This window comes from Rana temporaria, chromosome 9, assembly GCF_905171775.1.
Source record: "Rana temporaria chromosome 9, aRanTem1.1, whole genome shotgun sequence".
Classification (NCBI taxonomy): Eukaryota; Metazoa; Chordata; class Amphibia; order Anura; family Ranidae; genus Rana; species Rana temporaria.
The window spans coordinates 71,053,486-71,197,664 of record NC_053497.1 but is presented as its reverse complement, the minus strand read 5'-3'; the positions used below and the strand labels follow the sequence as shown (position 1 = coordinate 71,197,664).

The window sequence follows — 144,179 nt, the reverse complement described above, 5'->3', positions numbered from 1 at the left end:
TTATAGAATATAAGCTTTCACAAACTCACAGACATTGCTGTGATGAGTCCATGTTTGTGCAGCTTTCATTACTCTGCACTATAAGCATGTGTTTTGCCAACCTGACCCTGCTTTGCATTATTGCTTCTAACTTTGCACCTGTTTAGTAAACTGCAAGTTATAGTTATCCAGATGATCACACAGAGAGTGATTGCCCATTCTGTTAAATGTATTTACATGATAGTTGGCCCAGATGACACAAACCTGTCCAGCTGGCAGTGGAAGAGGGCAGGCAGGCAAAGGGGAGGGTAAGAGAGAATGCCAGAATTAAAAGAGTCAAGGCAGTTGAGACTGAATTCCATTTATGGGTGTATGTGATAGGTACACACTGTGCACATGTGCACCCTATTGTCTCTTTGTGGACACCTGAACAGCCACCAGCCCTGTAATTGTATTCAGAAAAGGACAATTCTGAATTCTGTGCATAGGCAAAATGTGCCATGTAATTATTACCATGCTGTGTTTCCAAGAAAAGAGTGAAATCCCCAAGGTCAGCCAAGAGTAATTATTTTCTGGAAATCTAGAACTTACATTTGGGAATTGAAGTAAAGAAAGTGAGCAGTGTATATTACTGCTACAAACTGCAGCTTGCATCTCACGCAGCGCCTGACCTGAAATAATACATGATAATATTCCCTAGCTGATCCCTAATTAAATTGTTATTTACTAAACTGTTTAAACTACTGGTAATCATTAACGGCTACTAACTAGAACAGATGCTAATGAATGCCATTTAGTGAAATAATATCCCAGGGAGATTTGTATCCTCAAATGAAATCAGATAAAGTCATTATGAAATATTAGTTGACTTCACATTAAAATGGCAACAATGAACAAAGTAAAAGGTCAAAGGTTAAAGCCAAAAAGCTATAATACTAAATTTCTGGTATTATAAAGCTTCAAGTATCAAAGCGGAGCCTCACCCAAAAAGGGAAGCTCCACTTGTCTGCCTCCCCCCTTCTTCTGCCACATTGGCATCTTTTGGGAGAGAGGGGAAGCAGGTACCTGGTTTTGACAGGTACCTGCTCCTACTTACAGCTCAGATTTCCATGGCGAACTGACCTGGAAGTTCGGCCCCTCTCCTCCTTCCCCCCTGCCCATTCACACCTTTCTGTGTGTAAATAATGTGGCTGGGGAATCCTGTGCATAGGCATCTGCTTTTGTAACTCTCATCTAAAGCCCACTGCACCCTTAAAAACCACCATAATGTCACATGCCCCACTGACTGAAAAGTACATATCAAAATGCAAAAAATACACTCAAATTGCAAGTGTAGCGCTTAATCGCAAAGGGGCTGCTGGAAATTTCCCCAGGTTTTTCCCCTGTGGATTGCCTCGCAGCCAGGCGCACAATCTCGGCCACACTTTTCCTCAATAACCAATCTAGGGGTTTTGTTTTTGCTGATTTTTTTTCTGGAGAACTTGGATAGGGCTGAGAGAATTGAATGGGATACTCCAAAAACATAAATATGTACTGGTGTGTACAGGTTGAGGACAGTGAACTCCTTTCTGTAAAGGTGAAGCAGAAGTCCTTGCATATAGTAAACTGTGGACTTGGCTTCCAGGAGAAGCAGAATTCTTTCTTTAGAGCACTAAGAGCAGAGTCTCTTCACAAGGCTAAGACTAAGCTCCTTAGGACACTAGCAAACCCACAGCTGACTCTCAAGCGCACAAGAGGGGTGGCAACAACCCAAAAGTCTCTAAGATCTTTCACAGCAGTCTGTACTCACAAAATGTCCAGGGATAGCTGGCTGCCTCTTTTTTCAGTTTCAAGCACCTTTCTCCAGTGATACCAGACTAGATCTTCAACAGACAGCCCCTCAGTCATCTCTACTTAGCATCAGCATTAATGATCCTAAAAAACTATAAAGGTGATCGGGGTTCTGTGCCCCTTGGACAGCTGTCTGGGTGGACATGTGCTGTATTACCCTGGGCTTCTAGGCCAGAAACCTAAGGCCTATCTTGGGGACATCTGGCTGCTAGGCTGACTGAGGGCATATTCAGAAGTGGGAGAGCAGCGTAGGGTTGGGACTGCGGGCTTGTAGTCCAACCAGAAGTAACGATTCCGCCGGCCAGGGAACCAGTCGAGGTTGGAGGTAGAAGGAAAGCTGTCTGTCACGCACTGCTCTTTTAACCACTTACCCCCCGGACCATATTGCTGCCCAAAGACCAGAGTACTTTTTGCGATTCGGGACTGCGTCGCTTTAACAGACAATTGCGCGGTCGTGCGACGTGGCTCCCAAACAAAATTGGCGTCCTTTTTTTCCCACAAATAGAGCTTTCTTTTGGTGGTATTTGATCACCTCTGCGTTTTTTATTTTTTGCGCTATAAACAAAAATAAATGCGACAATTTTGAAAAAAATGAATATTTTTAACTTTTTGCTGTAATAAATATCCCCCAAAATTTTTTTCCTCAGTTTAGGCCGATACATATTCTTCTACATATTTTTTGTTAAAAAAAATCGCAATAAGCGTTTATTGATTGGTTTGCGCAAAATTTATAGTGTTTACAAAATAGGGGGTATTTTTATGTCATTTTTATTAATATATTTTTTTTACTAGTAATGGCGGCGATCAGCGATTTTTTTCCGGTATTGCGACATTATGGCGGACACTTCGGACACTTTTGACACATTTTTGGGACCATTGGCATTTTTATAGCGATCAGTGCTATAAAAATGCATTGGATTACTATAAAAATGCCACTGGCAGTGAAGGGGTTAACACTAGGGGGCGGGAAAGGGGTTAAGTATGTCCCTTGTGTGTTCTTACTGTGGGGGGGGGGGGTGGCCTCACTAGGGGAAACACTGATCTTCTGTTCATACATTGTATGAACAGAAGATCAGCGTTTCCCCCGCTGACAGGACCGGGAGCTGTGTGTTTACACACACAGCTCCCGGTCCCCGCTCTGTACCGAGCGATCGCGTGTGCCCGGCGGCGATCGCGCCCGCCGGGCACACGCACGGGAGTCGGGGGCGAGCGGGGGGCGCGCGCGCGCCCCTAGTGGCGGCTGAGAGAGAGGACGTTATACTACGTGTTCTCGCCCAGCCGAGCCGACCTGCCGACGTAGAACGGCAGTGCGCGGTCGGCTAGTGGTTAAAGGAACACTAAAGGTTCATTTTTTATTAGATCAATTGATTGCTGTAAGCTAGAGCATTTAAATATCACTTACCTCGTTTTTCCTTTTGACCTCAAAAATACAGTAATCCAGGTTTGAAAATGCCATTTCCTGTCTCTCCTCTTCTTGCTTTCCACCAGCATCTGAGCTGTTTTGCATGGTGGAAAGCAGAATGTGCTCACCCCCTCCCTATGACTACAGCCCTGCGTGAAGATGCTCTCTTATCCCTCACAGGCATGGAGGCTAAGCCTGTAGAACTGTAGTTCCCATTAGGCCGTGATGTAGCAAGAATGAATGCGCACCGCAAACCAGGAAGTCAGCGAGAATAACGATTCAGGAGTGCTGGAGGTGAATAAAACAGCTCAATTTCAACAGGTATCAAACTACCGGTAGTTATAATGCAAAACATTACTTTTTACTTTATCAGCTACTGTCAGACTTTAATTTAAGAGGAAAATATTTTTCTTTACAACCCCTTTAAGGTCTATCCATAGATTTTCAATTATGTTGAGGTCAGGAGATTGTGAAGGCCATGGCAAAACCTTCATTTTACGCCTCTTGATGTAATCCCCCATGGATTTTGAGGTGTGTTTAGGATCATTATCCATTTGTAGAAGCCATCCTCTCTTTAACTTCAGCTTTTTCACAGATGGCATCAAGTTACCATACAAAATTTGCTGAAATTTTATTGAATCCATTTTTCCTTCTACTCATGAAATGTTCTCTGTGCCACTGGCTGCAATACAACCCCAACGCATGATTGATCCACCCCCATGCTTAACAGTTGGACAGAGGTTATTTTCATTAAATTCTGTGCCCTTTCTTCTCCAAACGTACCTTTGCTCATTCCGGCCAAAAAGTTATATTTTAACCTCATCGGTCCACAGAACTTGTTTCCAAAATGCATCAGGCTTGTCTATATGTTCATTTGCAAAGTTCAAACGCTGATTTTTGTGGTGAGGACGTAGAAGAGGTTTTCTTCTGATGACTCTTCCATGAAGACCATATTTGTACAAGTATCTCTTTATAGTGGAATAGTGTACCACAACTCCAGTGTCTGCCAGATCTTTCTGGAGGGATCGTGCAGTCAAACGTGGGTTTTGAATTGCTTTTCTCACAATCCTGTGAGCTGTTCTGTCTGATATTTTTCTTGGTCTTCCAGATCTTGCTTTAACTTCCACTGTTCCTGATGACTGCAATTTTCTAATTACATTCCGAACAGAGGATATTGACATCTGAAAACGCTTTGCTATCTTCTTATAGCCTTCTCCAGCTTTGTGAGCGTCAATTATTTTCAGTTTCAGTTTTCTAGACAACTGCTTAGAAGAACCCATGGTGCTGATTGTTGGGGCAAGGTCAGATGAGTCTGGGCATTTAAAACCTTTGAGATTGACATCACCTGGTCTTCCCAGACGATGATTGAGAACAATCCATGACACTGGCAGGTCTCAGCTTTGCAAAGGGGCAGTGCATGCTATAAATTCTGCAGGGTGCCCAAACTTTTGCAGACGCCATTTTTTTGTTTTCTGTAATTTTGAAAGTGTAAATGATGGAAATAAAATCTAACTTTTTTTGACATATTATAAGAGTGTCTAATCTGTAATTTGTTTTTTGTTTTCCTAGGCAGGGGGAGGATGTAGCACCGTGATGTTTAGGCAGAGTTTCTCTTAAATGTATTTTCCAAGTAATGCTATAGTCCTGCAGACTGTGTATCTGTCTGCCCGTACCTCCAATACAGACAGGCAGTTACACGCTGAGAGGAAGCTCCGCAAACCACCAAGAGTGATCAACAGCACTCTGGTAGTTCATTGAGAACTTTGTGGCTCTCAGGACTTTTTTTTTTGTGCCAGATAGCAGAGGGAGAAGATCCCTGTAAGCTGTCAAAATTGGGACTTTGGGAGGTGCGTGGTCTGTTACATGTTACACCCTGAATATAGATATAACATGTTACAAAAGGTGAACTTAGGGGAGGGTGTAGAAGAGAGGGGGGGCACCCAGGTTGTGGGATATTCACTAGATATCAAATATTTAGGGTTTCAGAATCAGTGTGCCATTAATGACTTGGAGGAATTAGGGAGAGTGTCTGATTTAGGCATGGAGGATTGTGAGGGCCCCCTTCAAGCTGCGATGAGACTTCTATCCAGTTAATTCTAGAGGAAAGATCAATGTAAAAAAAATGGTTAAAAGGGAGTTGATCAGATTAGCACAATGTTCAGTTAATAAAGGGTCTGTTACAGTGGCGGCTGGTGCTCAAAATTTTTGGGGGGGGCGCAAACAAAAAAAAATAAAAAATTTGCAGCCTCACTGTGCCCATCAAATGCAGCCACTGTGCCATCAATTGTCACCACTGTGCCATGCCATCAAACGCAGACACTGTGCCATCAATTGTCACCACTGTGCCATGCCATCAAATGCAGCCACTGTGCCATGCCATCAAACGCAGCCACTGTGGCATCAATTGTCACCACTGTGCCATGCCATCAAACGGAGCCACTGTGCCATCAATTGTCACCACTGTGCCATGCCATCAAACGCAGCCACTGTGCCATCAATTGTCACCACTGTGCCATGCCATCAAACGCAGCCACTGTGCCATCAATTATCACCACTGTGCCATGCCATCAAATGCAGTCACTATGCCATCAATTAGCACCACTATGCCATGCCAAACGCAGTCACTGTGCCATGCCATGAAACGCAGCCACTGTGCCATGCCATCAAACGCAGTCACTGTGCCATGCCATCAAACACAGCCACTGTGCCATCAATTGTCACCACTGTGCCATGCCATCAAATGCAGTCACTATGCCATCAATTCGCACCACTGTGCCATGCCATCAAACGCAGTCACTGTGCCATGCCATCAAATGCAGCCACTGTGCCATGCCATCAAACGCAGTCACTGTGCAATGCCATCAAACACAGACACTGTGCCATCAATTGTCACCACTCTGCCATGCCATCAAACGCAGCCACTGTGCCCCTCAATTGTCGCCACTGTGCCAATTGTCACCACTGTGCCCCTTAATTGTCACCACTGTGCCCATTGTAACCACTGTGTCCTTTGTCACCACTGTGCCCATTGTTGCCACTGTGCATGTCACTGTGCCATTTAATTGATGCCACTGTGCCCTTTGTCACCACTGTGCCCTTTGTCACCACTGTACCCATTGATGCCACTGTGCCCTGTGTCACCGCTGTGCCCATTGTCACCACTGTGCCCTGTAAAATGCACTTACCTTTCTGCTTCCATGTCCCTCGATGTCCTCTCCCGCCCTCGATGACGCTTCAGCCAATCAGGTTACCGATAACCAGAATCGGTGAACCTGATTGGCTGAGACCGCCATCAGTCTTATCCAAGGGACGCAGCCCCAGTACGTTCCGAGGATAAGACATCCGGGAGCCGAGGGGCTGTACTCGGCACAGCCAACCAGCTGCCGTTATTCAGGTATCTGGCGCCCTATGTCCGGCTATCTGAATAGACCAGTGGCAGCTGGCCACAATAACATACATTCGCAATGCATGAACGTATGTTATTTGCGAGAGCCAGAGGGGACGGCACTGCAGAAAGACATTCTTAATGTCTTAAAGGGCCGTTTTTTTTTATGACTACAGGAGGGGGGAGGGGGCGGCGCCCGGGCGCCCTCTATGGACGGGCCGCCACTGGTCTGTTATGAAGGATAATCTTATGAGAGATGAGCGTGAATATTTAAGGGTACTTAATATGAATTACTCCATAGTCATCAAGAATTCTGACAAAGGTGGCCTTCAAGATTCTAATACATACAAAGAGAAAGCTATTAGACAACTGTCTAGGGCCGTCTTTAAGGCAGGGCAAGAGGGGAAGCTGCCCTGGGCCCTGTCATTGTTGTGGGGCCCAAAGCAGCTGCCTCATACTTGCCAACTATTCCCTGTTCAAATTCCCTTATCCCTTGAAGTTTGAGTTCTGTGCTATGTCCTGATATCTCAGTGTGAAGTACTGCTACTAATGCTGCCCAGCTCTGCCCTATTGTTGTGTACAGTTAACTCACCTGAAGACCCTGTGTTTACATGTAAATACCTGTCATTCATATGTAAATAAAGGGAGCATTCATATGTAAATAGCGGCAGGATTTATATATAAATAGCTGAGGCTGGCAACAATAATATGTAAATAAAGGCAGCATTCATATGTATATCATGCCCCTCTGCAGTAAAGAGATGATGTGCTGTAACCTCTAGCAACCAGTCAGTAAGTGGTAATGATATACTGTAACCTCTGGCAACCAATCGCAATCACTGCCTGATCTGATACCGTAAACTGATTTTAAGTCTAGCTGATATTTATTGTATGTCTCAGAGCAGGTGGAGAGCAAAATTGCATGGGGGGGCCCCCAAAATTTTTTTTGCACAGGATCCAATCAACATTAAAGATGGCACTGCAACTGTCCTATCAACAGTCATACTGTAAACTAAATGGGAACCCCATAGCTAGATATAAAGATGTGTTGACAAGTTTAGTCCATAAATGAGTTAATCTGGGGATTTTATCCAAACAAGGAGAAAGTTTGATCCCACAGGCACCTGTTATCCGGGTGTTTCACCATCTCCCAAAAACCCATAAGGGAAGGAATATCCCCCCCCCCCCCCATAGTAGCTTGAATAGGTGCTTTAACCACTTAAGGACCCCTTCACGTTGATATACATTGGCAGAATGGCACGGCTGGGCACAATCACGTACCTGTACATGATTCCTTAAGCCCAGCCTTGGGGTTGCGAGCCTGCTGCCGGCGGCGCACTTGCGACCCGGTCGGAAGCTCCGTGACCGCGCCCGCAGGACCCGCGGACCCAATCGCCGCCGGTGTCCCACGATCGGTCACCGGAGCTGAAGAACAGGGAGAGGTGTGTGTAAACACACCTTCCCTTTTCTTCGTTGTGGCAGTGTCATTGATTGTCTGTTCCCCGATATAGGGAAAGACGATCAATGACTTTCCCCTTTTAGCCCCACCCCCCTACAGTTAGAAACACATGTGAGGTCACACTTAACCACTAGGGGGCGCTGTAGGGGTTAACTCCTAAACTGCAATTGTAATTTTCACAGTAAACAATGCATTTTTATAGCACTTTTTGCTGTGAAAATTACAATGGTCCCAAAAATGTGTCAAAATTGTCCGATATGTCGCAGTCACGAAAAAAATCGCTGATCGCTGCCATTAGTAGTAAAAAAAAATATATTAATACAAATGCAATAAAACTATCCCCTATTTTGTAAACGCTATAAATTTTGCGCAAACCAATCGATAAACGCTTATTGCGATTTTTTTTACCAAAAATAGGTAGAAGAATACGTATTGGCCTAAACTGAGGAAAAAATTTTTTTTTATATATTTTTGGGGGATATTTATTATAGCAAAAAGTAAAAAAATATTGTTTTTTTTTTCAAAATTGTCGCTCTATTTTTGTTTATAGCGCAAAAAATAAAAATCGCAGAGGTGATCTAATACCACCAAAAGAAACCTCTATTTGTGGGAAAAAAAGGACGCCAATTTTTTTGGGGAGCCATGTTGCACGACCGCGCAATTGTCAGTTAAAGCGATGCAGTGCCGAATCGCAAAAAGGGGCAAGGTCCTTAACCTGCATAATGGTCCGGGTCTTAAGTGGTTGAGTTGTGGGTTGTCTGTCAACTTCAACCATTGGTGAAGGAACTGCCTAGCTATTTGACCAAGAAGCTTCTTAATATTTGTCGAGAATCATTTCAGTATAGATATCCAGGATGATATTTTTCCCCATTGAGATCTGATGTGTTTTCAACGTGTTCCTTTCATTTTTTTTTTTTGATCAGTGTATATATACAATGGGCCAGATTCACAAAGAGATACGACGGTGTATCTACAGATACACCATCGTATCTCTGATTTTTACTGGTCCTATCTATGCACCTGATTCAGAGAACCAGTTACGCATAGATAGGGCTGAGATCCGACAGTGTCACACTGTGTTACACTGTCGGATCTTTTTTTGGATTTAAAAATGGCGCCGGGGGCGTTCCCGCTGATTTACACTGAATAATATGTAAATCAGCGAGATACGCGAAATTCACGAACGTACGCAGACCCGACGCTGTGTTCTTACGTCGTTTCCGTCGTTTCCGACGTAAAAGCAGGGGTAAGTATTGTTAAGTATGGCCGTCGCTCCCGCGTCGAATTTGAAATTTCCTACGTCGTTTGCGTACGCCGATTCACGAACACGCGCGTCGCAAGTCCCGCTCACGTCGCAACCACTGACGTCCTATTGATGTCAGTGGGAGCAATGCACGCCGGGAAATTCCCCGGACGGCGCATGCGTATTTAAATTGGCGCGGGAGCGCGCCTGATTTAAATAGTACACTCCCCCAGCCGCGGAATTAGAATTCCGCCGGGGGAGTTAGGATCCGCCGTCGCAAGTTTGGAGGTAAGTGTGTTGTGAATTTGACACTTTCCTCACAAACTTGCGAGGGCGGATCTTAAAACACATAGGTTACACGGATCTAAAGATCCGCTAACCTTTGTGAATCTGGCCCAGTATATGTAAATATATTTTAATTATGAGGAGTCAAGGAAAAGTAGGCCTGTGACAACCTAGCAACAACAAACCAGGCTAAGAGTTTCTAATAAAGATTATCAGGGAAAATAGACAATTGTGTAGCACCTGATTTTTTATTGTACTATTATTCTTTATAAGTGATGTACACTTCTATCCTTAGCAGGTCTGACCTGACACAGAAAAACATGTATTATGCACACTACAACAGCACAGCGTATACATTTTTAAACATGTCTATATGTTTCTGAAGGCCTGCAAGCTAACCATTTTGCTGTTATTTCTGTTCTCCTAAATTGTACATTAGCGCACTATACACGTGAGGTGTTTCCTGTGACATATGCCTCAAGGTTCTGCCTGTTATTCTTTGCACTTTATCGTTTGTTGGTGTTTGTGCCTGCAGCAAAGTGTCTGCATCTTTCCACATGGTCTGCTTCTGACTCCAGGGAGAAAATATTCCCTGGGTCTGCATTGGAAGACAAATGTTTAATTTAAAGGATCGGTATTAATAAAGGAGTTAATATGATGTTTGCTAGTACATACTGTACAGTCCAAATGTATTATTATGATTAATTGTTATTATCATTTAACCACTTAAAGGGGTTGTAAAGGTTTGTTTTTATTTTCTAAATTGGTTCCTTTAACCACTTAAGACCTGGACCAAAATGCAGCTAAAGGACCCGGCCAGGTTTTGCGATTCGGCACTGCGTCGCTTTAACAGACAATTGCGCGGTCGTGAGACGTGGCTCTCAAAGAAAATTGGCGTCCTTTTTTTCCCACAAATAGAGCTTTCTTTTGGTGGTATTTGATCACCTCTGCGGTTTTTATTTGTTGCGCTATAAACAAAAATATAGCGACAATTTTGAAAAAAATGCAATATTTTTTACTTTTTGCTATAATAAATATCCCCAAAAAAGTGATTAGTGATAGGAGCATGACAATGATTTGTTTTGTTCTGTCTGCACATTGAAAGCTATTATATATCGCAGTGTGAAAACTATTTTCAGCTTGCTCTCTGTATCAGTAATACTCGCTGAATGGGCACTCTGACCTCCACTACTTTGTTTGCCCCAGCTGTCCAGTATTTAAAGTAAAAGTGTGGTTTTTAAGCCCTAGTGTCCTTAGAAGCCATTAACACATGGGCCAGCAAATCTGGGAGAGGGCAACTTGTGCACCCCAGCAAAGAAAGTGGCACAATTCACAGGGAACGTGATGATGAATGTAATCTGGTGTTTGACAAGTTGGAGAGGGAAGAAAATACAGTGGCAGAATGTAAAGAGTGCGGACTCTATGATGTACAACGCACAGTTCTGTACAGAATGGCTTGCTATAGATATATATCATACAGCACTGTGTACAGAATGGAGTAATGTGCAATATACAATCTACAGAAAAAATGTTTTAATGTCAATTATAATAACAATAATAATATTGACTCATATTAACTGCACATCATTGTTTTTTACCTTCATGCATTCTGTGCCCTGAAGCCTCGTACACACAACCGGTTTTCCCGGCAGGAAAAAAACTGCCAAGAGAGCATTTGGCCGGGAATCCTGGCCGTGTGTATGCTCCCTAGCAGTACTCCCATCAGGAAAACAGGCGAGAATCCCGACGGGAAAATAAAAAACCCTGCTCTCTTTTTTCCCGTCGGGATTCCCGGCAGTGTTTCCTGCCGAGAAAACCGGTCGTCTATATGCTTACCTGTCCCAGGTAAACCTGCGCATGCTCGATAAGAGTTTGACGCAAACGCGATAGCATACAAGTTTAGTGTGGGATGTAGCAAGATGGCGGCGACGGCATCGAATGTGACAAGCGCTGGATCATCGTAGTCGATGACATCGCCGCGTTCTTGCCATTCAAAAGAACGGCGGTTCTTTTGAATGGCCGTCTGTATGCCCGGCTTTGCAAGACAAGCTTGCCAGGAATCCCGTCAGGAAAACCAAAGTTTTTTTTGTGTTTGGAACAAGCAATGAATGTTTATCAGGGGTGGTTACAGTAATTCTAGTACATAAAACCTTGGTTTGAGAAATAAAGAAAGAAGGATGAAAGGAGAAAGAGAAAGAAAGGAAGGAAAGAAGGAAGGAAGAAGGGAAGGAAGGGCACCCCTACATTAGTGCACTCACTTGGAGGCAGGAGGGACTGGATGCATGGTTGGATGGATCAGGCTCCTGCTGCTAGAAGAGGCGACTCTGTAATAAGGTAAACTAGGCGGGCGCAAGGCCCCTGTGTGTACGAGGCCTAAGGCAATTGCCTAATTTGCCTAATTAGAGAGCTGCCTCGGCAATATGGTTACATTTAATGAAGGTACAACATTTAGCAACTTATTGCTACACTTAAAGGTGCCTCTCTTCTCTTTTATACCCCGTAAAAAAAATGCTTTGGATACAAGTGCTTTGGATTACAAGCATGTTTCTGGAACAAATTATGCTTGCTATCCAAGGTGTTATGCCACGTACACACGACCATTTTTCATGACATGAAAAATCTTTTTTTTTTTTATGTCATTAAAAACGATTGTGTGTGCATTTTTCATGACGTGAAAAATGGGCATTAAAAATTTAGAACATGCTCTATTTTTTCGCGTCGTTTTTCACGTTGTCGTTTTTAACGTCGTAAAAAATGGTCGTGTGTAGGCTTTAACGCCGTGAAAAAAACATGCATGCTCAGAAGCAAGTTATGAGATGGGAGCGCTCGTTCTGGTAAAACTAGCATTCGTAATAGCACATTCGTCAGGCTGTAACAGACTGAAAAGCACGAAGACTGAAAAGCGCGAATCGTCTCTCACCAAACTTTTACTAACACGAAAAGCAAGGGTGGTGCCATCCGAATCGAACTTCCCCTTTATAGTGCCGTCGTACGTGTTGTACATCACCGCGCTTTGCTTGAGCATTTTTTTTCACGATCGTGTGTAGGCAAGGCAGGCTTGACAAGAATCGAGTTGAAAAAAAAATAGTTTTTTCTAGACCATTAAAAATGGTCATGTGTACGCGGCATTATTGTGTGTGGAAGGATTTGTTTATGTAGCTATTTTAGATTGAAGTAAAGATTTGCAGTTCAGCACCATGGACAGTGATCAGATGACACTCACACAGAAATAGGGATAAGAGAAAGTATCAGCCTTATATTAGCTTTTCAAACAAGGTATCCACTATCACAGTTGATATACTTTTCCTGGGTTGTACATGCAGGTTGGAAAGTCATATATAGACTACTTTTCATACTCTGTGCCAATTTCAGCTGCTTCTGAAGAACATTCTTCAAGTATACTGTAGCAAGAGAAGTCACACCAATACAAGTGCTTATTAATAAGTCTCTGTACTGTGAAGTGTATAACGTTTGTATCACCTCCTTGCAGAGCTGCACATTCACAAGTAGATTGCAAGTGTAAAATTCCCTAATACCATGCCAGAACTCAATATTTCAAGGTGAAATTGTTCTTTATATCGTTTACAAATTATGCCTTGTACACACGATCGGAAATTCCAATAGAAAAAGTCAGACTGACATTTTCCATCAGATATTCCGATCGTGTGTAGCCCCATCTGAGTTTTTTCATCGGATATTCAGAGGAATTCCGTTGGGGTTTACATATAGAACATGTTCTATTTTACTTCCGATGGAATTCCGTCGGAATTCTGATGTGATTTGGCCAGGCAAAAGCCAGATCGTGTGTGCAGGGCATAAATGTTCCTTGGTTTCGTAATGGGGGTAAACCTTTAAGCTTAAATATATCCAATATATCTCTTTAACAGCTGTGAAATAAGTGTGCAAATAAAAAAGAAGTTAGAAACAATTTTAATATATTCCAACTCTATACATATATGTAACAAAAGATAATTAGGACAGCCGCACACAATTTTTTTTTTTCACAAGAAAAGAAAATGCCGCACACAATTTAACGTAGCTTTATTGTAAAAAATGTAAACAGGCTCTACAAGTCACAGCAACGAAACCCAGGACAGCTGACGTGTTTCACACTAACTTAGTGTTTACTCATTGCAACCAAGTAGGACCTACCTGGAGCGGCAATTTCTGTTTCTTCTATACATATATGGCCTGTTCGGTGAAGCTGATGTACTTTTATATACAGTATATTTTCTATATAGGGTTATTCAAAAAGATGGAGCAGACTGGGGGGATTAAAGCACATTCCGCACTGCATAGAGGATGGTTCAAAGTTTTATGGTCCTTGTAGTTGTATGCACTCAGCATGAGCACCATGTGTTGCACGACAAACATCAAAACGGTAGACCATTTTTTGCCACACACATTAGTTATTGAAGTCATAGCTTTAACAATCCGATGTCTCAGATCTTGAAGAGTAGCAGGCATAGGTGGGACAAACACGCTTTCTTTTTAATGTACCCCCACAGATAAAAATCGCAGGGGGTAAGTTCTGGTGACCTAGTTGGACACAGGCGATGAAAAAGATATTGTTGTCCTGGGACAGGGCTTTTTTTCAGAGGGAACTTGGTGGAACTCGGTTCCACCACCTCTGTGGCTCAGACCCTTGGGGGCTGCTCACCACAATCACTTGTAAACACAGAAGTCCGGTTTCTGTATTTACAAGTGACAGCTCTGCACTCTGTGTGTAACCCCCCTGAACTCTGCACTCTGTATGTAATCTAAAATAACTGATAATCTCTCGCGCTACTCTGAGTAGATAGTGAATGATCCAAAGTGTATATAAATATCTGAGCAGCAATATCTGAAAAGTGTTCACTATGCACCAATAATAGATATATGTATAAAAAGTGATAACGCTTTCAAGAAAAATACATCAAACAAATAAACCCAAATGTTTTAACATTTCGAAGTGATCAAAAAAAGGGGATAATCCGTGAAAATAGATAGGACACATGTAATGGTCCTGTCAGGGCACTAACCTTTCACGGTCACATTCCCCAGTTGGCTCTGGGTGGAATCGAACCCAGGACCTCTCCATTGCTGGTCCAGGTCTTTGCCTCTGAGCCACTGCTCAGTGTTATTCGTCTTGCTGTCCGTTGGAGCCTGGTTCTGAACCTGTGCTACTTTGGACCAATCAGTGGCCTGAGCGGCCTATTTAAGCCAGCCCCTTCCTCCTTGCAAATTGCTGGTTCGTTGTCAGTGTTTGGAGTGTTTGCTACTGGAAACCTTGTCTGTGGATATCCTGTTTACCTGACCTTGACTTGCTCTCTGGATTGCTGCTCTCCCCAACCCTGTGACCCCGGCTTGAAATTTGGACTGTCTGACTTCTCTACCCCTGACCTTGGCTTTGAACTTCGGATACCCTACCTGCTCCAACCCCTGACCTCGGTTTGTTCTCTGGATTACTCTTCAGTCTTGTTCCTGTTTGAGCACCTTCTGTTTGGACTATCTCCTGTGTGCTTCTGAACAGCCTCCAGTGAGCTTTGGCTATCCAGTTCCCGGTTCACCTTGGATTCCCTCCTGCCACTGGACCCTGTGCCTCTTGGTGCGTCCTTCCTTCTCTCTCAAACCCCAGCGGGTGGATCGCATTGAGTCGCAAAGGTGAGCCGCCCTTGGCATCTCGGCCTCGGTAAGTAACGTTCCTGACAGGTCCCTAAAGATTGAAACAGTGCCTGCAAAAAAAATCACTTGTTTAGACAACTGTGCCTAAAACAAGTAGCAAGTGACAGAAAATAGAAAATAGCGACACAAAAAGTGGTGAAGTGATTAGAGTGTCCACATATAGAGGTGGGTATGTGTCTTCAAATGGCCAGTGATGTGGTAATAGTAGTATGGGGAATAGTTCATGAAAGGTGGTACACAGTGATGAGTAATCAGGAATAATGAAGAACTCTCCCGTTGGTCTCCCAGAACTCTCACCTCAGTGAAGTAGTAGTAGGCTCATTTTGATGCTGTACCTCTTCATTCTGGAGGTGCATGCCCGACGCGTTTCTGGTTAACAAACCGTCATCAGCGGCCACGGGAGCAGAGTAGTGCAAGTTGTAGTTCTGTTTATAATAGCGGGCACTAGGTTAAAAACATGTTCAAGAGATGTTACATCTCTTGAACATGTTTTTAACCTAGTGCCCGCTTTGCATGTACAGTGTTTTATGATGTGTTCTCTCATTTTATTATAAACAGAACTACAACTTGCACTACTCTGATCCCGTGGCCCCTGATGACGGTTTGTTAACTAGAAACGCGTCGGGCATTTCTACATCAACCACAAGGAGAGTGCTTTCGTGTTTTGTTTTTGTTTTGTTATTTTTTTGCCACTTTTATTGTTTTGGTGGTATTGTTTTTGTATTTTGTATATTTGTTGCTTTTATATGCACCCATGTGCATATTGTGTGCTTTTACCAAGTAAAAACATGTATATCTTGTCCCATTAAAGATCAGTTTTTTTTACCAACACTGTGTTTGGCTTGTAAAGTTCCACCCAGGGGGTATACTCTCTTCGGTTTTTTACTTAATACTTCTGGTTGGTCAGTGTCCATGTTGTGGGACTATTTGTTCACAGCTAGTAAGTATTTTGTGGCTGCAAATATGACCTGCAGGTTTTTAATATTCGCCTGCCATTAAAGACAATGGGCCCCGCCGCGAACTTGAGGTTCGTGGACATTTGCGAACGTCCTGTCGGATGTTCGTCCATCACTAGTTTCTAGGTAAGTTCATGACCAGGGTCAGGCAAATGCCATACTTCCCAACGTTTTGAGATGGGAATGAGGGACACCTATCAGCAAAAGTATGCAGGCATAGGACACACCCCTTGATACGCCCCCTTAACCTCCCTGGCGGTATGATTCTGTCTGGAATTACGTACCAAAAGCGGTACAATTATTTTGCAAGGAAATTTGGCGTTTTATACTGTAGGCCTGCAATTCTTAGGAATAACTCATTTAAATCTGACCAAACAAGAGTGTAGTAGGCATCCCGGGTATGATTTTTTTTTAAAACAAAATTATAATATAATAAATAATTATAAATAATTATAACAAATAATAATATAATTATAATAACAATTATTCAATAATGTAATCAACTCAAAATCACCGAAATTTGCTCAGTTGCAGAATTGTCGCTGTCATTACTTTTATTTTTTTATGACGTATTTCCCCACAAATCATTATCGCACAATTCTGCAAGTGATTATAATTTATTATCGCTGTTTTCTAGCTGCTCTAAAAACATTTTTGACATAAAGGAACACTTTTGGACAATCTACAGTTTGCAGACAGAAAGAACAGTTTTTATTATATAAAAGTACATGCAGGGCACTGGGCAGACCACTAGGGACAAGGGGGGTGTGTATTTTTTACAAACAGTACTGTAATCTATAAGATTACAGTATACTGTATGTAATGTGTTTGCTTACTTTTTTGAATTTGGCGCCGTTCTCCGCCCCCGTGCGTCGTAACGTCGCAGGGAACGGAGATTGGCGGCACACAGAGGCACTGTGTGAATCGAGCGAGGACCCGCTCGCTCACACAGCGGGGATGCATCGATGGATCCAGGGACAAGGTAAGTAACTTGTCTGTGGATTCAGCGAGCAGGTAAGCCGTCCCGCTGCACACTCTGCACAGCTACCCCGAGTGTGACTCGGGGATACCGATCCTGGCATTGAAAATCCACCCCGAGTCACGCTCGGGGATACCGTCAGGGAGGTTAAAGGAGAATTGTACAAAAAAAAAAAAAGATTAGTTAAACCTACAAGTGCTTTTTTTACCACTACTTATTCCTTTATGTTGGCTTTTGGAATTTACAAATGCAGCAATTTAGAAATCACATGAAAGATTTAGGGCTGGAAAACCATTTTGATATATAAAAAGTGCATTTTATATAAAAATTTATAGATCAGACCAAAATGAGGGACAAATGAGGAGGAATGAGGGACATTGCTCCAAATCAGGGATAGTCCCTTGAAATCAGGGACAGTTGGGAGCTATGAAATGATACAGAGCTAAAGACAGTATCACAACATTAAAATCAAAGCAAAGGATAAACATACAGCAGAAAACACAGAACAAATGAAAAAAGAGAGCGTTCTAATTATGATGTCATCAGGGCTACTGAAATGCCAATCCAAAATGTAAGCTCTCAGCTCACCTGTATGATAATCCCACCATAACTGCATAGAAACCTTTATAAATTCAAATAGGTTCTTAGTTATTCACAGTATGGCACTATTGCCTTGAATCTGCAACCCACTGGCATCTATTTGTGCCTCCTTTGTCATCTGAAGATCTGCAGCAGTTACTGCTGTGTAGAATGAAGAAATTGAGTGATGTGATATCATATTAGCTTTACAGTATAATAAAGCAGCTGTGTTATTATCAACCACCACAATAATACAATGGAAGGCATGCATACATTTAATCAATCTCCAATACACAGTATGTCTACTGCATCTAATACATCTACCTAATACTACTACCATTACTAGTAATAATAATAATTCAATTATTATCATTCATGACAGTCCTATTATTCTAACATATAACAGCTTTATATACTGTATTACTATTTCTGTACGTTGGACGCTTAAGCAGCTGTCCTCAATGTACTGTGTAAAAGCAGAAGATTGTTCATAGAAAGACATAAACAGAATTTGAACATGTGCCGTTCTTATGATTGCATGTCAACCCTCTATTCCTACAAATGGCAGTTTGCTTTATGTGTTGTGTACAGGCATGCCTGACCACCGTGACCAGCCTCCATGTATCCCTGGTAACTGTATTCAAATGTTGGCATCTCAGATCTAATTATATTTTTACCTGATCCTGATATTTTAAATCTGTGTTTTTAAACTCGACACTCTAATAACACTGAGGTTACAGTATAATCCCATTTAGCCAGACTGTTCAATTAAAAACACAATCCCTACATCAGCACTTGCACAATATGTAGGTGTGCACACACATTGCTAAGGGAATGATTCATCAGACTGCAGTGTGTTACTGACTGCCTCTAATTTACCTCAAGTAGAATAGAATGTCCTATATTATTATGGAGCACGATAGATGCCTCCTTGTGGCTTTGTGCCAAGCACATTGAGGTAGTGCAGTTATCATAACAAAAGGTTGATAATCCCTTATTAGAAATAAGGTTTGGGTCAAGAAATGGTGTATGTTAAACCCAAATTGTTCGCAGTTCATGGAAACAGTGAAATAATGCAGCTGTTCGTTGCCATAGCAACCAACTAGCATAACTGCACTACATGGACTTTGAACTAAGGCCAAATGGCTTAGAATGGCCAATAATAGCGGCTTTGTTATATACCAGTCCAAATTTCTGGACTCCCAGCAGTCATTTGTCACTGTGTGTTGGAAGAAGTTGCTGCTATATAGTGATACGTTGTTTACATCAGTCAGTACACCCCTCACATTTTTGTAAATATTTTATTATATCTTTTCATGTGACAACACTTAGGCCCCATACACACCATAGAATCTATCCGCAGATAAATCCCATCAAATGGGTTTCTGCGGATAGATCCTATGGTATGTACACGCCAACGGATATTTATCCGCAGAGAAATCTCCCCTGGGATGGATTTCCAGCAGATGGATATTTGCTGACATGCACAACAAATCCATCTGCTGGAATCCATTCCAACGGATGGATCCGCTCGTCTGTACAGACTTACCGGATCCATCCGTCTAAAGGGATTCCCCGCACGCGTCGTAATGATTTGACGCATGCGTGGAATTCCTTATATGACAGCGTCGCGCCCGTCGCCGCGTCATAATAGCGGCGACGGCGCGACACGTCATCGGCAGAGGATTTCAGCGCGGATTTCAATGCGATGGTGTGTACACGCCATCGCATAGAAATCCTCTGAAATCCTCGAGAGGATTTATCCGCGGATACGGTCCGCTGGACCGTATCTGCGGATAAATCCTCTCGTGTGTATGGGGCCTGAAGAAATTACACTTTGCTACAATGTAAATTAGTGAGGCCCGGATTCTCAGAGGACTTACGACGGCGCAGCGCCATGTACGCCTTCGTAAGTCCTAATCCGAGCCATCGTATCTATGCGCCTGATTCTTAGAATCAGTTACGCATAGATATCCATTAGATCCGACCGGCGTAAGTCTCTTATGCCGTCGGATCTAAACTGCATTTTTTTTTTGACCGCTAGGTGGCGCTTCCGTCGAATTCCGCGTCGAGTATGCAAATTAGCTAGATACGCGAATTCCCGAAAAAGTACGCGCGGCCGACGCAGTAAAGTTACGACATTTACGTTAGGCTTTTCCCAGCGTATACTTGCCCCTGCTATATGAGGTGCAGCCAATGTTAATTATGGCCGTCGTTCCCGCGTCGAAATTTGAAAAAGTTATGTCGTTTGCGTAAGTCGTCCGTGAATGGGGCTGGACATCATTTACGTTCACGTCAAAACCAATGACGTCCTTGCGGCGTACTTTGGAGCAATGCACACTGGGAAATTCCACGGACGGCGCATGCGCCGTTCCGCAAAAACGTCAATCACGTTGGGTCACAGTAGTTTAACATAAAACACGCCCCCCCCTTCCACATTTGAATTATTCGGGCTTACATCGGCCGATTTACGCTACGCCGCCACAACTTACGGAGCAAGTGCTTTGAGAATACAGCACTTGCCCGTGTAAGTTGTGGCGGCATAACGTAAATCGGATACGTTATGCCGCAGCAGAGATACGCCGATGTACAAGAATCTGGGCCTGAGTGTATAATGTGTAAATTTGCTTAACACACAGCCATTAATGTCTAAATTGCTGGCAACGGAAGTTAACTGCTTGCCGACCATCCGCCGCAGTTATACGACGGCAGGTCGGCTCAGCTGCGCGAGATCGCGTAATATTACGTCATCTCGTGAATCAGCCAATAGGGGCGCACGCGCGGGCCTCCCGCTCGCACCCGGCGGGCGCGATCACCGACGGGCACCCCCTTTGCTCGTTACAGACCGAGAACCGGGAGCTGTGTGTGTAAACACACAGATCACGGTCCTGTCAGGGGGAGAAATGCCTGATCGTCTCCGTTCATACAATGTATGAACAGCGATCTGTCATTTCCCCTAGTCAGCCCCACCCCCCCTTCAGTTAGAACACACACAGGGAAAATGTGGGTACCCTGCGCTGCCAACAATAGGTGAATGCTAGCTGCTAACACTACTCGTTTGAGAAAAGCAAAAAGACAGAAGAAAATAAATGTGTAGCACTTAAATAATGACAATCAATAATGAAAATCAATAACCAGTGAATGTGATAACATAAAAACACATAATAATATATAAAATAAGAGCACTATGAATGTGCATCAATGATGTGAGAGTCCCTTTGTTCAAGGAACAAACAATGTGCCACTGGCACGTAATACAACGTGGACCTTGCTCAAGGAAACCAGAAATTCCTTAGCCTGTGACGTGGATATATTTGACAAACTGTGAGAAAATCAGCCTGGGGAGTCGGGACTCCATTTCCAGCACAGCTCCCAGTTTCTTCCATCCATCTATCCAATAGAAGATATGATGATCGGATAAGGTGTGACTCCGCCATGGATCGTTTATGACATCAGTCATTATAAACCTTTTTTTGACTCTTGGTGGCATATGTCATCCAAAGTCAACGTGCTCTGGTAAGCCTGCATTGCTTTCGGTGGCGGGATTATTACACATTGGAGAAGTCACTTATTGCATCTCATTCACTTGATTGACTTTCTGTAGTATGCGGACTTATATTCAGCACCGGTTGATTCCATTTGTTTTGTGTTTTGTTGCAAATCAATAGGTGCAACAGTCCACGTTGTATCACGTGCCAGTGGCACATTGTTTGTTCCTTGAACAAAGGGACTCTCACATTATTGATGCACATTCATAGTGCTCTTATTTTATATATTATTATGTGTTTTTATGTTATCACATTCACTGGTTATTGATTTTCATTATTGATTGTCATTATTTAAGCTCTACACAGAACACACACAGGGAACATAATTAACCCCTTCCTCGCCCCCTAGTGTTAACCCCTTCCCTGCCAGTGTTATTTTTATAGTAATCAATGCATTTTTATAGCACTGATCGCTATAAAAATGCCAATGGTCCCAAAATGTGTCAAAAGTGTCCGCCATAAGGTCGCAGTACCGATAAAAATCGCTGATCGCCGCCATTACTAGTAAAAAAGAAATATTAATAAAAATTCCATAAAACGATGCCCTATTTTGTAGACGCTATAACTTTTGCGCAAACCAATCAATAAACGCTTATTGCGATTTTTTTATTAAAAATATGTAGAAGAATACGTATCGGCCTAAACTGAGGAAAAAAAAAAATTTTTATATATTTTTGGGGATATTTATTACAACAAAAAGTAAAAAATATTATTTCTTTTTTTTTTAAATTGTCACTCTATTTTTGTTTATAGCGCAACAAATAAAAACCACAGAGATGATCAAATACCACCAAAAGAAAGCTCTATTTGTGGGAAAAAAAGGACGCCAATTTTGTTTGGGAGCCACGTCGCACGACCGCACAATTGTCAGTTAAAGCGATGCAGTGCCGAATCGCAAAAAGTGGCTCGGTCATTGACCAGCAATATGGTCCGGGGCTAAAGTGGTTAATACACCCCTAATTGAAAATGTCCAAATTGGGCCCAAAGTGTCAATATTTTGTGTTGCCACCATTATTTTCCAGCACTGCCTTAACCCTCTTGGGCATGGAGTTCACCTGAGCTTCACAGGTTGCCACTGGAGTCCTCTTCCACTGCTCCATGATGACATCACTGAGCTGGTGGATGTTACAGGGTCTTTCCACCCAAAATTATTATTGCATTTTATTTATTTTTTTACAGATGCTGTAGAGACATAGGCCCAGATTTTCAAAGGATTTACGACAGTGTATCGCCATGTATGCCGTCTTAAGTCCGAATTAGAGCCGTCGTATCTATGCGCCTGATTCTTAGAATCAGTTACGCATAAATTCGGCTTAGATACGAGCCGCGTAAATCTCTTACGCCGTCGTATCTTAGTTGCATATTTACGCTGGCCGCTAGGTGGCGCTTCCGTAGATTTCCACGTCGAATATGCAAATTAGCTAGATCCGATTCACGAACCTACGTGCGCCCGGCGTATCAAGATACGTCGTTTACATAAGACATACGCCGGCGTAAAGTTACCCCTCATAAAGCAGAGGTAAGTCATGTTAGGTATGGACGTCGGAAACGTAAGAACAGTGTCGTATTTTACGTCGTTTGCGTAAGTCGTCCGTGAATGGGGCTGGAAGTAATTTACGCTCACGTCGAAAGCATTGACTATTTGCGGCGTAATTTTGAGCGTGTGCACTGGGATACGTTCACGGATGGCGCATGCACCGTTCGTTAAAAGCGTCAATCACTTCGGGTCACTATTCATTACCATAAAACACGCCCACACCAGCCTACTTTGAATTACGCGGGCTTACGCCGGCACAGTTACACTACGCCGCCGTAGCTTTGGGCGTAAGTTCTTTGTGAATACAGGAACTGCCTCACTAAGTTATGGCGGCGTAGTGTATCAGATACGCTACGCCCGCCTAAAGATAGGCGTTTGTATGTGAATCTGGGCATTAATGTTTTCTTAAATTCCTTGCATGAGATATTACGAACAGGATCAGGAATTATGTCAGGGAAATCTCACTGCTGGAGTATCCAAAACATATAACATTCCAGAGACTGACTCAGTGCACAAAGCTCCAACTAAAATATCAATTTTGAATGAACTGACCCTTTATTTGACAATTACCCTGCCTGTATATTTTATGTTGCTATCAATCAAGCCTGTGTAGCGACTTAGGAGGCATTTTAACCTCCTCCTTTGTACAGTCTTTTTTTCTAATTATTTTGGAATGTTATGTTTCATAGCTTGCTTTGAAACTTACCACATTATTTCAATGGAATTGAGATCAGAACTCTGATTTGGTGATTCTGACAAATAATATTACTAAGTTTTGAGGCACTCTGTTATTATAAAGACTGATTTAGTGGAAACCTAATTAGTGCCCCCTGTTCTGTGTAATGGCACATTAAACACATAAAGATGGCCACACACATTGCAATCTGGTTGTGCCGGGATTGTACAATCTCCATTAAAGCGGGAGTTCACCCGAAATTTTTTTTTTAACATTAGATGGATGCTCATTTTGTGAAGGGGAATCGGGTAGTTTTTTAAAAAACGAAGCAGTACTTACCGTTTTAGAGAGCAATCTTCTCCGCCGCTTCCGGGTATGGTCTTTGGGACTGGGCGTTCCTATTTTGATTGACAGTCTTCCGTCAGGCTTCTGACGGTCGCATACATCGCGTCACAAGTAGCCGAAAGAAGCTGAACGTCGGTGCGGCTCTATACGGCGCCTGCGCACCGACGTTCGGCTACTTTCGGAAAATCGTGACGCGATAGATGTGACCTGCCGGAAGCCTGTCGAACCCCTCCATGCCCTCAACCTGCTCACGCTGCAGGCATTGGGCGATCATCTCATCCTCCGGGGTCAAACGCACAGTACAGGCTGGTCCTCCTCCCATACCCCTGGCATGCCTCCTTATTGCACCCAGCTTTTCACGGACCTTATGTTTCAGATCGTTTATTTATTTTTTTGGATATCCTGGGGGGTCCTGGTTGCATTGCCCACGGCACAGACCGGCAGGCTGAGCTCCCTCAGGATCTCCTTCTTTCTAGCCTTGCTGGTCTGGTGACTGAGGGCACATGGAGGTATTTGTGCCACTATGCCAGCAACAATAATAGCCCTCTCCTCCAGGCTAAAGTTTTTCTTCCTCCTCTCCTCCTTGTCTGTAGTTGCACCAGCCGCCATTGCTTTGCAAAAGCACCTTCCCTAAGGGGGGAAAAAAACAGGATGTACTTTTGCGCCGGACGGAAGCATGTCTGGGCGTATTTATAGGCTCGGCGTAAGCCGGTTGGCCGGCATATCCCAGGAAGTTGGGCCGGCGTAGTTGTGAGCATGCGCACAAGGGAACGATCATACGTCCACTTCACTGCGCATGCTCCGTTCAGGATACGCCGGGCGTATATCACTACTCCACGTTCCGACCATCATTTGCATAAGGTCACACTGGCTTACGCCGACTAAATTAAGTTACGTCGGCGCAACGTTAGGAGCAAGTGCTTTGTGAATACTGTACTTGCCTCTCTGAGTTACGTCGGCGTAGCGCATATGAGATGCGCTACACCGGTATAAAGATGCACCAATCTACCTGAATCTACCCCAATATATATATATATCAGCCTAAACTGAGGAAAACATTTTTTATTTTTTTATTTATTACAGTGAAAAGTAAAAAATAGTGGGGGTTATTTACGAAAGGCAAATCCAAACTACAAGTGCAAAGTGCACTTGAAATTGCACTTGGAAGTGCAGTTGCTGTAAATCTGAGGGGTAGATCTGAAATGAGGGGAAGCTCTGCTGATTTTATTATCCAATCATGTGCAAGCTAAAATGCTGTTTTTTTATTTTCCTTGCATGTCCCCCTCAGATCTACAGCAACTGCACTTCCATGTGCACCTTTAGTGCAATTTCAAGTGCACTTTGCACTTGTAGTTTGCACTTGTAGTGCAAAGTGGATTTGCCTTTCGTAAATAACTCCAATGTGTCATTGATCGATTTTGAGCAAAACTGATTGAGCTCACCAAAATGTTTATGACAGGTGTGAGTGGAATATCCAACCATGGGAAAGTGGATAATTCAGTACGATTGGTAATTGTATGGCGCTATTTCTGATCAGACAGTAAATCTATCGTCAATATGATCGTATATAAAATTGTTCTGTGTATGGCCATCATAAGGCTGCATCCTGCATTTAGCTTTTCGAATATACTTAGGCCCATATTCTCGTAGGGCGGCGTAAATGTAAGCGGGCGTAGCGTATCCTAGTTACGCTACGCCGCCGCAACTTAGAGAGGCAAGTGCTGTATTCACAAAGCACTTGCGTCCAAAGTTACGTCGGCGTAGCGTAAATGTGCCGGTGTAAGCGCGCCTAAATCAAATGAGGAACAGGGGGGCGAGTTTTATGTAAACTAATCATGACCCCATGTAAATTACGCTTTTTTCGAATGGCGCAATGCGGCGCATGCTCAGTATCACGTCAAATTTTCTAATTAAATTACACCCTCAATGCCTAGTCGACGTGAACGTAACTTACGTCCAGCCCCATTCACGGACGACTTACGCAAACAACGTAAAATAAGACGCTGTTCGTACGTTTCCGACGTCCATACCTAACATGACTTACCCCTGCTTTATGAGGGGTAACTTTACGCCGGTGTATGTCCTATGTAAACAACGTATCTTGATACGCCGGGCGCACGTACGTTCGTGAATCGGCGTATCTAGCTAATTAGCATATTCAACGCGGAAATATACGGAAGCGCCACCTAACGGCCAGCGTAAATATGCACCCTAAGATACGACGGCGTAGGAGACTTACGCCACTCGTATCTAGGCACCTGTGAGGCGTATCTGATTCTATGAATCAGCCGTCGAGTTGCGATGGGCCGCACTCAGAGTTACGACGGCGTATCTGGAGATACGCCGGCATAACTCCTTTGAGAATCCGGGCCACATAGTTTTCTGGGAGGTATAACCAACTTATATGCTGCCTACTGTAGATCACTTTTATTTCTGCATTTCAATGTTCCTGCTTAAGTTTAGCGGCTTTTATGTGAGTCAAAGCATGTTTTTTTCTAAACAGGTCTTGGATGAATAATGCATAATTCTATTTTCTCTATGCACAGCTAAAATGACTGCAGTTGTTGGAGTGGTAGAAGTACATATCGCCCCCTAAGTGCCCCTGATGACACTGCAAGCTGCAACTGTAAATTAGAGGCACTTAGTTTGTGTGAGCATTAAGGCCCTGTACACACGATCAGTCCAAACTGATGAAAACGGACTGAAGTTCAGTTTCATTGGTTCACCGATGAAGCAGACTGATGGTCTGATGTGCATACACACCATCATATCAAAAACCGATCGAGTCCAACGCGGTGACGTAAAACACAACGACGTGCTGAAAAAAATGAAGTTCAATGCTTCCAAGCATGCGTCGACTTGATTCTGAGCATGCCCGGGTTTGGAACCGATGCTTTTGCGTACTAACGTTAGTTTTTTGTTTCTATCGGTTAGGAATCCATCGGTTAAATTTAAAACAAGTTGGCTTTTTTTTAACCAATGGATAAATAACCAATAGGGCCCCCACACGATCGGTTTGGACCGATGAAAACGGCCCATCAGACCGTTCTCATCGGTTTAACCGATCGTGTGTACGCGGCCTTAGAAAATAAAAAGTCAACCTTTACCATCCTTTTAGATCCACAAGGACTTTTTTACCACTCCTATTCCTTTATATTGTCTTTTAAAATTTACATTAATTAACGCAGCAATTTAGAATTTGGATAAAGGGTTTAGCACTAGGAAAAATCCTATTCAAATATAAAAAGTGCATTTTATATAAAACTCTATAGATCAGACCAAAATGAGAGAAAAATGGAGGGCAAAGAGGGACATTGTTCCAAATCAGGGACAGTCCCTCCAAATCAGGGACAGTCCCTCCAAATCAGGGACAGTCCCTCCAAATCAGGGACAGTCCCTCCAAATCAGGGACAGTCGCTCCAAATCAGGGACAGTTGGGAGCTATGCGCATGGTAAATTGTATCTTCTTTGTTTTGCAGATCTACATCTGCCTTTTTTTGACAAACTTCTGGTTTTGTCAGAGGCCTGAGTCCCTCCACTGCACACGGTAGTTCTATCTGCCATTAACTACATCACTAGTATGTCCCTGCAGCTCTTAAAGTGGATGTAAACCCACTCTCATCCTTTCTAAACTACTGCCATAGTGCTGATCTATAAGGATATACATGCCCCCTGCATGTATCCTTACCTGTCAAATGTCTCCCCTCTGTCTGTTATGAGACCTGAAAAACTGCAGATTCTGTGGGTGGATCTGTTGTCTGGAGCTCTGTGGGTGAAGTCGTGATGTCAGTAGACTCCCCGCCCACCTCTACACTCCCCTTACACTAAATTCTGCTATGATCACTAACATCCAGTCAAAATCCCAAAAAAGTAACCACATGACTTCAGAAAAGGAGTGGGGGTGGGAATTAAAAAATAATGCCAGTCTCCAGGCTAGTGCGTGAGATATGTAAATAACCTGTCACTCACAGCAAGGGGGCGGAACGGACCAAGGTTTTTCTCTGTAAGTCCATTTTATTTCACTGAACAATAAAAGAAGATTGCTCAGAGCTGGATTAACTCTGTGCGGCAAGACTGGACACAGATGATAGGAAATCTTATACTGTACATTGTGACAGCAAAGAAAAAAAAAATTTGGGGGGGTTTACATCCACTTTAAGGAACGTGCTAGTGATGTAGTGATCAGTGGATGAAATCACAGCATATAGCTTGTAGACTTTGTCATTGCTTGCCTTCTTCTGGAAATGCTAGTTGTCTGGCCTTCTCTGGTTTAAGTTCTAAGCCATTGATCTAGAAAATCTATGCAGCTTTGAAAGTCACAGTGACATCAGACCTCCTTTGATTTACATTGTTATTTCATGTCTTCACATTTAGAAAGTATTAAAACCATTGAAACATCCGGGCAACCAGCAGTATCAGAAAGAGAGGTCAGCATCTGTATTCTCTTCCTATAGATGGTTTGCTTTAACACTTTACAACATCTACAGTATGCCATATTGATGGTATTGAAATTGGTACCCCAACCAGCACTGGGGATAAGTGGTTAGCACTTTCACTTTGAAGGCTCTGGGCCCAGGGTTTGGCAAAGCACACTACGTACATGGAGTTTGTATGTTATTTATGAGTTTCTTTTTTATTCTTTCACTGTTCATCCAAACAGCACATAGTTGTCAATATGTATTCTTCAAATAGGTGTTTTGCTTTGTTAGGCATACATACCAAAATTGCACAGGATTAAATGGCACACAGGTCACCAATGATATAGGATTATAAGATCACAATATATATATATGAAAAGTTATAATAAAATATTTCCAAAAATGTGAGGGGTGCACTCACTTTTGTGAGATAGTGTGTGTGGTGTATATATAATATAAATAAATATATATATATATAGGCACCGTATAGAGCCGCACCGACGTTCGGCTTCTTTCGGCAACTCATGACGCGCTGCATGCGACGGTCGGAAGACTGTCAATCAAATAGGAACGCCCAGTCCCGAAGACCATACCCAGAAGCGGCGGAGAACATCTATCTCTAAAACGGTAAGTACTGCATTGATTTAAAAAAAAAACACCCGATTGTGCTTCCCGTAATTGGCCTCAATCTAATGTTAAAAAAAAAAAAATTTGGGTGAACCCCCGCTTTAATTTCATTTAACAGCAAAGCAGCTGAAACTGATTAACAACCCCCTCTGTATACACCCCCCCCCCACTACTTAACTGACCAGATCAATATCCCAGGAGTTCTGATTCAAAAGTGTTCCTTTAATTTTTTTGAGCAGTGTGTATATATATATATATATATATATATATATATACAGCCCTCAAAATTTCCACTCAGGCATGACAGGGCTGCATGACCAATCTCCCTCCAATCTGTGCCTACACTTAGAGTCCCGATGAGATTGGCAGCCGAAGAGGAAAGGTGCATGCTTGGGAAAAGTAGTCTGGTGAGCCGCGCACAGGCAGAGCAGTACACAGGTGCTCTCCTTACAATTCTCATTAAGCCATGGGACCCAACAATATGACCTCTCTGAGCCTGCCCCCCTCCCCCGGGCCCCGACCAATGTAGCTGGAGAGCAGAAAGTAATGAGTGAGGTGGAGGATTGCAAAAATTACCACTCCGGTGCAGCGCTCACTGAAAGTTGCCCTGACATGAGAGCGGCAGCCTTCCAGTTTGTAGAGTTTTCTTCTCCTTGTGCTCTATGTAAGTGTCCAACAGTTCAGCCTGAGCACTGTGAACAGACTGGTCTCAATGTGTGCTGTGCGCTGTGCTATGGTGCCAATGGCTGTGCAGTTGTGTGGATCTCAGCGCTGGATTGTACTCCCTCCCGCTGTGCTGCAGCTCCTCTCCTCTCTGCCAGCCTGAATAAAAGGGGGAAGTGGGGACATGCAAGCGTGGAGCTGCACACACAGGCTCCTGATGATGAGATGAATGGGAGAGAGAGAGAGAGGATAGATGGGAGTTGCAGAGGAGACAGCAAGAGAATGGGGAAGAGACCCAGTTCTAGTGCCCTGTCCCTCTGGTCTGCCCCCAGTGCCCTGTTCCCAGGGCCGGCCTTTGGGGTGTGCGAGCTGTGCGGCTGCACAGGGCGCCATGGGCAACAGGGGGCGCCCTGCGGCACACACAACTCACAGAATGTGAGTCACATCAGGGCCGATCCTAGATGGGGTGCAGTTCACCCAGGCGCCACAGAGGTGGGGGCGCTCAAGCCCCAGCCTGCCCTATGCCACCGCAACCTGCCCTATGCCACCGCAACCTGCCCTATGCCACCACACCCTGCTCTATGCCACCCCATCCTGCCCTATATCACCCCAACATGCCCTATATTGCCCCAGCGGTCCTAATACCACCCTATACTTGAATTTACAGGGGCCATTTTAGGGGGGGGCGCCACAGGATTATCTCGCACAGGGCGCCTGAACACCTAAGGCCGGCCCTGCCTGTTCCATTTTGTTAAATTTGTTGTTGGTAATATTTAATTGTGTAACTTGATTCTGCATAAAACATTTAACAGTGTCATTCTATGAGATAATCTACGAGAGCGTGTTTACAGGTGCAATTAGGCGCAGGGCAGTGTATGAATTAGGTGGGGCAACTGGTGGCGAGTAACTCTTGAGGCCTGGCTAGTAGCTCAGGACTTGAAATTTTGAGCCCTGTGTATATATATATATATATATATATACACACACACATGCAGTACTGTATGTTTTAGGCACATGTGGAGAAATGCTATAAAGTAGCAAGAATGCTTTCAAAAACATTTTTTTAACCACTTCCATACTGGGCACTTACGCCCCTTCCTGCCCAAGCCAATTTTCAGCTTTCAGCACTGTCGCACTTTGAATGACAATTGCGCGGTCGTGCTACACTGTACCCAAACAATTTTTTTATCATTTTGTTCCCACAAATAGAGCTTTCTTTTGGTGGTATTTGATCACCTCTGCGGTTTTTATTTTTTGCGCTATAAACAAAAGAAGAGTGACAATTTAAAAAAAAAACACTATTTTTTACTTTTTTATTTAATAAATATCACAATTTAAAAAAAAAAAAAACATTTTTTTTCCTCAGTTTAGGCCGATATGTATTCTTCTACATATTTTTGGTAAAAAAAAATCGCAATGATCATATATTGATTGGTTTGCGCAAAAGTTATAGCGTTTTACAAAATAGCTGATAGATTTATGGCATTTTTTATTTTATTAATTTTTTTACTAGTATTGGCGGCGATTTGCGATTTTTTTACTGTCACCGTGTCATTGCGGCGAACACATCGGACACTTTTGACACGTTTTTGGCGCCATTCACATTTATACAGCGATTAATGCGATAAATATGCACTAATTACTGTATAAATGTGACTGGCATTCAAGGGGTTAACACTAGGGGGTGAGGGAGGGGTTAATATGTATCCCTAAATTGTGTTCTAACTGTGGGGAAAGGGGGGTGACTGGGGGAGGTGACCGATGCTGTGTCCCTATGTACAAGGGACACAGCATCGGTCTCCTCTCTCCCCTGACAGGACGTGGAGCTCTGTGTTTACACACAGAGCTCCACGTCTTGTCCCTGTAGCCGCCGATTCCGAGTGCCTGGCGGACATCGCGACCGCCAGGCACGCGCATCGGCATCTCGGGGACGCGCCGGACGCGCGCGCGCGGCCGCCGGCGCGCTCGCGCGCCCCCCAGTGGCCGCAAGAATACAGGACGCCAAATGACGTCCTGTTGAATTTTCAGAGTAACCGTGGAGCCGTCATTTGACGATGGCCCGGTACTCTAGTGGTTAATTGTAGATTTTTATAAAGTTTCAAAGTGCAAAGTCAGTAAGTGGAAGAAAAATCGAAATCAAATCAATATTTGGTATGACCACTCTTTGGCTTCAAACCAGCATTAATTCTTCTAGGTACACTTCCACACAGTTTTTTAAGGGACTCGGCAGGTAGGTTGTTTTAAACATGTTGGGGAGCTGTAGGCTGCCTCAAATCCTTCTGATTATTCTCATAATTCTAGACAGACTCAATGATGTTAAGATCGAGGCTCTGTGGGGGCCAAAACATAATTTCCAAGCGTTCCTTTTCTTTACACTAAAGATAGTCCTACGGTCCTCAGCGTTGCCCAATCAATGGTGTCCTCAATGCTGAGAAATGAAGGCAGATACTTATCCCTAATGCAATGCCATCAGGGAGATGTGTGAGTGGCCCCAAATGTATTCTGCAGCAGGACAACTATCTCAAACATACAGGTGGTCCCCTATTTACAAACATCCGACTTACAAACGACTCCTACTTACAAACAGAGGGAGACAACAGGAATTCAGAGGAAATCTATCCCTAGGAAGGGAAATTTACTCCTGTAAGGCCGCGCACACACGGTCGGACAAAACCGACCGTGTGTATAGCCCATCGGTCTGTTTTCCTTTGGTCCAAAATTTAAAAACATGCTTCAAAATCGAACCGATGGACCGCTGCCCGATCGGTCCAAACCGATGGTTAGTACAGAAAGCATCGGTTCAAAACCCGTGCATGCTCAGAATCAAGTCAACGCATGCTTGGAAGCATTGAACTTTGTTTTATTCAGCACATCGTGTGTTTGACATCACCGCGTTCTGACCCGATCGGTTTTTGGAACGATGGTGTGTACGCACATCAGACCATCAGGCCACTTCAGCAGTGAACCGATGGAAATGGCCCGTCGGACCATTCTCATCGGTTTGGAACGACCGTGTGTACGCGGCCTAAGAGTTAATATGGGAAAAAGGTGTCTCCACTGATGCTTTATCACCAGTCCATGTTCCCTAATAATCCACAATTTTCAAAATCCAATTGTCATTGGGACAGGAAGTGAGGTGAAATCTTGTGAACAGGGGCACAGACAGCAAAACAAATGTTACAGGGGTGATAACCCTTTCCTATGCTATCCAAAAAGCTTAAAAATAGATTTTTTGGCTGGAGCTACACTAAAAAAATGTACCTGTTTTGACTTACAAACAGATTCAACTTAAGAACAAACCTACAGTCCTTGTCTTGTTTGTAACTCGGGGACTGCCTGTACAGCAAATGTCATAAGAACTATCTTCGATGTAAAGAAGAACAAGGAATCTTGAAAGTGTTGGTTTAGCCCCCACAGAGCCCTAATCTCAATATCATCAAGTCTGTCTAGGATTACATGAAGAGACATAAGGATTTGTGGCAGCCTACATCCACAGAAGAGCTGAGGTTAGTTATCCAAGATGTTTGGAACAACCTACCTGCAGAGTTCCTGGTTTGAAGGCAAAGGGTGGTCACACCAAGTATTGATTTGATTTGGATTTCTCTTCAATTTATTTATATTTCATTTTGTTAATTGATAAAAAAATAAACTAATGTATTAAACACTTCTATTTCTGTATCTATTTTATTGCTATACGTTTCCCAAACTGCAAGTATTTAATACAGCAGAACATTCGAGCCGGTTCACACTACCGTGCACTGGGGGGCGACTTGTGTCGCCCCAAGTCGCGCGACATGACATATTACATTTAAGTGAATGAGAGCCGTCTTAATGCACACTACTGAAGTCGCTCCGACTTCAGAAAAGGTTCCTGTACTACTTCAAGGTGACTTCTAGGCAACTTGTACCCATTGATTTCAATGGAAGTTGCCTCCAAAGTCGGATCCATTGTCTTAACTAAAGCAACAATACAGGAAGAGAAACTATTATTTTTAGGCAAACCCCTCCCTCCCACAGAGCCGATTTCTGTTTGATTGGCCACTGGCAAAGTCACCTGTCCTGGAGGCGACTTAAAGTCGCCTTGTAAGTCGCCCCAAGTCATGCTGAAGTCGCCTCTCAAAGTCGCGCCCGAGTCGTGTTGCCCCTGTGTGAACCGGCACTAACAGCATATCTAAATTAGCAAATTTCAAACCAATTGGATTTCAGTTGATCAAAGTCGAAACAGTGAAACACAAATTTGGTTGGGTAGCAGCAGGTTACTGTACTTTACACACTGCTGTCTGCCCTATTGAATAAGTCTGTGACATCTCTTCGTAGCCCTTAATGGACAAAACTGCACTTTTCTCAGGCAGTTGCGAAGATTGACGTGCGCTAATAATCCGTGGGCTTGTTGGCATCCACGAGAAGATGAAATGAAAGCAGAGACTGCACTGCTATTTTTTGAATACCTGTATGAGCGCAGGAGTGACCGCTTCAGTTTGGACACAAGGACACCCTGGGTGGACAAGCCAGAACTATACTCGATGTGCCTGATACCCCTTTAGGGGTTCTAGGATCTGGTAAGCGGGGACACAAGAGGGGTCACAGAAGTCACCTTTGCCACTGAGAGCACCTATGTCACGTGGAGTCATTTTCAAGAACTTACCTATTTTGGGCCAGATTCACGTAGACTCGCGCAAAACTGCGGTGGCGTAACGTATGACATTTACGTTACACCACCGCAAGTTTTACAGGCAAGTGCTTGATTCACAAAGCACTTGCCTGTAAAGTTGCGGCGGCGTAGCGTAAATCCCCCGGCGCAAGCCCGCCTAATTCAAATGATCCGGGTAGGGGGCAAGGATCATTTAAATTAGGCGCGTTCCTGCACCGAACGTACTGCGCATGCGCCATCCCTAAAATTTCCCGACGTGCATTGCGCTAAATGACGTCGCAAGGACATCATTGGTTTCGACGTGAACGTAAATGGCGTCCAGCCCCATTCACGGACGACTTACGCAAACGACGTAAAATTTTTAAATTGCGATGCGGGAACGACGGCCATACTTAACATTGGATACGCCACCTAGGGGGCATGTTTATCTTTACGCTGCGTATCTCTTACGGAAACGGCGTAAATGTACTGCAAGCGTACGTTCGTGAATCGGCGTAACGACTAATTTGCATACTCTACGCCGACCGCAATGGAAGCGCCACCTAGCGGCCAGCGTAAATATTGCACCCTAAGATACGACGGCGCAGGCCGTCGTATCTTAGGCATGTTTAAGTGTATCTCAGTTTGAGAATACATTTAAACATACGACGGGCTTAGATTCGGAGTTACGTCGGCGTATCTACTGATACGCCGGCGTAACTCTTTGTGAATCTGGGCCTTTGTGTTTATTTATTGAATTCAATCTGGATCTTATATCATATAGCTGCCATTTAGTACATTTCTTTGGTGGTACACACCATTGTTGCACTGGACACTTTATTATTATTATTTGATGATTTAATTATGTTGATGGACATTTTTTATTATACTGATGCACTTTAGTCACTTTAGTTTATTTTGTGCATAGCCTATACATTGTATTATATATACACACATTTTGCTGGTCTATATATTGACATATATATATAGATTATACTGACGACCACATTTGTTTGTTGTCTGGCTTACCTAAGCGCTGATTTATCACTTTTTCTTAGGAAGAGAAACTAGTTCTCAGGCAAACCCCTCGCTCCCACAGAGCTGATTACTGTTTGATTGGCCACTGACAAAGTCGCCTGTCCTGGAGGCGACTTGAAGTCGCCTTGTAAGTCGCCCCAAGTCACGCTGAAGTCGCCTCGCAATATCACGCCCAGAGTCGTGTTGCCCCTGTGTGAACCAGCACTTAGAGCATATCTAAATTTGCAAATTTCAAACCAATTGGATTTCAGTTTATCAAAGTCGAAACAGTGAAACATGAATTTGGTTGGGTAGCAGCAGGTTACTGTACGTTACAAACTGCTGGCTGCCTTATTGAATAAGTCTGCGACATCCCTTCGTAGCCCTTAATGGACAAAACTGCGCTTTTCTCAGGCAGTTGCGAAGATTGACGTGCGCTAATAATCCGTGGGCTTGTTGGCATCCGCGAGAAGATGAAATGAAAGCAGAGACTGCGCTGACAATGCAAACGACTCTTTATTGTATTACTGGTAAACTTAATGGCAATCTGCAAGATGAGTTATTTGCTTGCCAGTGTCAGTTGAAATGTAAAGCGTTGCTCGCAGTTAGTCATGGTGTCATCTCGGGCACATTTTGTAAAAACGTGTCATATTTCATCGGATCTAAACACACATTTGCGCTGTCTGCTAAGGCCTGAGACGTAGTATTTAAACAAATCTGCAATGTACAATGATAACCGCGCGGGGTTGAGGGAACCCTGCCAACTTCATTATTTAAAATACGAAAGTCATTAGAGAAGAAAATATGTAAAATGTTTTAATGCAGCAATCTGCTGCTTCTGTAAGAATGAGTGTTCCAGCGCCGTGTCGGTAGAGCTCCCTCTGCTTGCTCAACATAAGCATCTCCATAGCTTGTGAGCAAAAGGAGCATTTGGGGGGGGGAGGGCTGGAAAGACAGGAGAGAGGAGGAGGAGGGAGAGAAATAGAGAGAGAGAGGGGCTGATTCCTCTCCAGCTGCACTGAGCTACCCAAATCACAGAAATAGACACAACGGGGAGGGGGCATGGAGACACATCTATCATTCTATCACCTTCCTCAGGACTACAGGGGATAAGACAATGCACATCAACAGGTAAAAAGACCCTTGCTCATTTGTTTTTTACCTCCTTCATTATTAGCAATGCATGCTGGACAAGTGTCCCTTGCTATATTATCAATTAGATTAGTGTTTATATGAATAAGGAGAGGCACATATTTGTATCAATAATTTGAACATTATTCATTAAATTGTGCATGTATATATATATATAAAAAAACAAAAAAAACAAAAACAAATTTTCTGTCCTTAGAAATTGTTGTCTGTATTTCCTACATAGGCCTCCTAGGAGAAGAAGTAAAAATCATGGAATACGGCATGATGTGAAGTCTCGGTCTATGTGCTGCTATCGGTCCTGATGCAGAAGGAGGAAAATGGATGTACAGAGCACATACAGAACTCTTTCTGTGAGTGTGATGCATCATGTAGTGATGAAATAATACAAGTCCCAACATCATTCAGCACAGCTGATAACAGCTATCTGCCCCCACTCTGGATGGAGGTGTGATAAGGGGCTCGGGGTTCACCATGCAGAGGCTGGGTGACCGCAGGACCACCGAGAACCAAAGTCATTTCTCAGTAGATCAAGGATCACCCTCTATGCCCGACACCGTACTCAGGATTGCCCTCATTATTTCTCTCCTTTGCCTGTCTCTCTTTGGGAACATTATGCTGCTGGTGGTTTTTCACCGCAAGCCACAGCTGCTTCAGGTTGCAAACCGCTTTATTTTCAATCTGTTGGTTGCCGATCTTTTACAGACCATTCTGGTGATGCCTTGTGTCATTGTTACCTCCCTCCCGGATATATGGCCTTTGGAACATGGCCTCTGTGGTGCCGTGGTGGTGCTCATGCACCTCTTTGCTTTTGCCGGAGTCAACACCATCACGGTAGTGTCCATCGATAAATACCTGGCCATCATCCATCCGTTATCCTACCCTGCCAAGATGACCCCAAAAAGGGGGAGTCTGCTCATCTTTTTCACATGGATTCTCAGCGTCCTCCAGAGCACCCCTCCTCTTTACGGATGGGGTAAAGTTGAATTTGATCTTCAAAACCACTACTGCAAAGTACTCTGGGCTTCAAGTTATTCCTACACCCTCCTCAGCGCCTTATTTTCTTTTATCTTACCAGTGAGCATTATGTTGGCGTGCTATGGGATGGTGTTCCGAGCAGCCAGGAGGCAAAACGCGTTAGTTCATCCAGTTCAGGCAAATGGATGTGACAGATCTGATGGGACAAGATCTTCTACGCTAAATGCGCTTGACAAAACAAGTCATCACAGACCGCTCTACCATTGCAAAGCAGCCAAGGTTATCTTTGCTATCTTGTCCTCCTACATAATCAGTATGGGTCCCTATAGCGTCCTGAGCATTGTCTCCTCCTGTGCCAGTACTATTATCCCTAAATGGGTAGCATCTATAGTGCTTGTTCTCTTTTTCCTACAGTGTTGCATCCATCCCTATATCTATGGATATATGCACAAAAGCTTAAAGAAGGAATTCCTCTTGTTATTGCATGGGTTTTTCTGCAAGCAGGTGCACCCTCAAAATGCCATAGTAGATAGTTACATTATACTCACAGATGGTCGAATACTTCAATCTCATTTCTCCACTGGCCCTACAGTAAAATTCTTAGAAGAAGAAACTACCATCTCGGTAATCACCGGTAAAAGCCTAAACAACCTAAAGATTAAAGACGGCAAAAAAGAGAGCAGTTCTGCCAATATATCCCCTGAAAAACAGTCGATTCAACAAACGATAGATCCTGATCTGCCACAACTTATTAGCTGCTAAACAATAGACAGAATGATGTTTATATATTATATAATAGATATGTCGGGGGTTTTTCTGTATTTAAAATGGGTATAAAGTGTTCAAAGTGGGTTTAGATTGTAATAATACTGTGTGTGAATTTAACCAATTTTACTGCTAAAAAAAAAAAAAAAAGTAATTATTTTTATTTTTTATTCCCAGTAAAAAGGGTTAAATTTGTCACTTTGTGGAGCAAAGCTTTGCCCGTCATTGTGGATGATCATTTTTGTAATAAAATAAGAAATTACTTATCTAATGAATCAAAAATTGTTAACTAGTTGCAGAGCGATAAAGGGAATCTGCCAATGGACTAGACTTTAGTAGGTGCCTGTAAATGTATGGTAGAAATATGTTCTTCCATAGTATAAGTGCCAAATATATTTTAGGTTATATATATTTTTATTTAATTCTTTTGGCATTTTTACTGATCGATTGTAATCTGTATTACTTGAAGTCTGACATTCTCTTTGCGGCTCTCTGCTCCTAACTTGTGCAGTCTAGGAGTGAAAGTGTTAATTCTAGTCCTGCCGTTGTGTAGCGATGCACTGAACAGCAATTTGTCAGCTTTATTAACACGGCAAAGAACAAATGTGTGAAACACGGTTATCCAGATACACATCTGTAATTGTTCAGACTAGTCCAAATTGAGTAAAAGGTAAAATGATTGGTTGCTATGATTTAATGCACTGTTATTGCATTGGGCCTAGGTGAGAGCAAGCGGCTAAGTGGCAAGCAGCTCTTGCCTTGTAGCACTAGAGTCCTTCAGCTGCTACCTGGTACACTATCTGCATGGAGTTTGTATGTTCTTCTTGTGTTTGTGTGGGTTTCCTTTAGGCATTTCTCCCACAGCCCATAACATGTCAGTGGGCTAATAGGTATCTATCTGGTTATTATGTTTAGAATGGCTGATCTTAAACCTGTTTTGAAGACTAGGGAGGTCTGGGAACAGAGCTAGTATCTTGGCCTAGTAAAAAAAAATTGATAACTGCCTAAGGCTGCTTTCACATTGAGGCGTGCAGCCGCGGTGACGGTATAGCCGCGCTATTTGTAGCGCGGCTATACCGTCGTATTTACCGCGATATTCGGGCGCTAGCCGTGAGGTTTTAACCCCCGCTAGCGGCCGAAAAAGGGTTAATACCGCGGTATTACCGCGCTTTCCCATTGATTTCAATGGGAAGGCGCGGTATAGGAGCGGTGAACACACCGCTCCTATACCGCGGTAAAGATGCGGCTAGCAGGACTTTTGGAGCGCTCCTGCTAGCGCACCGCTTCAGTGTGAAAGCCTTCGGGCTTTTACACTGAACACTACAGGGCAGGTTTTTTCATGCGGTATAGCAGCGCTATTTTTAGCGCTGTACCGCATGAAAAACGCCTCAATGTGAAAGGGGCCTAAGACCTCGTACACACAATAGGTTAAACAGATGACAACGGTCTGGTGGACCGTTTTCATCGGTCAAAACTGATCGTGTGTGGGCCCCATAGGTTTTTTAACTATCGGTTAAAAAAAAGCAAACTTGCTTTAAATTTAACCGATGGATTCCTAACCGATAGGTCAAAAATTATTGTTAGTACGCACAACCATCGGTTAAAAATCCACGCATGCTCAGAATCAAGTCGACGCATGCTTGGAAGCATTGAACTTTGTTTTTTTCAGCACGTCGTTGTGTTTTACGTCACCGCGTTCTGACACGATCGTTTTTTTAACCGATGGTGTGTAGGCGCGACGGACCATCAGTCAGCTTCATCGGTTAACTGATGAACGGTCCATCGGTCCGTTCTCATCGGATGGACTGATCGTGTGTACGCGGCATCAAAGAACTGCTGAAATGTCCTCCTGAAAATGCTAGATGCCTGGCTGGCAGCTATTGACTTACAACAAGCTCTTAAGCTGTGTACACACGATCGGTTTGTCCGATGAAAACAGACTGTTTTCATCGGACAAACCGATTGTGTGTGGGCTCCATCGTTTTTTTTTCCATCGGTGAAAAAAATAGAACATGTTTTACATTTTTCCTATTGATAAAAAAACTATAGAAAAATCCTATCGTCTGTGTGGAACTCCATCAGACAAAAATCCACACATGCTTTTGTGCTGCCCCCCTGCAAAGTGCTGCCCTAGGTCTTGGGCCTTGTTGGCTTAGGCAACACATGCCTGTTTCTCTGTGCACTCTAGCTAGAGTTTCTGACACTCATAATATATACCTTATAAGGTTGTTATTTCTTCTTTTTTTGCTGACCACCCAGGGAGATAGGGTGAGTTACACTTACCTCTCTGCCTCAGGATCTAGGTCACTCATTTTTGGCGCTACATTTTTATTTTTATTTTTACAGGATACAGCGTTGACAGGACCCCTGTACAAATTTGCACCAAAGCTGCAGCGGAGATATGTGAACCGACTCCTTAGAGAGCCAGTCAAAATCTTCTGCTACTGCAAAGGAATTGGATGCGGAGAATCCACATCCAATTCGCAATAGTGTGAACCCAGCCTTAAAGTGACAAAGTCATATTTTACTGTTAAAAAAAAAAAAGTGACAAAGTCATGAAAATGTATTTGTAATACTGCTGTTACCCTAAAAAAGGTAGTAAATACTCACTTTCCTCCGTGAGTACCACTAGGCCACTGAACACCACCTGACTCACTCAAGGTCTCATGCCCTGCAAAACCAATACTACCAGGAATGTAAGTCTGGGTCTCCGTTGCTCTCACTGGTTCCTCTCTCTGACCTCACATCACCACGCTCACCTAAGGGTTCTTTCACATGGGCAGACTCTGCCAGCTGATCCACCTGCTCAGCAAAGACTCTGTCCACTGATCCCCGCTGAGCAGGCAGATGACAGGTCTGTGTCCGCTCCACTTATGAAGAGCAGACGCAGACACAGCCTGCTTTCCTATGAGCGATCTGACCTTTTACATTCCACTGTCATCCGATCCGCTAGAAGAATGGGGAATGGATGCCCCATCTGTCTGTTTTTAGCAGAAAGGATCGGATCGGATGTCGCCGGGTCCGTTTACATCGGGTCACTGGGGACACTAGACCTTCCCTTTTTTTTTGGTCCGTTTACATCCGGCGCTCCATAGAGGGAAATGGATGGTCCGATTGGGTTCACCTAAAAAGCTGACAAGCGGGCCCGATTGGTACACCCATGTTAAAGAGGCCTAGGGAATAGCAAGGCATTGCAGTCAAATGTGCCAAGTAACACTGGAAATAACTAGGAGCAAAGAAATGATGAGAATAGCCTCTCTAGCTGTTATTAGGTGTGGTGTGTTACAGATCCCCGGCCTGTGACTGAACAATAAAGCTTGGTTCACACTACTGCGATGTGATTTTCATGTGATCTTCAGTGCGAATATGTAGTGCAACTTTTATGCTACTTTGCATATTCTATGGGGGCAAATTGCACTGTAAATCGCACCAAAATAGCACAGAAACCTTTTCCAAAGTCACACAATGCTCAGTCGCATTGATGAGAATGGGCACCATTGAATATAATTGGGGGAACTCAATCAAACCGCTGTGCCACTTTTCTGGCATTAATCGCTGTTAATTTATTGCACCAAATTCATTCAAGTATTTGCGAGACTTTTGGCTCTGACAGAGACTCGTGCACCAAATTGAGATAGTTCTAATAGGTGTCATTTTTACATTAAGTGCGCCAAATGTAACAGTTGAGCTAATAAAGACCAACTCTCTTTTGACATACAGAGAAAAACTGTCTCAGACCAATTTTGCAAAAGTTTCTCACGTCCATTCTTAAAGTAGCTCAGCATGGGCCAAATTTAAGTTCTAGAAATGTGTATATGGCGCATTCTTCACCACTTTTAGAATCCATGAGATCCACTGTCTGCGCCATTATGTGTGAATTCCAGGGAATGTGTCATCCCTTATGTCACTTTGTGTGACTCAAGTCTCATCAGAAGTCATGCTAGTGGGAACCAGTACTTAAAGGAGAAGTCCAGCCTGAGCTTGTTTGGCTGGACTTCTCCAATTGGTTTTGCACTCCTGTGACTCGTTTTCAGCAAAGAACAGTCTGAAGTCCGCTCTCTGCTGACGTCACTGGAATCAGTCCAGGCACCGAGTCATCACGACAATAAAGTCTGGATCTACCAGGTGCCTGGACTGATGCCTGTCTCAGCCTCTCAGTGAGCCGCTGAGAGACTGAGACTGCTGCTACCCGCTCCTTCATAGCTCAGCGCTCCAGGAGAGCTGCTGACTGACGGCGGTGTTAGATGGCTCGGTTCGTAGTGCAGAGGTGGCGGGGGACAGATGCAGCATCGCTCCGATGCTGCATCCACCTAGGTAAGTATGATGGGTACATAAAAAAAGAAACCCATACTTCTCTTTAAAGGATCAGCATCTGACTGATGATGTCCGCCCTTTGCTCTCCTGTCATACTGTCAGCATGTTAACTGTTACAGAAACTGCACAGATGTCTCTGTAATCGCGGCCAAAATCGGGGCTGACAAGCAGGAGTGAAATCGTGCGAGTTCAGCTGAACTCGCATGGCTTCACTCCCACAGCCCAGTGTGAACCTGGGCTAAGACTATACTGGGAGTGGTGGCCGTTGCTTTATAAAAAAACATTTATCTACATTTTTATTAAACTTGACAGCTGGCATTGCTGAGGACCTGCCTCTTAAAGTTTCCTGGCCATCTATGACTTAAAGTGGAACTATACCCATCTCTTCAACTTTTGCTCAAAAGAATTATGCTGCGTACACACAACCGTTTTTCATGACGTGAAAAATGCAATTTTTTTAATTGGTCTTAAAAAACGATTGTGTGTAGGCTCCAGAGCATTTTGGGCAAAAATGGGCATTAAAAATTTAGGACATGCTCTAATTTTTCTCAACGTTTTTCACGTCGTGAAAAACCGTTGTGTGTAGGCTTTAACGATGGGGAAAAAAATGCGCAAAGTCACTTTAAACAAGCTGTTTGATAGCCTGCTAGCACCCCTTCGAAGGTCTGGCCAACACTGCCATACTGGAGTTAAAGAATGCAGTAAGGCCCCTTTCACATGGGGCGTGGACTCTGTTCCAATCACCAGGGGATCAGCTCACAGATCTCCTGCTGATCAGAGCAGAGCGGGCAGTTCACAGGGCCATGTCCACTCAGTTTATGCATAGCGGACACGTAAAGAGTCCTCTCTGCTCTATAGATCTGATCCACCTACATTAGAGGAGAACTGATCCCCTTCCATTTGTTTATAACAGTCCAGATCAGATCAGTGGTAGGTGGGTGTAAACAGAAATAAATCTGTTTACACCCGCCGGTTCATACAGACAAATGGACCATCCGATTTGGTCCGCCTGAAAAAATGACAGGCAGACCTGACCAGAACGGTTGTGTGAAAGAGGGCCTAAAGCTGCTCAAAGCTTAGAATCTAAATTTGGCATGTAATTTTTTTTGGGGGGGGGGGGAGTGGGGGGTTCGGTAGGAGTGGGACTTCCTGTCCCACTTCCGCCCAGGGACCACATTCGTGACTTCTCTTCTCGCCTTAGGTGCCCCCCCCCCCCCCTTTAGGCGATCTCCAGGGACACGTGACAGGTCCCTTGAGATCGCCTGTCCACTCATAGAGCACAGCGCGACTCGTGCATGCGCAGTGAGTGCCCGGCAGTGAACATGAAAGCTGTCACGGCTGGGTGCCCACACTATGAATGGAGGCGATGGCTGGAGAGGGGTGGAGAGGAGCGGAGCTCTGGGTGGCCACGTCGCTGAACCATGGAGCAGGTAAGTGTCTGTTTACTAAAAGTCAGCAGCTACACTTTTTGTAGCTGCTGACTTTTAATAAACACTAAGTACATGCAAAACTAAGGAGTTTTTACTTTATTCTGACTTTCATTCTGTGCTCTTGTCCTTGGTCAGTAACTGAAAAAGTAGCTAGCACTGTATTCTTAGAAGGAGGTCAGCCATGGTAGTTTTTTTATTTTATTTTTTCATTTTAATTAACAACCTTCCTTATAATAAGCTTATGTGATATCATTTTAGATTATTTTCTTTTGTTTATTTATTTGTCACCTACCTACCTGCTAATGACATATCTCAACATATGCATACCCTACATCAAGGATATTAATTTAGCGGACCTCCAGATGTTGCAGAACTACAAGTCCCATGAGGCATAGCAAGACTCTGACAGACACAAGCATGACACCCAGAGGATGAGGCATGATGAGACTTGTAGTTTTGCAACAGCAGGAGGTCCGCTAATTGCATATCCCTGCCCTATATGATCTACTATCACTGCTTAGTACCTAGGCCTTCTGAACATGTATGTGCCTATAAATAACCTTTTTATTTTTAGTTTACACTAAAAAAACGACCGTTGGAATCTTGTTATGAGCATGTCTATGGCCAGCCTTTCTAAGACACTACACCATTAGGGGTTCTAGTTTTTCGAATCCAGTTAACTCAGGAGTTTGGCTCTTTAAATGAAAATCAGACACTGATAGAAGTCACAAGACTGCTATATACTGCTGATGAGAAAAAGTATTTAGCAGTTTATATTTACTAAAATAATTGCATTTCCATGTTCTGTTTACTGTGGGAGACCAGATAAATTGAATGCAGGGTCCTGGGTTTAGTAACACTTTAAGAGTTTGGCCTATGAGTAGAGCTTGGACATTCTAGCTGAAAGACAACGGATGTGGCAGCACTCTAAATGAGGTGCAACAGAATTACAAAACTAATATAGAAGCTGGTGACAGGTTCTCTTTATGGTCCAACCAGGGCAGGACTTAGGGTGGTGGGGGCCCCTGGGCTTGAATGTTGAAGGGGCCCCCTGGAGCCGAGAATTGGGGGGGGGGTCGAAGATGTTGAGCGAGGGGGGATCATAGTTGTTGAGCGGGGGGGGGTGCGCATTAAAGTTGTTGAGCGCGGGGCGGCGAATTGAAGTTGTTGAGCGGGAGGGGCATTAAAGTTGTTGAGAGGGGGGGGGGCCTCTCACCTGTGCACGGAATGTGTCGGCTCTCTTCCCTTCAGCAGACATCCACACACCGCTCCGGTTCCTCCTGCTTCCGTGCTGCCTCCTCTTGCAGTGCGGGAACATTAACCCTTCCGCGGGACTGCGGGAAGAAGCTGTCTGTGCGGGAATGTCCCGCAGAATCCGTGCGTGTTGGGAGGTATGCGCAGGGCCGCCATCAGGAATTTTTGGACCCCTTACACAGCTTAAGGCATGGGCCCCCTGGAGCAGAGAAGCGGGGGGGGCTTTTAAAAAAAAAAAAAGAAGAAATAAAGAAAAAAAAAATTATATCTATATATATATATATATATATATATATAAAGGGGGGTAGCCATCCGGGGCCCTGGGGACCTCTGGGCCCTTTAATAAAAAGAAAAAAGAAACCTCTGGGCCCTTTAATTAAAAAAAACATTTATAAAAAAGACATAAAAAAAGGGAGGTTGCCATCCGGGGCCCTGGGGACCTCTGGGCCTTTTAATAAAAAATAAAAAAATATAAACAAAAATAAAAAAATAAACATTTATAAAAAATATATACAAAAAGGGGGGGGGTTGCCACATGGGACCCTGGGGACCTCTGAGCCCTTTAATAAAAAAAAAGATATATATAAAAAAAATGTAAATGTAAAACTTTAATAATAATAATAAAATATATATATTATAAAAAAAATTTTTTTTTTAGAAAAAATAAATAAAAAAAAAGGGGGGGTTGCCGTCCAGGGCCCTGGGGGCCTCCGGGGGCCTGGGCCCTTAAAAAAAAAAGGGGGGTTGCCCATGGGCTTGAGCCCAGTCAAGCCCAATGGTAAGTCCGGCCCTGGGTCCAACCAACACATTCTGTACAGTGCTACTGAGTGGGATCTATATCCCTCCCTAATAATTATACAAGTCAAGTCCAATAGAACAAAGTACAGGAAGCGAGTGATGTTTGGAAATATTTATTAAAATATACAGTAGCAAAGAGCATTGACAGGTAGTAACCTACAGTAATCAGCCAAGTCAGCCAAGTCATAACATTGATGACTGCTGATTTCTCACAAAGGTTTCGGTCTTATTCACACATCTTGTTGCTCCATTAAAGCAAAAGTAAACCCCTGTATTAACCACTTAAGCCCGGGAGGATTTGGCTGCCCAATGACCAGGCCATTTTTTGCGAATCGGCACTGCGCCGCTTTAATTGACAATTGCGCGGTCGTGCGAGATGGCTCATAACAAAATTAATGTCCTTTTTTCCCTACACATAGAGCTTTCTTTTGGTGGTATTTGATCACCTCTGCGGTTTTAATTTTTTGCTCTATACACAAAAAAGAGCGACAATTTTGAAAAAAATAAATAAATATTTTTTTACTTTTTGCTATAATAAATATCCCCAAAAAATATATAAAAAACAAATTTCTTTCTCAGTTTAGGGCGATATGTACTCTTCTACATATTTTTGGTAAAAAAAAAAAAAAATGCAATAAGCGTATATTGATTGGTTTGCGAAAAAGTTACTCTACAAAATAGGGGATAGTTTTATGGCATTTTTATTATAATTTTTTTATTATTAGTAATGGCGGCGATTTGCGATTTTTATTGTGACTGGGACATTATGGCGGACACATCGGACACATTTGATGCTATTTTGGGACCATTGTCCATTGTTTATACAGCGATCAGTGCTATAGAAATTAGAGTGATTCTAACTGTGTGGGGGGCTGGGCCACCTGTGACACGACACTGAGGCCTTGTACACACGATCAGTCCAAACTGATGAAAACTGACTGATGGTCTGATGGACTTATGGTCTGATGTGCCTACACACCATCGGTTCAAAAAACGATCGAGTCCAACGCGGTGACGTAAAACACAACGACGTGCTGAAAAAAACGAAGTTCAATGCTTCCAAGCATGCGTTGACTTGATTCTGAGCATGCGCGGGTTTTGAACCGATGCTTTTGCGTACTAACCATTGGTTTTGACAGATCGTTTATCAGTCCATCAGTTAAATTTTAAAGCAAGTTCTACATTTTTGGACCGAAGGACAACGGACTGATGGGGCCTACACATAGTCGGTTTGGACCGATGAAACTGAACTTCAGTCCGTTTTCATCAGTTTGGACTGATCGTGTGTACAAGGCCTGATTGCTGCTCCAGATTACAGGGAGCAGAAGATCAGTGTCCTGTCACTAGGCAGAACAGGGAGTTGCCTTGTTTACAATGGCATCCCCCCATACTGCCGCTCTGTGACACGATCGCGGGACACCAGCGGACATCGAGTCCGTGAATCCCGTGGGCACGATCGGGTTTTTTAAAGCAACATACTGGTACGTTGCTATGCACACAGGAGCCATTCTTCCGACATAAATGTGCGTTACGCGGTCGGCAAGTGGTTAAAAAATGTCTGACAGGCTTTTTAGAACAATGTTTCTTTTCCTTACCTGTCAGATGTTGTGATTTTTCTGAGTATACACTAAGATGCACATGCACAGCTTAGTGTACAATCTTGGCACAATTCTGTTCCAGGACAAAGTGACACTTAGTTACCCGTGAGGCCCCATACACACGTCCGAGGAACTCGACGGGCAAAACTCATCGTTTTGCTCGTCGAGTTCTGTGTGAAGCCGCCGAGGATCTCGGCGAGCTAACTTTCCTCATTGAACAACATGTTCTCTATTTGGCTCGACGAGGAACTCGTCGGCTTCCTCGGCCGAAAGTGTACACACGGCCGGGTTTCTCGACAGAATTCAGCTCCGATCAAGTTTCTGGCTGAATTCTGCCGAGAAACTTGGTCGTGTGTACGGGGCCTGACACTTGTGTACCCGTCCAGGAGTTTTGTCATCCTGACCCAGTGATTCAAGACGGGTGAAGACTCAAAAAGCAGAAAAAAAACAGATGAAGTTGTAAGCACCAGCAATGGAGGGGAGCGCAGAAATTGCAGCGGAGGAAGGGATTGCTTTACTAGGTAAGTGTGTCATAATGTCCACCATGGTAAAGAGCTGGGGACCCAAATTTTGCATTCTCACTTTAAATAAAGGCCTCTACGCCCATCCTTAGTTTTGTTCCGGTTGTGCCATCTTTATCTTATGCAATCTTCCCGGGTTATTTATGCATGTAAACTGAGAACCTTTCCATTTAAATGTGTGCAAAGCCAAATATCCCATCAGATATTTTTCTGTCAGTGTATCATTAAGGAAGCAAGAAATAATCCCTCCAAAGTCAGGGGACAGTTGTCACCAAAACATGTTTCCTCATTGGAAGATTTTTCTTCACTATTTGTTCTTGTGACAATGCAAACATTTCAAACTTCCCAGCACAGTACTGGGGACAATGGTCATCAGAACAGGTTGGCTGAATTAGATCAGGGGTTTCCAAACTTTCTAAACAAAGTACTTTAGACCTTAAGCCCTTTACACACGACCGGGATTCCCGGGATTCCCGGCGGTACAAAGTCTGCCGGGAATCTCAGCCAGAACAGCTTACTGAGGAGAAACAGGAAATTAGAAATTAACCCGGCAGTTTTCCTATGGGAAACACTGCGATGGAGTATACACACGGCCGGGATTCCCGACCAAAGCTCCATGGCCGATCCGCCCTATAGGCTCACTATGCAAGCTGCTTAGGGCCCCACAAAGCTGCGGAGGGCCCCCCAAATTACTAGAGGCCCCGCCTGGTGAGAAGTCATTTTCGGACCCTCATCCCACTTCTCAAGTCGCTGCACCCCCCGCTTCTCACTTTAATGTAAGATGTAATTTCCGACAGCAGAACTTTGTTTCTCAACTTTAATGTGACATGTCATATTGCTTAGGGCCCCAGGGAGGTCAGGATCGGCACTGCAAAGCTCTCATGGCAGTTTTCCTGTCAGGAAACCCCGGTCGTGTGAAGGGGGAAAAAGTTACAGAGCAGGTTCTTGGTTTTCCCCTCAGGATTCCCGGTGGACTTTTTATCGCCGGGAATCCCGTACGTGTGTACGAGGCTATAGAGTAAGGAAGGATTATAACCCCTGTAGGGTTTATTTTTGCCATCTTTGTCCCACTGGAGAGATTTCCCTTCACTTCCTGTCTCATAACCAAATAGGAAGTGAGAGGAAATCCCTGCAAATTAAGGGACCCCCAGGTCACCAAAACTAGTGGTAAACAGGACAAATAGAAACACAGACAGCAATACAAACTGACAAGTGTTCTACTCCCTCTCCCTATACAAAACACTACAAAAATGTTGCCTTCAATTATACTTTAATTGAACAAGCTGAAGTTAAAAGTTGATTGGCTACCATGCACAGCTGCACCAGATTCTGAGTGCACCAGTTTTAGTAAATCCACCTCATGTTCTAACCTAGATAAAGCCTTGTACACACGGTACAATTGTTGGACGACCGAGCTTCTGATTTTTGTCTAAAGGGCATGTGCCAAGATCTTGTCTTGCATACTAACGTTACGCAAATTGCCGTTTGACAAACACAAACGTAGTCACGTACTATGAGTGTATAATTTCGTGTTAGTAGAAGTTTGGTGAATGTTGATTCGCGATTTCCAGATCGTACAAAAACAAATGCCTTTTAAAAAACATTTGGCATAGCTACATGCAAAGCAGCTTCATTATTATCCCATTAAAGAAGATGAGAATTTTGACATTTCATTAATTGCCGCATCACGATTGTTAATTCTAGATTACGAACTGTAGTTAACAAGACCAAACTCTTCCTAGTCGTTCCTTGGTTCCACGCATGCGTGTTTGTACTTTCGACTTTTGTGTGATGGATTTCTGTACTGACTATCTGGAAATCAGACCTAGAGCCGTCGGTCGCCAAACATTTACTAGCCTGTCATCCAACATTTGTTGGCCGAAAATTGAAAAACAATTGTCGAAAGGAGCATACTAACGGTAAGAACTTCGGACAACAGCCTGTCAAATGACAATCCCTTCTGATTTTCATACCGTGTGTACGAGGCTTTAGAATATTGTGACAAGGTACAAAGTGACCTATATGAGATTCCTGTATTTCCACTGCATTTGAGCCAATCCCTATACAGAGGGAAAAAAGCCTCTTGGCCTCTCCTGCTTATGTTACGTAACAGTAGATCTGGCCTTGGTGATGGTGGGCACAAAAAATGTAAATGTAGAAATGTCTAGTAGAAAAACTGTTGCCAGCATTTGACAGAGTGGCTAAAGCTGATTCAGATAGTCTTTTTGTTTTTTTTAGCAACCGATCAGATTAACAAATCATCACTGGACTAGTTTGAGTCTAGAAAGTTGCTATAGGGTAATATCAACTCTCTAAGACAGCTCATATGTTCCACGTCCCACTCATACCTTCCAGATGCATGAAAGAGGGAAGTTGTTTACTTCTTTAGATAATTTTAAGAATAAAGCCTTAAGCCTAGTACACACTATTAGTTTGTTTTTTTTTTTTAGTTCAACCCAGCAGGGCTAAACGAAAAAAAACTGACAGCTCTGTATAAGGGCCGATATACTAATCATGCAATGTTAGTACAGCGATCTCCCTTGCTGTGCTTTTGTGTTCTGACAGGGGGAAGGACACCCACCAGAACACTCCAGTTAGCACTTTCAGCCATTGGTTGAGAGTGCTGATCAGGACCCGATCGGAAGACCTTTTTTGGTCATGCCCCATGGAGGTTTCCCAGGGAAATAAGAATTCCAGCATGTAAAAATTCCTTATTTTCTGAATGGGTAAATTGGCTCACTAGCTGCTGTACAAAATAATTCTAAAATCCAAATCTCCTAACTCAACCTCTTTTGGTGGGACAGCCGACCTTCAGAACCTGGAACTGGAAGTTAGAAATTGGTATAGATCGCTTCTCTGCCTTTTGGGGAAGATCAAGTGTAGAAATGGGTATAGTCTTGGATGATAATGCAAGATTTGGAGCATAGCATGGGAAAATGAAGGATCTAGCTTAAATGTCTAAAATGTTTAACATCAGATGATGAAAGGTGTACTGATTTTTACAATGGATAATGGTATGGCATACTGACGGTTTAATGGAGACCCAAAGATTGCATATCTGTGTCTTGCAGCATTCAGTCTGCTTTTATATGCACTTTATACTAACGAAAAACAAGAATTTGATGGGCAAAGTAGAAAACAGATACCATTTGTACTGAATAATTCAATAAACTATTTGAATAATCAAACACCTCTGAAATTCTGTATAAAAAAATAACAAGGGTAACAACAGCAAAAATGAATGTAAAATGTAATGAAACATTTATGTACCTTGGATTCCTTGTGACATGATACTAGGTGCAATTGTGCATCATACACAGTCAGAACCCAGCATGTTTGTTTATATCCTGTATGCTGCATATATTTATTATCATGCATGACCAACAAGGAAACCAGAAATGCTGTTTAAGGAGAAGTGATTTTAGGCACATATCGGTAAACTCAACAAATGTACACTGCTACTGTAAGTTTACCTATACAGCTTTAGGTCTGGATCCCACCTATGCAGATTGCAGTTTGCATATTCCAGGTGCATTTTGCGTTTTTCAATACACGTTCAGGGCCGATCCTAGGCAGGGTGCACAGGGTGCATTGCACCCAGGCGCCTGCAAAGGTGGGGGCGCCAAACATCTAACAGACTCTCTAACAGAAGCCCTCTCTGTGTCCATCAGAGAGCCCCCCCCCCCTCCAGGTCCCAATAAAGTACTCTGCTTCTCTTCCTGTATTTTGTTTATTGTTAAGAGATCATGTAAGGATCCCAGGGTAATGAAGACTTTGTGGGGGAGCATCTCTGTAGTTGAGTCATTGCCATAGAAACATTTGTAAAGGGGAGGAGTTAGTAAAATGACGACGCCCATGTGGGGGCGCCAGAAATATTTCTGTACCCAGGCGCCTGTGACCCTAGGATCGGCCCTGTACACGTTTTCGAATCAATTGAAGTCTATGGAACCAGAAGCCAGAAAAAAGTCCCTGCTCCTTTCCATAAAAGGCACACATGTGAACATGACCCATAGGAATCCATGTTAAATGGACTGTAGTGTGTTTCTTCACTAAAAAATGCATAGGTGTATAGGCCTGGTTCACACCCATGCATTTTTTAGTGCGTTTTCAGTTTTGCAGTGTGCACCAGGCCTAAGGCTGGATTCACACCTATGCATTTTTTGTGCTTTTTGCATTTTGCAGATTTGCACTACAGCACGTGTTCCATAGGAAATCATGTTAAATGAACTGCAGTGCAAAATGCAAAAAGCACTAAAAATGTATAGGTGTGAATCCAGCCTGAATCAGGCCTCCCTGGATGGTCTACAGTGCTGTTTTCTTTTCATTGACCGTAAGGGGGGAAGGGGGCAAATCAGGCCCCAGGTGGGAAATTATATGGCACTTGGAAAAAGGATATGGAATGGGCCCTGTCATTTTCCTTTAACCTTTATCATCAACTGACACCGTAGACATTATTTTACTCAGAATGTTCAAATTGCTATGATCTAAAATTTGTGTTTTTTTACATAAAAACGTAAGCCTAATTCGTTAGGCGGAAAAGAGATTGTATGAGAATTGGAAGTGTATGTAATACTGCCAACATCCTTAAATGAAACGGAAAAAGCATGCAGCAAGTGCATTGGGGGTCGTCCCTTAGGACTTTTTAGGCAGAAAAGTAAGGTATATGTAAAAAACGCACACAAGTGCCAACTTTATTAGTTGTAGAAAAATAATAGATATATATGAATACAAAATTCAGTTTAACCACCTCAAAACAGGGCACTCACCAAGAGCCCCGGGTGGCGTAATAACGATTGGGACCCGGATCTCCTGATTCTCCTGACTGTTCTCCTGATCAGTCACTGTGCCCACCCCTGTGTGTTTTCTTTCTTTCTGCGAACGGAGAAGGATACAATGGGGCAGATCCACGTACCTGCGCGTAAGAATCCGCCGGGCGCAGCGTATCTAAGATACACTACGCCGCCGCCGTAAACAACGTTTTTTTTTTAACTGCGCATGCGCCGTCCTTGGGGGTATCCCAGTGCGCATGCTCCAAATTAAACCGGAACCAGCCAATGCTTACGACGGTGACGTCATTCTAAGCAAATCCCTATTCACGAACGACTTACGCAAACTACGTAAAAAATTCAAAATTGGACACGGGAACGACGGCCATACTTAACATTGAGTACGCCACCATATAGCAGCTTTAACTATACGCCGTAAAAGCCGAACGAAAACTAAGTAAAAAAATGCGCCGGCCGGACGTACGTTCGTGGATCGCCGTAAATAGCTAATTTGCATACTCGACGCAGAATTCTACGGAAACACCACCTAGCGGCCACCGAAATATTGCACCTTAAGATCCGACGGCGTACTAAGACGTACGCATGTCGGATCCCTCCGAGATGCCGTCGTATCTTGTTTTGTAGATACAAAACAAAGATACGACGCAGGAATTTAAAAATTACGCCGGCGTATCTCTTGATACGCCGGCGTAATCCTTTTGTGGATCTACCCCATTGTATCTTTCTTGTTTCTTGCAGAAAAAAAAAAGTGTTTGTAAAAAAATAAATAAAAATAAATAAATAATAAAATAAAAAATAAAGAAAACACCTAGATCAAGGTTTGATCTAGGTCAGTGCCAGGGTTAGTGTTTGGGTCAATGCTAGGGTCAAAGGTCAAGTTCAGGGTCAAAGGTCTGGTCAGTTTTATTTTTTTAAATTAGCATCAGTGTTAGTGTTGGTGTTTTTTAGGTAGGAAAAAAAACAAAAACAAAAATAAAGCAAGGTGCACACTATTGCTTCTGGGCTGTACTACGGGGACAAACAACAAATAACATACACATATGTGGCATCGTTGTGATGGTCAAGAGCAGGAAAATTTATTTTAGGTTGTTAAATAAAATAAAAAGTTTGGGCCAGTTTTCCATTACCAAATGAAAGCCCAATTTGTTCTGAAAAAATCAAGGCATAATCCATCTGGATGCACAAATTAATTGTGATGATATGTATGGTTTTACAAACACATGTCAAAATTGCAAAATTGAGCTTAACCTCCCTGGCGGTATTCCCGAGTCTGGCTCGGGGTGAATTTTACATACCAAAAGCAGTAACCCCAACCAGATATTGGATCGCATTGCAGGATACAAGGGAAGTTACTTACCTTGTCCCTGGATCCTGCGATGTCTCTCTGCTGTGTGTGCGAGCTGTCATCTCGCTTGATTCACACTGGTGACTGCCGAGTGCCGCCGAGCTCGGTTCCCTGCGAGGGGGCATGACGCACGGGGGCGGAGTTCGTGGCAAATAAAAAAAATGAAAAACACAGAATAGATACAGTATACTGTAATATTACAGATTATAGTACTGTATCAAATAATTACACATCCCCTTTGTCCCTAGTGGTTTATCCAGTGTCCTGCATGTAGTTTTATATTATAAAAACTGTTCTTTCTGCCTGGAAACTGGAGATTGTCCATAGCAACCAAAAAGTGTTCCTTTACGTCAAGAGTGGTTTTAGACCAGCTAGAAAACAGCGATAATAAATTAGAATCTCTTGCAGAATTGAGCGATAGCGATTTGTGGGGAAATTCGTCATCAAACACTGAAAATAATGACAGCGACAATTCTGCAACTGAGCAAATTTCAGTGTTTTTGATTTGATTACATTATTGAATAATTGTTATTATAAATAAATTATTATTTGTTATAATTATTTATAGTTATTTATTATATTATCATTTATGATTTGGTGTTTCAAACTTTATCATACCCGAGATGTCTACTAGACTCTTGTTTGGACAGATTTAAGTGAGTTATTCCTAAGAATTGCAGGCCTACAATGTAAAACGCCAAATTTCCATGCAAAATAATGGTACCACTTTCAGCACCAAAAATCGGAAAGAATCATACCGCCAGGGAGGTTAAGCACTTTGATCTGTTGTACCCTTAGGTGTGAAGGGGTTAAATAATACCTGTCGGCCTAATTCCTTGTTCAAGTTCTCCCTGCTTTAGGGTGACAAATTGTTGTCACCTCGTCACATGTGGCATTGTTGGAGACTACAAGCAGCAGTGTTGACACACATGGTCCACCTTTGTCACGGTCAGAAAATCAATCCAAAGCAATAAAGTGCAGCCAATGCTGGGGCGAATGCTGCAACCAGGAGGTCAGCGGCACTGAGATGAAAAAAAAGGTGGACATTCTTTCATTTAATTCAATCTTATTTTTATTCAGACATTTTTTCATTTAAAAAATGGCAGGTAATTTTTGATACACAGTGCATTACTAAAATGAATATCATCCAGTTAGGTTTTAGATCGACTACAACCTGCCCCATAAAACAAAGCCTTAAACACCCCCCCCCCCCCCCCAGAATGTTAACTAACATAACACTGAAAATAAACCTAAACAAATCTTTAAAATGAGTTGCCTAAAATGTATTCTAAATCTTAATGATATACATAAAGCTTTTCACTTAATCCAGTTCTTAAAGCTCATCAAAGAGCAAGTATTGACCCACCTATTTATTCCGCCCTTTTAGCCATTTTTTTTCAAAAGCTTTTTTTTTGCCCGAATCAGCCGTCAAATAACCCTACACAGTGCCTCTGCTGGGTGTAAATGCCAGTGGTACACAGCTGCTAGAGTAGGTGTGCTGCATTCTTGTCTTTTGGCCCTCCCTGCTAACATCATTGTGCCCCTGCTGGAATTTTTAGGATCATATGTGGACCCCACCGAGGGACAGCCAATTGGAACTGCCATCAGCACCCAAAGAAACCCCTGGTCTAGATTATTATGTTTTTTTTTTATTTAAGAAAAGACATAACATGAACAGTAGTTGTATCATAACAATTGGTGATACAGAGTCATGTTATAAGTGAGTGTTAACAATGCATAAACCTTTAAAACATTGATCCAGTTCTGAATCGTTCTACGGGTCTGTGTAAAAAATAGCTTTGAGCAACAAGTAACTTGAACAAAAAAAATGTTCAGAGATCTATCTGTATTTGGAGATGGTGGCCATAATAATTGGTTTCTAAGAGGTAAGTGGGCGTAGAGGAGTCAGTTGTGCTGTAGGTTAGGTCCATCGTTGGGGGAGGTTTGTAATAGATCAAGTATATATTCAATGCGTTGAGATGAGCTTATGTGGTGTATGCATGGTGGTCTTTTAGGAATGGCTTAGTCAAGGGAGTAGGGCAGGGGGGTGGGGGCATGAGGTAGGGGGGTGCAGAAAATGGTAAAGAAGAGAAAAGAGGGGGAAAAATAGGGGGAGGGGAAGAGGGGTGGTCGTCTCTTGCATCTCTCCCCAGCAGCAAACGAAATATGTGCCACTCCCAAGAGTTTGTGTTCATCTCAGAGGGGGGTGACCCTTAATGGGATAGGATCAAGGGAACAGTTTGTGTGACATTGGAGTGTCATAATTATTGGAGGTCAAAAAGTTGAGTAGGATGGTTCTATTCTATTACTGGCTGGACACATTTTTCAGAGGGGAGAATTCTGTGGTCAACTGATTTTTTAGGGGTGTCTTGTGCAATGTGGACGAATTCTTCCATTTCAGCGACCTTGTTGATTCTATTAAACCATTCCCTAATCAAGGGGTGGGGGGGTGGATATCGGGATAGCCCCAGTGTATCGGGATACATTGTTTTGCCGCATTGATAAAGTGCATAGCTAGTGATTCATGGTAGGTTCTGTGTGGTAGGGGTGAGTGGTGTAATAGGAATTGAGCTGGAGATAGTTCCAAGTCATAGATTGTCACATGAGAGGTAATGCAGCGTACTTCCTTCCAGAAGTTTTGGATGTGTGGGCAGGACCACCAAATGTGTAGTAATGTGCCTCGTTCTGTTTGGCATCTCCAGCAAGATTCTGGGATAGTGGTTTTACATCTGTGTAGAAGAGATGGGGTACAGTACCAGCGGGATTGAATTTTATATCCATTCTCTTGAGTAGAGACATTTATTGAACCTTTGTGTATATTGAGGTGTATTCATTCCCAGTCTTCTTGTGATAGGATAAGGGATAGGTCACTTTCCCATGTTTTGCATGCTTTATTATCGTTAGGATATGGATATGGAGAAGTGAGTACATGGTACATATAAGATGGCGTTGTGGGGATTTTTGTGTGCAGAGCATTTCAAAAGGCGTAAGTCGCCTTGAGCAGGAAGAGTTTTTGTCTAGGGATTTGAGATAGTGTGTAAGCAGTAAGAACGTCCAGGAGGGAATTGGCTGTTTGTCCATTTGGGTAGATAGATGTAGTTCCCATGTTCGTAAAAGTGGTGGGCTAGGATTTGGTCCTTCAACCAATATTCTTTTATGAATTTGTAATTCATACCTGGTGAGAAGTCTGGTTTCATTATTATTGAAGTTAGTGGTCCTGGGATATTTGATAAAGAGGTGTGGGTACATACTTCGTGAAAGCATTGTTTGGTGGGGCCAATTAGTGGGTGTGAGTGTATTTCAGGCAGGGTAGTCTAGATTTTGACTTCCTATGACCCTACTCTCTTCTGAAATCCTAATGTTTCCCATGTGTCTGGTTCCCTGTGCACCTACCTCCTGTCCGTTTCTTTGTTGGAAATGCATCAAACGTATCTCTCTCTCTCTCTCTTGATTCACTTGTCTTGCAGCTGCCCTGGATTTTGGCCTGTTTTCTGGACCTTCTTATATCTCTTCCCTCTTCAGCTCCACCAATACCCCTGCTCTGCTTTTGTATTGGTTTGCACGGTTATATCTTTGCGCCTTAAGCAGGGTGAACCGGGCAATCATAACCCAGCACCAGCAATTGCAAAACCAATCTCCACCATCAGAAGATTTGGTGAAATATGGCTGGTGCCTACACTCCATGCCCCAGGGAATCCAAAGTGACCTACTCACCACCACCTACCTGCAAATTGGCATAGTGGGTCCATAGTTCTACAGCCATATGTGACACAAATGCAAAACATACATTATCCTTACATCTAAATGAAAGTGTTTTATAATTAAGAACAGAAGGCATCAGATCTGACAGTTTTCCCTTAACCCTTTCACACCGACGGAACGCATATATGCGTCCTCGGCTTTCGGGGGTTATACCGGGATGATGCCTGCAGCCGCAGGCATCATCCCGGTACCGTTGTTTAGAGCCGGCTATCCAAACATAACAACCGATGCCCCTCTCGCCGCTCTGACCGGGCCTCCCGTCCCACCGGGAGACCCGATCCACGATCCTGCGCCTCCATCGTACAGGCGCGCTCTGAAACGAAGCCGTAAACGGCTTTGATTCTGTGTCCGCATTGAAAACACGGAAGCGACGGAACCCGATTCCGGGTTTCTCGGCTGCCAATGGCGCCGGATTTAAAAAAGTACACAGTATTCAGAATCGCTGTTTTTGGCGATCTGAATACTTTGACGTGCAAAGGAGGGCTCAGGGGTCTTTTAGACCCCCGATCCCTCCATAAAGAGTACCTGTCACCACCTATTACTGTCACAACGGATGTTTACATTCCTTGTGACAGCAATAAAAGTGATTTTTTTTTAAAGCGCCCCCCTCCCCGCCAGCTTGCGCAACAAAGAAAACGCATACGGAAGTCGCGCCCGCATATGAAAACGGTGTTCAAATCACACATGTGAGGTATCGCCGCGATCGTCAGAGCGAGAGCAATAATTCTATCACTAGACCTACTCTGTAACTTTAACCTGGTAACCGTAAAAAAAAATTTAAAGCGTCGCCTATGGAGATTTTGTCGCAATTCCACGAATGCGTGCAATTATAAAGCGTGACATGCTTGGTATTTATTTACTCGGCGTAACATCATCTTTCACATTATGCAAAAAAATTGGGCTAATTTGACTTTTTCATTTTTTTTTAATTCATGAAAGTAAATTTTTCCCAAAAAGTAGTGTTTAAAACACCGCCGCACAAATACCGCGTGACATAAAATATTGCAAAAATCGCCATTTTATTCTCTAGATTCTCTGCTAAAAATATATATATATATAATGTTTGGGGGTTTTAAGTAATTTTCTAGCCAAAAATATGGATTTTAACTCGTAAACACCAAATGTCATAAATAGGCTTAGGCATGCAAGGGTTTTAATATACAGTAAATAATATATAAATGATTTTGAAAATAATTATTAGAGCTATATTCTGGTCTAAGTTGTTTTATACATGAAGCCCCAGCTGTGGAGTGAGATGGAGAACATACTATGCTGACATCTGATTCATAGACGGTTCAGCTTCCAGCAAAACGATTCAGTCACTCGACATCTTGCCCAAAGTGTGATAATAATCTCTGTTTCTGGCAAATAAAACACCAATCAATCACTATTTACTCCACAATGCCCAGGACTCTTTCCACATTACATCTGGAAAATATTTTGTTTGGCAGCAGTCCATTTTAATACCAACTGCATTACATTAACATCCAGATCTCTACAAAGTCAATTATTTCACAATGCTCCCCAACAAAATGTCAACAGGCAGAAGAGCTGGCTGGAGAAATTGACTGGAGACGAAAGAATGACCACAGGACCATTTCATTATTTGTTTAAAGCCCAACACCAGCCAATTTTTTTTTTGTTTGGTATAGTTAGGAGACTGGTTTTTACTGCTGCATGAAACCAGCAGAAAGATTTTCCTTAACTTTTTATCCTTGTGGTTCAGGACATGAAATAAGAAAAAAGGGGTCATTGAGATAAAAAGCAGAAACAGACAGGATTAAAAAATAAATAAACAAACACACAGGTGCTATAATATTGCCCACAGAACATGAACAATTAAAATCCGACAGAGGCTCTAAACCTCCACAATTTATATAAAACAACAGTTTGGGCTGGAGATGAGCTAGATCTTCATTAGATCTTCTCCGTAAAAAAATATATTGTTTGTTTTTGGTGAAGAAATAGGGTATACACTGCTGAGGGCTTAAAGTGGTTGTAAACCTCAGACATGACATATTGTATCAACATTGCTAATCCCTCTATAGGGTGTACTTGTCTTAATTAGGAGCACTAAGTTTCAATTTTGTCCGCTGCATTGTTCCTCTGCTATCAGCATTAAATCACTTCTGACAAGTTTTCCTGACACCAAAAGAAAAATGGTGGCAGGGGAGGGAACTTCAGCTAATTTACAGCCTTAGCTCTGTTCCTGTGTGAAGGGGGTGTGTGCGTGCCCTCCAATCAGCTCTCCTCAATGAGTGTAACTTCAGCTCTCCACCCCCTTTTTTCTGAACTCTTAAAGTGATACTATAGGACTCAGGGATATGCAATTAGCGGACCTCCAGCTGTTGCAAAACTACAAGTCCCATCATGCCTCTGACTCTGGGTGTCATGCTTGTGGCTGCCAGAGTCTTGCTATGCCTCATGGGAATTGTAGTTCTGCAACAGCTGGAGGTCCGCTAATTGCATATCCCCGCTATAGGTTAATTAAAAAAAATAAAAAAATAACAAACATGTCATACTTACCTCCACTGTGCAGTTAGTTTTGCACAGAGTGGCCCCGATCGTCCTCTTCTGGGGTCCCACAGCGGCTCTCGCGGCTTGTCCCCGCAATAGCTAACCCACTCTGGGAAGCTCTTTTCCCAGGGGGTTACCTTGCGGGGGCGCGCTCCCGTGTCATACACTCGGCGTACATAGCCGCTGAGTGTATGACCCGGCCCTGCCCCCCGCGGCCGCGTCAGCAGCAGGAGCTAATGGCTGGGCTGCTATCAATCTATCCAATTAAGAGCCAAGAAGACGTGGGGAGAACAATGCGGGATCGCGCCCACGGAAGTTCGGGGCTCAGATAAGTAAAACGGGGGCTCGGGGGGGGCCAGACAGTGCAAGGTGTTTTTTGCATCTTATGCATTAAGGTGAAAAAACATGAGGCTTTACAACCCCTTTAAGTCTCGTACACACGGTTGAATTTTCGGAAGGGGATTGTCTGTTGACAGACTGTTGTCTGAAATTCTTACCATTAGTATACTCCTTTTGACAAATGTTGTCTAATTTTCCGACAACAAATGTTGGATCACAGGCTAGTAAATTTTTGGCCGCCACTGCTGTGGATAGGCCCAATCTGGGTTGAATCCTGCTAGGCTTTATGCACTTGGGCGATTATTCATTCTGTGAATCCCAGCAGTAAAAGTCTACTGATACCTGCGGCTGGGATTGATAGCTGTGTACATATAGCTGTGGCCGACAAGTCTGTAGGGTACAATGACAGGCTGTCAGCAGTCGTGACTGTTCAAACAGCCAATGGTACACAAAATGCGTCCAGCTGTGATCACTGGCTGTGTGAACAGTGACAAACAGCTGTGACCACTGACGGCCTGTCATTACAGTGTATGGGCCACAACTATCTGCACACAGATAGCAACCCCAGCCTTGGAGCCCATTTACACTGGGGCGGTACGACTTTGGGGGCGACTCGGCAAGGCGACCTGAAGATGACTTCAGAGGCGACTTGCAAAATGACTTCTGTATAGAAGTCAATGCAAGTCCCCCCGAGTCGCCCCCAAATTAGAACGGTTCTATTGAAAAGAGCGGGACGCAACTTGTCAGGCGGCTGTCGCCCCTGACGAGTCGCCCCTGTGTGAATGGGCTCTTAGGATACATTCGATTCCTGCTACTGAGTGCTGCAGGATGGCTGAAAAGAGCCTTATGGGAAAATAAACCCACTCATTAGTAGTGGTGATAAACCTATTTTCTCTTCCATAAAGGCACCAATTGCCACCTCATTCTTCGACATACAAAATTCTAAATTAACCCTCTGCACACTGTTATACATCCTTACGTCCTTCTTGCAAGCATTTGTAGAGCACAGCGTTTCTTGGTTTACATACACTGCAATATGTGTTCAAGCTGGCCAAGTGTGTTAAAGGGATCACACCCCTCTAGCACCTCATATGTTATACAGTATATAGCCAAGTTTTTTGGATTTGAGCACAGATATGCCTTCAACTCAATCTCTATCTTGACTTGAACAAAGAGCAGAGGTGGTATATGTATAAGCCAGGGAACATACATCACACATTTTGCATTGGCTGCTGTTGTACAATGTGTTGGGCATCATTCACAATAAATTGGACAGCAACACACTACAAACTAGACATGTGCATTCATTTTCGTCCGAATTTCGGGTTTTTTCGTTATCGCTTTAACAAACGAAAACAAGCGCGCAGAATCGGAAATCCAAATGATCCGACATAAAAAAATGCTTTATTTTTGTTTTCATTGCTACAACAGTTCGATATGGATAGAAGATTCAACATGACAGTGACAATAGTAACCTGTGTCTATCGAACCTGTGGTCAGTGGCAGTTGGTGCTCCATTTTTGGGGGTGGGGGGGTCCGTGCTTACCCCGTGCGGGTCGCAGGCGGCTTCCCCCGGCTTCTCCTCCTGGCCAATCTGGTCTTAAGACCAGCTTCCTGTCCTAATTGGCCAGGAAGAGAAGCAGGAAGGCAACAGCGAATGTTGATTCGCTAATGTCAAAAGTGGGTGGGCTCAGGGGCGCAGTGCTCTGCGCCTCAAGCCCAATCTTTTTTAAGCCAATTAGAGCCTCCAGCTCTAATCATGTGCTTAAAAAAAAAATGCTCGTAGAAATCTATGCATCTGGCGCCCCGCATGGAGATTAGGGGATGGCACATGGAGATTAGGGAGACGGCACCCCTGCACCCCTTATGGACTGGCCTTGGCTGCTTAAACTCGTTATTGCTCATACATATCAACTTTCATAGTTTGAATATATCTGGGTTGTGTAGAACTGTTAGCTTTACCAATCCATTTTATGATCCAGAACCAAAAGATTACATTTGTAAATTTTATATATTTTCCAGCATTCTACATAATATAGTGTAACACTAAAATACCCAGAAAAACACAGTCTCTTTGTAGATGAAATTCCTGGAAAGAGCTCAGCCATTCTGGCTTCTAAGAAAGGCGATTAGATGACTTTGCGACTTGAAGACAAGGTTGTCATTAAAATGCGAGTTGATACCCCATTACATGCACAAAACTACAAGGTTTTATCTACAGCGTGTTTTCCTAAACAGTGTACTGATCATGAGCACAGGTTCAATGTATCCATGACAACCTGCTCATGTAGGGTGAGGGTGGTTTATACGCCATTCTGAATCTGTTTTCTTCCTGTTGAGTTTAGGACACTGTTCACAAGCTTTGTTGTAAAATCTCCTGAGGAGGTTCTCTTCATAGAAAATGTTTATCTATTTGTACAAGTCAAGGCTAAGCTGAATCCTGATTGTGCAACTGATACCATTAATGCATAACTATAAAGTTTTCCCTATAGAGCAAATCTAGATGACAATATCGCTTTCTATAGCTACAGAGAAAATAAAAATTCCCAAAGTTTTGCCTTTAGTTATACTATAATTAAAAAAAAGAAATATATATATACATACATATATATATATATATATATATATATATATATATATATATATATATATATACATACACACATATACAGTATCTCACAAAAGTGATTACACCCCTCACATTTTGGTACATTTTTTATTCTTTTTTCTTTTATTCTTTTTTTATATATTTTCATGTGACAACACTGAAGAAATTACACTTTGCTACAATGTAAAGTAGTGAGTGTACAGCTTGCATAACACTGTAAATTTGCTGTCCCCTGAAAATAACTCAACACACTAATTAATGTCTAAACCGCTGGCAAAAAAAGTGAGCACACCCCTAAGTGAAAATGCCCAAAGTGTCAATATTTTGTGTGGCCACCATTATTTTCCAGCACTGCCTAAACCCTCTTGGGCATGGAGTTCACCAGAGCTACACAGGTTGCCACTGGAGTCCTCTTCCATTCCTCCATGATGACATCACGGAGCTAGTGGATGTTAGAGAACTTGCGCTCCTCCACCTTTCGTTTGAGGGTGCACCATGGATGCTCAATATGGTTTAGGTCTGGAGACATGCTTGGCCAGTCCATCACCTTTACCCTCAGATTCTTTAGCAAGGCAGTAGTCGTCTTGGAGGTGTGTTTGGGGTCGTTATCATGTTGGAATACTGCCCTGCGGCCCAGTCTCTGAAGAGAGGGGATCATGTTCTGCTTCAGTATGTCACAGTACATGTTGACATTCATGGTTCCCTCAATGAACTGTAGCTCCCCAGTGCCAGCAGCACTATTGCAGCCCCAGACCATGACACTCCCACCACCATGCTTGACTGTAGGCAAAACACACTTGTCTTTGTACTCCTCACCTGGTTGCCGCCACACACACTTGACACCATCTTAACCAAATATCGCTTGTCTTCAGCAAACTGTTTGTTGGCTTTCTAATGCATCTTTAGAAGAGGCTTCCTTCTGGGATGATAACCATGCAGACTTATTTATTGCAGTGTGCGGCGTATGGTCTGAGCATTGACAGGCTGACCCCCACCCCTTCAACCTCTGCAGCAATGCTGGCAGCACTCATTCGTCTATTTCCCAAATAAAACTTTGGATATGACACTGAGCATGTGCACTCAACTTCTTTGGTCAACCATAGTGAGGCCTGTTCTGAGTGTAACCTGTCCTGTTAATGGTCTTGGCCACCGTGCTGAATCTCAGTTTCAGGGCCTTGGCAATCTTCTTATAGCCTAGGCCATCTTTATGTAGAGCAACAATTCTTTTTTTCAGATCCTCAGAGTTCTTTGGCATGAGATGCCATGTTGAACTTCCGCTGACCAGTGAGAGAGTGAGAGCGATAACACCAAATTTAGCACACCTGCTCCCCATTTACACCTGAGAACTTGTAACACTAAGGCCCCTTTCACAACGGGGCGGGAAATGCGGTGGCGGCACTGCCGCGGACTTGCGGTGGTATTCGGCCGCTAGCGGTGCGTTTTTAACCCCCGCTTGCGGCCGAAAAAGGGTTAATACTGCCGGCAGTATTACCGCTGTGTCCCATTGTTTTTAATGGGAAGGAGCGGTGGAGGAGCAGTAAACACACCGCTCCTCTCACCGCTCCAAAGATGCTGCTGGTAGGACTTTTGGAGCGGTCCCGTCAGCGCATCGCCTCACTGTGAAAGCCCATGGGCTTTCACATTGAGACTGCAGGGCAGGGGTTTTTTAGACCGCCCTAAAAACTCCTCAGTGTGAAAGGGGTCTTACAAAGTCACATGACACCGGGGAGGGAAAATGGATACTAGGGCACAATTTGGAAATGTTTTACTTAGGGGTGTACTCACTTTTGTTGCCAGAGGTGTATATTGAGTTATTTTGAGGGGACAGCAAATTTATACTGTTATACAAGTTGTACACTCACTACTTTACATTGTAGCAAAGTGTAATTTATTCAGTGTTGTCACATGAAAAGATATAATAAAATATTTACAAAAAATGTAAGGAATGTACTCACTTTTGTAAGATACTGTGTGTGTGTGTATATATATTTATATACACTGTAAATCAATTGCATCTACTGTATATTTAGCAAGTTTTTCACTTATTTTCCGGGTAGCACTGCAGGTTAATTTTACATGATTCTGTCCCATGCCACTTCCCTTTCTGAGGACTATATAAAGCAGGGCTTGAAAAATGAGACCAATCGGCCTGTATGCCAGGGGGATAAAATTCAGCACCATTCAGAAAATAGATTTAAAAAAAAATATTTTAAATATAGCATCATTTTTTTTAATAACATAACTCAGACATATAGGGGCAGATCCACGTACAGCAGCGCATTATTCCGCCGGGCGTAGCGTAGCTAAGATGCACTACGCCGCCGTAACTTACTTTTTTTTTTTGGAATCCTCAAAGAATTTGCGCCGTAAGTTACGGCGGCGTAGTGTATCTTTGGCGGCGTAAGGGCGTGGAATTCAAATGGATGTGATGGGGGCGTGTTTTATGTAAATACGTTGTGACCCGACGTAAACAACGTTTTTTTGAACGGTGCATGCGCCGTCCGTGGGGGTATCCCAGTGCGCATGCTCGAAATTAAACCGGAACAAGCCAATGCTTACGACGGTGACGTCATTCTACGTAAATCCCTATTCGCGAACGACTTACGCAAACGACGTGAAAAATAAAAAATGCGAGGCGGGAACGATGGCCATACTTAACATTGAGTACGCCACCATATAGCAGGGGCAACTATACGCCGGAAAAAGCCGAACGCAGACGACGTAAAAAAAATGCGCCGGCCGGACGTACGTTCGTGGATCGCCGTAACTAGCTAATTTGCATACTCGGCGCGGATTTCGACGGAAACGCCACCTAGCGGCCGCCGAAAAAATTCGTAATTCTTTTGTGGATCTGCCCCATAGCGTTCAGACACTCCGTTTTCACTCCATTGCAGTTTTTGTTCTATGCAAAGAGGTTCTATTGCAATTCTTGTGTGCAGAGTAGCTGCTTAGTTATGTTATCAGCAACCTCTAAACCAGGGATATGCAATTAGCGGACCACCAGCTGTTGCAGAACTACAAGTCCCATGAGGCATAGCAACACCGACAGCCACAAGCATAACACCGAGAGGCTGAGGCATGATGGAACTTGTAGTTTTGCAACAGTTGAAGGTCCGCTAATTGCATATCCCTGCTCTTAACAGTGGAAGCCATCTCTCAAGTTTTTGTATTATCATTGCCAACAGAAATACAGAATTTGTGTTCTGTCTAGGGGGGGAAAAATTAAAGTCAGCAGCTACAAAAACAGTAGCGCACGGTCGATACTTTAAATCTCATGTGAGAGTGGCACATGTGTCAGTATTTTTTTTACAATTCTTTTATCTTTATAATTTTTTTAAAAAAAAAAATACAATTTGTTTATTTTTATTTTTTTACAATGCTTTATTTTTTTTTTAAGTGGGGTGGGGGGGAATGGACAGTGTCAGTATGTTTTTTATTGAATTGCAATAAATAAAAAAAATTATTGTAAATAATTACTTTTTTTTATCAGCCCTGTTGGGGGGGCTTTGGTGAGATATCAGGGGTCTTAACAGACCTCTGACATCTCCCCTCTGAGACAAGGAAATGGACTAGGGACACAGATTCCCCAGTCCCTTTCTCAGCAGCCTCAGCTGTGCTAAAAATGAAAGGAGAGAAGACAGCGGCTTCTCTCCATTCATAAACTGAAACATCGTAACACAGTTTTCCTTGACCTGATGTACTAACATCTGACTGTCTAGTTGCTGCTGGAGACTGAGCCCACGCAACAAACACAAGAATATACTGACTGCAGCGTTTATGTGGTGAGAGCCTCCGGCATTATCCTTCTATCTAATTTTTGAACTGCTTGCCAGACAAGCCCTCAGTGACACGTTATACCATCTCCATGCTGGACTCTTAAAGCTACCAAGGTGTATAAAGTTATTGACACACGATCGGATTGTATTATCCCCACACATTGAAGGATTTATCTCTCTGGTCACTGCATGGTTCTCGGTATATGTATACTCCAGCTTTTCAGCTATACCCTGATCTATGCAGTCAATGTCATTGGTTCCCGAATACAGTACCATGTTATCTTGAGTGATTAATAGCTGTTCATTTGAATTTCTCTACACAATTATTGCAACAGTCCTGATTTGGATATGCTCTGTGTGGTCTACTTAATTGTTTAGGGCTAGTTCACACCAGACGCAGTTCCGTGTGCATTTTTTCTGCACTAAAAATGCATGCACAGTGTTTTCCATGTATTTCAATGGCTCTATTTCACTACCGTTTTTTAGCAAAGTAATTTTCCTATCCAGGGAAATTATTAAGTTAATCAAACAATCCAGTCTTCCCTTCACAAGTCACATTTGGTTTGGTCCAGGTTTTGGTTTCCATACATCTGTGGCTCTAGGTACAGTGTTTACCATGTTATACATCCAAATGCCTTTGCAAAATTATAAAAAGCTTGTTATGCTTTATATGAATTCAGTCGGGCACTTTTTTTTTTTTGTCTGCATTTTATCTTTTTTATGGTTTCTTCATTATCATGGGTGACATCTCATCTTGTCAATACTGTGCAAACATCCTCATTATGTATTTGTACATAAAACTGTGTCAATCCTGTTATTGACTAACACAGGGCTTTTTATTCTATCGAGTGTATTTGTTCAATACTGAGAATTCAGCTTAAAAAAACGATTTCTTTCTTTGTTATAACATTTCTATTTTAGATTAGCATCAACAAGACCAATTTGATAAGGTACCAGTTAGAAATCCATCTCCATAAGCTAGCTTGATACAAATCTAGACATTTTTTTCTGCTTATACCTTTGCCCTGGTGCCAAGCATCCAACAGCTTTAGCTGTTATAAAATAGCTCCCTACCAATTAGCTATTATAAAATATAGACCCCCAGCCTCTTGTAGAATCCCTGTTAAGTTAAAGGATGTCTTTGATACTCAATTTTCTGCTATCCAGGTGCTAGAACACCGCTTATCTTTTTGATTGTAGTGCATTCTTATGCTCCAGCTTGTAGTTCCCTCTCACTTATAGGCCAAGTTCATATTTTTAGTAAAATTGCAAAGTTTCAAACACACTGGACCATTTAGTTAAATGCTGTTCAATGTAAGTGAAATACCTGTAGGCTATTTAGCCACCCCCTCGCCGCCAGAAGCCTTGGGCCTCGTACAGACGGACCGTTTCCAGCGGAGATTCCTCCTCCGGATTTTGATCCGATGGCTTGTACACACCATCGGATCAAAATGCACGCGGAATACATCCGCGGTGACGTGTCGCGGCGACGTGCGCGACGCTGGAAGGTAGGCACTTCATTACGACGCATGCGAGGGAGGGGAGCGGACGGATTGATCCGGTGAGTCTGTACAGACGACCGGATCAATCCGCTGGACACGATTCAAGCGGATAGATTTCTTAGCATGCCAAGAAATTTCTATCCGCTTGAAATCGATCGGGCCGGATAAATATCCGCTAGGCCGTACAGACGACCGGATTTGTCCGCTGGAACTGATCCGCGGATCAATCCCAGCGGATAGATCCGGTCGTGTGTACGAGGCCTTGCAGAAAAACTCCCATTCTGTGGACTGCCTCATTACCAGGATGGGTCAGCTGTTGGTTGTTTCCCCCCCCCAGCATCATAGGATCAAGCTGTGCAATGAGAATATCACTTAAGCCCCATACACTCTGTAGGACTTTTTAAAAACAAACTTCAAAATGAGCAAGTTTTCAAAAAGTTTTCAGTTTTCATCGGACAAAAGTTTGCTCTGCAAACGGACAAACTTTTCGGCAACATAAGCCCTATGGTGCAAAGTCCTATTGTGTGTTCCGAAATCCATTGGACTTTTGTCCGAAGTACAAATACGCATGCCCAGAACCAATGTTAAAATCAACCAACAATAGCAGAAATTGACCAAAGGGTGGTGGTAAAGAGCAGAAAAAACATGTGGTTTTGGGAAAGATTGCAGATAAGTCCTGCTGTGTGTATGCTATGGGTGTGACCGGCCAACTCCCTTCAAACAAAAATCCACGGAAACGTTTATTTGAAATCCGATCGTGTGTATGGGGCTTTACAAATACTGTGGTTTATTTACATATAGGTGTCAGCTAGTTTCTGTTAAACCAGCCAATACTCCCATGAGTACCTGTCTTTACTCTGCTCTCTCCTCCTATCAGCATGTCCCTTGTAAGTATATGTGCACTGCACACATATTACTGGCTCCTTGTATTGCTTCATTCTCTACCAGTCTGAGCTTCAAGGGGATTGAAAAAGGCAATACCAAGTCACATTCAGGAACTTTTACTGCTTGCATTACAAAATACATTTTAATAAAACTGGAGCTGTTGAAACAGACCTTTTTTGGTTTAAAGAACAAAAAAAAAAAGGTTCCCAAGTGGTAGGGTAAACAACTCCAGTGTTCATAAATCATCTAAGTACCTGAAAGTTATACCAATCTGCAACATTTATTTTATTAAAGTAATCAAGTCATCGAATCTGCACATGAGCTCCGAAATGAGGCTTCTAACGTATTGTTTACAGGAGTGAAAGATGAATTTGAAGACAAACTAATCTTTTAAGGCTATGTATAGGGACACCTGTAAATTAAAGCGGTTGTATACACGCTGACAGATTTTTATTTTTTTTTATATACACCTGTAAGACAAAAGGCATAATGAGCTAGTATGCACCACATACTAGCTCATTATGAAATACTTACTTAGAACAAGGCGTCGGTATCTCACCTGGTCCACGCCGAGGGAGCTAACATGTTGCCTCGGCGTGGCTTCCGGGTATCGCGGCTCCAGCGCTGTGAGTGGCTGGAGGACTTCTTCCCGGCAAGGTCCGGCATCTTCTGGGCTTTCAGCCGAGAATACCCTGTGCACATGCGCCACTGAAGTCAGCGGCTCATTGCAAGGGGAATATCTCCTAAACCGTACAGGTTTAGGAGATATTCTTTTTACCTACAGGTAAGCCTTATTATATCTGGTGAGGAAGAAGTACCATATGAGAACGCAGGTTAGGTTTTAGAAATTGTGCCACTGAAAAGTTGTTGCAACAGTATCACTACAGTGACAGGAGCCCTAGTTAAAAAAAATAAAAATAAAATAAAAAAGGGAACAACAGTATGATGCAAGTCATCTATTGCTCTAATCTAAATACATACCGTATGTGAAATTTTCACAGCAGAAATCTTAGGGCACTATCTGGCCTAGTAGGAGGACCTACAGTGTTTTCAGCCTGTCACCAAGGATGTCTTTTTATGCTTTACCTAAATTTTATTTTCCAATATAAAAACTCAAAAGTGCAAATTCACTCTTTAGACTCAGAAAAACTGAGGTGCCTACTGATATGGGATGATTATTAGTTGTATGGGCGGAGAGGCTCATATGTGCATGAGCAGATACCACAAACGTACCTTTTGTCTAGCGGAAATAACACCAATATTTGATACAGTCCGAAGACTGTGCTTGTATGTTTGGACTTCCCAAGACTGAATGCTTATGGAGCGATATTGAAAATAAAAAAATACCTTTCTAAGATTAAATTGGTCTGCAGGTCCCAAAGCCCTCCGATGTCTACAGCTAGCTCTAGGTAAAGCTGCACAATTAATCATTAAATGTATGATCTCGATTCAACCCCCTCGCGATCTCTATGCAGAATTTCACAATTCATTCATGTAACAAGTGTACAGTCCTCTGCTGTCAAAAAATAAACAAAGAAAAATGGGCAGCCTGGCAAGTTTTTCACAACATTGTCTGCAGCTGGTAGATAACTATAAACATTGTAACTTTTTGTTCTTAGATGAAAGGAATGAACTTCGGTCTGTTTGAGGGAAGGTTAACCACTTAAAAAGACTAAAGCCCCATACACACTATCAGTTTTCCTGTCAGTTTTCTCTTCAGGTTTACCAAAACCATGTAGTGCAAGGGCCTGCCTGATTGCATACAAATTGAAACTCTTGAGGTTTGACCTTATATTAGATGGTTTTGGTAAACCTGAAGAGAAAACTGTCAGGAAAACTGATAGAAAAAGGTTTAAGCCCCATACACACTGACACTTGTTTCGTACAAAGTTAAAATATGTATTTTTTTTTTTGCTAGAAAATTACTTGGAACCCCCCAAACAATATATATATATTTTTTAACAGAGAACCTAGAGAATAAAATAGCGATTGTTGCAATATTTTATGTCACACTGTATTTTCACAGTGGTCTTTCAAACGCAATTTTTGGGGAAAAAATACACTTTAAATTAATGAAAAAAATAAAAAATGTGTATAATGTGACAGATGATGTTACACCACGAGAATCATGAGAAAATCGTGATCTTTATTCTAAGCAAAAAAAACAGATTCTCATTTTAGCCAGAATCGTGCAACTCTTGCTTACATTATCTTTATGTACCAGCCATCACAACATCCATAATCTTATTTTAATATGAGCAAAATAAATTGTTGGTCTCAGAACATTTATTGCACAAGACAAGACATAGGCAAGGTTGGAAATACATGTCATGTATTTTGGTCTGTCACTTCTAGAAAACCTGGATTCCAATACCTTTATCTTTACAAGACAACCTAAAAGTAACATTTTATTACACAGATGTGAAATGCCTTCTCATTGATGCATCAAAAAGACAAACTCCTAAACTGCTGAACATGGACAAAAAAATAGGATAGACAACTCCTCTGACTCCATAACATTTCTCTTTTGAAAAGCCATGATACAATTTTGAATTCATAAGTCGTAGTAAAACATTCACAAATGTGGGCTTTATAAATTATGCATCACCTTAAAAAAAAGAAACAAATACAAAAACATCACTTAAAGTGAAATCTCTGCATATCAAAATGGGATATAGATAGTAAGAATTATCTGTAAATCCCATTGTTTCAATTATAACTTTGAGCTTCTCTTACCATTCTTCCACCCTCCTAATGGTCCTTAAAACTGACAGGCAGCAGTACCCTCAGTGACCAATAGGGAGGCTTATGAGGTTAGAGGGGGTAGGGTCAATATCAGTTTTCACAGAAAAAAGTTTAAATTCATATATAAATTCTAATTTTTATGCATCTGGATCTACTGATGGCTTCAATATGCCAATTTTTTTTCACTGCAGGTAAACATGGCTTCTGTATTTAAACATATGCTTAATCTAAATTCTCCAAATTTGTGAAGTTTATTTTTGAGGTCAACTTTCATAGATATCAGCAATGGGGGTGCAGGCTCTAGTACTAGTTCTGGCTTCAGCAACAAGACTCTAAAGCAACTGCTCCACTATTTTAGCAAGACAAAATTCTCCAAATTCCAATTTGAATAAAACCCGCTCAAAAAATGGGGGAAAACCTTTCAGCCCACAGATCTGCATTGCCAAAGGGCAAAATGCATCTCAAATTTTGGTTAAATAGCATTCTGGAATCCAACCTGCACAACATATTTGCTGGATCAGGTTTACATTTACTTATTTGTTTCCATTCTAGTTTCTTTAAAAAATTCAACGGCATTTGCAGGCCACAAGGGATTACAATCTGTGAGATGCTAATGCTATCCTTAACCCGAGCACAGTATATCGTGCTGGTTAAATTACATTTGACCTATTGCTGGTATCAGGAATGATGTTCAGATTTTTAAGGAAGAATTGCACATTATAGTGGCTGGGAGTTTTTTCTCCATCAAGCTTCACAAATGTTTTAAAGCGGGGGTTCACCTTAAAACACCAATAGACCGTTACATCCAGCATACTGCTGACATCTACAGTATGCTGGATTTTTTTTGTTGTACCGCTGTACTTACGGTCTTATAGTTGTTTTCTCCGGGCTTCCGGGTTCTCGCTCTACGGGGGAGTAAGTGTTTCTAAGACGAGGCATCGATGATTGATGTGCGGGTAAAGACGCGTCATCGCCTTCCAAAAATATCCGAGGGGGACTCGGCCCTTTACGGTGCCTGCGCAGTCAGCCCTACACAGCAGGCGCAGGCACCGTAAAGAGAAGAGTCCCCGTCGGAAATCTTCGGAAGGCGATGACGCGCTTTACCCGCATGTCAATCGTTTCCTGGGAGGATCAAAACTCACTCCCAGGAGACATTGCGCAGAGCTCCCCGTCGGGGAAAAGGAGCGACACGCCCACTCCCCACAAGGAAGAAGACCCGGAAGTGTGGCTGAAGACAGGCAAGTGTACACATTTAAAAAAAAAGACAACGCTACAAGCCTTTATTAAGGCTGGAGATAGGTTAGGTAAAAAGTTAATTTTGAGGGTGAACCTCCGCTTTAAGCAACAAATAGCCTATAGTGGGTGTGTTTGGGAATCCTCTATTGTATCACAATAAGGAGTTCTCAGATCACAGAAAAAAGACAAACACAGAATAGAATGGACAGGCACGCTACAATTCCTGCTGAGCAGGTAAATGTGCTCTTTTATGCATTTCAAGATTTAATTTTCAATATGGCATACCTTTAAATGTTTGTATTTTTAGCTGTAATGTAATATAATTATGCTCCCAGCAATGATCAAAAGGGTACCTTTTATAGAATACTTACGAGAGCATTTACAAAGAGGAGATTTTTCAAGAATGAACAACCTTAAAACTGAGATTCTAGTACACGTAATTCCAAGTGTTAAAACATAAGCCATAAAAATGTACATATCATATTAAATTAAAAAAGACAAGTTGTACATAGAATGTAGTATAGATGGACTAATAGCTTAACATTTGTACAAGTAAACCTCTCATTAATATTATTTAGAAGGCACAGTAGCAAAAATGTACACTGCCTTAAAACATAATGGGATATCAAATAATATCATGATCACTGGTCCTGGGCAAAGTTAACAAGTGTACCCGGGAATTGCTAAATAAAAACTGTTCAACATCATCCTGAAACTTACACTTGAGTATTTACAATAGATTACAAATGGGTTTTTAAAAATAAAAATAACTCGATGGAATGCTGTAAACACAATATCCCAAGGTGCTAAATCTCTGGAGACAGTCATCACTGTGTGTCACCCCAACATCCATTTCAAGTCTGTACAAGGTAGTATCTTCATATCCAGGCATTTGCTGTGAAATGTACCTAAACCGCTGCTGTCATCTTGGTTAATCCACCTTTACAACACTGTAGATCTTCCTGACAAACCAATAGCATGCAAAGAATCCAATAGTACCTGGAAAATAAAAAGTTAAATATGTGAACAGGTAAAAACAAATATCTTTCCACATGACCTAAAAACAGTACAATTCTGTACGAGTATAATTAGATAAAAGGTTGTAAAACAAACGATTTTTTACTCAAAAGTGTAAATTTCATCCTTCTAATCTCTTTTATAAGCAGCTACAAAAGCCTGTCCTTTTTTAGCATGCTGTAAAAAAAAATCACTTGCTCTCTGTGTGCAAGTCACCAAGATACTGACATCTTGCACTGAGGATGTAACCAAATCAGTAATAAAGAATTTTCGCACCAAAAATAAATAAATGTGGAACATAAAATATGAAATATAAATAAATAAAGCTGCTCCCCTAAAAAAAAGTGATATACCTCTTGATTAGTGAATGATAGATGGTAGGGGGCGCTGGTGTGTAAGGACAATATATATACCTATTATATAGTGTCAAAGGTGTATACTAAAATATACGTAAATATGAAAAAAACACTGACCAGTTCAGTGTTAAGCAATTACAAAAACTGTGATAGACTAAAATTGCATAAGCCAGTAATAAATATCCACAAAAATTGATTTGAGTGAACAATAGAGAAAATCTTGTGATACAAAACTCAGGTAATGAATGGTGTGCTCCCAAAACCATACATCAGAAATAAGTCCAATATTATAGTGATGATAATAATGTCCGTGTTGTTCCCAAGGTGAGGGTGAACCACTATTTTGAAATAGTAACAAATCCTCTGTGTATTCCAAAAAAAGAAAAAAAACATGCAATCTTCTCATAAACAAAGTGCTTCAATAATCTCTTCCACCACTTATGCGATCGACACCCAAAAAGTGCTGATAATAGAATGCGCATACCAAAGCGATTGGACTCCTTTAATTAAAAAGAAAGTCAAATACGCTTATGCAGATTGATGCCTGAAAACATATGATGCGCCTTCCAGTGTTAGCATAGATACATCCTCTTCAAGGAGTCTCACAGATGGAACATAGAACAAAAAGACAGCTCCATAGTGCAACCGGTTTATTTAAAACGTATTTAAAAACAAAAGCATGGGCCAAGTGGCCACTTACACTAAAAAGTGCCCACCCAGGCACTGGGTCTGTTGGCTCGTTTCAGGGAGGCACAAGCCTCAATTTCCGTGCGGCGTATGTCCTCCTCTCGCCTCGCCAACTCACAGAGCCGGATGATAGGGGAATCAGCTTCAAGCGTGACCAGGCTGCACCTCCGACAATCGTTTCGTAATACGTCTTCAGGGGGGCATTGTTCAAGATCGCTTTGAAAGCTTAAAGGGGTTGTAAAGGTACATTTTTTTTTCCCTAAATGGCTTCCTTTACCTTAGTGCAGTCCTCCTTCACTTACCTCATCCTTCCATTTTGCTTTTAAATGTCCTTATTTCTTCTGAGAAATCCTCACTTCCTGTTCTTCTGTCTGTAACTCCACACAGTAATGCAGGGCTTTCTCCCTGGTGTGGAGTGTCGTGCTCGCCCCCTCCCTTGGACTATAGGAGAGTCAGGACATTCTCTACGTTGCAGATAGAGAAAGGAGCTGTGTGTTAGTGGGCGTCCTGACTCTCCTGTAGTCCAAGGGAGGGGGCGAGCACGACACTCCACACCAGGGAGAAAGCCTTGCATTACTGTGTGGAGTTACAGACAGAAGAACAGGAAGTGAGGATTTCTCAGAAGAAATAAGGACATTTAAAAGCAAAATCGAAGGATGAGGTAAGTGAAGGAGGACTGCGCTAAGGTAAAGGAAGCCATTTAGGAAACATTTTTTTTACCTTTACAACCCCTTTAAGGTCCCAAGTGTGATTAACTAATTGTAGTTTAAATAGTCAGAACAAATACACTCTAATAGAAGCAGAACATCCATTATTATATTACTAGAGTACATCTGAGACGCAGAAGTCTCAAATCTTGTGCAGCACTGCTCAGCCATGCCCCCTGCTCCCTCCTGACAGCAGAAAGAGCCTATAACTCCTGTCGCTGTCTGTCCTGCTGACCAGGAAGTGAAGGGAGAAGAGCTGGGGGAGGAAGGAGGGGAACAGCACTGGATCCCTGAAAGGACTCAGGTAAATGTTTGGGGAAGGGGGGGTTGTAATGCATTAAGGTAAAATACTGTTAGACTTTAGAATCACTTAAGGGTCACTGACCACATACTTGAAGGGCAGAACAAGCCAGTACAAACTGGAGAGATTCTAATGTTCAGTCAGTAAAATCTTTAACAAGTACATATTTCACCTGGCTAGTAGTGTTCCTGATATGGCAGTACACAGGTTAATCCCCAGTGGAATTAGTCTGCTGTTTCACAAATTTCCTCCTAAAGGGGAACACTCCAATGTACTTTTAGGTTGGGCCCAGGTCATGTGATGATTGGCGCAACACGCCAGGCAAAGCTTGGTAATATCACGTAAACTGGAAGTGGACCACAGACATGATTTGCAGTAGGGTTGTCCCGATACCGATACCAGTATCGGTATCGGTATCGATACCGAGTATTTGCGGGAGTACTTGTATACTTGCATATCCCTGCTCTATACTCAGGAGATGGATTGAGGACTGTGGAAAACAGCCTTTTTACACAATGCATAGGATAAACCCCTTAGGTTCCACACCGAGTATAACAAGGATGTTTTTTTAGTGGTGGAGATCCAGTTTACCTTACACACCCGCAATCGCTCCGCAAGGAGAGCCAGAACAGGGATCTGTCAATGTAAACAAACAGATCATCTGTTCCTAGTGAAAATAGGACGATTTTTGTTTGGGTACAGCGTCGCAAGACCGCACAATTGTAGATTAAAGCGACACAGTGCCGTATCGCAAAAAATGGCCTGGTCAGTAAGGGGAAGAAAATCTTTCGGTCCTTAAGTGGTTAAGGTAGAAAAACAGACAGCAAAACAAATTGCTAAAAATCCCCATGGGTGGGGTGGATGCAAGTGGACTTGCATTACCCTCACCTCTGGGTCCATTCTGGTCTTTCAAACATGGAAAAAGTCTACGTATGGACCCACTTTTAATGACTGGACCGGAGGTAGATGGATATAGGCAAGTCCACTTAAATCCACCGACCATAGGAATCACATGGGTTCATTTTTTTTAATGGAGGAGAAAATCAGAATGGACACAAATATGACATCCATACCGTTCTGATCCAAGCCAGAAGAGGAACAATCGAAGGTTCCCCTGCTGAGACGAAACATACACCACCCATGTGAAAGGGGCCTTAGATGGTTGTGAATATATTTTAAAATTGCTTTTTTTGTGTTCAGATAAGCTGTATTTACTAAATTGTGTTAAAATAAAGAGAAGCCAGCATTATAGAGATTGTTTTTGCTTGATATATAAGTTGTTTGCTAAAGAATATTCTCAAAAGGGAAATCCTGCTGTTTTTCTATTCTTTTATAGATTGTACAGCTCTTCCTTCATACTTGCCTGTCACGGACAACAATGGAGTGATTCCCTTTTTCTCACCCAGCATCATCTATGGTGTTTATACAGAAGGGTGTTTATCTACAAGCAGGCAAGGTGGTTTTGTTGCTTTGACTACTAGACCCCTTTTAGAAGCATAGTAAATATGTGCATGAACAGCCAATTTTGTCTTAGTAGCAGGCTGCTGTAAAAAAAAAAGCTGACTATCTCTTTGCGTTCAAGGAAGCCCACTTCATGGAAAATGTAGATTCATTAATTCCAATCTGGCATGAAGACACAGTGAGGCAGTTGTCTGTTGGTGTATGTTTTCACTTGCCTAATGTATGTTTAGACAGATCCAACCGTGAGCTGCACTAATTTAGTGCTTTTTCTGCCAGTGTTTCAAATAGAGCTGGAGACAATTATAGAAATTCCTTATTACTGAAACGTGGGTAGATCGGCTAAGTGATTTTACAAGTGCATCCTGAACTTCAGCACTTCTAGATTGACTGTAAACATCTTTCCTTTACTGTAGTAAGTTTATACAGAAATGTGATTTAGAGAACCGTAATATGTTGTAGATAACCCATAGCAACTCCTTGTAAACCACATGTTATCTGATGTGACCACAGTAAAGTGTACCTGTGGCTGTAGATCAAATAAAATTTTGCAAGAGAGGAAAATAGGAAAGGCGGATACGCTACTTTCTCTGTGGTCTATTAAGGACATAGCTTGATTATAATTAGGAAACCTACAGTGATACTGCTGCCTACAGGAGATATGAACACAAGGCACATAGAAACCGAAGGCCAGCTCCTTAGACACCTCAAACCTGTTCAGTTACTTGTTGGCCTTAAAGTGGATGTAAACCAGATTCATGAAATTTGAGCTGGGCATGCATATCTGCAGCATTTTATCATCTCTCTTCAAAGCCCTATGTCCCGCAGCTCTCTCCTGCTCTGTTCTTCTGTTATCAGCCTGATAACTCCTGACGAGTTCTCCGAAACAGGAGATAAAAGTAGCCTGAGTTTTGTGTTTGGGAGGATGCTATAAATCAGCAGCGTGCTGAATGATTCAACGAACAGAACTGAAAGTCTCCACCTATAAGGAGAGAAGGTGTGTGCGCCTTTCCTCCAATCAGCTGTCTTGGCTGTATGCCCAGGCTTCACTGCAGAGTTGAACAGGAAGAAAAAATCTCCTAACACAATGTGCACTTTGTAAACATTATATAAAGCTGAAGACAGCAGATATACATGTAAAGCTTACGTAAGGAGATTTTTTTTTTCATCCCTGTGTATAATCTCGGCTGTTCACTTCACTGGGTATATGTAAGGGTTTACATCCATTTTGAGAAAATGGATCTCTCTCCCCTCTGCTAAATTTTGACTTAAATTGTAAAGATGGTTTCTGCCATCAACTATTCCTGGTAAATTCAGGTCAGATATTGGAGCTCCTGAAAGGCTCTCCAGTGAGCGCAGGTCTGGTCAGTTCATTCGGTATCTTTGTGTTGTGCGATTGCGAGTGACATCCTGTCTCCAGATAGGACAGTATTCTGCTATTTTGGTCCAGACAGTTTATCTAGGGATACCTTGCCGAATTAATTGAGATCAGAGCTGTGGCAGTTTTTTCTGTTTCCATCTCTGAAGACTAGCCCAAACCTATCATTATAAGGGCTGTATGCACCTTATAGTATGAGCCTGCCAGTCTCTTGCAAGACCTGGACACTGGGTTGGAAGCTTCTTCCCACCCACAACACTTTGAAGCTTCCACACTTCAGACTCCAATATGGGAATTCCTGACCCACAGAAGGATGTAAAAAAGTTTTCTTAGATACTCAGGAGCCCCAGTCTCTGCATACATGTGAACCCTGCGTCTTGTCTACAACGATTTTCACAGCGGCCGGGCCTCACACTGTCACAACACGTACGCACCAAGTACATGTAACGCTCAGTACAGCATATTTCAGCAAACTACGATAGTGCATCTAGTGTGTGATTTATGCTATCTGGAATGTTATACAACAGAATATCGACCTTTAAAAGTAGCAGGATGAGTCTCAGGGGAAAGATAAAAAGCATCTCATAGCAGCCATGGCATCTGGACAACCACAGCTTAGATGGACATGTCTCAGTAACAGAGCCCACAGGAAACCATTGGGTGAATAAGCTTATCCTCCAAAACTGAAATATTCATTCTTGTTAGACTTAAAGTACATTTAAAAAGAGTGAAACCCTTGTACTTTTCTTTTGCCATCAGTGACCCGAAGGGTAGAGGTTTCTTCAATTGAACTGAACTGTACTAAAGACACTTCAAAATAAGAAATAGCCTAGTCCCCTTTATTTCTGCTCTGGCAAAAGCCTAAAATGTTGGGTTTTACCTTCATTTAAGTCCTAGTGACAGTGGTCCCCAGGACAAATGGAGTCATTTTCCCTAATGGGAATACAGACTGCAACACAAACCTGACAGAGGTTCTACTCCTTTGCCACTTTATCCAAAACACACAAAAAAAATGTTTAGCTTTAGATCAACTTATAAGATGCATTTAAAGCGGAAGTAACCCCATCGATCTAACAGTTTCAAAAAGCAGTTACATTTCCGGCATGCCGGGATTGCTAACTGTCACATTGGTTGTGCTCTCAACCAAACTGTCAAACCATCCAATGGCTGGTGCCATAACTGATCACATGTGCAGCATCATGGCAGTTGAAGATTAAACATAAGCCAAGATGGCAGCTTCCTTGCCTGAAAATTATAGGTGGGTTTACTTACACTTTAAGTGAATTCTCTGTAAGCCTTTTGTATAATTAAAAAGCAACACACATTTTTTTAAATGATTACCAAGACCAACCAGATGACCGATTTATCACTTCTTTACAGAGAATGAACTTTCAGAGAAAAATGAGTCACTCTTCATCCACCTATACTCCCCTGAGAGGAAAAACAAACACTGCTGGCTAATTAGTAATGCCTAATGGCAAGGCAAGAAAGAAAGAAATACTAGAAAAATATCATGATTTTCTATGGCTCAGAGAAACATTGGTAACAGATTCAGGCCAGTCCAGGCCTTCTATATAAACACAGAAGTTATCACTTCGACTATTTGGACTGTGGTTCCTGCAATTATTTGATTTTTGTTCTACTATTATTTTTTACATTATGTTTTTTTTTTTGTTTTTTTTTCATTGTATATACTTTAAGATCAATATGATGTAGATGGACCCTCAGGACATTGAAGCTTTATTCTATCCTGTACACACCATCTTAAAGTAAACCCTCCTATCATTTTCAGCCAAAAAAGCTCCATCTTGGCCTTTGTGTACCGTATTTTCCGGCATATAAGACGACTTTTTAACCCCTGAAATTCTTCTTAAAAGTCAGGGGTCATCTTATACGCCGGTAACCCAACATGCAGACCGCGGCCGCCCATTTTTCAAAAGCCGCGCCTCCTTCTTCTGCTGTTCCGTGATAGGCGGAACACTCAGCTTCCCGTGATAGGCGGAACACTCAGCTTCTCAGTGTTCCGCCGATCACGGAGGCCCTCTCGTCCGAGACCGAGGACCTCTGTGATAGGCGGACACTAAACACTATGTCTCCTGGGAAGCTGAGTGTTCCGCCTATCACGAAACAGCAGAAGGATGAGGCGCGGCTTTTGAAAAAAATAGACGGCCGCGGTCTGACAGATACTGCATGTCTTAGGATAAGGTAAGGGATCGTCAAGACATGCAGTGAGGCATGTAATGGGGCACATTGAGTCTGGCATGTAGTGGCACAGTGAGGCATGTAATGGGGCACAGTGAGTCTGGCATGTAATGGCACAGTGAGGCATGTAATTGGGCACAGTGAGTCTGGCATGTAATGGCACAGTGAGGCATGTAGCGGCACAGTGAGGCATGTAATGGGGCACAGTGAGTCTGGCATGTAATGGCACAGTGAGGCATGTAATGGTGGCACAGTCTGGCATGTAGTGGCACAGTCTGGCATGTAATGGTGGCACAGTCTGGCATGTAATGGTGGCACAGTGAGGCATGTAATGGCACAGTGAGGCGAGGCATGACTAGTAGGAAGGGGGTCATCTTATACGGCGAGTATATCCCAAAACCAACATTTTAACTGGAAAAGTAGGGGGTCGTCTTATACGCCAGCAAATACGGTAATCATGTGATCAGTTATGACACCAGCCAGCCATTGGATAGTTTGACAGTTTGATTAAGAGCAAAACCAATGGGACAGTTACATTTCTGGCACGTGTCGGGAACACAACAGTTTTTTTGAAACTGTTAAATCGATGGGTTTACTTTCCACTTTAAGTGTGAGTTTCTAGCAAAGCCTTCTGCCGCGTTTCAGGTTGTAAAAAATAACTTTTTTTTAATGTCATTAAAAACGATTGTGTGTGGGCTCCAGAGCATTTTTCACGATGTAAAAAATGGCCATTAAAAATTTCGAACATGCTCTAATTTTTCACAACGTTTAACGTTGTAAAAAATGGTCGTGTGTGGGCTTTAACGACGTGAAAAAAACATGCATGCTCAGAAGCAAGTTATGAGATGGGAGCGCTCGTTCTGGTAAAACTAGCGTTCGTAATGGAGATGGCACATTCATCACGCTGTAACAGACTGAAAAGCGCGAATCGTCTCTCACCAAACTTTTACTAACACAAAATCAGCAAAAGCAGCCCCAAGGGTGGCGCCATACGCATGGAACTTCCCCTTTATAGTGCTATCGTACGTCTTGTACGTCACCGCGCTTTGTTAGAGCATTTTTTTTTTCAGGATCGTGTGTAGGCAAGGCTGTTTTAATGATCCGGTTGAAAAAATAATTGTTTTTTCTAGACCATTAAAAACGTAATTTTTTACAACCCGAAAAACGATCCTGTGTACGCGGCATTATTGAGTTCCAAGGAAGGGCAAGGGGTTGGGTTGTGGCATTGAAACCAGACACAGCCAGGCAAATTACCATTTTCAAAGGGGGGATTGCAATGAAAGCCCAAATATTTGTTTCGTGACAGGTAGACTTAAAGGGATTGAAAAGGTACATATAAAAAAAAAAAAAAAAAAAAAACACATCTACACTTATCTGCTCTATGCAATGGAATTGCAGAATGGCCACGATCCTCCTCTTTTCGGGTCCCCTGCCAGTGTTTCTGGCCCCTCCCCTCTGTCCAGTGCCCCAATGGAAAGCTGCATTGACACAGACAGCGGGACTCGCCCTCCGCTCCCTTGTCACTGGCTTTGATTGACAGCACTGGGAGCCAGTGGCTTCCAGCCCCCCAGCGAGACCCAGAAGTGAGGGGAGAGAAGAGCTGCAGACGTGCACAGCGCTGAATCGAATGAGGGCTCAGGTAAGTAAAATTGGGGGTGAGGGGGGGATGCCGACACCTAAATTTTGTTTACCTAATTGCAAACAATGCATTCAGGTAAAAAAAAAAATTGAGGCTTTACAACCACTTTAAAGGCACCCTCACCATCCGGTACAAGTGGGAGAAACAGTGTTAGCTCTGTTTGGAACATGTGTAATCCTTGGACGAAATAGAGACATTTTATTCATCTTCACCTGGTTGCCAACTTTACCCACATAAAAGGACTCTTGTGTTGCGCAGATCAGTCAAAGATGAGCTGCAATTGGATGCTAAAATTTTTAGAGCACTGCACCCTTTGTTTTAATATCGAAGCCTTCATATGTTATGTAGACAGATAAACCTCGACTGTCTCTTGCACATCCTCTCATTTCATAAACAGGAAACTTGTATAAAACAAAACACGTTTCTGAGAATCGTCTATAATTACTACCTACCTGTAAACAGGAAAAAAATTAAAACCATGATCGTCGTGTATCCAAAGTACAAAATGGTGCTCGCAGTTCCTGTGATTTGAAGCTTAGAGAAGAAATAATGAACTGCATAGATAAAAAGGTAAACAGCAGTGAATCCGCTTGTTAGGAAGGACCTCCACCACCAATGGTAATCCTAAAAGGAGAAGGCAAAAAATAAATAAAAGACGACATTTGAAAAATTCTAACAAAAAATATAGCCCCAAACTTTTGTATGGTCTCTCATGACAGAGCTATAAAAGTGGAGCTGAACTTTAAGTAGAGATTGGCTGTTATAGGAAACATTTAGAAATGTGAATTGTGCCTAAACAATACCCTGAATATTCAGTACTGTGTTGCTCACTGTTCTCTTTGCACAGAGACCCAGTGCAGAACAATGTGTTGTATTGTCAGTAATGGAGGGAAAGATATGCTGCAGAGAGACCATAGGATATACTGGAGACTAGCCTTTTGCCTTCTGTCTGCTTTTTGGGGCACAGCTCCCAGAGTTCCGTTTCTTTAGAAAGTACTGCCTGTAGGTTTATCGCAAGTAAACCACATGATTTTTTCAAAGGGTCATACACTGTACACCCTTCCCCATACCCTGGTCTCTGTTGTACTTACCTCTTTGGGTTCAGAGCCGTCAAGTGCCCATATAGCCAATGCAGCTGTCCGAGGATTTTAAATCCTCGCTTTTTTTTTCCTCTGCAGCGCTTTTTGGATGGATCAGAATAACCACATAATAATCTCTGATACGTCCCAGAAGCACTGCACAGAAAAGAGGGAGAAGAGTGGGGATTTAAAATCCCCCAAACTCTACTCTTGTTGGGCACCGACTACTCATCACCCATGAAGGTAAATACATTGGGGATCGGGAAGGAGGGGGTACAGTGTTAATCTTTTCATTTTCTTTATCCATGACTCATTTGAGAAATAAAGATTTGTATTAAAGTGAAACCATAAAATACAACAGTTCTTCTTTGAAAACAACGTACTCCATTGACCAGAACCCAATCCGTTACACAACATTGGCAACTGTGAGAAGGAAGACTGGGGTGGACACCTCTCTATGCTATTACTTAAAGGGGGGTGCTCAAATCAAACAAGAGATCATTTTTTGCAAATATCCTTTAACAGAACACAACATATAATATGGGCAAAGTGGGTAAAGTACCTCTGCACACAGATGGAAGTAGCACAGCAAGATGGTAGCTTCTGAACAAGTTATCAGCAGTATTATGAACACCAGAAACAGGAAACCAAACATATAGTACATTTGATGAGACCTACAAAACAAAATACATAAAGTGAACACACACATGTATGTCTATAGTATACACATCCAATGGAACTTAGCAGAAAACAAACAAACATTTGGTTTTACAATGCACATAAAGTGGAACTTAAAATTCAGTCCTGATAGATCACTTCAGGCTGGCCCCTTTGTTTAAAATCCAGTAATACACTGCCTCACCCTGCTCTGCACATGCTCAGTTGCTCTCCATTTTAGGCACTGACAAATTTGTAGAGGCGGATCTGCCGACAGCCTTAAAGTGGTTGTAAACCCGTAAAAAAATAAACTCTACAATACAAAAGGCATAATGAGCTAGTATGCATAGCTTACTTCAAAAAAAAGCCCCTGCAGCGGTCCTTGACCCCCCTCCAGCAGTGGACATCTCTCCCGGAGTGTACTTCTGGGTATCGCGGCTCCGGCGCTGTGATTGGCCAGAGCCGCGATGACGTCACTCCTGCGCATGCGCTCGGGAGCCGCCGGTAATGGCACGTCCAACTGAAGCAACTGCACGATGTGCCACTGCTTCAGTGCGCATGTGCCGATCACTTTGGCACATGCAGACACAGGAGATATCTCGTAAACCGTGCAAGTTTAGGAGATATCCTGGGTAGCTACAGGTAAGCCTTAAGCTACCTGTAGCATAAAGTGTGTTGTAAGGGTTTACAACCACATTAAAGCCAAATTAAACCCTCCCATCCTTACAGCCATGGAAGCTGCCTCCGTTTGATTTGCGACTGCCATGGTGCTGCACGTGATCAGTTATGATAGCAGCCATTTAATAGTTTGGTTGAGGACACAAGCAAATGTGACAGTTAGTAATCCCATCATTCCAGGAATCTAACGGTTTCTTGAAACCGTTAAAAATTAATGGGTTTAACTTTGCTTAATGATTTACTTCTGATCAGGGGCTCTGGGTTTCAGCAAAATGGCAGCCTCCAGCATGAAGAAACAGGAGCAATGCTGGAGGCATTTTACAGCACGCACTAATTTTGGTGGCATAATTATTGTGGTGGAATGTATGTTACTTGCTAAAGGACCTTATGGGTAAAGTTCCGCTTTAATGTATAGAGACGCATGATATGAATTACATAAAAATAAATGGTTTGGGTAAGCCCATACTGCCCTGTATACATGTAGCAGCTCAGATTCATGTTTACAGCTGCTGACCTTTTACTTTATTTTATTATTTTAAGTTTGATTATTTAAATTGCAAGGTTATAATATTAAAGTGTACCTGTCATCCAGGATTAAGTATATTATGTAATATATGTAGAATATTTTGTAATTACACAATGGAGTTACATTTGCCTGAGAGCAAAGTTTGGTGCAATGTCTTGCATTTTCATCAACCAGCTGGCCCATATTATAATTATATTTTATACACAGTTTTTAAGTGTTCCCACAAGTAGTCATTTAAACATCAAGGAATTAAAAAGCTGGTCAAACAGAATTTTTTCATTCAGTCTATAAAAATGAAAAACAATCCAACAAACTCCCCCATTCATGTTATACAACGAGGTGACTCTCCTGCTGCCATTTCACTTTCAATTCAACTGGCCGAAATTTTACCCAACTGGCTGAAATATGCATATGGCAAGCTTCAATTGGCTGCTGGCTAATTCAGGCATTTTTTATTTTCAGTTAGATCAGATCTGACCCAAACGCTTGCACTGGAAGAGGGGAGCTGTATGCTCTATTATTGCTTAAGAACGGCAACAAATCCTGCATTTGTTTTTGTTAGGCATATATGACAAAAGTGCATTTATATTAAAAACTGTGCATATAAATGGAGGGTTTAAAAACACATATGCCTTGTACACACAACCGGTTTTCCGGATGAGAAAACTGAAATTTTTTAGATTGGACGGGAAAACCGGTCGTGTGTATGCTCCATAGCAGTTTTCCCCCGACGAGAAAAGTGCCCGCAAAAAAATTTGAACCTGCTATTTTTTCGTGTCGTGTTTCCCGTCAGTCTTTTTCTAGTCGTGAAAACTGCTCGTGTGTATGCTTTTCCGAGGGGAAAAAAAAACATGCATGTTTAGAATCAAGTATGAGACGGGATCGCTCGTACTGGTAAAAACTAGCGTTCGTAATGGAAATAGCACATTCGTCACGCTGTAACAGACTGAAAAGCACGAAGACTGAAAAGCGCAAACTTTTACAAAACACAAGGATCAGTAAAAGCAGCCCAAAGGGTGGCGCCATTTGAATGGAACGTTCCCTTTATAGTGCCGTCGTACGTGTTGGACGTCGCCGCGCTTTTTTGACTGAAAGTGTGTATGCAAGGCAGGCTTGAGAGGAATCACGTCGGGTTTCGGCATGTCAGTAAAACCAGTTGTGTGTACAGGGCATCACTCTTTAATATCACTGTAAAAGTAGTATAGATGAACTACCTATTTTTGTGCTTTTGGTGGTGTTGCAAAGGAGTCGAGCACCTTGCTGGGTCGCGCAATGTTTTCTTCGTTCCCAGCATAAAGCTCTTCCTTCAACCCTATGACACCTCTTACAGGCTTTGAATGTCACTTGCTGAAAGGAAACCTCTACAAATTTCTATGGAGAATGCACCAAAGGCTTAGTGATGGAGCAATTCTCTTGTCTTATGCCTGATTATGCTGAGAATTCCCCAGCTACTACAGTAGCTCAGATAAAAGCATTTGTACGATAATTCTCATCAGAACATTTAAAGACTTGATGAATATTGTTTGACAGTACTTCAAAATTATGTTTGCTTTTAACATTCAATTTTGGAATGAATGTAATTTCCCGAACGGAAACCAATTACACTGTTAGATATTTGTTCAAGAAAAATTCTCCATCCTGCTCCTTTGAATTCTCTTGTCACTGCTACTGTTTCTAGTTATGGTCAGCTTAAAGTAATACTAAAGTCTCTGTTTTTTTTTTCTTTCAAAAAAATAAATAAAAATTGTATAATATTTATATATATATATATATATATATATATATATATATATATATATATATATATATATATATATATATATATATATATATACACACACACACACATATACATACAAACACATATATACACACACACACACACACGCATGAAGATAAAAAAAAACACTCTGCCTTTACAACCCCTTTAAGTCTGTGGAGATCTCGTGAACATTTTTATGTGCCTCATTCCACCAGAATGTTTAAAAATTCAGATTATCTCATACGTCTCAGAAATATAAGTCCAGTACCAAATACTGCTCCAAAAAAATAAAAAATTTCCTTCACTTAATGGCAATATTTCTTACGGATTTTTTATAGGATAAGGGTACCACTCTGTATTGCATAGCTCTTAAAAGTGGAAGCTCCGCTTATCTGCCTCCTTCCCCATCCAGTGCCACATTTGACACCTTTTGGGGAAGTGGGGGGCGGTGGCTACCTGTTTTTGACAGGTACTCATCCCCACTTGCAACAGATGTTGCCACGGAAGTTCAGCCCCCCTCCTCCTTCCCCCGCTGCCAGGCCATTCAGAAAGCGCAGTTTGCAACCGGCTGTGAAGCTACAGGGCAATGGTAGCACCCGAAAGTCAATGGAAACAATGGCTGGGGTGTCGGCATTGCAGGATTCCAGGATAGGCAAGTGTCCCAATACTAAAAGGCAGAATTTCAACTGCATAAGTGGTTTAGTATGCTGAAAGACAGTCTTTACCTGGTCATACATTGGGGGTTATTTAAGAAAGGCAAATGCACTTTGCACTACTAGTGCAAAGTGCACTTGGAAGTGCAGTCACTGTAGATCCGAGGGGGACATGCTAGAAAAATAAACAGCATTTTAGCTTGCACATGATTGGATAATAAAATCAGCAGAGCTTCCCCTCATTTCAGATCTACCCCTCAGATTTACAGCGACTTCCAAGTGCACTTTCAGTTCAATTTCAAGTGCACTTTGCGCTTGTAGTGCAAAGTGTATTTGTCTTTCGTAAATAACCCCCATTGTATGGATTTTCCCTATCCACCCAAGCAAGGTGGATGGGGGAATACTCCCTGCTGCATCACTGCATTCTGCAGCACCGATTGAACGAAAACACTTTCCAAAAAGCCAGTTTGTGAAAAGTCCATCATTAAACTGATGACGTGCGCGACCCTGGAAACATGTCCAATCCGCCGGAAAATTGTCCGGTCGGCCGTACACACACGACCGAACATGTCTGCTGAAACTGGTCCGCGGACCAGTTTCAGCAGACATGTTCGGTCGTGTGTACGAGGCCTAAAAGGCTCCTCTGTCTTACACTCATTACCTGTATTAATGGCACCTGCTTGAACTTGTTATCAGTATAAAAGACACCTGTCCACAACCTCAAACAGTCACACTCCAAACTCCACTATGGTGAAGACCAAAGAGCTGTCGAAGGACACCAGAAACAAAAAATTGTAGACCTGCACCAGGCTGGGAAGACTGAATCTACAATAGGCAAGCAGCTTGGTGTGAAGAAATCAACTGTGGGAGCAATAATTAGAAAATGGAAGACATACAAGACCACTCATAATCTCCCTCGATCTGGGGCTCCACGCAAGAACTCATCCCGTGGGGTCAAAATGATCACAAGAACGGTGAGCAAAAATCCCAGGGGGGGGACCTAGTGAATGACCTGCAGAGAGCTGGGACCAACGTAACAAAGGCTACCATCAGTAACACACTACGCCGCCAAGGACTCAGATCCTGCAGTGCAGGACGTGTCCCCCTGCTTAAGCCAGTACATGTCCGGGCCCATCTGAGGTTTGCTAGACAGCATTTGGATGATCTAGAAGAGGATTGGGAGAATGTCATATGGTCAGATGAAACCAAAGTAGAACTGTTTGGTAGAAACACAACTAGTTGGGTTTGGAGAAGAGAGAATGCTGAGTTGCAACCAAAGAACATCATACCTACTGTGAAGCATGGGGGTGGCAACATCATGCTTTGGGGCTGTTTCTCTGCAAAGGGAACAGGACGACTGATCCGTGTACATGAAAGAATGAATGGGGCCATGTATCGTGGAATTTGAGTGCAAACCTCCTCCCATCAGCAAGGGAAATGAAGATGAAACGTGGCTGGGTCTTTCAGCATGACAATGATCCCAAACACACCGCCTGGGCAACGAAGAAGTGGCTTCGTAAGAAGCATTTCAAGGTCCTGGAGTGGCCAAGCCAGTCTCCAGATCCCAACCCCATAGAAAACCTTTGGAGGGAGTTGAAAGTCTGTGTTGCCCAGCGACAGCCCCAAAACATCACTGCTCTAGAGGAGATCTGTCATTGCCAACAAAGGATATATAACAAAGTATTGAGATGAACTTTTGATATTGACCAAATAATTATTATTTTTGACTAAATACTTTTTTGCCCCACTGTATGTTTGCTGCTTTTCAGATCCAACACAGATTTATTCTTCACAGTAGATGCAGGCAGAGACATAGGACACATCCCAAACAACTTACAATATTGTTATAGAGTAAAGCAACAAGCCCTTAGAGCCAAAAAGAGGGTAGTCATGGAGTGGTGAATAATCTGCAATCCTACATGCATTGCCATTTTATATTTAAACTTCTAAGGGGGTCAAAAAGGAGCTAGGTAGCCCAATAGGTTAAAAATTACCCCTGTATAAAAGGCTAGATGTCAGACCAGGCTAAAAGACATAAAAAAAATAAAGTATCCAAATAAACGGTATTGCCCATTTCTTGCTACATTATCATTCGTCTAGATTGTAAGCTCTAATGAGCAGGGCCCTCCGATTCCTCCTGTATTGTAATTGTACTGTCTTCCCAGATGTTGTAAAATCGCTGCGCAAACTGTTGGCGCTATATAAATCCTGTAGTATAATAATACATTTCTTCCCAATGTACAGAATTACATTAATTGTTGCCACTGAAGAAATAAAAAGTACTGCCAGATGGGGAATAACTTACCAAATGCTGTTGAGAATGAAAAACAGCTGGATAAAAATGCACCCAAAAGGCAGAATACCACCCATAACGATGCCAGGAACTGGTTTTGTGAAGAAGGACTGGCAGGGAATCTGACGCGGTATTTGATTTGTACGGACCGGATGTTCAATAGCCTATAAAAGCAAGAAAATGTAAGAAACAGCAAAGGGTAAAAAAAAAAAAAAATGTACAAGAGAAGCTTAAAAATATCACAATTTCTAGACAGCCATCAAAAGTCACATTGGGTAGATCAGGGTATAGGGATCAGGGCACATCGAGGCTGCAGAGGGAAGTCTAAACTTATGCACAGTGTAAAGATCTGTCACCATCATGTTCCTAAGGTAGCTCTTCTTACTGCGCATATTGCCCTGTCCTCAGTTTAATAAAAGCCAATACACATTTTTACTACCACATAAGATACTAAAGGGAAGGAAGAATGGCAGGTGAGGGAACTGACAGGAAAACATAATGATTCATTTCGGGAGGCAAGTAGAACTTTACACCTTCACCTAAAATAAAAGTAGAAGTAGAATATTACATTTGTTTGTTTTCCAGATTTTTGACAGTACTGCCTCAAATAACCAGAGTAATGAGGTACACAATTTATTTTCAATCGTCATTTTACCTGTAATTGTATCTACTTCAACTTCATAAATATCCCTTTGCTAATAATTAAATGTAGAAGGCACCAGATGCTCCAGTGACTTTGTATTTGTTGCCGACAATGGAAAATGATTGCGTTAGTAGAGAGAGAGAAAAATGCATTGATGAGAGGGAGAACGATGCCACCTTGTGTACATACCATGTATGACTAACACATGGAGATTCACAAAGGGCTTTAAGTGGAACTTCACTCTCTTAATCAACCTGGACTATTAATCCTTATGCTGCTAGCCTTAGTAAATAGGTAGGAAAGTTTAAGTTAATTCCTGGTTTCCAGGCCTAAACAAATGATTTCATACATCCCAGGAGTCTTCAGTAGGGGTTTTCTCAGCTTAGTACACCCTTCTGCTTGCATGCTTGAGCTAAGGGCAGATGGATTCCAGCAAATAAATACTATATAAATCATGATTTCTCAACAAAATAAAGCATGGAGACATGGGTGGGGAGCTTGCTTTGATTATTAAAATGAATAAAATAGCATTTTTGGCTTGTGGGGCTCAGATGAAGTGTAGTTCCACTCTAATATAATTGTGGGACTCTAACCTGTTCCGGACCGCCTGATATACATATACTGCAGCAAGGCAGCTCTATTGAGCAAACATCACGTACCTGTATGTAATTTTGTCAATGGCCACTGGGGGGCGCGCATGTGCCACCGAAGCCATGATAGCACACCGATTGGCCACAGGGGCAGCCAATCAGTGGGCCCAGCGGACGCGACGTCCGCCGGCCACCCACGATCGCTCCCCACAGACACAGAATGGCGGTCTGCCAATGTAAACAAGCAGACTGCTGCGCTGTCAGGCAAGGACACTGATCTAGTGTTTCTGCTAATCAGGAACACGGATCAAAGTGTTCATGCAGTGAGCCCACCCCCCTACAGTAAGAAAGCACAATTAGGGAATAAACTTAACCCTTTGATCGCCCCTGATGTTAACCCATTCCCTGTCAGTATCATTTATACATCATTTTTGGCAGTGATCACTGTAATAATGTCACTGGTTCCCAAAAAAGTGTCAGGCCCGCAGCAATGTCGCAGTTCTGCTAAAAATCACTGATCACCGCCATAACAAGTAGAAAAAAAAAAAATGCCATAAATATATCCCCTACTTTGTAGATGCTATAACTTTTGCACAAACCAATCGAGAGAGAGAGAGAGAGACCCTGTACAAATCATTAGTAAGACTGCATGGAATATGTGTTCAGCTTTGTGCATCAGTTCTCAAAAAGGATATGGGGGAACTGGAGAAATTGCAGAGATGGGCAACCAAACTGATGAGAGGCATGGAGTAGCTCAGCTATGAGGAAAGATTAGAGGAACTGAATATATTTTTAAATGCTGCCCCAAGTCGCTAATTCTAGTCGCAATTGCGACCTGGCGCTCAGGGATTGTCGAACTCTGCAATAGCGGCATTGCAAGCGCACCGCCCCAGTGGGGAGGCATGAGAGGCGCTTTTCAGGTGCTATTTTTAGAGCTAAAATGCCTGAATAGCGCCTTCAGTGTGAAAGGGGTCTGAAAGAAAAAGAGCGCCAAACAGTGCAACTTTTTACAGACATTTTCATCCTAAATATTTGATTGCACTCGAGCACAGGATTTATATTATCACAAAAAGAAACACACATGAATGTATTATATTATTGTATATTCACATGTTATTATGTTGGCACTCATATTTGCACAGAAGAATTGATACACTAAGTGGTTGGATACATCATCACTAGTGCAGCATTATTTGTTTTGCGTTTATTTGCACATTTTATTGGGAGTGTGTTACTTGCTGCTTGCATATATTACTCAGATTGTGTTTCAGTCGCTCGCAAGACTTTATATTATAATTTATAAAATGTATTTGATTACATTTGTTTTTAGATTTAGAAAAATAGGTTTATTCTCTTCTGGTACTTACTCTTTCTTTAAATCCGAAGTATGCTCCTAGGAATGTCAGGGGAACAGAAATTCCAAACCACATTGCCAGGATAGCCACAAGTGTCCCAAAGGGGATAGCAGCTGAAGATCCTTTAACCCATAAAATTACATTCATAATGAAGAAATCAGCAAAAATAATTCTGTGGAAAAAAAAGAAAAAATTAAAGCTAAAGTTCTCTATCCAACAAAGGAACACATTTGACAAATACTAAAAGCGCTCTTTATATAGATAACACCCACTATATTACATAGACATACTAGTAGCTTTTGCTAAGTAGCCCCCTGGTGGTCAAATATAGTAAATAGATGTCCATGCATAGTCTTTATATTAAAGTGATTGTAAATGATTACTTTGTAAAACAACCCATTCAGTTTAAAATAGAAATGAAAGGCAAAAACATTTGTGTATACCGTAGATTAAAAAAACAAACAAACAAAAAAAAAACATTATAAATACCATTTTTATAGGTGATCACATTCCCTCTATTCCCTGTTCTGAGCTGCATAAGAGCTGGGGGGGGGGGGGGGGGGGGGGGGGGGGGGGGGGGGGGGGGGGGGGGGGGGGGAGAAGCGGCAGTGCACGGAGCTTCCCAGTGAATGGCTGTGCAAAGGGAGTGTGTCAGGACAAATCTGATCATTGGAGAAGAGCAAGCCAAGTTCCCAGCACAGCTAGAGAACTGACCATGATGTGTCTCCTGCTTAGTGTGGTCAATTTTAATAGGAAAGCAGAGGGACACCAGGGATTTCACATAAAGGAAGCAATACAAACAGATCAGGATACGTTTTCATACAAGTACATGGTACAGCAGGAATATGAAGTGTTGGGGTAACAAACGCCTAAAGCTTTAAATCAAAGTTTTGTTACATAAAATGCTCTTCAATATAAATCAAAAGTTATGACTGCTTAAAATAAAATGTAAGAAAAGCAATAACTCAATCAAAAATACAATCCTTATATGATCATACTAGGAAAGATAAACTTCCTATGCATGGTAGAAGTAAAAAAATCCTTTTACATTACAAGCTGCCACCAATCATGAATTTTTAAATAAAGGGGAAAAAAAAATAAAAAAATAAAGATGGACTTCCCCCGCCTGAGTGATTAGGAATTTTTTTAAGCAAAAGTATGGCCAAAGCTCATTTGGCCCTGCATCTTCAGTGGGTCATAGGAGTACCTCGCTCCTGTGACCCAGATTCAACCGACGGGGGGCTAAAACTCGCTGTTGGCTGATGTCACAGTGCAAGTCCAGGCTCTGCAGGGACCCAGATACCTGACCAGCAGCTGGTTTAGCCTTTCAGCCCACCACTGAGTGCTCGAGCCAGCCGCTTTGTCCCCCTTCACAGCATGGCACTCCAGTGAGCACTGGAGGGGCAGAGCACAGACAGTTATCGCTCTGTGCTCAAAGAGGACCCGAGAGTGACCAGCTGTCACCGATTGCTCCCTTCTCTGTATAGAGGTGGCGGATGACAGCTGGAGCATCCAATTGATGCTGCAGCCATCTAGGTATTTTTTTTTTCAACTGGCACTTCTCTTTTAAGTCAGTGACTAGATGCTGGAGCAAAAAGCAAAAAAATGTAAACCACAAATTTTCTTTTTTTTCAAATAACTTACTTGAGTTCTACTTTAGTACTACCGCTACTAGTCTACATAAACTTGTATGTACTTTGTGCTACATAAAACAGAAGTCAGTTTAGGTCTTTGTGGTCCCAGTGGTAAAATACTTGCTTTAATGTCCATGGCACCAACATAACCCAGGCTAAAAGCCTTGTTCAAGCTTCCTTCAACTTAAGGGCCCTTTCAGACGTGCGGACCGTATGTCCGCTTTTTCATCCATCCGTTTGCGGATGAAAAAGGGACATACATTGGTCCCTATGTGATTGCGGGTGTCAGCGACTAGACTGATGTTTAACATGGGAGTCTATGGAAGGGGTGCCCGAAAATGAAAAATCGGTGCCCCAGACAACAAACTTTGCACAATTGTAGAGGAAGAGTGGGGCTACATGTGTGTCACAGTTTGCACTGAATATGGTCACTGTATTGTGATGTCAGAAATATAACATTGTGCGTTTTGGTTTTTCTGGCTGCGGCAATGCTGGCAACAATTAGATTATCTGACTTGGTCTAAGCTCTGTACTGATCTGTTCACATTATAGAATAACTGGCAGTAGTTCATGGGAAGGGAAACTTTGAATTTTTGCATTTGGAATTTCCGAATTTCCTTCACAGGAAGAATATGACACTTGAAGGGTCAGACCTCAAGATGACTTCAATGGAGTGTCAAGAGTGCATGCAGTATCACACAACTTACAAGCTGACTGTACAATCTCCTGAGATACCAACAGTTCATTGGCCTGTCTGGCTGGATAAACATTGGTTGCAAAGTTTAGGTAGGTCTTCATTTGAAATAGCTTTGATGAAGTGGTCGATGTTCAGATTATAATATGTAAGCTTATCCAACGGGGATAGGCCAGTAAAACAATGTATTAATCACACAGCTTATAACACAATCTGACAAGAGGGGCAAATCTGATCACAGTTACATGCAGTGTAATTGGTGAAAGAACTTTATGAAGGAGAGGTGTGTCTGGCAGATCATCTTTAGCACAGCTGATCCCAGAGACCCCAAAAATTCAGTTGTAGGAACAGGTCAGGACACCCCTGAAAAGAAGATTTCTACAGAATCCAGCAGTCTGCACATTGTGGGACATACTTCATTACAGGCAAGTCATATAACTAAGCTATAGAACGTCAGCTTTGCAGTGAAAAAAAAAATTACTACTACTACTACTACTACTACTACTACTACTACTACTACTACTACTACTACTACACAGGACTGTGTAATTCTCACGATTGGATAGACAGAAATACAAAATTCCTTGGTGAAGTAACAGCTCCATTAAATGCATTTAATTTGTGTGTTTAGCCATTTGCCTGGCATTCTGCTTAAAATTACCCTACGACACCATTATAAGCAAATTGTCTACATTTTACCACATCACATCTACTCCGAAAGAACATTTGTATCACTACAGGTTAACAACACACAGAACTTACCCTGGACACAATAGGGCAGTCAGTAGCACATTGGATTTCCATCGCTCGCCTCCAAAAGCTGAGAAAAAACAAATTGGAGTAACGTGAAGCAATTTAGTGTAAACTTGTTTGCTTATTGCTACATACACATGAAGCACTGAAATAAGAAATTCCTTTTGCAATATTTTCCACTTACACCTGAAACGCTGCCATAAGCCATGAATGAAAGCTCATTAGGCTGTTAATTACAAAAGCACGGCCTGTCTACAGCCAACCCACCTCCCTGACATCGTTGACAGTGTAGGTCCACCAGCAGAGAAGAGCGTCAGTGTGTGAAAGAAGCCTGCATTCCTACATTGTACCACTTATGTAAAACCCCGGCATTTGGGGCAGATGGGAGGTTTGAAGGTGCAAGTATTGGCCTGAAGACGCTAAAATATTCTTCCAGCCCAAGTACGAATCTCATGTTTGTGCAAGTCTATCAAAATATGGAAAATGTACAATGAAGTGTGCTGCAGGAAGTAGGGCACACATGTGACATCATTGGTTGCTAGGACGGTGGCGGTCCCAGCAATCAATTACTGCAGCTCAGCTGGGGATCCGGCCGAAAGATGGTCCGGTACTGGGGTGTCAGTGAGTCCAGACCTGGACCGCAGTTTGCAATTTAGTGAAGGCTGCTCTCCTCCTAGTTGGCCTTACCCTGGGGTTGATTCAATGACACCTCAGCCTACCGCCTCCACCCCTGCAAAAAAGGAGAAAAAGAGCACCCAACCTTGCAAACCAGGCGTTCCAACCCAGTGAGAACCCTGTAAAGTTTGTCTTGCAAATAAGACTAGCTGTAGAAAATTCCTCCTTAGATACAACTGAATGATTGTGCCACTGCAAAAGTGGAAATACCAGATTACAAGGATTCAGAGCTAACCTGACCCTTAGGGAAGCCCTTGCAAGGAGAGTTGTATAGGGGGTCTTCCCCTCTCTGATAGAGGGATTTGGGAGCTCACCCCATCATCCTTCCCCCACTTCTCTGCCAGTATGATGCCATAGCCTGCTCAAAATCAGTAGGCTTATAACCTCATTTGGGAGCAGATGAGGAGTGTTTGCCGAGCAGAGAAATCCAAGTGGCAAATCATCCTCAAGCAACAAGTGTCCAAAGACTTGCTGCACCACAGAAGTGCTGTGACTGTGCAGGGGCCACGCACGATTACCTTATAACTATGCTGGTACTGTGCCCAGGGGTTATTGATCAAACCATATTCCATCCCCTGGGAAGCTTTAAAATGGTTGCCACACATAAAAGACAGTGTGATGCATCAATGCAGTTCAATACACCAGGAAATCTTTTCTGGCAATTTTATCATGGATAAAATTAGGACGATAAATATTCTAGCTGCAGTATTATTAATCAAAGTTTTTAGTATTACCAGAAAATGGGTGAATGCAGTCCTTACTACAACATCAATTCAGTAGGCAGCTGCTACTTCATTCAGGGGTTACATGCTCGCTATATAGGAGAACACAAACTCATGAAAACAAATGTCACAAAAGCTAACTAGCTTTACTATCACATCCAAAACATTACTTACTCTTGTACATCCGAGCAGATACATAGCCAGCTGGAGTTCCCAGCAAGACCCACAATACAACTGCGCATGTCATCAGTGCTCCTCGGTTAGCAGGTGATAAGAATCCAAGGCATGCCAAGACTTAAGAGAAGAGAACAAAATCCCAAAGTTAGATTATACACATTATGTAAGGAGAATCAAAAATTCAGTTTCCTAAAAAAATATGCCCAGTTCCTGAACCAAGTAAAAATAGTGATTTAATCCCCTTTATGCCACTATGTACTTAAATGCCAAGGTTCACCTTTAGGTACATGTTACACCCACATTTAAGGTGCAACAAGTAACATGTTCCTAAGCACCCCACCCCCCGAGCTCTCCGCCTACCCCATGTGACAGAGGGTTTCTCTGCTCTGCAGCCACGGTCACATTTAAATAGGAAAGTGATCTGTAAATGAATAAACTACAACTCCCATCTGTCACTCACTGTGGCAGATGGACTTGTAGTTCCCATTGAACTAAAAGTAATGTAATTGGTGCTCTTAGTCTTTTGACACTTGCTCCTGCTCTTAAAACAGAAAGCCCATACAGAGTTACAAGCAGAAAGCTGAAGGAAGTGTCTGCAGAAGCCTCCATTGCACACGCAATCCACTGATCACAGATGCAATGCTTTGCAGGCTCCTGTAAATATAAAAATAAAAAAATGCACTTTATTATTATTTGTTTAAAAGGTCCACCTAACCTTTAAAATGTGTGGTTAAGCGAGAAGAAATGGGGAGATTACATTGCATTTGTGTGCAAAGAGGAAGTAAACCCTCTTTTTTTTTTTTAAACACCCTGCTAGAGAAAGGCATAATGAGCTAGCATGCATAGCATACTAGCTCATTATGAAGTACTTACCCGAGATTGAAGCCCCCGCATCGGTGCTCGATGCTCTCCGTCTGCTGCATCTCTCCACGAGTCACTTTCGCATATCGCGGCTCCGGGGATGTGACTGGCTGGAGCCGCGATGACGTCAATCCCACACATGCGCGTGGGTGACGCCACTAATGGCATGATCGCCGTTAGCATTGACACGCTCAGTGCGCCTGCGTGCCGCTGTCTACGGCGCATCGGTGCCTTTCTTTTGCAAATATCTCCTAAAACGTGGAGGTTTAGGAGATATTTGTTGCACCTACAGGTAAGCCTTAATCTAGACTTACCTGTAGGTTAAAGGGGTCTGTAAGGGTTTACAAACACTTTAAGAAAAATGTTATTGTACTTTTTACTGAAAATATAGACTTTGTATGTAAGATTTCATATGATTAAAACATTTACACAAATATCATGTAGAAATGGGGCATTCATCTTTTGCGCTCAGAAAACATAGTGCTGGTGTTTCATGCTACTAAAGTGAATAAAAGACAAGTCAAACACTACATATGTACTTACACAGTGTAATGAATGTCATAATAAATATTTGTGTTCCTTGTCCCAGAAATATAGAAAGTAGCATTCCTTTCTTGGGAGGTCTGAATATATCACCGTGTACTAGTTTCCAACCAAATTCCTCTTGTGCATCTTCCTGGGGGGAAAAATAAAAACATAAAACCGTAAATCTCTGTGTAATGTCTACTCGGCCAAGAAACATTCCATCTTGTCTACACCTACAATTCCATTGAATTTGAATTGGCATGAGCTAGTCAACATTGCCCAGTGCCGTCCAAAGACAAAAGCCCCACATTGTGGTGGTGTGCTCTAAAAACAGTGCTGCATGCAGTATTTATTTATTTTTTCATTGCAGCAGGTTGTGTCAAAAAGCACTGTCTTCCAGCACCATTTTGTGACTAGAACTTAAAGGGGTTGTAAAAGGTAAAAAATAAAAAATAAATCCCTAAATAGCTTCCTTTACCTTGGTGCAGTCCTCCTTCACTTACATCCTGTGATTTTGCTTTTAAATGTCCTTACTTCTTCTGAGAAATCCTCACTTCCTGTTCTTTTGTCTAACTCCACACAGTAATGCAAGGCTTTCTCCCTGGTGTGGAGTATCGTGCTCACCCCCTCCCTTGAGGGGGCGAGCAGGAGAGTCAGGACGCTCTCTACGTTGCAGATAGAGAAAGGAGCTGTAAGTGGGTGTCCTGACTCTCCTGTAGTCCAAGGGAGGGGGCGAGCACGACACTCCACACCAGGGAGAAAGCCTTGCATTATAGTGTGTAGTTACAGACAGAACAGGAAATGAGGATTTCTCAGAAGAAATAAGGACATTTAAAAGCAAAAATGGAAGGATGAGGTAAGTGAAGGAGGACTGCACTAAGGTAAAGGAAGCCATTTAGGGAAACAATTGTTTACCTTTACAACCCCTTTAATGAAATGTTACTTGTGGAATTTCAACAAAAGGTCTAACAAAAAAACAAAAAAAGTAAAAAATGCCTGGTGTGAGTGAATCTAAGCCAACCTATGTTTAAGTGTATTCTCTAACAGAGATACACTTAAACATATCTAAGATAGGACGGCTTGCGCCGTCCTATCTTAGATTGCAATGTTTTGGCTTACCGCTAGGTGCCGCTTCCATTGCGGCCGGTGTAGATTATGTAAATGAGCTTTTACGACGATTCCCGAATGAACGCGAGCCCGCCGCAGTCGATTAACGTCGTTTCCGTAAGCGATAGACCGCCTAAAGTTATTCCACCTATGAGGTGGAATAACAATGTTAAGTATGGGCGTCGTTCCCGCCGCGAGGTTCGAATTTTTTACGTCGTTTGCGCAAGTTGTCCGCTAATCGGGATTTACGTCCTTTACGTACGCGTCAAAATCAATAGGCCCGTATGGCCTACTTAGCCGCAATGCGCACTGGGAAATGTAGTCGCCCGGCACATGCGCAGTGTCAAAAAACGTCAAACGTGAGGTCAAGCCTCATTCCCATACAACACGCCCCCCTCCAAGTCATTTGAATTAGGCGCGCTTACGCCCGCTCGTTTTAGGCTACGCCGCCGAAAATTAGCAGGTAAGTGGTTTGAGAATCACCACTAGCCTAACTAATTTACGGCGGTGTAGCCTAAAAAGACTAGGCTAGGCCGCCCTAAAGTTAGGCGCCCCTACGTGAATCTACCTATTTGTCTTTAGAAAAACTCTTCCTGCTGAATTCTAGTGCATTTTCTGCATGTCACTTTCGCAGTGGAAGGAAAGTAAAAAAACGTTTTACAGGGTACATCACATATGCAACTACACAAATTGCTACGAAAAAAAATAAAATGAATAATAAAAAAATAAAATAAAAAAAAATAAAAAACAATCAAAACGCTAGCTAAAAACAAACTTGAATGCGTACAAAGCTATTGAATCTGCACATACTAGTATGAGTTTAAAACAAATACACACTGCCAAGATGCAAAAGTATGATTAACCCTTATATTGAAGGCATTAACCCAAAATGAAAATGCATTTGGTTTCCATGCTTCAAAGTAAAGCCTTGTGTGGAATACTCACAGAAGAATCTATCTGGTTGTATCTGGCTATGTCCTTGTGAAGTGTACGAAGCATGATCATAGCTACCATCCCAGAAAGGAAGAGGACAATTACCAGGGAGTTCATTATACTGAAAAACAAAGCATACAGTAAGGTCAACAATACCAGTAACCAAAAGACCTTGATTATACACAACAAATGATTAAAAATATAAAAAGGATATCATCATAAACAGGAGAAACAACTTCCTATACATCTACTTGCCAAATTGTTGTCAGTGGACAAACATACAAAATCAGCAGGGGCTCAAATACTTTTTTTCCCTCACTGTAGGATGCCGACACAGCAACTTTCCTCATTAAAGCACTGCAAATGCATCAGCTGATCAATATTGAAAAAGCCCCTCCAATTCAGAATCAGTATCCAAAAGACATAGAACAGCCAGCTTTTCTTCAGTAGAAACATGTAGTTACAGTAGGTGTTTGTGATATTGTGCTTTTAGCACGACAGCGTCGCGCTGATACTCGGCGACATGGTGCCGAGATCTCGCACTCACTGGAATAGTGACAGCACATCCCAGCAAGCGCGTCATAGAAGCGACGGGAGATCCGACTTGGATTCCCGCCAATTCTACACGTGTGCGGCGTTTGTTATGAATCCTGAGGGGGAAGTCCCCGCCGGATTTTAAATAAAAATCCGGCATGGGTCCCCCCTCAGGAGCATACCGGGCCCTTAGGTCTGTTATGGGTTGTAAGGAGAGCCCCCCTACGCCGAAAAAACGGCGTAGGGGGTCCCCCTACAATCCATACCAGACCCATATCCAAAGCACGCTACCCGGCCAGCCAGGAAGGGAGTGGGGACGAGCGAGCGCCCCCCCCCCTCCTGAGCCGTACCAGGCTGCATGCCCTCAACATGGGGGGGGTTGGGTGCTCTGGGGCAGGGGGGCGCACTGCGCCCCCCCCACCTCAGAGCACCCTGTCCCCATGTTGATGAGGACAGGGCCCCTTCCCGACAACCCTGGCCGTTGGTTGTCGGGGTATGCGGGCGGGAGGCTTATCGGAATCTGGGAGCCCCCTTTAATAAGGGGGCCCCCAGATACCGGCCCCCCACCCTAAGTGAATGAGTATGGGGTACATCGTACCCCTACCCATTCACCTGCAAGAAAAGTGGTAAAAACACAAATAAACCACACAGTGTATTAAAATATTTTATTTTTCTGCTCCGGAGGCCGCCCCCTGTCTTCTTTATTAGCTCTTTTACCAGGGGGAGCTTCTTCTTTGACGTCTTCGGGTGGGTGGGGGCCGCCGTCTGGTTCTCTTCCACCGCCGGGGGGGGGCGGCTTTTAAAAAAGCCCCCACCCCCCCGGCGGGTTTCCTCCGGCGTCTTCGGCGGGGCTCTTCTTCTTCCGCTATCCCGACGGGTCTTCTCCGCTATCCGGGGGGTCTCGCCGCTCTCCGCTGTTGACTCGGCGCACCCCGGTTCTTCGTCTCGCAGTCCGGTCCCTTCTTCCGTGCTGTACGTCTTCTTCCGCGCTGTGACGTCATGTTCTTCACTTTTCTTCTTCTCCCGATGTTGACACGCCGGTCCTCCTCGCTGAAATGACGGATGCGCGCCTTGCATCGGACCTATATAGGCCTCACAGTCCCATCATGCTCTGTACCTACCCATGTGATACCTACCCACGTGGGTAGGTATCACATGGGTAGGTACAGAGCATGATGGGACTGTGAGGCCTATATAGGTCCGATGCAAGGCGCGCATCCGTCATTTCAGCGAGGAGGACCGGCGTGTCAACATCGGGAGAAGAAGAAAAGTGAAGAACATGACGTCACAGCGCGGAAGAAGACGTACAGCACGGAAGAAGGGACCGGACTGCGAGACGAAGAACCGGGGTGCGCCGAGTCAACAGCGGAGAGCGGCGAGACCCCCCGGATAGCGGAGAAGACCCGTCGGGATAGCGGAAGAAGAAGAGCCCCGCCGAAGACGCCGGAGGAAACCCGCCGGGGGGGTGGGGGCTTTTTTAAAAGCCACCCCCCCCCGGCGGTGGAAGAGAACCAGACGGCGGCCCCCACCCACCCGAAGACGTCAAAGAAGAAGCTCCCCCTGGTAAAAGAGCTAATAAAGAAGACAGGGGGCGGCCTCCGGAGCAGAAAAATAAAATATTTTAATACACTGTGTGGTTTATTTGTGTTTTTACCACTTTTCTTGCAGGTGAATGGGTAGGGGTACGATGTACCCCATACTCATTCACTTAGGGTGGGGGGCCGGTATCTGGGGGCCCCCTTATTAAAGGGGGCTCCCAGATTCCGATAAGCCTCCCGCCCGCATACCCCGACAACCAACGGCCAGGGTTGTCGGGAAGGGGCCCTGTCCTCATCAACATGGGGACAGGGTGCTCTGAGGTGGGGGGGCCGCAGTGCGCCCCCCTGCCCCAGAGCACCCAACCCCCCCCATGTTGAGGGCATGCAGCCTGGTACGGCTCAGGAGGGGGGGGGCGCTCGCTCGTCCCCACTCCCTTCCTGGCTGGCCGGGTAGCGTGCTTTGGATACGGGTCTGGTATGGATTGTAGGGGGGGACCCCCTACGCCGTTTTTTCGGCGTAGGGGGGCTCTCCTTACAACCCATAACAGACCTAAGGGCCCGGTATGCTCCTGAGGGGGGACCCATGCCGGATTTTTATTTAAAATCCGGCGGGGACTTCCCCCTCAGGATTCATAACAAACGCCGCACACGTGTAGAATTGGCGGGAATCCAAGTCGGATCTCCCGTCGCTTCTATGACGGCTCTGTCTCCATCGCGGCAAGCCAGCTCGGCGCTGGCTCCCGCGATGGGGCTCGTAGGTGCTCAATCTCGCCGAGAAAGAGAGCGAGATTGACACAAAATCGGGTTCACCTACTGTATCTGCAACAAAGTTTTTTAAATCCCTGCAAATGTACATTGATCGCAAGAGTTATTCTTTAAAAAGAGGAGCCTCAGCCTGTAAACAAAAATGTTTAAAGTCAGCAGCTACAAAATACTGTAGCTGCCAACTTTAAAAAATGTCAATAAAAATAATAAAAACACACACTTGCGTGTCCCAGACTCCAGCGAAGTCCTCACCTGAACCAGCTCTTTGTCGGCATTTGGAAGCAAGCACCGGCATCTTAAGGCCCCTTTCACACTGGGGCGGGAGGTGCGGTGGCGGTAAAGCGCTGCCATTTTTAGCGGCGCTTTACCGCTAATTTTGCGGCGCTATTCGGCCACTGGCGGCGGTTTTACCCCCTCGCTAGCGGCTGAGAAAGGGTTAAAACCGCTTTGCAGAGCGCATTGCTGGCGGTATAGCCGCACTGTCCCATTGATTTCAATGGGCGGGATCGGTGAAGGAGCGGTATACACATCGCTCCAAAGATGCGACTAGCAGGACTTTTTTTTACCGTCCTGCTAGCGCACCGCTCCAGTGTGAAAGCCCTCTGGCTTTTACACTGGAGAAACAGCAGCAGCCGTTTAGGGTCGGTTTGCAGGCGCTATTTTTAGCGCAATAGTGCCTGCAAACCGCTCCAGTGTAAAAGGGGTCTTACTGTGGGCAGCCAACTGACTCCTTGCAGCTTCACAGCCAGCTGTCCACTGCAAATGAGCGAGCCGTGCTGTGCCCCACGATTGGTCCCGCAGTCTCCTGGGACCTGTGATGTGTCCCAAAAGGCTTGTGGGGGAAAGAGGGGAACTTCCACCCAGATCGCAGCAACAGTCTGACTGTCAAAATCAGGCACCGCTCCCCCCCAAAAAAGAAAAACATTCCAAATGTGATAGAGGAGAAGAGGAGAAAAAGCATAACTTTCCCTTTTGGGTGACATTCCGCTTTAAATACAATCCATGGGAACTTCCCCAAGTCTTACCTGAACCACTGAATATTTGTGTGTGGCATGGACTCCAGAATGTAATCCCAACGAGATGCCCATTTATTGGAATTATTTTCCTAAAAGATGAAGAAGATCTTGTATATTAAAATGCAAAGGTAAGATGATTTTTCGAGTGGCACAGCAGACAAATAAGAACTTCAGCACTTGAAGCATCAGCTTTCAGGACATAAAAATGTTATCCTACATACATACATACATACATACATACATACATACATACACAGAGCTACGGTGAGCAGCAAGTTACACGCAAGCAAAAACAAAAGATTTTCTGTATATTCTGTGTTCCCGAGTGCCCTACTAGGATGATTTAGAATTCAAAGGCCTGCCAGTTTAATCTAGAAGCCAGTAATGGGTTTTTGAACATATACAGACTGCCACTCAATTGGGTCACCCCCTTCCCCCACCGTTGCTCCACTGCTCCTGCCCATTGAAATCAATGGGACACCGTGGCTATACCGCCTGCAATGCGCCTCTGCAGAGGTGCTTTGTGGTGGTTTTTAACCCTTTCTCTGCCGCTAGCGGGGGTAAAACCGGCCCGCTATTGGCCGAATAGTGCAGCGAAATTGGCGGTGAAAATAGCGGCGCTTTACCGCCGCCCCCCCCCCCCCCCCAGTGTGAAAGGGGCCTAAATGTACATTTATGGATAACCAATCTTAAAGTAAAACAAAACGTAATATATTGCAGCTTACCAATCATTAGGATGTGGTGGATGCAGTACTTTACTATTTTTAGGCTTTATTCCCTCTGTACTTACCTGGTGATCTGGTCAGTAAAACATCTCCTGTATTAGAGTGGATAAAGGAGCACAGGGGCACCTTTAGACAACAGCACTGTCAGTCTGGGGGGGGGGGAGGGGAGTGTTAGATGTACTAGTAACTAGCAGATTTAGATACACTAGCAAACTGAAGCTTGGCTTATACTCGAGTCACCTTTTTGTGCCTGATCTCCCGGATTTTGGGGACCCGGTACCGGCCGACCTTAGGTCCCCTGGACCCCAAGCTTTGCACACATGTAGCCCCACTCTTTCTCTACAAATATGCTGAGTTTGTTGTCCGGGGAACCTACGGCCGGGGAGCACCGATGTTTCAAACCCGGGCACCCCTTCCATAGACTCAAATGTTAAACGGTAATTTCTCCAGTGAATTTGGGGACCCGGTCAGGGTTGCCAACTTTCATTAAATTTATGAACAGTTTGTAAAATCTGTACTTTTTGCATCTGTCCTTGATTGTCCATTACGGACATGTAGCCTACATGTCCGTAACTGACATTCATTACCAGATGCAACAATTATGGATTTTACAAACTGTTTGTAAATTTACTGAAAGATGGCAACCCTGGACCCGGTACCGGCCAGTCATAGGTCCCCTCAACCCGGACCTTGGCACACATGCAGCCCCATTTCTCCTCTACAAGTGTGCAACGTTTGTTGTTTGGGGGACCTACAAGTGGGGAGCACCGATTTTTCAAAGCCGGGCACCCCTTCCATAGACTCCCATGTTAAACGTCAGTCTAGTCATGGGCACAGTGAGGCATGGGCATGGACACCCTAGGCTAGTTTTAGTGCAGCAGCTGTTCAGAAGAGACTTCACAGTGCCCAGAACGTACACAGCGTTGTGGTATAAGAAAAATACATATGCAATATTTGGTCTTTACAGGACTAGAACAAATAAAATCTGTTTAGTGATAAAGATATGAAATATTTAAAAAAAACACAAAAGAATACTTTTAATTCAGTACATTAAGATATGGCAACGTTCCACACAGGATAGCTTATAGCTTACAAATACTTACTTGAAAAGTCACTGAATATGTGTATATAACATCCAGATGGTTAGATAAGTCTTTGGGTATCTCCATTGGGGGACCCTCACATTTTAAGTCATTTACATTTGTGTGTTTATAGCTAAAAAATAAAAAGAACAAAAATTAGCCAATTGGCAATGCTGCCTACCCATTTGAATGACAAAATGGGAATCTCTTTATTCCCAGTGACTGTATAAAGAGCACTGTGTGAAGTACTACAGGTTCATTTGATCCAAGGCTTGCAATACATTCATAACATGGTGAAAGCCATCAAAATTTCAAAAGTAAGATTGCAAATTTAGGTCTGTTTCAAGCTTCCTGACGACATCAACAGTTGAAACGTACGTCAAGTAGGCATGAGCTTCGAGTTCGAGTCGAACTCATGTTCGCCTCGAACATTGCCTGTTCGGCGAACAACGAACAATTAGGGGTGTTTGCGGCAAATTCGAAAACACCCCTCCGACGCACCCTCGTACGTCACTGGGAAAGCCCGGTCTTTCCCAGTGACGTACGAGGGTGCGTCAGAGGGGGCGGGGTCACGTGACGGGTGGCTGCTTCCCCTATATAAGAAATGTCACAGCTCCAGCGCGTCATTCCGCTGGGCTGTGTCCAGCGGAGAGAGGAGCTTGCCTGCTGCGCTCTGGACGGATGGATCTTCTCATCGCTGGACCGGACCGCTGATCACCCGTCGCTGGATAGAAGACAACGTTGGAGCGGGGGGCCAGGCCGAGAGTGGATTCACATTTTTTTTTTTTTATTAATAAAGGATTTTTTTCTACGGTGTCTGTGTGTTTTTTTTTTAACTATTTACACTTCCTTCGTGAAATGGTAGAGGTACAGTGTACCCCATTACCAATTCACATAAGGGGGGGCCAGGATCTGGGGGTCCCCTTTGTTAAAGGGGTCTTCCAGATTCTGATAAGCCCCCCGCCCGCAGACCCCCACAACCACCGGGCAAGGGTTGTGGGGATGAGGCCCTTGTCCCCATCAACATGGGGACATCCTCCCCATGTTGAGGGCATGTGGCCTGGTGCGGTTCAGGAGAGGGGGGGGCCGCACTCTGTCCCCCCCTCTTTTCTGCGGCCAGCCAGGTTAACGTGCTCGGATAAGGGTCTGGTTTTTTAAATTGACGGCGGGGTTCCCCTTAATATCCATATCAGACCTGAAGGGTCTGGAAATGGAATTTGGGGGAACCCCCAGCTTTTTTATTTTTATTTTTTATGAGTGAATCATCTCTGTAATTGCCAGAGCCGACAATTCATTAGAGCCGCAAAGCCGGTTTTAAATGCCTTTTTTTCTTTCAGAAATGACACTTTGTGCAGGGACAGTTCTATGTACGGGAAACATGCGCTTTTTCACATGCTGACTTTACACCCCCCCAGGTATGAAATTTAAAGTAATATTACACTTTTATTGTTTCACTTTTAGCATTGTTAAATTCACTGCTCCTGAAAAAACAGCCGTTTTTAAAACTTTTTTTTGCATTGATACATGTTTCCTGGGACAGGACCCAGGTCCCCAAACACTTTTTAGGACAATAACTTGCATATTAGCCTTTAAAATTAACACTTTAGATTTCAAATGTTCGAGTCCCATAGACTTTAACAGGGTTCTAAAGTTCACACGAACATTTGGTGTGTTCGCAAGTTCTGATGCGAACCGAACAGGGGGGTGTTTGGATCATCCTTAACGTCAAGGCGTTCCTGGACATGTTCAGCTACTTCTGAATTTGGCACAGAGGGGGCGGTGCAACGCACGCTACACCTACCCACGAGAGTGAGACACAGTGCAGCCGGTGCTCCACGTCACATCTAGCTGTAACACACTTGATTCCTTAGTGCTAAGGTCTCAAGACTTGCACAAGTAAGCGGCCATTTGGCTTTTGTTTTTAATCTGTTTTACAATAAATTGCGGACTTCACTATGGCCCGTTTTTCTTCATTTTATCCATGCCAATTTCTTCTTTTGGAGTCCATTCCTGGTCAGTCCCATCCAGGTACCAGTACAGACCTTAGGTCACCAACCGTACTAAAGCTCCACCTGATCCTTTTTTTTAAAACAAGGGTCATGTTGGTCTGGTAAGTAGGTACTTACCTCTACGTTTCACCAGTTGACGTCAGTTTGATATCTGTTCCGTGGTGATGGTGTCTACTCTCAAGTTAACCATTTGATGCATGGACTTACCAATTGCTTATCATTTAGTGACCATTGCTGCATTGTTTGGACCTGTTTGCACCTATTTTTTGATGTTGTTATCATATAAGCACTTGCACTTTAAATCACTATTGTATTGTTGACCTTATAGTTAACATATTGTCTCACGCTAGAATTTGGAATGTATTTATCACTTACTATTAGCACCCCCTTATTACTATACACTCCCCACATTGCTAAAGTTGTTTTCACACCACTTTAGGGGAGCAGCTTCCTTAATATATTTTACATTACCATAGTGCAGAGTTCTCCATTTACTCATATACAAATACAATTTTAAATAAAATCACAAGTAAAATTAAATGTATTTCATAGCAAGGAGATCCTAAAAAAACAAAATCAAGCAATTTACTTTCATGCACAGAAAAATCGCTGAAAGAGCGAGAGCCTGAGATCTAGCAAGAAAGGAGTGAGGGAGATCCCCAGCCTGCCATGTCTACAGAAGGGCATTGAAAATCCTGAAAAACATCAATGTGGCCATTAAAGATGGACATAATTAATAAGCATGTGGAATTACTTTGGTGTATTAATTTCTAGCCTGAACGATTACACAGCAAACACCTGTATTTGGCCCCTGGATCAGATGTGAGCCTCTGTGGGGTATAGGAGTAGGAGCTGCCAGGTTCTATATTGCCACAAGTGCTTTTGACCACTCTTATTCTTTTTTTTTTTTTAAAACAATTTTTATTGTTTTTTTGACATACACATGACCACTCTTATTCAGGGGGTCATTCCATTCTGGTAAGCCTGCAGTTAGGCCACTGTGGCGATGTGGAGGTGACTCAGGGATTGAAGAGATCAACTTTCCAGTTTTGCCCTTTATTTGTGGTGGATTGCTAGGAGGACTTTACACTATTTTGTCACTGGACATTTAGGTTTCTGCAACTCGCATTGCTAAATGAATACATTTTTAAATGTCACTGGTACATGTTTTGGATTAGCGTTACACTTATTTATATTGGTTTATATTCAATACAAATATTTACTGTCCCCTTCCCCCACTCATCCTAAAACATCCCCCTTGTGTGTGCCCACAGTTGCAGCCCATGAGAGAGGAGGTATGCCGGCAGCGCTGCGGGGGAGGGAGGGGGAGCCAGGGCAGTAGAGGGAATCTGTGCTGTATAGGGTAATTCCATGCTGTATAGGGTGATTAGGGTGTGCCTGGGCACACACTGTGCGCACGCCTATGTATGCTAGTATGCATCGTCGGTGAGGTCACAGGTTGAATGCAGGGTGAATATCTTTTAAACGGTGCAAGTTTAGGAGATATTCATTTTACTTACAGGTAAGCCTTATTATAGGCTTACCTGTAAGTAAAAATGACCAAGCAAGCTGTACTGCCACTTTAAATACCACCACAAGAAATCTTGATCTCAAAAAACTATAAAAATGTTGTTTGGGTACAGTGTTGCATGACCGTGCAATTGTCATTCAAAGTGTGGCAGCACTGAAAGCTGAAAATTGGCCTGAGCAGGAAGGGGGGTGAAAGTGTCATGACATATTTGATTGGCCGACGTTTTAGTGTGTGGAAAAAACATATTGTATGGATCAGTAATGTTTGTCAAACCTTGTTTTTTTTTTCTTCTTAATATTCAATTTCCCATAAAATTAATTTTAGTGCACATAAACACAATATAGTTCCTCACAGTTTGGTAAAATATAAAACTATGCGTGGATAGATAGATAACAAACACGTCAAGCATTCTCAGTCCCGCTCTACAGCCGCTGAGATCACTTGTACATGAAAGCTGATCACTGTAATAAGGAACCAAGCTGACAGCGGCTGCCGCAGGTGTGAGTCTGCATTAATCAGTTAAAACTGATGACTTATATACACACTTTGGGCAGTACCAGTTAAATGGTTAAACCAACCAACCATAATACAAATGTACATGTATTTTGTTTACTGAATACAAAGCAGTCTGAATAGTAAGACACAGGAGAAGAATCACCTTTTTGGCTCAAGCCTTGCTGCAACAAGCCTTGCTCCATCCCAGTTTTCGTCTCTACCACTGTGATATGTGATTGTTATATCAACATGATTGAAGAGGTAAAAGGTGTCTTTCTTGTTAAACTCGTTCTGAAATGACACGTACACAGAGCGTTAAATCAACATAATTAACCTGTAACATAACAGGTTTTACCAATCGCTATTGTTGCAAAATTAAAGGGGAATTCTAGAATCTAGTATATTTTCACCCAATATCAGAAGTGCTAATCTAATGTATGATAATAATAATATCACAGTACTGTCAAGAAATTAGGTTGTCATTCATTTAAGAATTACACGTAAGGAACACTTTGATACATGTTTGACTAATAACCACTTTGTTTACAAGTAAAGAACCTCCAAATATATATATATATATTTTGCAGCGATTCTAGAGAATATAATGGCGATCATTGCAATTTATTTATTTCTTTTTTATACATTTTTATTGAAGCAAATAAGAGAATAAACATGTAAGGCACATAAGAGAATAAACATGTAAGGCACATGTTAAGACAGTTTTGTATCAAAGTGAAAAGATTATAAAATGTTGTAGGAAAAGACAAAAAATATTCTTGTAAGATAAAACAGAGTTATACGATTTCCATTTTTCTTTGATTGACATCTTATAAGATGTGTATCACAAGTGAGAAATAAAAACAACCCTATATGACATATAGGCCCTCCAGGCCATTTCATGTGGGCCTCGCACCTCTCCTGCAGCTGCAGGAGAGCTCCAGCCCTCCTCTGGTACTTCTTCAGACCCCTACTTTCAAGCAATGCATCCAGCTTCTTCCCAGCAGCAGCATAAAGGGGGGTGCACGGTTCAGGAGGGGGGGCGCTCTCATCCCCCCCTCTTTTCTGCAGCCGGCCAGGTTGCGTGCTCGGATAAGGGGTCTGGTGTGGATTTTTGGGGGGAATTTTTTTTTTTTAATTTGGGGTGGAGTTCCCCTTAAAATCCACACCAGACCTGAATTGATGGCGGGGGTTCCCCTTAATATCCATACCAGACCTGAATTGATGGCGGGGGTTCCCCTTAATATCCATACCAGACCTGAAGGGCCTGGTAATTGAATTTGGGGGGACCCCCACACTTTTTTCTTTTATGAATGAATTCTCTCTGAATTGCCGGGAGCCGACAATTCATTATAGCCACGAGTGATGTGTGCAGAGACAGTTCTAAGTACAGGAAACATGCGCTATTTCACAGGCATACTTTACACCCCCCCCCCCCCCCCCCGGTACGAAATTTAAAGGAATATTTCACTTTTATTGTTTCACTTTAAGCATTATTAAAATTCACTGTTCCGAAAAAAACTTCAGTTTTTAAAACTTTTTTTGCATTGATACATGTCCCCTGGGGCAGGACCCACATCCCCAAACACTTTTTAGGACAATAACTTGCATATTAGCCTTTAAAATTAGCACTTTAGATTTCTCCTATAGACTTTAACAGGGTGTTCCACGGCTTTTCGAATTTGCCACGAACAACCCAAATTGTTCGTTGTTCGCCGAACAGGCAATGTTCGAGTCGAACATGAGTTTGACTCGAACTCGAAGCTCATGCCTAGTAAGCAACCCAATGAGGTCTTCTCCCTGTCCCCTGCTTGTGTAAGCGTAATGGGGAAGTGGCAGTCTGAAGAGATCATCTCCTCATCACTTTTCTCTCTCCTACAGTCCTTTGTTAGCACATGAATTCTGTAACATAATCGCTTAACTCCATGTGCAGCTTTTGCCTTTCCTAGTCTAAGGTCTGCTGTACAGTGGACCGACAAGACTGATGCCAATTCATACTTGCATTGGTCGTTTTAAAACTACATTCAATTACTTTTTAATCAACACTTAACCGCATGATTTAGAGTTTATGTATATGTCAAAAGTTTAGACCGTATACAGGAGTTAAGTGCGAGTTTTAAAACTGAAGTCAGCCGATTTGCAACACATGGGTTCTTCTTTCTTCCCTCATCATCATACTAATGCAATTTTTAAGCCTCATACACACGGTAGGACTTCAAACAAACTTTCAGTGGATTTTTGTTTGAAGGGTGTTGGCCGGGAACACCCATAACATACACACGGCAGGAATTTTTCTGCAAACTTTTCCAGAATCACGTGATTTTTCTGCTCTTTACCGCCACCCTTTGGTCAACTTCTGCTATTGTTGGTTGATTTTAAAATTAGTTCTGGGCATGCGCGTTTGTACTTTGGACTAAAGTCCGATGGATTTCTGTACACACGATAGGACTTTGCACCGTAAGACTTTTGTTGCCGAAAAGTTTGTCCGTTTGCAGAGCGAACCTTTGTCAGATACACACGGTCGGGTTTTTTGGAAAACTTGCTTATTTTGAAGTTTGTTGTCAAAAAGTCTGACCGTGTGTATGAGGCTTTACACTCAACCTTTTCATTCCATACTTTATCTTAGGTCTTCATACTTCTCCATGCAATGCAGGCAGATCAAGGCTGATGGGAGGGAGAGGATCCAGGAAACAGGAAGCTGTGGTAAAACCGACATGTGATGCTGACGCTCCGTGACTAAAAAAAGTGAAATCCAATTAAGCAAAGGGACAGGCCAGGGACAAAGTTGGGAAGGAAGAAGCTAGATGATGCTGGGATTTCCACAAACAAGGATATGAGGCGAGTGCTACTTGACTTGCTGAAGGTAAAGCTGGAGTTCAGCCTTAAACTAAGGTAAATCTCATCAATGTGTGATAAAGCAATACTAAAAAGGAAAAAAAGCATGTTATAATTATCTGCTCTGTGTAATGGTTTTGCACAAAGCAGCCCCGATCCTCCCCATCTCAAGTCTGAGCTCCTCCCCCCTGCTTGGTGCCCCCATAGCAATGAGAGAGAAGCACTTTTTTTCTAGTGCGGTGCAGTGTAAGGCAATCCACCGCTTCTCACTCAGCAACAGGTAGATCAGAAGCTCAATAATAACATGCAATGCCAAGCTGCAGTTTCCAAAGCGAGCAAAGTCCTTTCTTGTATTAAGAGAGGTATGGACTCCAGAGACAGAGATATAATTTTGCCCCTGTACAAATCATTAGTAAGACCTCATCTGGAATATGCAGTTCAGTTTTGGGCACCAGTTCTCAAAAAGGATATCGGAGAACTGGAGAAAGTGCAGAGAAGGGCAACCAAACTGATAAGAGGCATGGAGGAGCTCAGCTATGAGGAAAGATTAGAGGAACTGAATTTATTCACTCTTGAGAATTAGGGGGGATATGATCAACATGTACAAATATATAAGAGGTCCATACAGTGGACTTGGTGTTGAGTTATTCACTTTACGGTCAACACTGAGGACAAGAGGGCACTCTTTACGTCTAGAGGAAAAGAGATTTCACCTCCAAATACGGAAAGGTTTCTTCACAGTAAGAGCTGTGAAAATGTGGAACAGACTCCCTCCAGAGGTGGTTCTGGCCAGCTCAGTAGATTGCTTTAAGAAAGGCCTGGATACTTTCCTAAATGTACATAAAATAACCGAGTACTAAGATTTGTAGGTAAAGTTGATCCAGGGTAAATCCGATTGCCTCTCGGGGGATCAGGAAGGAATTTGTTTCCCCTGCTGTAGCAAATTGGATCATGCTCTGCTGGGGTTTTTTGCCTTCCTCTGGATCAACTGTGGGTATGAAGTTGGGTGTATGGGATTGTACTGTGTTTTTTATTTTGTTTGTTTATTTTTTGTGGTTGAACTGGATGGACTTGTGTCTTTTTTCAACCTGACTAACTATGTAACAGCCAATGTCCCTGTCAATGTTTGTTTATTGAATACATGTGATCGGTATTGCTGTCATCCCACCACATACCAGCCTCTGCGTTGTAACACAGCAGCGGATGTGAATGTCATCTTAAAACATCCTGTTAGCATTTACCGGCATCAAAACTTACATTGATCACACAGGCATCCTTCACTCTGCCATCGGCAGTGACTGCACACCCAACAGGGAACCCTGGACTGCAGTATTTCTGACCATCCTCCACTTCATAACACCAGGTAACAGGCATATTATCAATGATCCTAGAAATATGAAAAGCATTCAGATTAGCCATAACATGCATAACACACAAAAACATAGAAGGGCAAGATTACACTTGTTTCAAAACATGTCTTTGGACAGGCTTTGTTAAAGCTCTCTGAACACCAGTTAAAGCTCCTGTCACTATATAAAATGGTTAGCTTACAATCCTTACACCTTGCTTTTGCTTTGGTGGGGGCTTCGCGGAACTTCAAGCGAGCTTTGCCATAGACTTCTATGGAGGCTTTGAAGACACTTTAAGGCAACACTAAACCTACATGGGGTTTCATTTTTTTAAGCAAAGCAAAAGCAAGGTGTAAAGAGGACTGTAAGCTAATCAATTGCAGTCATTAGATGTGGTTAGTTTTCCTTCTTTTTTGGGGGGGCTTTTTTCCTTTATTTTCACTCGATAATCCTGCAAGTGTTAGGCCCCGTACACACGAGAGGATCCATCCACTGGAATTGATCCGCGGACCGGCTCCAGCGGATAGATCCCCTGGTGTGTACAATCCAGTGGATCTGTTTCCGCAGATTTTTATCCCCTGGGATGGATTTCAAGCGGATAAAAATTTGAAGACATGCTTTCAAATCTATCCGCTTGAATCCATCCCAACGGGTTGATCCGCTGGTCTGTACAGACTCACCGAATCAATCCGTCCGAAGGGATCCCCCGCATGCGTCGTAATGATTCGACGCATGCGTGGAATTCCTTATATGACAGCGTCGCGCTCGTCGCCGCGTCATCATCGCGACACGTCATCGCGAGGGGATTTCGGCGCGGATTTCGATCCTATGGTGAGTACACTCCATCGGATCCAAATCCGCTGAAATCCTCGAGAGGATTTATCCGCGGAAACGGTCTGCTGGACCGTATCCGCGGATAAATCCTCTCGTGTGTACTAGGCCTTACACTTCCTGTCCCAGAGGGACAACACTCATTCTACACTCTGTATCTATGGAGGAGCATAGTCACCCTAAGATAGGAGTACAAAACACCTCAGCCCCATCATAAGGGGTTTGGTAGACCACAGAGGTCACAGGAAACAATGGTATTAGTAACAGTGTAGCACAAACAGAAAGCACAGAAGTTGTCAGCTCATAACATTTGTGGCAGGATCACTTTGCATTTTATGACCAGATAAATATACCATTGAACATTGTTTTTTTTTTTTTCTCTCGCAAAGAGAAGTTCATAGTTCGGGTTTAGGCCTGGTTCACATCTATGTGGGTACAGCACTTATTCATTTGAATGGGTTGCCATGCCTGCATTTACGGCAGAAAAAAATAAGTGCATGCAGCATTTTAAAAACACAGTGGCCAGGAAATAGCATGGTGCTTTTACGCCATACGATTTCCCTCCGATTTCTCCACCTGCAAAACGCGTTGCGTTTTTAGATGCATTAGTGTGCCATTAGGAAAGAATGGCAGCCTTGTAGGTTTTCAAGCAAGGCTGTGGGGATGTTTTTCAGCAGTCTGGACTGGGAAACTGGTCAGAGTTGAGGGAAAGATGGATGGTGCTAAATACAGGGATATTCTTGCGCAAAACCTGTACCACTCTATGTGTGATTTGAGCCTAGGACGGAGGTTCACCTTCCAGCAGGACAATGACCCCAAACACACCGCTAAAGCAACACTTGAGTGGTTTAAGGGGAAACATGTAAATGTGTTGGAATAGTCTACTCAAAGCCCAGACCTCAATTCAATAGAAAATCTGTGGTCAAACTTAAAGATTGCAGTTCACAAGCGCAAACCATCCAACTTGAAGGAGCTGGAGCAGGTTTGCAAGGAGAAATTATTATTATTTAGGTACTTATATAGTGCCGTCAATTTATGCAGCGCTTTACATATACATTGTACATTCACATCAGTCCCTACCCTCAAGGAGCTTACAATCCAAGGTCCCCAACTCACATTCATATACTAGGGGCAATTTTTTAGACAGAAGTCAATAAACCTATCAACATGTCTTTGGAGTGTGGGAGGAAACTGGAGTACCCGGAGGAAACCCACGCAGGCACAGGGAATATTTTTGCAAGGCACTGTATTTCTACAGAGCAACAAAAAGTTAGGAATCTCCTACAAAGTTTGGTAAAAATCCAAGTAATGTATATAGATCACCCAGGCGGAGTTCCACCCAAAAATGGAACTTCTGCTTTTTAGAACCCTCCCTCCCCCTCCGGTGTCACATTTGGCACCTTTCAGGGGGGTGCAGATATGTGTCTAAGACAGGTATTTGCACCACATTTCCGGGTATCGCACCCCTTCGCGTCACATCCCCCCCCCCCGCTGTCTTCTGGGAAACGCACTGTTCCCAAGAGAGAGCGGGGACCAGCGACGCCGAGCTACTTGCGCAATAGGGAACCGGGCAGTGAAGCCACAACACTTCACTTCCTGATTCCCTCCTAAACTGAAAGGCAAACAATTACATTTATAGGAGTTTAAACAAAGAAAGCAGTATGAATGGATGACAGATCCTTCTACTTACCAGTGATGCTGATAGTTAAGCTGGATACCCTTTTTAATGAAGTCAAGCTCAGCAGTTTTAATGTTCGAGTCATATTCACGTTTACAAACTGGCGCACAGCTTTCATTCTTGTTAAAGTGAAACTGGGGACAAAAGGAAGCCAGAAAGAATAAGACTAAAAGAATTATAGCAAATAGAATTAAAATACATGCTGTATAAGTGAAATGTTTTATCGGCCAGTTTTATAGCTGCGTTTAAACTGGACACAGGTTTAACTTGCACATAATAAAACAGACTGCATTGCGCTGAAAAGCACATAGATATATTATATCATTTGTGAAGAATATGAACATTATTGCAAGGTAGAAAAAAAAAATATATTACTATATATGGCGATGAAGCAATTCTTTCTCCAAAAAGGACTTGTCCAAGGTTTTCAGAAGGATGTTTCTCATGTTCATCCTTGCAGAAGTCAAAGCTAAATAAAATAAAAAATAAAAAGCGTAAGTTAGTGAGAAAAAAAAAAAAAAAAAAAAACACACACTTGATTTATCTCTTTAAAATAAAGAGATTTTTAATACAGCTTACCTGTAAAATCTTTTTCTTGGAGTACATCACGGGACACAGAGCGGCATTCATTACTATATGGGTTATATGGAGTACCTTCAGGTGATAGACACTGGCAATCTCAAACAGGAAATGCCCCTCCCTATATAACCCCCTCCCATAGGAGGAGTACCTCAGTTTTGTAGCAAGCAGTATGCCTCCCAAAATGGTCCTCAAAAAGAGGGGTGGGAGCTCTGTGTCCCGTGATGTACTCCAAGAAAAAGATTTTACAGGTAAGCTGTATTAAAAATCTCTTTTTCTTTATCGTTACATCACGGGACACAGAGCGGCATTCATTACTATATGGGATGTCCCAAAGCAATGCTTACAATGAGGGGAGGGAGAACATCTCCAAGACAAAAGGATTTAATTTAGAGGTATACTCAAATCATAATAAATCCAACTTAGTTGAGAAAAATAATCTTAAATTTTAAATTTAACTCAAAAAAAGAGGAGCCCCCGGAATCCGAGGGTCTCAAACTGCAGCCCGCAGCACTGCCTGCCCGAAGGCAGTATCAGTATTCCTTCTTACGTCCAACTTGTAGAATTTTGTAAATGTGTGGACAGAAGACCAGGTTGCCGCCTTGCAAACTTGAGCCATAGAGATCTGGTGGTGTGCTGCCCAGGAGGCGCCCATGGCCCTAGTAGAATGAGCCTTTAATAAAACTGGAGGAGGCAACCCTTTCAAGCCGTAGGCCTGAGTGATTAATTGCTTAATCCACCTAGAAATGGTGGATTTTGCAGCTGCCTGCCCCTTCTTGGGCCCATCCGGTAGAATGAACAGCACATCTGTTTTCCGGATCTTCTTTGTAGCTTTAAGATAGGCCTTCATGGCCCTGACAATATCCAAGGTATGCAGCAACCCTTCCTTTCTGGAAGTAGGTTTAGGGAAGAAGGATGGTAATACCAAATCCTGGTTCAAATGAAAACTGGATATAACCTTCGGTAGGAAGGAAGGATGAGGGCGGAGAACGACCCTGTCCTTATGAAAAATAAGATATGGTTCCCTACAGGATAAGGCCGCCAGTTCCGAAACTCTTCTTGCGGAAACTATGGCAACCAAAAATACTAACTTCCTTGTCAGTAAAACCAAAGGAATTTCAGCCAACGGCTCAAACGGTTGTTTCTGTAAACTTGACAGAACAAGATTTAAATCCCACGGACAAAGCAGGGATTTAACTGGAGGTTTAATACGTAAGACCCCTTGAAGGAAGGTCTTAACCAGCGAGTGGGTGGCCAGCGGCCGCTGAAACCACACTGACAGGGCAGAAATCTGTCCTTTGATTGTGCTTAATGCCAATCCTTTATCCACTCCTAGCTGGAGAAAACTTAAAGCGGGAGTTCACCCATTTAAAAAAAAAAAAAAAATCTCCCCTTAGATTCCTGCTCGTTCGGTCTAGGGGAATCGGCTATTTATATTAAAATAGGTGCAGTACTTACCCGTTTTCGAGCTGCATCTTCTTCCGTCGCTTCCGGGTATGGGTCTTCGGGAGCGGGCGTTCCTTCTTGAGTGACAGCCTTCCGAGAGGCTTCCGACGGTCGCATCCATCGCGTCACTCGTAGCCGAAAGAAGCCGAACGTCGGTGCGGCTCTATACTGCGCCTGCGCACCGACGTTCGGCTTCTTTCGGAAAATCGTGACGCGATGGATGCGACCGTCGGAAGCCTCTCGGAAACCTGTCAATCAAGAAGGACCGCCCATTCCCGAAGCCCATACCCGGAAGCGACGGAGAGGATGCGTCTCGTAAACGGGTAAGTACTGCACATATTTTAAAATAAATTGCCGATTCCCCTAGTAATAACGAGCAGGAAGCGAAGGGGGAAAAGTGCCCTCTAAGGGTGAACCCCCGCTTTAAAACTCTATCGATGGTGAACTTGCGAGGAAGCCATAGCTTGGACTCACACCAGCCTACATAGGCCTTCCAGACCCTGTGATAAATCACCCTAGAGACCGGTTTCCTGGCTCTGATTAGGGTAGAGATTACTTTCTGAGACAGACCTCTACCCCTGAGAATCAAGGATTCAGCTTCCAGGCCGTCAAATTTAGATGCCGTAAGGCAGGGTGGAGGATCGGACCTTGCGATAGCAGGTCTGGCCTTAGAGGCAGAGTCCAAGGGTCTCCCACTACCATCCTTAGGATTAGTGAGTACCATGCCCTTCTGGGCCATGCTGGAGCTACCAGGATAACTGGTATGTGCTCCACCCGGATCCTGCGCAGCAGGCGGGGTAGTAACTGGAGCGGGGGAAACGCATAAAGAAGTTTGAACTGATGCCAAGGGCAAACCCGCGCATCGGTTCCGCAGGCCATCGGATCCCTTGAGCGGGACATGAACCTGTCTAGCTTCTTGTTGAGTCTCGATGCCATGATATCCACGTCCGGCACTCCCCATTTTTGGCAGAGTGCTTGAAAGACTTGTGGATGCAGAGACCATTCCCCCGGCCATAGAGTCTGGCGGCTTAAGAAGTCCGCCTGAAAGTTGTCCACTCCTGGAATGAATATTGCCGATATGCAGGGCACATGAGCCTCTGCCCATAGGAGAATCAAGCTCACCTCTCTCTGAGCGGCTTGACTCCTGGTTCCCCCTTGGTGATTTATGTATGCCACGGCCGTGGCATTGTCTGATTGAATTCTCACCGGGAACCCCTGCAATTTTGACGTCCAAGCCCTGAGGGCTAGTCGAGCAGCTCTGAGCTCCAAGATGTTGATGGGCAACTGCTTCTCTGGCTTTGCCCAAGTACCTTGGCGAGTGCAACCATCCAAAATTGCTCCCCAGCCCGTCAGGCTGGCGTCTGTGGTCACTATCTTCCAAGCCACTGGGCTGAAAGACTTCCCCTTCAGTAGATTCTGAGGGTCTAACCACCAACACAGACTTTGTCGGACTCTTGATGAGAGCGGCAACGGGATATCCAAGGCCTGTGGCCTTCTGCTCCATGCTGACAGGATGGCTGCCTGTAGGATGCGAGTGTGGCTCTGGGCGTATGGTACCGCCTCGAATGTGGCCACCATCTTGCCTAGTAACCTCATACATAGGCGAATAGTTGGTTCTTTCTTGCTTAGAACCAGTAGGATTAATTCCTTGATGGCTTTGACCTTCCTCAGAGGTAGGAACACTCTTTGTTGTTCTGTGTCTAATCTCATGCCGAGATATTCCAACTGCCTTGTGGGCAGGAAAGCTGACTTTTCTCGATTTAGGACCCAGCCGAACCTCTCGAGGTATTGGACCGTGAGGGCCACTGCTCGCTCCAAGCCGGGAGACGAGTGGTCTATGACTAGGAGGTCGTCCAGGTATGCTAGGATCGTGACCCCTTGGATCCTTAGCTTGGCTAGGATTGGAGCTAGGACCTTCGTGAACACCCGGGGGGCCGTAGCCAACCCGAAGGGAAGCGCCACGAATTGGAAATGACGCGAAGCCACCATAAAGCGTAGGTATCTTTGATGTGGCTGATAAATTGGAACATGAAGGTAGGCATCCTTTATGTCTATGGACGCCATGAAGTCGTCCTTTTGGAGTGTGGCAGCTGCTGACCGCACGGATTCCATCCGAAATGAGCGGACCTTTAGGTATGCATTTACCATCTTTAGGTCCAAAATTGGCCTGACATCTCCATTGGACTTTGGGATGATGAATAGGTTGGAGTAGAAACCCAGCCCCTGTTCCAGGACTGGTACCTCTACTATTACCTCCTGGGAAAGTAGATGATCTAATGCCGATCTTAATGCGGCTCCCTTCTCCGGATCGTTTGGAATCCTCGACTCCTGGGGAATGCTGGCTTCCCAAATCTCTGAAAAGAGTCGCAGCCTTCCCCCCACCTTCGTGGGTGGGGGCGCCCCTTCATAAGGTTGGCTTGGGGGCTGGTTTTGCTGGTTTGCGAAACCACTGCCTTTTGCCTCTAACAGCCTGTCCTTGTGATTTGCTGTTGAAGCCGAAGTTTGCTTTTGCAGGAGGCCGTCGATACTGCTTGGCATTAGAGGGCCCCTGCCCAGGGGAATACTGTCGTTTAAACGCAGGCCCCTGATACTTCTTCTTAGTTGGCAAGAGAGTACTCTTGCCGTTTGAAATGGTCTGAATGTATTTATCTAGGTCTTCTCCGAAGAGTCGTCCTCCATGGAAGGGGAACCCTACCAGGAGCTTCTTGCATGGGGGCTCAGCCTCCCAGCTTTTTAACCATAAGAGTCTTCTCATATGGATAAGGGATAACGATAAACGTGACGCTTGCTGGATAGAATCCCTGATTGCGTCTACCGTAAAACATATGGCCTTAGGGACATCCGAAAATTCTTCTGCCTGCTGGGCAGGAATAAGTTTAAGCATCTGCTTAAATTGATCCGATAATGCTTGAGCGACCCCAATCGCAGCCACAGCTGGCTGTACTACTGCCCCTGCAGTAGTGAAGGAGTTCTTAAGTAGTGCTTCCAAGCGCTTATCAACTGGATCCTTGAACACCTGTATGTTTTCTACAGGGCATGTTAACGATTTGTTAACACATGAGATGGCTGCGTCCACTGCAGGAGTAGCCCATTTTTTGGAAAATTTATCTTCCATAGGATATAGGACAGAGAATCTTTTAGGTGGTAAGAAGATCTTATCTGGCTTGTTCCAATCTTGGAACAAAACTCCCTCTAATAGAGGATGGATCGGAAACACAGCATTGCTTTGAGGCGCCCTCAGTGAGCCCAAAGCTGAAACCGTCGATACCTGGAGATCTGGTACTGGCAAGTTGAATGCCTTATGGACCAAGTCCGACAATCCTTGAATCCACCAGCTCTCCCTCAGGGAGACTGCCCCAGACTCCTCTGTATCCGGATCTTCGATCCCTGAACCTACTTGGTCCTTGTCCAAGAGGTCGTCCAATTCCCCTGAGGAAAGGACCTCCTCTCCGTCGCTCGGGCGACGGAGATCTATTCCGCTTACTGCCCCGCATAGCTGCGGCTATCATTTTTCCCATGCTTTTCTGCATCTCTTTTAAAGAGGTGAGTAATACCTCCTCCGTGACCATCTTAGGGTTGGACTGACCCGCGTCAGCTCCAGCCCCAGATCCCGATGGCCCCAAGGCTCCCTGTGGGGAAAGCAGCGGTATAGCTTTGTCCGAGACCTCAGACTCTCTGGGGGAATCCCCACCTCTTGTACCCTCTGACCCGGATGCCATGGTACAATACCGAGGTACACCTGCTAGCTTATTGGTACCTGGGACTATAAATAGTTAAATGCCCAAACACCTGTTTGGGGGATAAAAAATGCTTCCTCTCCCCTAGATGACACTTTTTTTTTTTTTTTTTTCAAAAAAAATCTTTTTCTTTTTTTTTCAAATCTAGGAAAGAAAAAACATTCTGTCCCCCTGAGTAGTATTGCAAGAAAGACTATGAGATGGAAAAGAAACAGCCTATTCCTAGGCTTGAAAACAGTCTTCTGAAGACTGCAATATTCTTTCTGGCCACTGTGTGTCCTCGGCGCCCCGTGCTGCCGCTCTGGTCTTTCCTCCCCAGTTCCAAAGTATTGAATGGAACAAACAAGGAAGGGCCGCCCCTTCCTTAAGCCACTGACCCGCCCTTCCCCCCCAGCAATCTCAAACAGGAAATGCCCCTCCCGACAGGGGGGGGGGGGTTGGGAGGAAGGGACCTCTCTGCTCCAGCAAACTGCAGCCTGGAACCACGAGGAGGTCAGCGTTTTTGCCTGCTTTGCAGGCTCTGAGGAGGAAGACTGAATGGAGCATCGCCTGGAGGCTTGCAGGTAAGCACAGCTCTCTGACACACACATATACTTTTATATCACACAGGCCCCACTCAATGCTTTTCCAACACTACAAGGGAGGTCACATCTTATGGGGAATAATACATATAGAGCCATCCTATCTTTATGATATGTGACTAGTTTGCCAGATGCAGTGCATAACTTTAGGCATGTCCCCTGTGACCCCCCAGAAAAAACCTGCTAAGAACCAAGTTCCGCAAGTTTTCCCCTCACTTACCTGCTCCATGCCGCAGGACTTTGCCAAGCAAGAGGCCCAATCTTCCCCCATCTCGGTGGGGATGTCTAGACCTTCAGGCCCTGGGTTCCTATGAAGGATCCACTGTCCTGGGCCCATATAGCACCCTGGCAACAGAAAACATTAGGCACCCAAAGGTTTTCCAAGTTCTGGGCCCAGGGTCCAGCTCTCTAAAAAGAAAAGCATTATGGGCTATACCCCAAGGGTTTGGGGTCCGGTTACTGACCACTTTAGCGCTGAGGCTTTTTTGGACAGAACCGGTTAGCTCACCTAATCCCAAGGATGCGGAGGCAAGCTAAACCATGACTAACACCTAAGACACTGGCGTAAAAACTGAGGTACTCCTCCTATGGGAGGGGGTTATATAGGGAGGGGCATTTCCTGTTTGAGATTGCCAGTGTCTCTATCACCTGAAGGTACTCCATATAACCCATATAGTAATGAATGCCGCTCTGTGTCCCGTGATGTAACGATAAAGAAATCTAGTTATCCGGGGCGACCCCAACTTCCTGTTTGAGCTGACAACGCAATGCCTTAGCCACACAAATCCCAATCAGTGTTGTCAGCCATGTCTGATGTATTATCGAGCGCTGCCTATCCCTGCCCCTCTCACACACACACACAAATGAATTTCCTTACCAACAACACTACTGCTGCCTTGACTGCCAAGAGATAAAAAGGGAAGGAACTCGACATCCTGAGCTAACAGAAGTGGGTAATGCGGGGTGTCCTTCAACCTTTCTTGTAATCCACCTGCTGGCTGAATGTGGCACTGGTGATGTATCAGGGCCTCACAGTGAATACAGGGAAGACTATACCACCAGTACTTCCCCCTCAGATGGATGTCAATAAGGCAGACCTAGAATTCTAAGCTGGAGTTCTAGGAAGTAAAAGGAAATAATTCTGCCCTTGGTTCTGGGTTGGAACAGTAAAATAAAAAAAATGGCCAGGCTGCAATATGTGAGTCTATGGATGCACACTGCCCAGCTTAAGTGTGTGCCTGCACAAGTGCCACCTCAGCACACAGCTTAGCTTGCCAAGGGTCACTCAGAGAAGGAGGAGAGGAAAGTGCTGAGGGAACTCAAAAGAGGAAGAAAAAGGCCACTCTGTGCAATATCATTGCAGAGAGCGGGTACGGTGTACGGTGCTTTGAAAAAGTATTCATCCGCCTTGAAATTTTCGACATTTTGTTATGTTACAACCAAAAACATAAATGTATTTTATTGGGCTTTTATGTGATAGACCAACACAAAGTGGCACATAATTGTGAAGAAGTGGAATAAATAAATATGTGAAACGTGTGGCGTGCATTTGTATTCAGCCCCCCCCCCCCCCCCCCCCGCCCCAAGTAAAATCTTGTAGAACCAATTGCCTTCAAAAGTCACCCAATTAGTATACAGCAAAGGGCGGATCGTGGTGCCTGTCCTGCCCTGTCACAGATAACTGATAGTATATGGTAACGGATTGAATCGGGGCTAAGAATATTAACAAGCATGTTAATATTCTTAGCCCCGATTCAATCCGTTACCATATACTATCAGTTATCAGTGACAGGGCGGGACAGGCACCATGATCCGCCCTTTGCTGTATACTGATAGGAGCGGTGCTGAACGGATGGCCTATTTAAATCCTCGTCTGTTGTCGTGTAACCACGCCCTCTGTCGAAGTCCTATGACGAAACGCGTCAGTACGTGGCTTCTACGACGCCAGGAAGTGACACTTGCGCTCCACCAGAGCCTCGTCTGCAACCAGGAAACGCTGTTTTCCATTGGAATACACCCGGTCAGCACGACTCTCCTCCTTTTGCCGGAGTTGGTGATTATATGCGCCTTTTATCTATATTGATTGTACGTGCATAAACTTAAGGGTATTTTCTCTGTGGGGGCTCCTTTTATCCATTAAACGGAATTACGCTATTGGCTTTTTTCTGTGTTTTGTGCTTAATTTGGAGATCCTTAACAGATGATCTTGATTTCCCGTGTTATGAAGAGTAGTATCAGTCTGGAGATATACATACATCGCCTTGCTTATTTAGCTTTCCGGTGAGTGCGTACCCCAGAGAGGGATTTTTTGTCCCACGCGGTGTCTTTGAGAATCCAGGTGGAAGGTGCTTGCTATCTGTTCGTTTTTCATACCCTGCTATCAACGGACTTTTCCTCTTATCACACTGCTACACTCTATCATTGATGCTGCACTAAGTGTAGAGGTGGTATCTCTTTTGGGATCTACACTGAATTTTCCACTACCAGCGCTGTTTGTGGTTTTACTATTTTGGACATTTTTGTGCTTATATATTGTTTTACCATTTTTATACATTTGATTTTTATTTAAACAGCTGCTCTCGTTTGATGTCGGACTGTGGCTTACGGTAATATATCTACACTTTTATTTGTCATTTGTATGTGTCTGGTATCCAGTTTGTTGCATAGCCTGTCCATTCAGGCGCCGGGAGGTGTATTATAGGCCTACGATACACCCGTTTATATATATATATATTAGTGCTGTCAGTTAAACGCGCTATTAACGGCGTTAACGCAAACCCACGTTAACGCCGTCAATTTTTTTATCGCGCGATTAACGAGGCGGCGTTCGGGGGTTATACCGGGATGATGCCTGCAGCCGCAGGCATCATCCCGGTACCGTTGTTTAGAGCGGGCGATCGGCTATCCAAACATAACAACCGATGCGGCTAAAAGCCACTCGGTTGTTATGCCGGAGGAGCGGGAGGGGACATCCCCCCCCCCCCCGCCGCCTTTCGCCGCTCTGACCGGGCCTCCCGTCCCACCGGGAGACCCGATCCTCCATCCGGCGCCTTCTGTGTCCAGGCGGAGACGGACACTAAGCCGTAAGCGGCTTTGATTCAGTCTCCGCATTGAAACCACGGAAGCGACGTCATGACGTCACTTCCGGGTTTCTCGGCTGCCAATGGCGCCGGATTTTAAAAAGTACACAGTATTCAGAATTGCCGTTTTCGGCGATCTGAATACTTTGAAGTGCAAAGGAGGGCTCGGAGGTCTTTTAGACCCCCGATCCCTCCATAAAGAGTACCTGTCACCACCCATTGCTGTCACAAGGGATGTTTACATTCCTTGTGACAGCAATAAAAGTGATCAAAATGTAAAAAAATTAAAAAAACACAATTTAATATTATAAAAAACATATGAACAGAAAAACTTTTAAAATATAAGTTAAAGCTGTGTGGAAGAGTCTTGGCACTTACCTGTCGTACTCATATGGCAGAACCGATTCTACAGAGTCCAGTCGATTTACGAAGAGTTGAATTACTTCCTAAATAAAATATCAAGATTTGAGAAAAATGATTTAATCAATAGAGAAATTTAAATAATGCAAACAATACACAAGGCGAAGAGATGATACAATAATAAAAAAATAAAAAATCTATTAACATGCCAACTAGCACTTCATAAATTTCAGTACCTCATGGCTTTTCCTTTGTGGTACGTTTTGTCATTAGTGCACTTTACTTTACATAGAAAAAAAAAAAAAAAAATTGTAACACATTACTTAAGAAAGAGTCAGTTCACACTGCTGTGCTGTCTGGCATCGCATGCGATTTGCACCGCAAATCACATGCAATGTCTGTGCAATGTGAATTTGCATCGCATTCGGACCAAACTCGCACAGGACCCTTTTTTTGGTCTGCAGCAAAATCGCATCACATGGGACGGGTGTTCACGACCAGATTTCTGTCCGAATTTGAAGTTCACTCTGCGATCTGCAAACTGATTTGGGGGTGTCCTTAGCTTTCCATTGATACTCCCAGCAGTTTGCATAAGGCAGGGTGAACTGCCTGCGAGTTGTATGCGATGCGGGAACCACTGGATTTGCAGGGTTCCTGCATTGCTGCAGTGTGAACCAGCCCAAACAAAAAAACACATTCTTGGCACCCCTCAGTGCACAGGAGTTACACTGTTGCAGCCAATCAAGATGGTGAAGATGTTGAACCCAGAAGGAGGGAGAGTGAAAATGTGAGCACCGGTGAGGGAGCGACAGAAGGGGAGTTTAAATTGAGATTTTCCTAGCTTGTGACGGAAAACAGTTATATATCAGACAGGAGGCTCATATCTTATGCCTCTTTCTTTCTGCTCACAGCAAGAAATTCAGATAAGTCTATCATTCTCAATTATTTTACTGCTTAAGATTATTTATTTTGTGCTGGGATATTGTCTGCTGGGACTTGTCTCCCGCTACATTTCCCGCACGAGATTGTATTTTATATCCCCTTGGCGATATACACCTCATTACAGGTCGGCGCCATTTTAAAACCTCTTGGCGCCTTCCTGCGATTTCCTCTCAGACACCGCGCGCTTCCCCTTTGAGCGTCTCGTCTCTGAGGGGGGCGTGACGGTACATCTCCGCGCTCCTCCACTCAGCGCATCGTGCGCTGCGGGGGGCGTGTCCGGCGGGCCTCCGCGCCAGCCAATCACGGCTCGGGAGACGTTACCTCGCGAGATTACGCTCTCCTGAGCGGGGACGTCCCTTCCTTTCGCCGCTACTCCAGTGTGGAGTGAGTCGGCTGAGCTGGTAGGACGTCCATGTATGTCTCTGAGCCTTCAACATAGAAAAGGAATTTATTTAGTTTCCCTCATACTATACTAATCACCCTGATTACCCGCCGCTGGGCTTAGTGTGTGGGGGATCTTTTATTTCAATCCCATATCTGTGCAGGTTAACTATTTATCTGGACTCAGAGTGTGGGAGGTTTTTCCCCATCTGTTCCTCATAGCTGTGCAGATTGTCTCAAAATCTTCAGTAGTTACTCTCTGATCACTGTTATTTGTTATTCACCATGGCTGATGATAGATACACCGAGTCTCCTAACGTCCCAGCTGGGGGAGACCCTACCCTGAATAGCCCCATATTCCTGACAGCTACCCAAATCCAGGAATTGATTAATCATTCGGTTCAAGCAGCCATGGCTTCTGCCCCTATAACGCAATCGGCTGCGCCTGTCATGCCTGGTCCCTCAGGCTGTGGTGAACCGCCCACAAAAAAGGGCAAGGCGTCTTAAAAGCGCAAAAATTTTACCACAACACACGACTCCCCGGCAGGGGAAGTAAATAATGTGCCCCAGGCAGCACCCTACCCGGTCTGCCGACCCACTACCCTCCCAGACTCTCATCGACCCCTGAGCCTCGGGGAGCAGCAACCGCAGGGGCAAAGGTCCGCTAGACGGTCCAAACCAGATTCCTATGTGGATACGTCAGATTCATCCGTGGAATCTGAGGCGGCAGACGCCTATGAGTCTGATGATGATGTAGAATACGAGGGTAGTGGGCATATGGCGCCCCCTGAAGACGCCACCCCTGTGACCCAGGGCGAACCAATTTTAGACGCTCGGGGAGAAGGAGGGAGAGTGAAAATGTGAGCACCGGTGAGGGAGCGACGGAAGGGGAGTTTATTTATAATTTTATTTGTGGGGAAAGGTTAGGACCGCTGTCAGGGATATATTGTCGGCTGAATCCCAACTGAAGAAATTATTCTTCACTTCTTGTTAGTCTCCAGAACAGCAAGTGAGGCCTAAGACAGCAATAAATATTTTATTAGAATGGGGAAGGTGGCCTTTCTTGCCACAATGATATGTTTTTACTTCTCAATGCATCACAGTTAAAGAAGTACTGTGGAATCATAGCATTGGCAATAAAATCTGACAAGGGATTCTAAGGCCCTGTACACACGGGAGGATATCCGTTGGAAACGGTCCGCCGGACCGTTTCCAGCGGACATTTCTGCTCCTGATTTTGATCTGATGGGCTGTACACACCATCAGATCAAAATCCCTGCGGAAAACAGGTTTCTGCACAGATGTCAATGTAAATCGCGGCCCGAAATCACAAAAAGTAGTACAGGAACTACTTTTTGAAATCGGTGCAGCGCCGCAAAAATACGGCGTCGCACCGATTAGGACGGTGTCATTGCCGACAAATGCCGCCGATTTCAGATGCGATTTCACATGTGAAATCGCATCTCAAATCGAAGCAAATCGTACCCAGTGGAAACCTGGGCTAAAGCTCATTTGAAGGGCCATCGGCAGCCATTGGAACAGGTCAGGTGCCACAATAGTATTACAGTTGTACCTTCGATGGACTGTTTACTTATTAACATAGTAGTTATCTCAGCAATCACTAACTTTTATGGAGCCGTTGTGTCATGCCAGCAAGTTCAAGGAAAAAAAAATGATCTTCAATCAGTACTGATAAAGATACTGAAAAAAAATGTGTGTCTGACGTGACAAGGCTGTTATCTAAACAGTTTCAGAGTCATTTATATGCAGGGACTCAAAAAAAAAACCAAAAAAACTAACAACTGAGGTCAGAGCCAATCCAATGTTAGTATAGTAATCTCCCCTACAGTTCTATTGTTCTGACAGGGGGCGGCTCCCCGCTAGAACACTCCGGTAAGCGCTTAGTGATTGGCTGAGAGCAATGATTAAGAGCAAGTCAGCTGACCTTTTTCAGACATGCCCCTTCGACAGAAGCCGGACGAGCAGCCGGTTCTGATTAAAACTGTGTGTGGGCAGGCTGACTGTACCAAGTTGATGGATCGATCAACTTGGGTACAACCAGCCTGCTGGATTCACTTGCGATTATCGCTAGCGGCCAACTATGCCATGGCCTGCCTAACTGTGTGTGCACAAATATTTATAAAGTATGCTCCAATCTGGTGGAAGATGGGAACTTTCTTCTTCTTCATCATCATCTAGGCTTCTCTCTGGATTGATATTGTTATTACTTCTTAACATTAAAAGGGATTTAACAGGGTTGTGAACCTTCGTGTTTTTTCACCTTAAAGCGGAGGTTCACCCATGGAGAACACATTTTCCCCATAGCTGGATGCTCGTTTTGTCTAGGGGAATCGGCTATTTGTTTTAAAATATGATCCGTACTTACCCGTTTACGAGATGCATCTTCTCCGTCGCTTCCGGGTATGGGCTGCGGGACTGGGCGTTCCTTCTTGATTGACAGTCTTCCGAGAGGCTTCCGACGGTCGCATCCATCGCGTCACGATTTTCCGAAAGAAGCCGAACGTCGGTGCGCAGGCGCAGTATAGAGCCGCACCGACGTTCGGCTTCTTTCGGCTACTAGTGACGCGATAGATGCGACCGTCGGAAGCCTCTCGGAAGACTGTCAATCAAGAAGGAACGCCCGCTCCCGAAGACCCATACCCGGAAGCGACGGAAGAAGATGCATCTCGAAAACGGGTAAGTACGGCTCATATTTTAAAACAAATAGCCGATTCCCCTAGACAAAACGAGCATCCAGCTATGGGGAAAATGTGTTCTCCATGGGTGAACCTCCGCTTTAATGTATCCTATGCATTCGCCACATCTTGTCAGCTTTTCATTGGATAGATTGATAGCAGTGCAGCCATTGGCTCCCGCTGCTGTCAATCAAATCCAATGATGCGGCCGCCGGGGGTGAGTCAACCGTTCGGCGGCTATGGACACCGAGTGTATGACACGGGAGCGCATCCGCAAGGTAACCCCCTCAGGAGAGGCCTTCCCAGAGGGGGTTACCTATTGCGGGAAGAGCCGCTGTGGGACCCCAGAAGAGGACGACCTCTGTATTTAAAACAAACTGCACAGTGGAGGCAAGTATGACATTTTTTTTTTTTTTAATAACAAACTGAACCTTTAATATCACTTTAAGCCCATACAATTTAACGGTTTCCCAAAACATTCCAGGTATACCATGAATGAGAACTGTCATTGTTGCTTGTGCACTCAACTGAACTATCAAGCCATCAAATAGCTGGTGTCAGGGCTGATCATGTGAACAGCACCATGGTAACTGCAGATCACACAGAGGCTAAAGCGGGGTACACACTATAAGAAAATACGATTTTCCTCTGTGTTTCGCAGCAAATCAGAACGGATGAGCAAAAATTTGTACGAAAAAGGCTTTTTTTTTGTTTATTGTTTCTGATCATGCGCAGTCTTTCTTTTCAGATTTTTCTTGTACCAAAATGGTAGACATTAAATGAAAATCGTTGGTTCTGTTACTGTATGAAAAAAAAAAAAACATTTTGGAGTTTTTCCCTTCCATACGAAAATTCTGAATCAGCTGTCGAAAGTTGTGTACACACTATACGAAAATTCTTTGGACGTAAATGTTCACCCAATTTTCTTATAGTGCGTACAAACCTTAGGAAAGAAGTATGTTTTTTGTTTTTGGACTGATGCTGCATCTGTCCCCCGCCGCCTCTCCACTGAGAACCAAGCCGCCGAACACCACTGATGGGTCAGTTCTCTCGCCTCCCCGAGCAGAGAGCGGCTGCACACTCACTGGAGAGCCGAGCTGAGGAGGGGCAGAGAGCGGCTGCACACTCACTGGAGAGCCGAGCTGAGGAGGGGCAGAGAGCGGCTGCACACTCACTGGAGAGCCGAGCTGAGGAAGGGCAGAGAGCGGCTGCACACTCACTGGAGAGCCGAGCTGAGGAGGGGCAGAGAGCGGCTGCACACTCACTGGAGAGCCGAGCTGAGGAGGGGCAGAGAGCGGCTGCACACTCACTGGAGAGCCGAGCTGAGGAAGGGCAGAGAGCGGCTGCACACTCACTGGAGAGCCGAGCTGAGGAGGGGCAGAGAGCGGCTGCACACTCACTGGAGAGCCGAGCTGAGGAAGGGCAGAGAGCGGCTGCACACTCACTGGAGAGCCGAGCTGAGGAGGGGGCAGAGAGCGGCTGCACACTCACTGGAGAGCCGAGCTGAGGAGGGGCAGAGAGCGGCTGCACACTCACTGGAGAGCCGAGCAGAGGAGGGGCAGAGAGCGGCTGCACACTCACTGGAGAGCCGAGCCGAGGAGGGGCAGAGAGCGGCTGCACACTCACTGGAGAGCCGAGGAGGGGCAGAGAGCGGCCGGCTCGCTGAGACTGCCATCAGTCCAGGCAGCTGGTGGATCCACAGATGGTGATGATGAGGTGCCACGAGTGACATTGGTGACGTCCGTGGAGAGTGGACTTCAGACTGCTCTCCGCTGAAAACGGGTCACAGGAGTGCAAAACGAGTTGTACTCCTGTGACCCATAGGAGAAACCCCGCCAAACGAGCTTAGGCTGGACTTCTCCTTTAAAAAGACAGCTTCCTTGGCTGTAAAGGAGAGGAGGGTTTAGTCGGCTTTATGCCCGGTACACACGATCCGATTATCGGTCGTTTTTTTTTTGTATGCTAATCTCACGTCGAATCTGATGAGTTTACGAAAGTCACGAAAATTCTCGTACGGCAGAATAAAAAAATCGGAAGTGATGTCATGTGTTGTAATGCATTTGTATTGCATTTTCGAACGACAGCTGTACTGATTAAACGAAAATCGTACGATCTGGCATCGTACGAAAAAAAAATCCGTGCATGTCCGATACAATAAAATCGGATGAACTGTCCTGATCGGCTCTCGGAAGCTCTGTACTAACGATCCGATTATCGTACGATCGATCCGAAAGCGGCATTTTTCGTACGATTTTCGAATCGTGTTTACGGGGCATTAGGCTTGACTCACATTTGTGCCAGTTGGGAACCCATACCTAAGCGCATTTGTTCCCACCCTGCAGGCAAAACAAGCTGCTCTTCTGCAGATACACAAAGGTGCTAGCGGCCAAATACTGCCGCAATTCCAATGGCATAGCGTCGCTAAAAATAGCGGCGCTATATAGCCACCACACCTCCAACAACAGTGTGAAAGGGGCCTTAAAGCGGAGGTTCACCCAAAATGGAACCTCCGCTTTTTTGGAACCCTCCACCCCTCCGGTGTCACATTTGGCACCTTTCAGGGGGGAAGGGGTGCAGATACCTGTATAAAACAGGTATCTGCACCACTTCCGGGTATAGACTCCCGCCCCTTCCCGTCAACCCCCCCCCCCCCCCGCTGTGTTCTGGGAAACACACGGCTCCCAGGACACAGCAGGGACCAGTGAGGATGGCGCAGAGCGACTCGTGCACGCGCAGTAGGGAAACGGGCAGTGAAGCCGCAGCGCTTCACTTCCCGATTCCCTCACCGAGGATGGCAGCGGTAGCTCGGCTTCGGCGTCGCAGGCGACCTGGACAGGTAAGTGCCCATTTTTTAAAAGTCAGCAGCTGCAGTATTTGTAGCTGCTGGCTTTTAAAAAAAATAAAAAAATTCCGGTGAATCGCTGTGTATCACTTTTACAGGCAGCAGAAGGGGGTCCTCCCCCTCCCACCGCCACCTTTTTTTGGATTCTTCCATTCCACCGGGAAACCTAGGACTGATCCGAAGTAACATCATCCTTTATATTTTACCAAACACTTGGGTATTATATTGTGTTTGTGGGCACTGACATTCATTAAAAAAAAATTTGGGGGGAAAATGTGCAATTAATAAACTGCTGTGCAAATATCATGCGACATAAAAATAAAAATTGCAACAACCACAATTTTATTCTCCAAGTCCTCTGCTTAAATATATACAGTATATTACATACACAGACAGATTTTTAAATGCATGTGAGAAATGTGAGAATTGGCCTGGTTTTTGAAGAGGCCAAATACCGTTTCTCACTGGGAGGCGACCAAGCCGCCTGACAAGTCGCGCTCCGTTCTGTACTATGGAACCGTTCTAATAGGAGCGAATTTAGTCGCTCCATTTAGAAAAAGGTTACTGTATGACTTTGGGACGATTTGCATGGACTTCAATACAGAAGTCATTTTGCAAGTCGCCTCTGAAGTGGTGTGCAGATCGCCTTGCAGAGTCACGCGGTGCCCCAGTCTGAACCGGTGACTTGTCCTTAATGTTCCCCTAACAGGGAAGTTCCTTCAAGGACTGCGCAGGCGCAAACTTGCCGACGAAAATCTCCGAACCTCGCCCGGCATCCAGGCTCATTCTTTAACATCCCAGTGGAATGGAGGATGTTAAAAAAAGAGCCAGGAGGCCGAGCGAGCAGAGTGAGCCATCCGAGCGCAGCAAGGACGTGAGGCCGACTGGCCACTTTCCTCAAAATCCACGTCGCCCTGGATGCCGGCCGAGGATCGGAAATTTCCGTCACCAAGTTTGCGCCTGCGCAGTCCTTGAAGGAACTTTTCCGTTAGCCGGAACCATCTCGGCAGATCAGATTGCGCCTGCGCAGGAACTTTCACGATAGCCGGAACCAGCTCGGCAGATCACCGGCACTAAAGAAAGACTTGGGAACTTCTATTCTGTGCGTTTATAAACACATCCGGCTTATTTTGGAAAACAACCTAGAAGATGTTACGTTCTTTTCATTCATGTCTATGGCCCTGTGCACACAGACACTCCAAGTGATCGGGCCGATGACCTTTCCAAGCATGGCCTTTATTTTGCTTTGTATAGAGTGGGGCAGGTTAGACCCTCTGTCTGTCCCCATTGGAGGACCCCCTTATTTATACTGGTCACCAAGGTTGCAGAGACAGAAATCGATGGGAAATCTGAACAGTTGTCACCAGAACAAGGAGATCTTCCAATGGGGCCACTTGTTCCAGTGACAACTATCATGGGGCTCACTTTGGGGGACTTCCTGTTGTGTCTTTGGGACAGGAAGTGAAGGGAAATGTACACAGACATAACTTGGTGGATCAGTCAGTACGAGGCACAGACTGTCCTGTGGACTCCGATCCCCACCAATAAGACAAGTGTCATCCTATAGGAGTATATAATAGAGCGATGTGTGTCCCCTCCCTCCCCCTGTCAGTGCCGAGTCCTCCTCACCTTGCAGGTCTCCTTCCCACTCCCTCCTTCACAGAAGCTGACCGGGGCCAGGCCGGGGAGGTAGAAGGCGGCACACCGGCCCGAGTACAGCACACACACCAGAAGCGGTAAGTAGTTCATGGCGCTCTCCCGGACCCCGCACCTTCCTCCGGGTCAGTTGATGATGATGATGATGACGATGATGACAGCACTCGCTTCACGACGCTGAGCCGCTGCTAAGGGCTTGGCACGGTGTCACCGGCGTGATCTGACGACATGACGCGGCGTGCGCGTTCACCGGGATTAGGCGAGTGCACGAGGAGCGTTGTGTACATCTGAGTGTGAGAGCGGAGAAGTTGGAAAGAGAGGTGAGGATATCGGGACGGAGTAGACCCGGGGGTGAGGGACAGGGAATGAGAGGCGGACTTCCTACAAGGAGAATTGGCGAGGAGGCTCAGCCATGGGGCAGGTTGTGACGGAGTGGGCTGAGAGATTTGTGGTGAGCTGCAGTGCAGAGGGTGAGATGTAGGTACAGTGGGGATTGGGGCGCTCTGGACGGAGGGGCACCGGCTTGGGATTGGGGCTCTCTGGACGGAGGGGCACCGGCTTGGGATTGGGGCGCTCTGGACGGAGGGGCACCGGCTTGGGAGTGGGGCGCCCTGGGCGGAGGGGCACCGGCTTGGCAGTGGGGGGCTCTGGGCGGAGGGGCACTGGCTTAGGATTGGGGCGCTCTGAACAGAGGGGCACCGGCTGGGATTGGGGCGCTCTGGGCGGAGGGGCACTGGCTTAGGATTGGGGCGCTCTGGGTGGAGGGGCACTGGCTTGGGATTGGGGTGCTCTGGGAGGAGGGGCACCGGCTTGGGATTGGGGTGCTCTGGGAGGAGGGGCACCGGCTTGGGATTGGGGCGCTCTGGGCGGAGGGGCACTGGCTTAGGATTGGGGCGCTCTGGGTGGAGGGGCACTGGCTTGGGATTGGGGTGCTCTGGGAGGAGGGGCACCGGCTTGGGATTGGGGTGCTCTGGGAGGAGGGGCACCGGCTTGGGATTGGGGCGCTCTGGGAGGAGGGGCACCGGCTTGGGATTGGGGCGCTCTGGAGGGAGGGGCACTGGCTTGGGATTTTTTTTTATTATTATTTATTCATTGAAGTGTATTTATTTTTTTTCCCAAAAAATTGCATTTGAAAGATCTCTGGGCAAATACAGTGCGACATACAATATTGCAGCAATTGCCATTTTATTCAGCGTCTTCCGTGGTGCGGATGGGAGTTTTTGAGTTATTCACATGGGTCCAAGTCCTTCCCATCAAAGGCTGATATTGGGATAATCCTTCTCCTGGTACATTCATTGTATCGCATTGGACGACTTCTTCCTGCCTGTCATCTATGATACCTCTAGAAGTAGGATACCATCACTTTACAAGCATGTATGACCCACTAGGTATAAGCCTAAATTGGGTCCACTGATTCTGGTAAGCCTCCATTTGTTTTGGTGGTGGATTCACTTCAGATTTTCACTTCATGTTTGCGAAGACAAGTCACTTTATTGTTGATCGACTCACCAATTTTTGGATTTGTTTTTATTATTTAAGAGACTTTACCATTAAGTCTTTTTTTTCTAAACTTCATTTGTGGACTTTTAATTAGTTTGCAATATATGATCACACGTTATTAGGTTTGCTTCAACCTTATCTAATTTTTCACATATATTTAGCGCTACACTTTTTTGTTTAAATTGCCATTTTATTCCCTAGAGTCTCTGATAAAATTATATATGTTTGGGGGGTTCCAAGTAATTTTCTAGCAAAAAATATTGATTTTAACTTAAACTAGTGTCAGAAAAAGATTTGGACTTCAAGTGGTTAAACTTCCTTCATTTACACACAGAAGTTTGCTCTAAGAAGGAAATAAGTTACAATGTTACATATTGTGTACAAAGTTGGCAGACCGCCCTTTACAAGTTTATCCCTTTGATCTAAGAAGGAAGCGTTAGTTACAATGTTTCCTGTTAAGAACTTGGCAGACTGCCCAGATATTTTCTTTTGACAGCTGAGTGAGCAGAGAAAGTCTCTTCACTTGTTATAGGCTGCATTCACATCTAGGCGGACGAAATCGCGGCGTTTTGTCGCCGCAAATCGCTGTAAATTGCGGGGACAAAACGCCGGTATTGTCCGCCTAGATGTGCCCCAAGATGACCCCCTAGATGTGAATGCAGCCATAGGAAAGAATCGGCAAACTCTGCATTGGAGATTGTCGGGGGGGGGGGGGGGGGGGGGTGAGGTTGAATCGAGATAACGATTTTTTTTTTAACAATTTTAACAATTTAATTGTGCAGCTCTACCCAGAGCCACATACGCTGTTGCTTCCTGTATAGTGCCCACTACTGTCACAGGTGTTGTGATACCAAATGCACTCTGCCTGGGACAGCAACAGCCGGCAATACCTGAAAGGAAAATTGTTATTAAAGGTAAGTTTACTACTAAATTCACAGTATATATGGGTATATTTGTTCTGCAGTGGTTACTGGGCTGCTTTCAAATTGATCCGCAGGTGCAGTGCAGCTGTAGGTTACCTGCACTGAGCCATAGACTTCTGTTATTACCTGTGGGTTTGTTGCACTTTCAGAAAGTGTGCCACACCTGCTGGATATAATAGAAGTTTACGGCCAAGTGCAGCTAACCCGTAGAAAATCCATAGGTGCACTGCGCTGCACCCGCGGTTTGGGCAAATCGCAGCGCGTCAGTGTGAAAGCAGCCTTAGGCCCCTTTCACATGATCGGTCCGACCCAATCGGACTCACTATTTACCTCTTTGAAGCAGCAGATGTAAACAGGCTTGTGTTTGTTTACCTAAGGAATCTGCCTCCCTTGCATCTGGCTGGATCGGATTGGATCAGAGGGCCCATAGAGTAGAGTGGGCTGTGTCTGTGGACACGGACCTGTCATCCTCCCGCTCTGCTTATTGTGGCCTGCGACCAGTTACTAATTCGCTTAAGTAGCCCTCGCTCTTCAAAAGGTTGGGCACCCCTGCTTTACAGGAACACAGAATCTATGCCTTCTGTACTGACAGAACGGCAATCTTCCTTGTTTACATAGGAAGACTGCTGTTCTGTCTGTGTACCGAATGATCCGTGATCTGTTTACTTCCATTCTGGACCGGAAGTGACGTCATGATTTTGCTTGGGTCCTCCAAGGCCATAGAGGCAAATTAAAGCAGATCTACTCTTTGTCAGTGTGCCCAGCCGGCGGCACTGTCAAATCATTTCTCAGGCGGAAATGGTAAGCCTGAGAGAAATCGGGGGGGCGTGGGAGTCCTCTGCCACCGCTCCTTAAAGTGGCATGAGCCGCTCGGAAAGCCCCTGCACTATTTTCTGTGCGAAATTGTATGGCTGATGCTCAATATTTCATGATCATACATAATCAGTGCGAATACTTGGTACAAATGTAAAACACACATAATTTCATAATCATAGAAAAACAATCAAAGCAAAAAAGGTACAAAAGTGCAATGTGCATCAATAAACAGCCAGCAGATATAACAAAAAACGTCCATGAGATGTGTGAAGTTTTCTCATCTGTTACACCATCACCACTGCCAAAAGCGATTTTTGAATACAGCGACACCCAGTGAATGAAGGTAAGTATCCTACTTACCAGACCACCATGACCTCTTTAATTACAAAGATAGGTCAGGTGGAGCTTTGTATGATCTTGGTCTGTAATCTGTACTTTTGTACCCTTTTTTTATTTTTTTTTGATTTGTTTTTCTAGAATTATGTATTTTATAAATTTGTACTAAGTATTCACACTGTTTATGTATGATCATGAAATATTGAGCGCAAGCACTTTATAGAATGCATATTTATCACTAGCGCCCCCTTATTATACACCCCCATAGCTCAAAGCTAGCTTGCTAAGCACTTTGAGGGGAGCAGCTTTATCAAAACTTTTCACTCATATCGCAGAGTTCTCTTTTATTCCTAACTGTATGGCTGAACTGGCATTGCTCAGAGATCGCATGTGATTGGCACCTGCGGTTTGGGTGGGAATCGCATGCGATCCCTGAGATTGCGCTAGTGTGAACCCAGGCTCAAAGTGATTTTAAAGTCCAGTTTTAGTTACTATGGATGTTGCCTTTTTGTTTCTTGCAGAATCGCCTGTCCTGATTTTGGAGTGGTTTTGGAGTGGCTCCTTTCCTGTACAGGGTCCTATGAAGTACAGATAGAGCCACTCTTTCCTGCACACTTCCACGATCGAACTATGGGAAGATGTACTGACATTGGCAGTGCCGACATTCATGCATAGCCCATGATGACCCAAAATGCAAAAAAAAACTCCTCTCTCTTCTCCGACAAATGTAGAGACTGACAGTGGTTCCGGAGCCAGCTCTGTCACTTTGACAATAAAGGTAAGGTGTTTTTTTTTTTTTTTTTTTTTTTTTTTAAACGTTTTTATTTAAAATTAACAAAATGCTTCCTTTTTTTTTTTATTTTTTTTTTTAACTACATGAACAAATATCTGTAGGAGTATGGGGAATTATTCACATATGAAATTACATATTAGAGTAAAGTAAGATGATATGCATCAGAGGGCTTCATAGTATGGGTTAGTATGGGGAATTGGGGATGGGGGGGGGGGGGGACATATAGAATGAAATAGGGCTGTTACTGATCAAAATTTTTGTGTTCGATTAATCGTTTTTTTTTTTTGTTTGTTTTTTTAATCAACTAATTTTGATTAATCATAACGCACATACAGATCCAACGACTTTTAGCTGATCTCCTTGCAGGCTGATTCCCAACCACTGGAAAAATGGATAGCAGGATACAAAAACCACACAAAGGCAGCGCTCGATGGGAATAGCATTAAAACTTTTATAGTCTTCAAGTAGGTAACCAAATAAATATTGCACTGGAGATAAAATTGATGTAGCTACATAAACTGTAAAAATTGTGCGCATAATACCAAACGGTACCAAAAGCAGTCATAAAAACATGTAGCTAAGTATGATACTGGTATAAAAATGTGTACAACGATACCACTGCTGAATCCAGATGAGGAGAGGTTAACATCATTCCGTCGGCATGTAGATGTCCCGCAAAGGGAACTATCACAACTCCCAGTGGATGGTTGTAGAATCCCAGGTTGATAGAGGAAAGTGATAGAGGGAAGTGTAACAGCCCTTGCGTGTGGCAGATAGTAAGGTCCTGCCAGCATGCAGATATGAAGGCACAGCAAAGGAGCCCTTCAGATGGACACGGCAAGCTCCGCCGGTGTCTGTGATGTTACTGGATCTCCGACGAAACTCCCTGAAGGCCCAGAAGCCGGCGGAGAGGTGAGTACCAATCAAAAGAATTTTAATCGATCAAAAAAATTAAAGATATATCGATTAATTAAAAGTTAATTTGCACAGCCCTAGAATAAAAGTAATGAACAAATAACTTTTTACTTTTTAGTTATTTATTTTTTTAGGTGTTTCTAAGTAAGCACTTTTATTCAATGCGGTTGGTTTTCTTTTCATTGAACTGTGATTTATGTGGATTACATTGTGCGGTGCTGCGATTAATGCATGGTTTACATTTGGGGACGACAATAATAATAAACATTATTTTTAAAGCTGATAAGTATGTGTTTGTGTTTTTTTATTTCAATAAAGGAATTTTGTGTGGGTTTTTTTTTTTTTTTTTTTACAGTTATTTTTTTTGTGAGTAATAAAGGGGTTACTAATATAGGCCTGTGCTCATTCCCCTGTGGATTGGGTGGGTTACATGGTTGCTGACATTCTTTGCTTGGTGGCTTTATGCCTGACAAGGGTCTAAATGGATTAGCCAGAGGGGCAAATGCCTTTTTGTGTTGTGTGTGTGTGTGTGTGTGTGTGTGTGTTTGTGTTTTATTTATTTTTATTTAATTAAATTTTTTACTGTCATACCATTATCTGAGTTTTAGGATGTCCTCTAGATCGTGTTTTTGACCATTTTAAAGAAGTCCAGCCAAAGCTTGTTTTGACTGGACTTTTTCCTATGGGTCACAAGAGTGCACCCTTGTGATCTGCTTTTTTTTTTTTTTTTTTTCTCTGCTGACGTCACTGCAATCGGTCAAGGCACCGTGTGCGTGTGTCATCACGACAATGGGAGTCTGGATTTGCTGAGAGCCTGAGATGGCCGCTCCCTGCCCCTCCACAGCTCAGCTCGCTCACTGGAGCAGAGGGAGCAGTGCAGAGAGCTGCTGATTGAAAGTCAGCAGCTCTCTGCTTAGGCAGCTGTTAAAACCAAGCCATCAGCGATGTTCGATCACTCAGTGCAAAGGTGCCGTAGGACAGTTGCTGCATTGTACCGATGCTGCCTCTACCTAGGTAAGCATGTAACTGAAAATTTGGATTTCCAGAGTCAAATATTTCAAAACCGTATAGGCTGCAAAACTGCATTGAACCTAGAACTGCACGATTCTTGCTAAAATGAGAATCACAATTCTTTTTGCTTAGATCAAAGCTCACGATTCTTTCTCGATTTTCTTGGCGTAACATTCTCTTTCACACTACACAAAAAAAAAAAAAAATGGGCTAACTTTACTGTTGTGTGTGTTTTTTTTTTTTTTTTTTTTTTCAAAAAAATGCATTTGAAAGACTGCTGCGCAAATACTGTGTGACATAAAATATTGAAACAGCCCCCATTTTATTCTCTAGTGTCTCTGCTATAAAAAATATAATGTTTGGGGGTTCCAAGTAATTAGCAAAAAATAGTGATTTAAACTTGAGCAACTAGTGTCGAAGAAAGTGGTTAAACTGACCATTTGCAGACCAAAGTTCATTCATTCACGATTTTCCGAAAGTAGCCGAACGTCGGTGCGCAGGCGCCGTATATAGATCCGCACCAACATTCGGCTACTCGTGACGCGATGTATGCGACCGTCGGAAGCCTGTCAATCAAATAGGAACGCCCAGTCCCAAAGACCATACCCGGAAGCGGCGGAGAAGATCGATCTCTAAAACGGTAAGTACTGCTTCGATTTTTAAAAAAAACACCCGATCCCCCTTGACAAAATGAGCCTCAATCTAATGTTAAAAAAAAAAAATTTGGGTGAACTCCCGCTTTAAAGAAATCCAGAAGCACATCCTATAATAAAGGAGCTTTCAGATATCTGGCTCCTACCAAGAGGATGTGTACAGGCCTTCATTAGTACCCCTTACTGCCACAAATGGTTCAATTAAATATTTCCTGAAATTAAACAACACATTTAAAAAAATGATCTTAATTGGTACAGTACATGACATAAGGTGGATATTCATAGACCTTGGATTAAAGGCTGGTACCTTCGGGTGATTGGAATACGGGTGAAGCTTTGCTGGGCATACCTTTTAGCAACACCCAGTAAATTTCTCTTGGGGTTCTCAGTTTTTTTGCTAGTTTCCTAAAGTGAAGGACGACTTCTCCTTTCCCGAGAAATCAATCACTCCATTGTATTCTACCACAGCAACAGAAGTAAGGAACTTGAGGCAAAGCTTGTAGTTATCAGCAGGGTGCTATATGTGTCTGGGACAGTGGTCTGTTCACATAGAACCCGGCCTCTGAAGACCTCCCAAGGGATATGCCCACCATGGGGGCAAAGGCCGGATTCTAAATGGAGACCATCAACATGGACAGGTAAGGCTCTCCTTGTTTATGGAACTGTTACTGTATTCCCACAGCCAGTATGAGACACCATATCTCCACTACTTGTTTTTAACACTTGTGTGTTCTAATTAATATTTGTTTATATGCAGAAATTATTAGGAAATCAAGGGTACATGTCTGAAACCTTTACATACACTATATTACCAAAAGTATTGGGAAGCCTTCCTTTTTACGCACGTGAACTTAAATGGCATCCCAGTCTTAGTCCGTAGGGTTCAATATTGAGTTGGCCCACCCTTTGCAGCTATAACAGCTTCAACTCTTCTGGGAAGGCTGTCCACAAGGT

At 43.7% G+C, this 144,179-nt stretch overlaps 2 protein-coding genes across 2 annotated transcripts; one reads left to right on the top strand and one right to left on the bottom strand.

The window, feature by feature from the left end:
• The first annotated feature begins 36,198 nt into the window (after positions 1-36,198).
• On the top strand, positions 36,199-38,380 carry GPR101 (G protein-coupled receptor 101). Its single transcript, XM_040323763.1, has 2 exons — positions 36,199-36,353; positions 36,598-38,380. Exon 2 carries the CDS (start codon positions 36,846-36,848, stop codon positions 38,109-38,111), a length of 1,266 nt encoding a protein of 421 aa, XP_040179697.1. The 5' UTR covers positions 36,199-36,353; positions 36,598-36,845; the 3' UTR covers positions 38,112-38,380.
• A 35,348-nt stretch (positions 38,381-73,728) lies between these two features.
• LOC120913648 (transmembrane 9 superfamily member 2-like) lies at positions 73,729-136,482 on the bottom strand. Its single transcript, XM_040323762.1, has 17 exons — positions 136,252-136,482; positions 127,780-127,847; positions 118,354-118,447; positions 117,991-118,112; positions 115,378-115,507; positions 111,452-111,579; positions 107,275-107,386; positions 105,456-105,535; positions 101,606-101,714; positions 99,572-99,704; positions 98,165-98,284; positions 96,603-96,660; positions 93,525-93,684; positions 90,937-91,088; positions 84,918-85,029; positions 83,729-83,900; positions 73,729-74,530 (listed from the first exon to the last, which is right to left on the bottom strand). The coding sequence occupies exons 1-17, from the start codon at positions 136,369-136,371 to the stop codon at positions 74,463-74,465; spliced, it is 1,938 nt and encodes a 645-aa protein (XP_040179696.1). The 5' UTR covers positions 136,372-136,482; the 3' UTR covers positions 73,729-74,462.
• Between the last annotated feature and the right edge of the window lie 7,697 nt (positions 136,483-144,179).

What these genes read in the sequence shown, in the direction of transcription:
- GPR101 (XM_040323763.1), top strand. Translation starts at nt 36,846, where the DNA reads ATGCAGAGGCTGGGTGACCGCAGGACCACCGAGAACCAAAGTCATTTC.
- LOC120913648 (XM_040323762.1), bottom strand. Translation starts at nt 136,371, where the DNA reads ATGAACTACTTACCGCTTCTGGTGTGTGTGCTGTACTCGGGCCGGTGT. An exon ending in CTGCCATATGAGTACGACAG is followed by an intron (nt 118,448 to 127,779) that starts GTAAGTGCCAAG and finishes TATTTTATTTAG; the next exon opens with CTTTGACTTCTGCAAGGATG. An exon ending in CATATTCAGTGACTTTTCAA is followed by an intron (nt 105,536 to 107,274) that starts GTAAGTATTTGT and finishes TTCATCTTTTAG; the next exon opens with GAAAATAATTCCAATAAATG.